The following is a 140,684-nucleotide window of genomic DNA, read 5'->3' on the forward strand; positions in this document are numbered from 1 at the left end:
ATCTGCTGCAAAATTGAAGCCCCCCCATGCCCCTGTGCTGCCCCGACCCTGCAGCTCAGGTGGGGTTTGCAGGGGTTGGAGAGGAGCAGAGGTTTTCCCACCGGCAGCCTCCCCCTCCTGCTCCTCCCCTCCTGGGCGCTGCGCGCTGGGTTGTGCAACGCTTATCTCCCGGCCCTGCACACGCCAGCAACCAGCCGGGCAGCAAAAATATTCTGCTGGAGAAAGCTGTGAGGGCAGTTTGTCTTACTCACTCCCAGGACTCACCCTGAAGATTGTGCAGGCTGCTTTTGTAACGCTTATCAAGGGAAAGAAAAGAAGAAAAAGGACCCGGCTTTCTCTTGGGACTATTCACCGCGCCGCTCAGCACCGCTCGCTTCTGCTTCATTGGCCTACAAATCCAAATCCCCCTAAATAATTCAGCAGAGCTGCTGCGTTACAGGCCTAAATAATTCATCCTGGATCTTTGCGGAGGGAAGCGTGGTTACATCTCCCGTCAGAGCAGAGCTTTGGGGGCTCCCAAAAAAAAAAACCTGGGGGCAGTTTTCCTCTGCTCAGCCCAAGATTCTCTGCTTGGTGCAGCCAAGACGCGACACTGAGGGCTTGGAGGGGAGAGGGTCCCGTGCCCCCACCTGCAGGGCTGGGGGCTCCTGGGTCTCCCTTTGCCTTTTTTTCCCTGGCCCCCAGCAGCTGGAGAAGCTCGGAGCGAAGCCTGACCTCAGGCAGGGCTGCCCAGGAGCGGGGCACGAAGGCGCACCCCGGCTGCTCCACGCTCCCTTGCTCCTTCCCGAAGGCCCCAAGAGCTGCCCATCTCCGGCAGGCCGAGGGAAAGGAAACGAGAAAGGAAATTATTTTGGTTCGGTTTGGTTTGTTTCCTGTGCTCTGTGGGGGGGTGGTTGGAGATAAAGGGCGGCCACGGTGGGGTCGGAGCCGTGGAGCAGCCGTGTGCGAAATCCCCGCGTTGGGTTCCCAGCGCCCGCCGGCTGTAGACGACTTCTCCCACGGGGGATCCTTGAGCAACTCACGGCAGCAGCCGGCTGCTCTCTGGCTGAGCAGACATATGTGCCTGCTTTTCCGAGGGGCTGGTTAAATTAAAAATTCCCAGGGCAAAGCCGCGATGATTAACCCAGACCGGCTGCAAAGGGCTTCTGTGGAGGTGGTGCCTGCACCGAGCTATCCCCCTGCACCTCGGTGCCGTAGCACACACCGTACGTGTATCATGCTGAAAGCATTTTGCTTAAATATTTATCAAATCCTTCCAGGCCAGGACTGGGATTCAGACTGGGCTGAAGGTGACAGCATTTAGCGGGGAGGCAGCGGTGGTGAAAGAGCTCGAGCAAGGAAAAACCTGATTATACCCAGGTCCTCTTATTTCCCCAAGCAGCAATATCCTGCTCTGCAGGCTGCAAAAATCACCTAACCCCCAGCTGCTCCCCTTGTATTTTCCATCCCTTTCTCCCCTGCATCCCTGTGATAGCCAGCTGCCACGCGGCCCCTGGCCCCCACCCGCCCCGTCCTCCCCCCGGCGCGGGGCTCCCTTATCTCTGCACCGAGTAATTTGATTTTCACGGCGGTGGGAGCATTGGCAATTACCACAATAAAAGAGGAGATTTGCAGCCGGGGCGAGGGGGGCTGACACCACCGGCACCCTCCTCGGTAGCTGGGGGGTTCCCCAGCCTCCTGGGCACCTGGGCTCTGCCGTGGGGAATATTCACCCCACAAAAAAGACAGGGAAGCCGTGCCCTTTCCCTTCCTCGTGCACTTTTGCTCCACACAAGAGCCAGGGTGGGACATGTGGCTCCTCTGGTGGTGCTGCCCAGCTCCTTCACCCCATACCCTGGCACGGTGGTTGCTTGGGCAGCCCTTTGGCAAAGGGGCTCGGACACAATCCCCATTTTGGGGTTTTCCCGGCACCACTTGCCCCGTGATGGGTACGAGAAGCCCCCCGTACTGCTGCCAGGCTCGCTCGCTCCCTCCCAGCCGCTCGGGTTTATGGCGCCCATAAAACCAAACGCACTCTGCAGTTTAGCTTCGTATATTACAAACTATAATCCAAACCCCATAAAGGAGCGAGTCCTTTGCATAATGATCACATACGGCTCTCTGTTTGCTTTTATAGCGTGCCAGGGCTGTGGTTACAGCAGCTCTCCACCTCGCAGATATGCAATTAGAGCAGCGGGAGCAGCCGAGCAGGGCTCGGTCCCACAGAGATGTCGGACCCTCGGCAGGAGGGCGAGGGGACCAGGGGCACCCAGCAGCGAGAGGGGGTCTGCACGGGAAGGACCCAGACCTGGGAGCTGCGTTGGAATGGGGAAGGGGCTTTCCGTGCCCTCTGTGTCTGCCCTGCCACGAAATGGAGCTCCAAAGCACCTGGGCTGAGATTTGGGTCGGGACCGGAGGGTGCAGGGTTACTTTGCCACGTGCTGGAGGGAGTCGCTGCCAGGAAGTATTTTTAGAGAAGTTTTTATTTTAAATCGTGACTCAGACCTTGTCTCTGCTCCAGCACAGTCCCGGTTCAGGAGTGCTCAGACCTTAGCAGAGATGAGGCAATAGCAGCGATCGTTCGTTCAAGGGGAATGGGGATCTGCTTGTTTGGTGCCCAAATATTTCCCCTTGCCTGCTTCCACGGCTGGACCCCGCGTCCTGCCTTGTGCTGGGCTCCTGGGGGGCTTCACGGCACTTTCTGGGCCTCGGTTGACCCCAGCTCTCTGTGCAAGCTCCAATACAGGATGTTTGAACTGGGTTAAAAGGCCCCACGGGGATGGTTTGGGGGATTCAGCACGGCTGTGCGTGAGAAGCAGGGAGGAGCAGGAGGCAGTGCACAGGAAAATCAGTGTCAGCATGGTCTGAGAGCCCTTCTCTGCCGTTCGCTTATTTATTTTGCCCTGGTGTGAATTACCAATTTGGCTACACTATCACAAGCTAGAATCCCTTAAACCAACTTAAATCACTTATAAACGCAGGCAGTAATCCAGGGATTTATTGAGGCAAGCCCTGCATAAACACAAATATAAACTGGTTTCACTAAATCAGAACAAGACCCGAAGCAGCTATTCTTCTCTCTCTTTCCTCCAGAGTAGTTTAAACCAGTTTTACGTTGATTTAAGCTAAGCCTGGCTGGGGAGGCAGGCTTTGCACATCCGCTGAAGATAACTTTGCCCAAATATCGGTCTTGAGGCCCAACAGGTTGTAAGGAAGGGCCATTTTCCCCCCACGAGCCCACCCCAGGGGTCAGAGCAGCATTGGCCTCTGTGTGCGAGCTGCTTTTTGGGAGGGACGCCCACAAAAGCAGAGCCATGGGCGTGGGGGTACCCCGGGGAAACATGAAAGGGTTAATTGGGAGCAGAGGGCAATTAGTGGATTCCTGGCACTTGGGGAGCACCTGAGGGTGGTGCAAGCAGGTGGGGGAAGCCCATAAAAGGGCTCCCTAGGAACACCAAGGGTTTTGCTGCAGGTGGATGAGCAGGAACCCAAGGGGCTCTGGCAGTCTGCAGACCAGGTAAGTGCATGCGTGCGTGCCTGGGTTCTCTCCTGGGGTGAGCTGGTTGCACTAAATCAGATGGGGATAGGATTATTGTGTGCCTTGTGCTTGCTCCTCCTGGGGCAGGACACAGTGGTCCCCAGGCACAGAGCCACCTGAGGGCTTCGGAAAGGGGAAGGAATGAAGCAGGAGTGGTGCAAACCCTCTTGCTGGCTGCTCCCCAAAGCATGGGGATGGGTGATGTGGGACAGCTGTGCTGCAAGTGGTGGTCTGCAGCCCAGCCTGGAGCCTGGTGGTTGTCTTTTTTGTGAGATGCGGGAGAAATGGCCATGCCAAATGCCCTTGGAAAAGGGTCTGCTGCACTTGTGGCTCAGTGGAGCGTTTGTTTCTGAAAAGCAAGGGGGGATGTGAGGTTTCTGGAGCAAGAGGGATGCTTGGCCTGCTTGCTTGTGCTTGGCAGCTGCGTGCCTCCAGCTGCTAAATGGTGGGGAAGCCCTGGCAGAGGGCAGAGCTGAGACTTTTGATAGAAACTGGGCTCAGAGTGGGCATGGCCCCATGCTGGGCTTGTCCCCAGGCTGCGATGGCACTGCTGGGGCTCCTGCAGCTCCAGGTCTGGGTTTCCTCCCTGACCTGATCCTTCTCCTTAAAACCTCCAACTACTGCTTGCCGTGCTGCAATCCATGTCTTCTTGGAGTGTCTGTCTTTCTTAAAGAGCTGAATTAAGAACCCAAAGCTGAGAAGATCATGATGTGGGGCTGTGGAGGTGGGAACAGGCAGGATTTGGCTGGAGAGGGAGTGGGATTTAGCAATTTTGTGCCCGCTGTGAAATGAGGGGATTATGCTGCTGGCTTTGGCCCAGTTCTTGGGTTTGGATGGTTTTGGCAAAATATTCCCCCCCCCTTCTCATCTACATAGCCCTTAATGTGCTCGTGGGCCATCTCTTGCTGTGTCTATACTGTGCTTAATAAGAGGAGGCAAATGAAAGGCAGTGCTCTGAGTAAGTCCCTGGCTAGCCCGGAGCAGGCTGTGGTGCAGCTGGTTTCAGTGGTCTGTGCTGAGAGATAACATCACTGCTGTGCCTGAGCTGCAGATACCAGAGGGAAAAATGGGATTCCTGACAAGATCACCTGCCTTATCTGTGCCCAGTGACTTAAACCAGTGCTCAGCCGAGGCAGTGCAACAGGGAGGGAGGGGGCTTGGCGGAAAGCTGCTGTAATTGCTTAGTCACCAGGTGATTTTGTCAGGTGAAGCCCTTCTAATGCAAGGTCTTTTACATCTAATTCCTGGTTAATTGTATCACGCCTGTGTGTTGAGCATGATGTAGTCACCCTGCGGATGGTTCACGATGTAGTCATCCTGTGAACGGTTAGCTCTGTAGTTTTACGTTTATTAGTTTTATTTTCACACCTGGAGCTGAGGGCACTGCCTTTCCCTGCCCAAACCTTCCCTGCCTGGCCTGGGTTGGCTCCCTGCAGGCAGCGCCGGCTCCTGCTGCAGGACTCGTCGTGCCCACAAGAGGCTGCTGGTGCTGTTTGGAAGCGTCCCTGCTGTCAGTTTTTCTTTCTTTTTTTTTAATAATCTCACTCTAAAAAATTAACAATAAAAAAAAAAGCAAGGAAGAAGTTGTTTGCCCCCAGCTGCGGGAGGGGCTGTGCCCTTTCCAGGTGGGTGGGCACAGGAGTGGGTAAAGGAGCCCTGCAGGGGTCCTCAGGGACACGACCCCCAGGGGGGGAAATGCTTCAGGCCCTGGAGAAAAAGCCAAAATGCTCCTGTGGAGAGAGGGAATTGGCTGTGGGATGAGCGAACAGGAGCAGGTAGGTGCTTAGATCCGAATGTCGGTGCTGGCTTTCTCATTTTGCTTTTTTCTGTAGAGTTTTGGGGAGCTGGGACCTATGTACCAAACACTCTGAGGGAGGGAAGAAAAATCCCTTTTGAAACCCTGAGCAGCTGGGACAGGCTCTGTTTAAGCCAGGGGAAAGAGAGGCCCTCGGTGGGCACAGCTGGGGCTCCGAGGGCAGCCCGGTCAGCTCCCCTCTGCCCATCCTGGCCCTCTCCTTGAGAGGCTGTGGTCCTGCTTCTCATGCATACTAAAATGTGTTTACCGTGTGTGTTACTGCACATCAACAAAGCTCCTTCTGTGCCAGGGGACCTGCTGAGAGCCACCTGAGAGCAGCGCTGCTAACAGCCGGAGCTCGTGCATTTTGCATGTGTGTGGTTTGGGCCTGGTGCTCGTAAAGCAGCGCGGCCCTGCGCTGGGCTCTGCTCTTGGCTTTTCTCATGCCAACGCATGGCAAGCAGCTTCTTGGAGCTTGGCCTTCACGTTAGCTCAGAGGTGACGGCACGTAAAAGGGGATCATCCAGCCTTAAACCACAGCGGTGTCTCTTTTCTTCTACAATCTGCTCAGGATGTTTTCTATGCTCTCCCAGCGCTGGGCCAGGGCCTGCTGGTCCTCAGGCCCGTGTCCTGCTGTAATCAGCGGGCAGGCTGCCCCTCGGTGTTCTTGCTGCCCTGCTTATCTCATTTCATCCATGAAACTTGGTGTGCCTGCCCTGTGAAATCCCCGTGGGCATTTCTTTTAAGTCGCGATGGATGTGCCTGCGCATTCGAGCAGAGAGGGAATGGAGATGAACAGAATGAGCATCCGAGGCTCAGCGTCCCCTTTGTGTGGCTGTACACAAACACGAAGGCGGTGCCGCACGCGATAATCCCTCGGTGCCTTCAGAAAAGGCTCGCTGCTGTCGAGAGGCTTTCTTCAAAAAGCTTGGATGGCCCTTCAGCGGCACGTGGCTGGTGCTGCACCGAGTGGGGGGCTCCCTGGTGCTCGTGTGTGGCTCGGGACCCCTCACCCTGTGGCCAGCAGCACCCTGAGCAGGCGTTTGGGTGCTGGGTGCCCATAGCAGGCCCCCTCTGTGAGCCCCCCGAGAGGAAAAGCTCTCCTGGTTTCCCAGGAGATTCCAGCACACAACAGGTGATTTAATTACTTTAATAAGAACATTCGAAGGAATTGATTCATAACTTGACTTGCATTTCGCAAACTTCAAATGTCATTTTCTTTTTTTAATGCTGCTGCATATTAAAGTAATTAGGTTATTAGCAAAAAGCCTTGCTATTCCTGGGAACTCGAGCCTGCCTCGGATGAAACACCTCTGATGCTGGGGCAGGTTTTATTTCTGACTTTAGCCAAGCCCGTGGGCTGGCATTCAGTAGGGGCAGGCTGTGCTGCCTGCTGCTCCCGATTCCTCGTGGGACGTTGGCTGTGTCACTTAGTCCTTGTTCGTCTGTTTTCCAGCCTCAGGCTGCAGGATGGAGGCCATGCCTTGCTCCCTCTTAGGAGGCACCCCTCGTCTTTCCGTGGCGCTGCCACCCTCATCCTCTCCTAGGGACCCTCTTCAGTGCCCGGGGCTGGGGGGTGGCTTTGTTCAGAACAAAAAGTTGCCTTCTTGCTGCTGTGTCACTTCGGTCACCGAGGAGAAGCCAGGAGCAGAGCTCAAACCATCTGCACCAGCTCCGAGCTTCTGACCCCTGGCATGGTGTTGGGGGGGGGGGTGGCTGCAGCCAGCAGGGTCCCCCCAGCAGTGGTGCCTGAAGGCCCCTCTAATTTCCTTGCATCTCATTGTGTATTGATGGCCGTGGATGTCGGGTAACCAAGGCAACTCATTGATTAGCATCCAGCCCCTGTGAAACGAAGAACATGCAGCCATAAGAATTACAAATGATGCTGTATTGTCTGCTGCCAATAGGCTGATTACTGCCATTTTCTGCCAGGTAGACCAGCTTTTACAGGCAACCCGGTGGTGTGTAATTACCATGCTGTGAGTGATGCATTGCTATAGTTACTATCTGCTATGTTCCCTGACTAATAGTTTTTAAATTCCTCTTCAGATGGAAATGCATTGCCTGTAAATGGGAGAGGCAGAGGTCTGCAGAGCCAGGAGCCTCACCCTGCGAGGAGCCTGTCTGGGTGTGAAAAAGGGTCTCAGTGCAAGCTGAGGTAGGCAAATGTGCGAATCACGCCATCAAACCGCTGGTGGGTGGGGGATAAACCCGGCTGCGAGCTGAGGTGGCACAGGCAGCAGGAGTGTCTCTGCAGGCCTAAAACGCTGTTTACCTGTTGATAGCACGAGGTTGTCTTAAAAATGACTGGAGCTTACCCCGAGTATTGGATCCCATCCTATTTCTTATGTGTATGGAGGTCTCTGAGTGGGATCTGGCATCCTGCAACCCAGGGAGAGCAGGGATTTATTTATTTTTAACCACTGGATATGCTGTCCGTGTAGTGGGCTTTAAAAAGAGACTCAAAATATTGGTGGTGCTTATGTTGGTAATTCTGCAGTGGCCAGGAGGAGTGTGCAAGGGGTGGGTGGCCTGCAGAAGCCAGTCTTTCACTCCTGGAGAGTGAAAATGAATCCTTCCCAGCTGTGCTAGCAGCAGGGCTGCTGGTGAGTGATGTTCAGACCTCAGTGCTCCCAGTCTGTCCTGGGAGGAGGTCTGGTAAACCCAGGCTCAGACCTGGAGGACTTGCAGATGGCCTCTGCCTCTCCTGGGGCGAGGATGCCAAGTGGTGCTGCAGGCCTTTCCCGTCCTCTTCTCTCCCCTGTGCATTGCCTCTGGTGTTTAGATGTTCGCAGAACCTACACGAAGTTAAAAGGGGGGGGGGGTTTCTTTTCAGACTGAGTGCAGCCAGGGTAATTTAGTAGAAAAATGTCATGCTAATGCAATTCAAAGTTCAAATGATCTTTCATTTTGAGGGAGAGGAGAACGCGTGTGCAGTCAGAATGTTAAAACCCACTACTTGCCCTGCAATTCAAATAGAAATATGAGCTTCAGGGGATACATAAGTCACATGAAGTACTGTGAGTGAAACACACAAAATGAATAAAAATGATCCGGAAGCCGTTATTAGCATCACTGGGGGGCAGATCCAGCTCAGAACAAGTGTAGAGGCAGGCGGGAGCGGTGTTGGTGAGAAGTTTACGTGAAATCACAATAACGTGGAAATAATGAGAAAGTTATCAGTACGTTTCTTGTATTAATATCTCAGCGTTGCATTCCGGGTGCTCCTACCCCTCTCCTTTCCAGCCCCATCAATCTGTCAGCGTTTGGATGAGTGCTTGGTTGGAGCAGCACGTGGTGGTGTGGTGGAGCTCTGGGAGCCTGGCGGTAGCTGCTGGGACAGGGATGAGCTCTGCTCGGTGCCTGAACGATGCTTTGGGCTCAAGTCCCTGGGGTGGCTTTCTGCACGGTGCTGGCTGCCCCCTCGCATTTGGGTGACACGCTGAAATCCTGGGGCAAAGGTTTGAAATCTCGGGGCTGCTGCAGTCTGAGCGTTATCCTCCCAGAAAGCATGGAAGGGTTTGGGAAGTGTAACTGAATCCCAGGCAGAACGATTTCTGTAGGGAAAAAGGCCGGGCTCCAGCAGGAGCTACCAGTGGGCAGCCGTCCTCCAAAAGGGAGGCCGAGTCCCCGCTCGGTGAACATCAGCAGCCTGCCCTCTCCCTCCCTTTTGAAGCAGAGGAAGGGGGAAGACGTGTGGCAGAGGGAGGCTGTTTCCAAACACGGTTGTTCAGGCACCTCCAGGAGGCAATAGCAGCCCTTTTAATCCAGAAGGAACCAGCAGAGCCTCCCCTCCTGCCTGGGAGGCTGACAAAGGGAGCTCCCGGAGGCAGAAGTCCTCTCTCTTCTGAAAAGCTCGGGGAAGTTCCCTGCCAGTCACCGGAGACAGTCGGAGTTTCCATCGTCTTCATCTTCAGTGTGCTGTCGGCTGGGTCTGCCCAGCTCTCCTTCCTCTGTACTTACCCCCCAGCGGCAAATAGCTCTGGCTCCCCGGTTTTATGAACAGTGATGGAGGTTTAACACCCACAAAGGCTTTCAAGACCTGTGATTAAATGCCAGGAGTGGAGAGGTTCAATGGCCTGCTTAGGAAAAAGAAGGGAAAACAGCAGGAAAATGCATCTCCCAAGCAAAGTGGCTGCTGTTGTGCCGGGGATGCTTGGTCAGCGGGCTTGCAGCTGTGCTTGGGGCAGGGTTACGGTGCCCAGCTGGGTCCTGCCACCGAGGCAGGAGGGGGATGCACAGGAACGAACTGCAGCATGTTTTACAGCAGTGAGGGACTCAAATAGGTTCGATGTTAGTTAAAATAATGCTCGGTAAAACCCTCCTACCTGGCAATGCAAGCAAACTCCATCTGGTGAGAAAGCATTTAAGACTTGTACTTAAAATGCACGTCGCTACCAAAGTCCTGAAATAGAATTGTCTTTACCTAATCGTAGCACAGTACGACTTCGAGGCTTCAGAAACAGTTAAATGTGTGTCCAGAGGAAAGGTATTACCGGGGTAATTGGGCTATAAACCAGAACATATACACGGAGGGATTCTGTCTGGCAATACCACGGTAATCTGGAGAGCAAAATTTGATTCTCTGTAATCCTGGACTGCGTGTGTTGCTGCATTAAAAAAAATTCTCAGTGGCATTGTACATGCCTGAAAAGCAATGTAATATTTTAACAAGAAATTTCTCTTATTACAACCCTGTGTTTAGCATAGCTCTTTCCTGAGTCCTCTGGATGATTGTTTGCAAGTATCTGATTGTCAGGAAGAAAAGGTAATTGTGGAAAGAAAATGAGAGACTCGAGAAAACTATTTTGGAAGTTGAAGAAAATTGTGGCACGAGCGGCAGCACAGCTGATTGCCTGTAGTTGATGAAAATTATTTGCATATTGCAATTTTTATCGCTGCATTTGGCATTCGCCTGCCTCTCACCAGCGTGTGAAAGGCCTGGGAGCTCTCTGCCTGTCTCCGTATGCAGACCAGGGTTTTTGCAAATCCAGGGTGTTTTTTTCAAAAGCATAGAGCCGTGGGGATTGCTGCCCCGTGTCAGAGCAGTGGCTGATGTCTTGGACCCTCTCCACCAGTGGCCAGAGCTGGGGACGGGACCCGGCCCTTCCCCTGTGTGCTGGAACACACCCGACACCAGCGCAGTTGGGCAGGGAGATATTAATTCCCATTCCAGATCGGCTTTTATGGCCTGGAACATGAAAATCAATACCCTAGTGATTTTTAATCCACTGCGTTTTGTGTCCGTGTATGTATAACCGACGTGTTTGAGCTGGGTGCTCGGTGTAGAACAGCGCTGTGCCATTAAAATAGATCCCTGTTTCCAACAGCTGACAAAGTCTCCCTTAGTGTAATCCATAGCTCCGGTGCATCTGCCGCGGCCGTTCCCTTCCTGTGACCTCCAAAAAGTGCCCGCACCGGCGAGGGGCCGGCCACCCTCCGCTTGCACGCTGCCGTGTGTTCACACACCGCGCTGCGGAGCCGCGCACCGTTTGGAGTTCTCCTTCACAGTAACCCACCGGGGCAAGGCTGCACGTAAACACAAGGCAGCTCTTGATCTCAAGAGCTCAGGATCAGCTCTTGAAGGTGTTTAAGCATGACAATTCTTGATCTCGAGCTCAGGATCGGCTTTAATTAAGGTATTCAAGCATCCTGCCCCTCCTGGAAGCAATGGGGGAAGGCTCCTCCCTTTGCACAATCTGGTCCCTGCAGATGGGCCAGGCGAGGACTTTCTTAATGTGCAGCTGGGGAGCAGATAAATGAGGAAAAAAAACGCACGATGCTTCTCGACAGCAGCCACGTAGGTGGCTGTTGCAGCCCCCTGCTCGAGCCTCTCTTTCCCTGCTGTAAAACTGAGCTGTAGCCGTGTGGTGGGGGGAGCGCGGAGGAGCCGGATGCAGCGGCGTGCTCTGGGAAGCTCTTCTTGCTAATCCTGCGTCAGGTTTTTCTCTTTTGGGGCCTGGCAAACTGCTTAAACGCTTCTGGGACTCGCGCTCCCTTTCTGCAGGAGGAAGATAATATTTACTGATCTCTCCTATCGTTCATCTTATTGTGGCTGCTATGATAGGGCTGTCATACACATAAGTGATATTAACTGAGCTAAGACAGGATGTTTCTCACCTGGTATCACATATATTGCTGTTTTTTCCGCTTTTCATCATCATAGAGCTTATTACACCGTGGGGTTTAAGCACAATATGGTCTTTTGTTTTTGCTCTGTCTCTTAGAAGACAGAACGAGGGAATCTTCTCATCCGCGGGACGCGGGGAGCCGCGGCTCTCGGGGAGATCACAGTGCACAGCGGGGCGGGCGGTCCTGCTGCGTCCTGCAGCTTGCTAGGACAGCCTTTGTAGTGCCGTGACAGTGCTGCTCGCAGGTGAAGGCAAAGGAAGACGCCCAGCTGGGAGCTGTGAAGGGCCTGCTGAGCCTCAGCTCACCTCTGGAAAGCTCTGCGAGTACCCAGCTGTGCACACAGGCGTGCGAGGAGGGCTGTGCTCAGATTGCTGCCGAGGCGCTCGCTGGCTGGGAGAACATCCCAATAAAATGATGGCATTGGCACCCTCAGGGAACCACAATCCGGGGGTGCCCGAGGAAAATGGTGCTTGTTCCTTGGTAAGCATCAGACTTTGTGTAGAGAAGGAACTCCTTCAGCCGCTGGGCACTGCTGTGCTGGTGGTGGAGCAGTGATTTTATATTATTATGGGTGTGTTGGGGATAAGCAGCCTGCAACCGAGGTCACCCCCTAAGGAGCTTGCAGGGACTTCAGCAAAACTGTCACCTCCCTGGATGGAGAAAAAGAGAAGAAAAACGCCAGTTTTGGTTGAAGCAGGGTGCGGGACAGGGCTCTGCTTTGGGACGTGTTCTTGTGTGCTCGTCCACGTGCGTGCGGGGAGGCGGGGGCAGATTTGTGGTCTGTTTAGCGGCGCCCATCGCGAGGGATGTTTGCTGGGTGTGAGATGTGTGTTGGTTGGATCACGCAGGCTGCTCAGCAGCAGCTGCCTTAACACCGGCAGCGCTGCTGATGCCGTGAGTGCCCCCGGAGGATTAATTACGGCAACGTATACCCCTGATTCAGATGTCTCGAGAGCGTGGCGTTTGTAAACCGAGTGGTTGCTGAGGGCAACTTCTTCCAAGGCTTTTTGCCAAAGAAAGGAGGAGAAAACAGCACTGAAACACAGGGGCTGGCCCCTGCTCCGGAGGTGGGCACGGGGCTGGGACCCTGCTTGCATGGGAGGGTGGGGCTGTGCCACCGATGGTAGATTCGGGCCCGAAAGGGCTTGAAAAAGTAGTAACTTTTGCTAAATCTCGCTGAAAAAAATAAAGAAACTTAATAGCTTAGCTCCGCTGGTAACAGATCCTAAAGCACTTTGTAGTGAGCGCTGTAGGTTCTGCTCTCGTATCAGCATAAATCCTGACTAACTCCTCGGAACTGATGATCAGATCACCTACAGAGGCATGGCTTGAATTGTTTTTAACCAGAGTGGAAAGAGTAGTTTTGCTGGGATCAAAGGCTCTGTGAAGATGCCTCAGTATTGATGACTTTTCACTAAGTGATTGCTTAGTGAAAAAGAGGGCTTTAACAACTCCCTCTTTATTTTTTTCTTCCCTTTTGGCCTTTTTGGCCACAAGTCTGAGATACTTGGAATTAGATGACTTCCACTAGCAAAATTATCTCAAGTACAAGACAAAATTTCCGAGATAAGGTGTCATGCCGACTTCAAACGGGCTGCGGCTCGGCGTGATCCCTGGTGACACCTGAGGCCGTTTGTCCCTGCTGTGCAAGGTTGTCGCTCCCAGCCCAGACCCGGATCCCCCAAAGACCCTCCAGCCGCATGGGAAACTGCTCCCGCTTTTGATATGCGTTAATTTCTTTCTGGAGGGAGGAAGGATTCCTGCTAATGACCCCACGTCTCCCCCCTTTCTTTCCTTCCTTCCCTCCATCCAGGTAGGCTGCACGTTGCCGTCTTGCTTTAACTTAATGACTCTCATCCATGGAGGAAGTTCCCAGGCAGAATTCACAAGCGGTGATATTATGAATTCCTCCTGCCTGACGATAACTTTTTATGAGCTTTTTATTCTTTAGATAATATATTAAAACCATATTTTTTGCCGGGTTTGCTCTCACTTGTTCCTTGCCCTTGAATTTCCCCCCCTTCCCCTCCCCTTTTTCACCTGAGTGGCGTTTTCACTGGAGATGTTTAATACAGCTCTAATCCCCTGATTCCCCGAGGTACACGAAAGCAGCTTTACGAACCCATAAATCCAGAAAGTGCATTTTTATTAGTTGTGTTGCCATGAAAGTATGAAAAAAGCAGTCTAATATGAACCAGTCAATAACAAATTTGCCTAATGGTTCTGCTTATCGCAGCGAAAGCACTCGGAGAAACGCTCTGCCGAGGTGGCAGTGGTGGGGAGCGACGAGGGATGGAGCCGAGCAGCACGGAGCACTGGTTGGGAGCTTCATGGGGGAATTAGGGGTGCAGGGGTGCAGCCCCCCCCGTCCCAGTGAGCACGGTTCTCCGACGCATCTCTGGGTGATGCATTGCAGCTGAAGGACCGATGGATTTACGTGGTTATGGGGAAAGGGTGTCTGGGTGGGTTCGGGGTGGATGGGGAGAGGTGAGGGGACCTGTAGGGGACCTGTAGGGGACCTGTAGGGGACCTGTAGGGGACCTGTAGGGGACCTGTAGGGGACCTGTAGGGGACCTGTAGGGGACCTGTAGGGGACCTGTAGGGGACCTGTAGGGGACCTGTAGGGGACCTGTAGGGCTTGAGGATGGGAGGTGGATGGGGGCTGCAGCCGACAAACCCGCAGGGCTGGAGCTGTGCCCAGGAAAAGGGGACTGGGAAGGGGGGCAGGAGTGTGCAGGGTCCTCCCCGCTCCGGGTCTGTGACCTCCCTGGTCCCGGCCCCGTGTAAGGGCTCTTGGGGGGTGTGCAGAAATCGGGGTCCTGCCTCGGGGGCTGGTGTCTGGCTTTCCTCCAGGCACATCTTGCCCCCACATCAAACGTGCTCCCCGGGAGGGCACCCGGGTCGGGACAGCCCCTGCCTTGGGGTCGCATCCTGCACCGCCGAGGGGCAGAGACAGAGCCCCTGTTCTCCATCCCCACTACAACATCGCTTCACATCGGCACAAAGCCCCTCTTCCTCTGACCTCTGCCCCCCTGCCTGACCTCCCTGGCCTCCTCGGAGGCTTTTTCCTCAAAGCCCAGACCCGAGGCGGTTCTCCCGGCTTCTCTCCCTTCTCCTCCAGGGTTGCAGCAGCGCTAGGGGGCAGGAGTCGGTCGTGCAGGAGCATCCCTCTGCCCGGGGAATCCTTCAGTGGGGAAACTGGCTCCTCCAGCCTTATTTTGGGACTGTTCCCATCCTTCCCGAAATCCAGGGGTGCCCAGCTCGAGGGTGGAGGGGTTTGGCAAGGCTTGGCGAGGGATGGATTTATCCGAATCTCGGCTCGGGTTTTGGATCTGCTCAGGGTGCTGGCTCGGATGTGGCGCCGTCGTATGGTTTGGGTGTCTGTGATTGCTTTGGGGGATGCTTTTGGTGGAAGACGGGGCCAGGCACCAGTGCCCCCACCTCACTTGGGGTCAGTGGGATGGCCCTGAGCTGAAATAACCCCGGGTTTCGCTGCAGCTTTTGGCAGGGGGCACCGCTGCGTGCTTCTCGCTAATAAGATTAAATCCGGTGTGGGTACAGACGTGCGCGTCCCCGTTCTCTATTTAAACATCATCTTGAGCCACCCACCGGACTTGCCCTTGCTTAGACTCCTGCAGTTCTGCCCGAGGAGAGGAGCAGGAGGAGCTGCTGTCTGCCTGGGCAGGTCTGCGGATCAGCGCGCCAGCGGCTGGAGCTCGGCAATGCTGCCTTGCTCCGAGCCTTGTAACTTTTATCTCGCTGTGGCTCCGCTGCTGGAGGTGCTCCGGGTGGCAGGCAGCAGCTGCAGGCAGCAGGAAGGCAGCTGTCACATCCCGCTCCCTAATGGTGTTTCCTGTCGAGCGCTGCTGTAACCTGTCTGTAGTTTGTGCTGCGGTATTATCGGGCCAGAAACCTGAGCGAGAGGCGGATGATGCAGAAATCAATCTCTGGAGCTCCTGAAAAGAGAAAAGATTGCTGCCAAATGTAGCTACAACAAAAGAAACGCTTTCTTCCTCAAATTCTTTGCCTTTGGGGATTTCTCCTGGGATGGAGATGAAGAGCTGCTCTGCCTCTTTAGGTCAGAAGTAAATAAGGACAGGAATAACACCAGGCTGTGGCTCGGCGTGCAGGAATCTGGGGGCAGAGAGGCTGCTCGGTGCCAGCACAGGTCCTGGGCTGCTCTGTGCTGGGGGCACGGAGCTGAGCAGAGCAGCCTGTCCCCTGCTCCTGGTGCTCAGGAGGCGTCAGGCACTGATTACTTTCATCACGGCACAATTACAGAGCACTGCTAATGATCCGATTGTTCCTCTCATCCCGGCCCTAAGAACCGGGAGGAGATAACCCACGGGTACTAATCCGGGCTTCAAAGGCTTGCTCTGCCGAGTTATCCCCTCTAACGCTGCCTGATCTTTGTCAACCAGCAGTGGTGGAACAAGATGTTCCCAGCACCCGTGTCAGAAGCACAGCACAGAGCATCCAGATACCAAGGCTGATCTTCCTATCGCCCCACATCCTGCCAAACAGCCCGGGGTTTATACCAGGCTCGATCCATCACCTCCTGCCTGACCCAGCCCCTTGCTTAGAGCTTGCAGCCTCCCCAAAATCCTTCTCTGTGCGGGTGGACCCACCAAAAAGCAAAGCCAGAGCCGCGCAGGAGTTTGCAGACATCCTTTGCTGGGGAGGAGGCACATGTGGGCTGCGTGGTGCCTGAGGAATGAGATTAAACCCGATAGGAATCACATTGCAGGATACAGGCTTCTATCTGCTGCTGATGCGATGTTTATTTCAGCGAGGCACGTGTTTCCTCCGGGAAGGAATTAGCTGCAGAGCGATCTCTAAACCTGATGCTTCCCTGGGAGGTTGGGAGCTCTGCGAACCGCTCCGGGTCCAGGCGGAGGTTGTGCATGGGGCATAGCCAGACCTGTTGCATTTTTTTTTTACGTGGCCTTTCCTCTTGCAGTAACCCTCAGTTACAAGGGTCCTTCGTGCCTAGAGGTTGCCAGGTTTGAGGCTGTCCCGTGTACGTTCCCCATGGGGATGGGGGACGCTGATGTAGGGATGCAGGGAGCATGGTTGCATCCTGGTTAGGGGCTGGCCCTTGCCGGAGGGGACTGGCAAACCCCTGGGCAGAGGCAACCTGTGCAGATAATTGCTTTCTGCCTGAACGCCTCTCCCTTGCAGGCATCCCCTTGAATCCAGAGATGTCCAGGCAACAAACCGACTTGTAGACAACATTCTGATGCTTTTTTCCCCTCTTGAGCCCCTTAAATTGGGATGCGTCATTTTGCAGGTTGTTACCCAGCTGCGTTTTTCCATTCCCGGTTAGAAAACAAGGTGGCAAAGCGGCTTGTCTTTGTGAAAGGCAGCCAGCCTCATCCCCCCCCCCCCAACCATCTCCTTTCACAAGCTGGGCTCAGCAGTCTCCTGGAAGCCTCGTGCAGTTTGGGCAGTGCTGGCGCCGACCTTTCCATAAAGGGGGAAGGAGCGAGCGGGGAAGCAGCTGCCTCGCGCTCTGTTCCCTGAAGCCGGGGGAAAGCAGACGCCTCCACAGAGCATCTCAGCCTGAATGGGAGAGCCAAAGCCTGGGGTTAATCATCCAGGCTGGGCATTGACGGAGCATCTCTATGCACGTAAGAGCTCTTCAGGAGCAGTGTAATTTCTCTGCATGTGCACCGCTCACAAGAAAACAGCTCCCCGGAGCTGGTTGCAATAACAGGATTGTCTTCTGAAGAGAAATCAGAAAGCCAGAGGGCTTTGGAGAGGGCAGTGCAGAGGCTTTTAATGTTTGTCTTCCTTCTAAAATAAAGATGATGTTTACCGCTTGCCTCCTTTTCCCTCGCCCATGCAAAACAGATGTTGCCGAGCAAAAGGCGACCGCACTGAACTAATTGTGCTTCTGCACGCAGGGAATGCTTGGGGAGGGGGGTGCTGGGGAGGGCAGCGTCCCAGCACGGCGCTGAGCTTCTGCAGGGCGAGCTCTGGGGCACCCGAATAGTGTGGAAATAGGGCTGTGGGCACCGTTCCCATCTGTATCCACATCTTTGCCTCACCTAAGGGACCGGGGAGGCTCCGTGGGAGTGCTGGCACGATGGGGAAAAAAAAAATGGAAATTAACGTTGAGAAATAGCAAGGGGAAGGCAAGAAGCAGCGGGCAGGGATGAAGGCAAGTGTTGCTAATGTTTGGCAAGGTCTCCGGGGTTATCCCGGGATTGGGGATGATTAATGTGGCCGAGGACTCCTCTCTCTGTGGTCGGCTGGCTGGGCGATCCGTCACTGCCTCGTGATGGACTGCCTGGCTCCCACGCGTCACCGTTTTAAGGTGGGTTATTGATGGCCCGCCTTTACAAACCATTCCTCCTAATTACTTTTGGCCCGGGGAACGGCCGCCGGAGCTGGCTGGAGAGAGGGTAAAGGGCTGCGGCTACAGCAGAGGCTGTCAGGAGAAGGCCGAAAGCCCTGGCCCCGGGAGCCTGTGCCCCCCACCCCAGGGACAGCAGCTCCAGCCCTGCTGGGACGCTTTTCTGGAGCTGTTTAATCACCGAAGGATGATGCTGTGCGCTTGCTGTGTACTCAAATGCTCCTCATCAGATTGAGCACAAAGGTGAATTATTTGAATTTGTCTTCATAAACCTGGTCTCGGCGTACCCTGTAATCAGCTGGTGAGCGGGGAGGATGCCGTGTTGTCCTGCCTTCCCCGTCTGCTGAGCCGTTTGTTACCCGTGCCAGGCCTCTCATCTGTGATGGGCAGAGCTGCTGGAGGATCCCGCCCTGCCCTTTTGCCCTTTATTTGCTTGCTTTGCGCTGAGTTCAGCTGAGCTGAGTAAGAGCTTCTGCAGGTTTGATTGACTCCCGGATCAATTAAAGCAGCGTGCAGACAGATGGAGGGCTCGGGTCCTGAGTTTTACCCCCTTTTCCTTCTTCCTCCGTTCCCTGGGGACCCTTCGGGTTAATTGCCCTGATCTCTCACTGCCTTTTCCTGCCAGCCCCGAAGGTCTCCGCCTAATGTTGTCCTACGTGGCTGATGCTGCAAAGAACCCAGGCTGGGAGGGAGGCAGAGAATTGATTTGCTCCACCAGGCAGCAGCTGCGGTTGCTGCCACTGTTTAATTCTCAGTTCAAGCCCCGTGGAGAATGCAAACAGCTCCGCTCCTCGGCCAATTTACAGCTGCTGACAAGCTGCTAAACAACATCTCTGTTATGTGCACGTGCGAGTCTGCGGGCTCCTCTCCGGGTGACAGCATGATGCACAGGTAAGGAGTGCGGATGCCGCCGCTCTTCCTCATGAGCCCGCTTGCTGCGGGCCACCCCGAGCTCCAGCTGGGCTCGCCCGGCCCCGTCTGCATTCAGAGGGGGCCTTGCGTTGCCTTCAGTGGGTTTTTGGAAGCGGCCTGATGGATGAAAGCCAGCCGGAGATGAAGCTGGGACCTTCGGCGTGGGCTGCCTTCGAGCGGCGGTGATGGATGAGGGCGCCGACGGCTGGATGCGCGGAGCTGGTGCTGCGCCCCCGGCACGGGGCTGTGGGCACGGGCTGCCTGCACAGCACGAACCTGCGGAATCGGAGTCAAGCGAAGCTGCGTAAAACTTGGAGGATTCATTTTTCTATTATTTGGGGTTGTAAGGAGCGTCCCGAAGCAAGGCAGATGCTCGGCAGGACGATGCCTCCGCACAGTGACCCGGGGGATGAAGAGGGAGGATGCATTGAACCAGTCTCGGGACTGAATCTCCTGCGCTTTGGGCTCCAGGACCATCACTTTTCCCCACCGACCCTGTTGGTCTGAGCCTTGCACCTTCCTCGATCTGCTCCCAGTGCTCAGTCCCCACTGATACCGCTTATCAGGATGTGCTAACCTGAGCTGGGACTGGCGGCCCCGTAGTGCAGGGGGGCCTGCCTGCATCCGAGTAAATTATCCCGTTAATAATGACAAATCAATTCGGGGCCGCTTCCAAGGAGAATGCTCTGGTCTACCTTCTTCAGAAAGCAATAAACCTGTACACTCTTGCTGCCAAAAATTAGCTGCAGCCAAAATAATAAGGAATAATCCAACCATACAGACATCAAGTTAATGAATTATCCTCTTTCAATTGGAGGTACTCAAAGGCACCGCAGAAATATACCCAGAAACCTTGTTGGTTTTATTAAGATATTGTAGCTATTTAGTTTTTTTCCTTTCGAAGTGAGGAAAAAAGAGCTAAGGGTATTCCTTTAGGATTAAAGGAGTTAAATGGGAATCTCTGCTGTGGGAAGTGTAGGGAGGGAGGGGAGAATTTTGGTGGTTTTGCTTCAAAAGCTGGAGTTTACCCAGAGAAAGGTGATTTTGCTGCACTCGTGCAGTGCCCCCAGGGCTGGTGGGGGTCTCCTCTCCCCTCTGCTCTCCCCCAGCACCCTGCACCGTGCCGGCAGCCCCTCAGGAGCACCCCTGCCACGTGGGTGGCTCGTGGGCAGCCGCTCTCAAGCGGCGTTATTCGTGTCGACAGGATTGATGGGACGTTTCTTCGAGCAATTAGGAAAAAAAAAAAAAGTCCAACTTGTTCCAAAATACAAAGGCAGCAGCCGGCATAAATTAATGTGTGTAGTTTTTAAGTGTTTACCACAGTGCTGTTTTCTTCCATCTTCCCACAGGAGATAATTAAGAACGGGGCCGTTCCTCCGCTACCGTTCGGTACCGGGATATGTTGCCATATCCCCTGAACTCCAAAGAACCTCCTCAGAAGTGACAGATGATCAATTTAGCATATCGAGAAGAAGAGGTTTCTTTCTTTTCCACTTTAAGTCTAGGCATTATTGTTTCCCTGAGTGGATTGATTCATATTTGCTTGGCTTCATTAGCTGAAATGTGCCATAGACCAAATTAGCAGCGAGCCTTCGGAGATCAAGAAGGATGGAGCGGTTTGTTCCAATCAGTAATTGATCACGGAACTATTAATGGATGCAAATGTATTTGTTCACTCGGCTTTGATAAATAACGGCTCGCTGCTCCCCTGTGACATGATGCGAGCTCGCGTTTCCTCTTTGCTGTGCAGTCCCCAGGCCGCGGGCAGAAGCAGCTGGCTAAGAGGAGATGGATCTCCTGGCTCGGTTTTCTCCTGCTCTCCGTTATTGATGGGCAAACTTCCCCAGCTGATTCATCCTGGTGGTTTGCTCCAACTTTCAGCAAGCTGCTACGGCTTCTGCGGTCAGAAAGCTGCTTCCCGTTCGCGCTGTGGGTAGGTTTTAGTTCTGGTATTAACCTTCAGGAGCTGCGCCCACGAGCCGGGAGCTGCCGAGCCGTAGGCGCTCCTGCAGCCTGGGTTGTGCATCCCTGAGGTGTGGGCACCCGGCACGCCCCGACTCTGCGTTCGGCCCGGGTGCTGAACGCTGATTTCTCGGTGAAATCCTTACTGGAGATTGTCCAAAATAAGTGGCTCTGCATCCCTGCCTGCTTCTCAGGGGGTTTCTGAACCCCCCCCCCGGGGCAGACGCCGAGGACGTTTCAAGGGTCAGCAGCGTGGGCGATGCTCGGGGCTGGGAAAATCCTGCTCAGGAGTCTTGGGCACGGCTGGGAAGCAGGGTGCTGCTGCGCTGCGCGATGTGCATCCCCCTACCTGCCTTTTAGCAGCTCTTTGAAGCAGCTCGCCCCTCGCAAATGCCTGCGCAGCACTCAGCCCACCGGGGCTCTGGTCTCCAGCAGGGCTTCCTGGCACCACTCCGGTGTGCAAATCACAAGGGACGAGGAAGAGGTGGTTTGTGAGGACACCTTGCTACCTTTTGCTACATATAAATCTTGATAATGTTTTTTTCTTTTCTTTTTTTTTTCCCCTCTTCATTATGGTAATGGCATCATTTTTGTGCATGGCAATTCTCAGGCACAAATAGCACTAAATCACCTTCCTCTTCTACGGTAACTACACTAATATTATTAATACCCTGCATTCATAAAACAATTTTCAGCATCTCAACACGCTCTGCACACATTAATTTAGCCTTACAACCTTCCGCTGGGAGAATTGCCAGTATGAGTCACATTTTATAGCAGGGTAGAGGGTAGCGCTGAAGAGGAGAACCAAGTTCTCTTCATATTTACACCAGCGCGGGCGCAGGATAAGTGCACTCATGCTGATGGCAGATGCACTTGTGAGTGCGCACAGGATTTGACTCACACTGGGGGGAAGGACTCTCCTCGAGGTCACTCGCTGAATCATTTTGCCGAGCCATAAATAGAGCCTGAAGTCTGCTCAGCGTCCCCAGCTCCATGCGCCGGGCGGGGGACTGTTTGTAGCCCGGGCGAAAAATGAGAGCAGGGAGGATTTTAGGGAGCCAGGGGTTGCAGGGCACGAAGGCTGGGGGTGCGTGGGGTGGGCTCTACCTTCCTCTTGGTCTTTGCGGGAATTGGGGTGGGAGGTTTGCTGGCAGGGAAGGCTCCCTTGTTCCTCCGCCAGCCCCGTGGGAGTGCAACCTTTGTCCTGCAGCCGAACCCCGGAGCAACTCTGCTTCCAGGTGTGAGCGCCCGCAGGTATCGCCTGTGCTGGAGGAATCCCACCCGAAGGGTTAAATCTTGAAGTGTGACAGCTGAGACATCAGATGAATGCAGCAAGCCCACTGGCTCTCAGTTTTTTTTTAATTAGTCTTCTGCCACTTTTTAATTTGAGGCATCAAAGACAGAGAGAAAAATGCGAATCTGGCGTGTACCTGCAGCGGAAGGCTGTCTGTCTGTCATCTCGGCTCCTTTGCTGGGGACAAACAAACCCCCTCTGCTTTGTTCTGTGGCAGCGTTTTGTTCCGTGCATTAATTTCTTTTCTAAAACTAAAAAAAAAATCCTAGAGATTTGGCACATTGCAGAAGGGGAAAATGCTGTTTAGGGGATTAAAAAAGAAAATAACTCTTTCCTTTCAAATAAATTACAAAGCACTCTTGCTGATTTGTACCTGAGAAACCTGTAGGAAAATAGCAGTTTATTTTTAGTGCCAGCTTGGATGGAGAGATGAAATAACTGTCTTCTTCAAAAGCCACCAAAGATGAACCGGTGCCAAGAAAGTGAGGCTGGAAAGTGTTGTAATTGTTCGTTATTTTTTTGTCCGGACTGGTTTGGCACTCAGCTTGTTTTATCCTCAGTCCCGATCAGAGACCGAGCACTGCACGTCTCGGGGAGGGGGGAAAGCCGAAATGAAGGGCAGGACCACCGGTCACACCTGACGCCAGCAGGCCCCTTTTTCTGCTCCCCTGCGTCGCTCTGCCAGCTTGTCTGAAGTTGCAATGTCCTTCGCCCTGCCAAGCCTCAAACCGTCCCCAGGCTTTGCTCTCTCCAAACCTGGAGACGAACCCTGGACAAAAGCTGCTCTGCTCCTGCCCTTGGGCCGCCTTGCTGGCTGGCAGCGCGCATCCTCCTGCTCCCCCAAACCCAAGGCATCTACAACGGGGACATCTCCGTGGGCACGCTCTGGGGGTGATGGTTTGTTAAATCCCGGCGTTATTTCCAGCCCTGCTTCCCAGCACGGAGCAGGCGAGTGTTGCAGCACAGCCCGTGGGGTGGCTGCGCGGTGCTGGAGGGGTGCAGGTGCCTGCTCGCGGTGCTTCCCCGTCTCCCGCATCCTGCAGGGAGAGCGGCGGCGGAGGAACAAGATGTGCAGGTGAAGCTCTCTGAGCGTTGGCATGGATCATCTTTATTGCTGTCACGGTGCTCGTAACTACCTCCATCCATCACTCCCTCAACGCCGGGCTGAAATTAGCCGAGTGCTCATCGGAGCCGCTTGCCGAAATGCCGATCTCCCCCAAAAGTGCTAAGCCGTCCTCTGCTAAAAGTCTCTTCATTTTCCTTCCCTCCATTTCCTCCCTCCCCCCCCCCCCCCTTTTTTTTTTTACTGCCTCGTTAATGATCTTTCATTTTCATAGCGGAGCGATGGAGTCCTTTGGCCGATTCTGCTGCATGTCAGGTGTGAGAAAATCGCGTCCCGACACGGGGTGGGCAGCAGTTGAGCTTCGCTGCTCGCTCACCTCCTGCAACAGTAAATGGCCAAGTTCTACTTTCGTCAAAGTGCCGAGGACAATTTTGGCAATAAACCAGATTGCATCTTAAGTGGATGGGTCCATAAAGCTCGCTCCTGCAGCTGCTGCACGCTGTCGCCTGCGAGGAGGTGTTTTGGGGAGGAAAAGCAGGATTTGAGTTCCCCTAGGGCACTGTGCTTCAAACATACCTGGGATGTTCGTGCTGGCAGAGGGTGTGATTTCTTTTTTTCAGGCTGTGTTTCTATCCCAGCAGAGCTCCTCGTGTGCAGTGCTGCTTGGTTTGTTTGGAGGAATGAAGCTGTGGTGGCGGTAATGGTTTTGTGTCTCGGTAAATGCGTGCTAAGAGTCGCTTTCTGGGGTCTAAACAGCTGAGCAAAAGGTCTGACCGCCAGGAAAAGCTTGCACGGAACGTCTGCACTTTTTCAGCATTAAATTCATATCCAAGCGAGGTCAGTTCCTTGCTTGTAAAGCCAACGCACCGGCCTCTTTCTATAGAGTAAATCTTCTGAAGGCAATCGCCGCAGGACCCGCTCGGCAGAGCCTGTTCGCCGCTCCCGCCTGCGGTGGATGTTATTGCTTGATATTCACAGGGCCTGGGTGTGAACAGAATGCTGAAAACCTGAGCTCGTGTCTGGTGTGTGTCTGCTTGGGGAGCTGGCCCGGCTCCCAGCCGGGGCTTTGGCCACTGCTCGATGCAGTGCTGAGGCTCCAAGGCAGTGCCTCATCCTCTTTTTTTTTTTCTTTTTTTTTCTGTATTTCTGCCTGTTTCCCCTGGAAATCCTGTCCAGGCTGGCATTTAGATGGATGCAAATTCAATCTTCGGCTCCTGCCTGTCTTTCCTTCTGGTGAGGCTCAATTCACCCTTGGTCTTCTGCCCTGACCCGGGGCCGCCTGCTCTCGCCACGAGCAGAAGCGTCCCCGTGTTTGGCGAGCAGGCGGTGTCTTTCCGGGGGCCGGCGCGTGCCGAGCAGCCTCGTGTCGCGGTGCCTGCGAGTTATTACAGATGCTAAATGCTGAGCGTCTCCTGACAGCTGAACACCTCAGATCTCCTAGCCGTCAAACTCACAACGTTGCCTCTGACTGAACTTAATCGTCTCATAAGGAATGATGGAGAGGACGGGGCGGGGGGGGGGAGTAAAGCACGGAAATCACTCATGTACCACCACACCTCTGCTTTACCCTTTCGTCTTTCGTGCCTTGACTGATTTGTTTTGATCACTCTGAGCCTTCACCGCTGAGTTTGTTTGAATCCCGGTCACTGGGATTTCGTTTCAGTGAGGACCCCACTAACGAGCCTTAAACTGCTGTGGGGGGGAGCGGGGTGGGATGCTGTGCTCGGCAGCCCCGACGCCACGCAAACAGGACCTTCCCCCTGCCCCCCAGGCAGGGACAAGGCTCAGCAGATGTGGAAAATTCCCCATACTGTGAACGATTCGTGGAAACGTTGGATTTTTCTGGGAGAAAAAACCATTTGGTGTCTTGCTGTACAACTGTGTGGCTGTTTAATATCCCGATTCTGATGAAAAACGAGTGGGAATGCCATTTGTGTAACTACCGAGCTAGTCCAGAATGAGCGCTTCAGCAGGGACCAAGCAATTATTTTAATTCATTTTGTTATAATAAAGCTTGGGCTAATTTAGCCTGGGCACTACCTCAGGCCTTATGTCTGTGTATGGCACCACCAGGAGCTCGAAAGCTTCCAGGCAAGAAAAAGGTGGGAAAAAATAAAACCGACTGCCTAACAGAAAGATAAATCGGCACCGCACTTGTTGGAGTGCGATTTATTTCTTTCTTTCCTGGGGGCACTGTCCAAATCAAATAGGTAAGGGGGAATTAAATTCCTATTTTTATGTATCAGTCCGTTATTTCTAATGCAGAAGCACCTTCGCTCCCTTTTGGGCTTTTTCCCCTTCCTGCTCTAAATAATTGGCTGGCTGCGTGACTGTCAGTATACCGAAACGTAAGGGAAAGCTCGGCCTTGCACAAGCTCCTTGCCTCAGATGATCTGCTTCTGAACCGCTTTTTCCAATGTTTAATGTAGAAAAAACCAACAGGGCACCCACCTCTGCTGAAAAACATGCTTTTGGACGTGTCCAGCCTGGTGTCCTTCTGTCCCATAGTTTTGTTGCAGATGTTTTCAATTTCTCACCAATTCATTGTAATTGTTTTGATTAGCATTTCTGCCAAAAATGATAGTAAAAACTCAATTTTCCCGAGGAAAATCAACAGAATGCGTCCATGGCTGATGCAACCTGTTTGTTTAGCCGTCGCAGGAACTGACTGCAGCTGTGAAACGGGAGATAATTAAAATCTGGGGGCTGCTCCCAGATACCAGGTTTCCAAGCCTTGCTGTGCTGCAGGTACAGGAGCTTTTGTGGCCGACCAGCCCGATCTGTCGGCCGGGATCAGGTCTGTATGGACCTGCAAAGAGGTGAGGGCTGGTTTGTGTTTCTATGCATCATCCTTTACCAGGTCATCTCCAGAAACTGGAAAGGAAATGGGGTATTTTTTCCCCTCCCCGGGACACCAGCAACCATCTTTTCTCCTTTTTCTTGGGATTTTGGAGCAAAGCTACGAGACTCTTCTTTTTCAAAGTATTCCTTTCTGTATCGGGGCAGGAGGCAGCGTGTCCTGGTGGGTTTGCGGCTGACGGAAGCAGCTTGGGCACATCAGCCCCGGGGGGGTCCCTTGGCTCTGACCCTTCCCGTTCGCACCCGCGGGGACCCTGCAGCCGAAAGCCCGGGGAGGAGGCGGGGGCACGCGGGCTGACCCCGCATCTAATCATCGCTCCTCTCTGAAGTGCCTGCGATTCATTCTCGGCTCTGTCGCTGCCTCCGGACCTCAGGGGTCACGGCTTGTTCTTTGCAATAAGCAAACAGGCTGGCACTGTATCCTTGACACTCGGATTTAATAAAGAGATATTTAACTCTGCCCTGCCGCAGCCCTTTCACAAAGGCAGGGATCTCCATGGCAGCTGGGAAGTCTCAGGCTGGTCAAGAGGCAATTTTCTGATTAAACAGTTTTGCATGATGTCTGGCAAGTCTTTTGTGCCGTCATTTAATCCGCTGATCCTGTGCTGGAGCGGCGAGAGGGGCCGGGAGGCGCGCTCAGCCCCATCCCTCCCTCCCTTTCACCTCCGCTTCAGCTTCAGAGGTGAAGCCAAAGCGTCAGCAGGAGGATTATGAAGAATTACCGCGGTCACCTCGGCTCTGGGCTCTTTCCTCCCTCCTCTTCGGTGCGTATCTTCCAGGGCTGAACGAGCCTCGTGCTGCTTCAGCTGGTGGTGCTGGCCCATGGATAGGGCATCAGCGCCCGGCAGCTCGAGGCTTCGACCTCAGGGCCAGGCTGCCTCTTGCCTCTGGAAGTGTTTTCCCTCTGCAAATCGCTGCGGGAGCTGCTGGCCTCTTGGGTTTGGGGTTTCCAGCTGCATCTTCAGGGTTCCTATGCACAGGGAGCGTGAGAAGTGCGTTACGGGGTCTTGATGTAACTTGATGTAACAGGGTCTTGATACAGCTGTTGTTCCGGCTGTTATAAAGTCATATTGGAAAGACTGGGGGCAAGTCAAAGAATTGCTTGGAGAGGGCTCGGAGATCCCTGACCGAAGCGGCAGATCTAAATCATCCTGACTGCACCAGCTGTCCTTCTAGATGGATGCTGTCCCTAATTTTGCTCGGGGACAAAAGGGGTCGGGGTGGAGGGTCGGTTTTAGGTGCCACATCCACACAGGGACAGCCTGAGAGCTGTCAGATTTGGGAAATAACTCCCATTTTGGCTTTTTTTTTATTCCTTTCTAGTTAACTACAAACTGTCGCGTGGCTTCCCGAGCAAGGCAGGGTCCCTGCAAGTCGCGCGCCGCTCGTTTTCTCGTGTTGTTGTTGTTGCCCAAACGCGTGGAACAGCCAGAAATGAGACCAAGAGGCAATGTGGCGTGAGCAAGCTGATTTTGGCCAGCACCCAAAAAGCGCTGTGCTGCTCCCGGCCGTGCGATGGACACGAGCCACGTGTGGCCATCGGGAAGGGGTCTGGGGGGACCCGCGGCGTTTTGCTTTCCCCTGCCATCATCCAACCCTGCATCTCTGCTGTGCTGTGACGGGGGGGTCACACAAGCCAGGGTGGGGGCTGAAACACAACTGCTGTTTTCCATTAAGGTCTCCAAACAGTCAATTAATTTGGATTTTACCAGACAGCTATTTGTTTGTTAAATTAAAACCAGCTGGTTATTGAAAGAAACATATTTATTGGGAATTAGCAGCCATGTGCTGGATGGATATTTACTACCTAGTTGTCAAAGCTCGAATTCTGTGTTTAATAATCATTTTTTTTCCTTTCAATTAACGTAGGGGGAAAAAAATCATCCCATTAATTCTGAATTAAGCACGCGTTTGGAAAACTTCAATTCTGAGCGCTGCTGACATCGCTGTCGGGTTAAAGCCTGGCTGTGGCGGAGCAGTGGGAGCTGTGCACGGGGATGTGAAGCCCCTCGCCCAGGTCCAAACCCGACCCCAGGGGGTCTGAACCCTGCAGAGCATCACTTCTGACCTTTCCCAGCTGAAATGGGTGGCTTGGGGCTGTATCTACCCCTCACCCCGGGTTAATCCCTATCCGAAAGCAGGGAAGGGGTTGGCGCAGGGGGCACTGAGTGAAATGCAAAGGGCAGCCCACTCCTCTCCTCCTCCCAGGGCCTGGCCAGCCAAAACTTTCAAATATTTCAAGGGTTGGAAGGAAATGGTAATTGGGCCTTCCTGGAATAGGCAGGGAGGGAGATGAATCGTTTAGAGGAAGGTGGACGGCGGTCGGAGAGCTCCTGCGCTCTGCTTCCTTTCTTCCCGAGCTCACTGTGTGCTGAAACGCTTACTGCCCGTCACGAGCAGTTTCCTTGGGTGCCCAGTGCCCGCCTGGGCTGCGCTTGGCTTTTATCACTGTGGCGAAGAAATTTGGTTTATCTAAACAGGGCTGTGGGTGTGGGTGGGGGGAATAATGCCTTATGGCTCGGGGCCAGGCACTGGTAGAGGTGCTGGTGCTCAGCATCTCGGTAATCGTGGTGCTCAGCATCTCGGTAATTTTGGTGCTCAGCATCTCGGTAATTTTGGTGCTCAGCATCTCGGTAATCGTGGTGCTCAGCATCTCAATAATCTTGGTGCTCAGCATCTCGGTAATTTTGGTGCTCAGCATCTTGGTAAGCTCCGCGTGCTCAGCATCTCGGTAATTTTGGTGCTCAGCATCTCGGTAATTTTGATGCTCAGCATCTCGGTAATTTTGGTGCTCAGCATCTCAGTAATCGTGGTGCTCAGCATCTCGGTAATTTTGGTGCTCAGCATCTCGGTAAGCTCAGCGTGCTCAGCATCTTGGGCGGCTGCTTCCCAAAACACGGGGGGCATCAGCTCGGGGGCGAGCGGGGGGTGTCGGAGGTGAGGGGAGCTGCTGCGACGTGGCAGCATCCCTTCCAGAGCCCGCAGGAGGCTGCCCTCGGTGATCGTAGCTGAAAGGAGGCGGAGCGGGGAGATAGTAGTGTAGAAAGCGATTTGCAAAGGCCGTAGAGATGGAGAGAACCGAAACTGCCTGAGGAATCGCTTCCAACCCGTTGCTTCCAACTCTTGGAGCTGGGGTGAGGGACGGCGCTTCCCCGGCGTGCTCTGGGGCTACTCGGAGGCGATGGGATGGGGATGGGATGGGATGGGATGGGATGGGATGGGATGGGATGGGATGGGATGGGATGGGATGGGATGGGGATGGGGATGGGATGGGGATGGGATGGGGATGGGATGGGATGGGATGGGATGGGATGGGATGGGATGGGATGTAGCACAGGCAGTGCTGGATCCGTCCCTGCCCCAGCAAACCCGCCCTTAGGCTGCGGGGATGTGGTGTAAAACGTGCGGGGGGAGCAGGCGATGGGACGCGTAGGATTCATCAGTCACTGTAAATAATGTAAATAACGTAAATAATACGCAGTGAGCCCCCCGGGGATGGATCAGGCGGGCAGGGGGCTGCACACGATGCTTTTCTGCTCCCGTTTTTCTCCTCCGGAGAGCTCACGCTCTGTGCCTTGCACCCGATCCGTGCTTCCCTCGCTCTGCGTGTGGCTGCCGTCCCCATTGCTCCCGTCCTCTAGAGACTGGAGTCTCCTCTCCTCAGAGGAAACCTGCTCCCACTGCCACCTTTATTCTCTGGCAGGCCAGCAGATGCACCAAATCCTCTTTTTTCCCCTCCCAGGCACATTTGTCACTAATTGTTTTCATGCCTTTGGCCTTTTCTTTACACTCTGCAAGCGGCTCTGGCTTTCGGTGTCATTGAAAAACTCCTGCATGGTTCAAACAGACTCCGGCACCTTGTTGCCATTTAGCCTCTTTTTTTTTTTTTTATTTCTTTTTTCCCCTTTTAATTGCTTTCCTCCTTTCCCAAGGCCTGTGCCTGCCCTCTCTGGTGCTGACACAGCGCCCGTGCTGAGATGAAGGGCTTGAATCCGCTTGGTGTGCTGGGAGTCAGAGCTGTGGGGCCGATCCCTTGGGCTGGGGAGCGGAGCAGGATCATTTTGGGGTCTGTTTTTCCCACCTCCTGCCCTGCTGGGAAATCCCGCCCGCCCCCTTCCCTGTGCCCACAGAGCTCCCCGTTTAGGGGATTATCGCTCATCCCCTAAACGTCGCTGGTTCCCCCATCCGCGTGTAGCAGCGGGTCACCGAGGGTTACCTGGATGGGAAGGGATTTGTGGGGTCAGGCCCGTGTTTAGCACATCGAGCACCAAAATATCCCCCCCCCTGCTGCCCACCCTCCTGCGGGTGCGCTCTTATCTCTGATACCCACGTAGCCAGAGGTAAATACCAGGCCCGAGCTGATCCGGCTCTGTCCTCTCGCCGTCCTCCCCCTGAGGACATTTTCTCCCCCCGAAGCCCCCCCATTTCCCGGGGGCTGGGCAGAGCCGGTGGGCGTCGGGGATTGTGGCAGGGCGATGCTCTGCACGCCGGTCGCGTTCCTCTCCCGGCACGCTCGGGCCCGAAACGCCTCGATCAAGGGGAGCGATTGGGTTTGAGAAGGACGACAAACGGAGATCGATACACGATACTTTCCGGAGGCGTTTGTGGTCTCCCGGCTGGATCAGGCTGCCCGGCCCCGAAAAATCCAGCAGTCCTGCGGGCCGGGGTCAGTCGCGGCGCTTTGCCTCTCCCCTAGCCCTGGTGTGTCCCCTGCCCTCCGCCCCGCTGCCGCTATCTCACAGGTACGTGCTCCAGAGGAAAACGCCGTCCTTGCTCGCCCATTTTAAAGACGACTTCACAGCTCTGTGGCCTGATGGAAAGCCTGCAACAGGGGGAAGGAGGTTGGGTACAGCCCCGTCCCCCCGGCTGCTCCCTGCCCTTGTTTCGGGCTGGTGCCAGCTCCTGCTGCCTTGGCGTTAGATAAAAGAGAAAAGTGAAGGAGTATAAAGTTTAGAGCCTGTGGCAGGGACTTTTTTTTTTTCTCATTTCAGGCAAGGGGAAAGGATATAAAACGAAAAGCAAGCCATCAATAAAAGGAGAAAGTTGTGCGTCTGAAAAAATAAAAATACACGGCTGCTGGTGCTTCTATCCGAGGCCTCAGCGCGAGAATAATGAACGCAAACCTTGTTTTAGCGGCTGGGAAGTCCCGAGATGGTGCTACAGCCCCTTGTCTCTCCCAATCTACAAAAAAAAAAACCCCAGTGGGACAGGTTCTTCCCTCCCCTAGAGCTGCACAAAGCTGGGACCGTGGCGCTGCCCTCCACAAGGAGATTTTGTGCAGGCTGCAGCAAGGGCGAGGATCGGCCCCGCCGCTGTAAATCGGGGTGGGCTCTGCCTTTCTGCCGCGCCGCCCCTGTCCCAAGCGGGGACCGTCACCTCTCATCTCGGGTGGGTTACGGGACCACGAATAAATCACCTGCTCGGGCTTCGGATAAAACCCCAGGAGCCGCCGACCGCTTTGTGCCTCTGCCCTTCCTCTCCCCCCCCCCCCCAGCAGCACTTTTTACAACCAAAATGGGCGTAAAGCTGGAAAAAAAGTAAACCCGCGCTCGTGTGAGCGCCGGGGGTGTGCAACGAACGGAGCGCTCTGATTTAATGGCTATCCCGTCGTTCGGTTGTTAACAAATCGATATTTTCCTAAGAAACGGTACGGCCTGCCGTAAATATCTTCATCGTTATATGAACCTCGGCCGTGTAATTCATGCACTGCGGGGGCCATAATGAGCTACATGACGGCTGTGTCAGGGGGGATATTTATTGGGAGATAATGGCGTCTGGGTGGCCTGTAACAGGTTAAAAAGAGAAAAAAGGAAAAAGAAAAAAAAAAAAGGAAAGCCGCAGACCTGTTCATAATTCTTGTTTCTCGCAGTGCATATTGCTTTGAAGTATACCTGCTCGTTGTTGACTAAATCAAAGAGTATTGGGTAATACACGGAATTTATTTGCACTTGCAGCGTATAATCTAAAACATATAAATTTACAACTAAATGGAAGCTCTCTTGAGCTCTGGAGTAGAATTGATGCTGCGGTGGTGGAGCGGGGTGGTCGGCGTCTGCCACCTCCAGAAATCCCTCGTGGTTTCTGCCTGCGTTTGGCCGCCCTCGCCGCAGGGAAGGGGTCAGGTAGAGGCTGGGGCCGGATCCTGGCTCCAACTGGGTAAGGCGGTGTAACCTCGAGGGCTAGCAGGGCTCAAACCCCATCGCCCAGCTCGGCACGACGCCCTGTGCAGGCTGCTATCTCCCTCGTGGGAAACCTTCGTGGAAAATGTGCTGAGAAAATATCTCCTAGAGAGGAAACGAGCAACGCTCACGCGGCGAGCAGACATCCCTATCACGCAATTACTTCTAAACATGTTATTTTTTAACCCTCCAAAAAAAAAAAAAAACCACCCCCCAAAACCAAACCCCACCGAACAACAGCAACAAAACCCCCGCAGAATAAGAGAGGAGGAGGAGAAGTGAGCAGTCGGGGAATCATTCTCGGCTTCAATCGCCCTCAGGAAACGAATGTGTCAGGGAGGATTGAAGGATGGTGTTATCCTGGGAGAGGGCGAGAGACAAACAAACCCAGACAGCGAGGCTGCCTGCCACGAGACGGAGAGGATGGGGGAGAGCCGGGGGCTCGGGGGGGGGGCTCTGGTCAGCCCCGGTCACGCTCGGTGGAGAGCAGGTTTGTAAATAGCAGGCAGAGGGTATGTAAAAGCTGAGAGGTTGTTTTAATGGGGAATTAATTGCCGGAGAAGCCAACAGCTCAATAAACCGATGCTTTGTAGTCTCCGGGGCTTTTTTTTTTTTGTCACCTCTCGACAGCTTCTGTCCCCTCAGCTGCCTGCACCGCCCCGCTCGTGCCTCCAGCGTGCTTGGCGCGTCTGTGCAGGGGTGGGTTTGCCTTCATAGCTCATTTTTTTCAGTGACCTGTCATCAAAACGGGCAATTAAACTTCTGACCCGGGGCTGGACCTGCCTGCGGCTCGCCCCGAAGCCCTTCCCCAGGACTTTCCCCCCAGGCCCCCGCGATACCCACTTGGCAACAGGAACGTCCTCGGGGGTTCCAATTTTCTCGTGAATTACCCGCTTCCTGTGTCGGTAATTACACGGAGCCACAGCAGCTGTGCCTCTGCCTTTGATTAGCACGTAAAAATCCACTTCAGAAAAAAGTGGTCCTGGATTACCCCCTTTTTTCTGGTGCCTTCGCTCAATTGGCTCTTTCCGGGCTGTTTAGCACTCCGAACAGCTTCCGATTTAGCAGCCTCCAGCGTCCCACCGCCCTTCTCCGTGGGCTTTGCGCAATTAGCGGCGTCTCCGCTCCACCTTCGCTCCTCTCCCGTAACGAGGGGAAAATTTATTTATTTATTTTCCTGCACAGCTATACGAACAAACCTCCAGCTCAACGTCAAAAAAGGTTCTGAGCAGCCACCTCAGGGGGAAGGCGGCGATCTCTTCTTTCAGCAGTCCTCCCATCGCTTTTCGCACCGCGACGACAAGGCAGGAGGTCCCTGCGGTCCCCCGTGTCCCTGCACGGCCGTGTTGCCTTGCAGGGATGCTCGTGCATGGGCAAAGCCCCTGGCAGGGGGTGCTCAGCGCGGTGCTGCGCGGATCCGGCCCTCGGTGCTGCTCCGGCACCGTGCTGGGGACGGTTTCGCTCGCAATAATCTCGCCCGAGCGCCGCTTGCGTGAAATGCATGGTGCAAAATATTGGAAAGGCGGTGGATCAGCTTCGCCTGTCAGCTGCGAGCATCAGCAGCATTACTTGTGACTTCAGAAATATTACACGGGCCTTTATTTGGAGGAGAAGGAAAGCAAAAACTTGGGCCATTGATCTCAATTGAGTTACCCTTCAATGGGTTTACCCCCGTGTAATTCAGAGCAGAGATTTACCCATAACGATTTCACCCATGACTGAATAACTTTCCCTTCGCCGTGCCGGTAACACACGGGAGAAACCCGGCAATCAAATCACTCATGTGCACCGAAACAGCGCGGCCGGCTGCGCCGCGAGCATCGCTCCCGCGCCGCCAGCGTGTGCCGAGGAGACAAGATGATTTAAGATGTGTGTTTGAGTCCTGCGCCGACTTACATCTGTTTTATCTCCCGTCAGCCGAGATGAATAATCAAGGGGAGAGCGTGCTAGGGCGAGGGAAAAGGTGGAGGCTCCTGTTAGCACCACGGAAAGCGAGGCGTGTGGCATCTGCTGCAGGCAACACGCAGCTCTCCGCTCTTTCTCCTCTTTCTAATCCTTAGCTGGCGAGAGGAGAGGAGATGCACGGGTCTGATGTGGTTTCGTGAACGGTTTTGGGGGGGATTAAACCCCCTCCTGTGCGTCCCGTGCCCTCCCTTGAGCATCAGGACAAGGCTCCGGATGGCTCCTGCTCCTCGCAAAGCGGGGTCCCAACCCTTACAAGCGGTGGGGACGTTCTGCACCCCTGAATTTAAAGCCGGCGTTCGGAGTGGGACTGGAGTGGCGTAAATCAGCGCCGGGTCCCACCAGCACAGCTCTTGGACCGTGACCGAGGTTGTGTTTCCAGGAAAAGCTGGGCTGTGCTAAGACAGGCCTGTGCCAGCAGTGCCTGGGCTGAAATGCCGTGATGCAGCCCCAAAACCATCCCGCACCCCAAAGCCGTGAGCCCGAGAACTGGGCACGAGGCTGCTCGGGGAGCTCGCCACGAGCCGAGGCAGAGCGTTGGGTCTGCCCTCGGAGGCTGCCGACAGGGGATATTAATGGTTTCCCTAAGGGCAGTGTTCAGGCAAACAGGTTTGTCATTTATTTTGCAGATTTACTGGAGTATTATTAATTTACCGGGGCAAACTCCATCAGGAGAACGCATTCGTTTCTAAAATATAACTTATTCGCAGTGCCTGGACCGGCTTTTCAGACGGGGATTCCAGTGGTTAAGAATTATTCAAATATTGATCTGGACATTTCTAATTAACTTTGCCCATACGTTATTATGCATATGCACAAAAATGGATTTTTGCCGTCCCAGTAATTAGATTTAATACCTGAGGTAACTTATATTTATGTGTTTAATTATTAGATTCATTAGCAATTTTAATAAATGCTATCGGCTCGGGAATTAACCACCACACTTGACACTTGTTGACTTTTCCACTTGCTGGTGAAATAACTGTGTAATCAGGAGCAGGAGGGAGAAAAGATTTCCTTCAGACTGCCTTGGAAGCAATTATCCTGCGCTCTGTAATTATTAATACGTCCTTTCCGACTGCAGCGTGCTGGTTTCCCAAACCAAGGCCGCTTGTGATAAAGTGAAATAAATCCCAGGGTCCCAGAGCTGGCTGAGGGGAGCGTCCTGCTGAGGCTGCGGGGGGAAGAGCCAGGCTGATGTGACGGGCGAGGGACGGGGACGAGGGGTTTTGGGGTGATAAAGGGGAGCCAAGAAGGGCTGCCCGTCGCAGTATCGCGACAGATGTCACAAAATCGGCGTCCAGGGGAGCCCGAATGCCAGGCTAAAGCAGCCTGGAAGCCGTAGCGTTGAGCCCAGCAAGCGCCCCGGTTCAAACTGGGATCCTGTTTTATTTTGGCGCCGCAAAAAGCCGCCTTTCCCCGCCGTCCGGGGAGATTTGCTGTATCCGAAACGCACCCCCGTGTGTTCGCCTTCGCCCCGGGGGCTCGACGCGGGGAGGGGATGGGTGGCAGGGGGACGGTGCCACCGCCCGGCACCCGCAGCATCCCCGGCTCCCGCCTCGTGCTCCCCGGCCTCGCGCTCGCGTTGCAATTTTTGGTGCCGGGGCCGCGGGGAAATTGCCGGCAATTTGGGCTGAAAGCGGCTGGCAAATTGCAGTGTTTAGGCCCGCTCGGCGGGGCCGCGCGCATGCAGAAATTGCAGGGGAGGCGGCTGGAAAAGCGTGGGGGGTGTTCGGCGGGCGAGGGGTGCCCCCCCAGGCATTGGTAAACGCGGGGTAAATGGAGCGAAGGGAGCCGTCCCTGCGGGAATCAGGGGGAGGCAGAGGCACGGGGAGAAGGGGAAGGCAGCCGGGAGCCCAGCACGGACCTGCCCCTGCTGCGACGGGCAAAAACGTACCCCTGAGCTGAAGGGCTTGTGGCACGGAGCTGCTCGGGGGTGCGTGGCAACGTGCATCTCTTTTGGAGAGCTAACAGCAGCGAGGCTGCTGGATTGCTCGCTTGCTGGTGGCTTATACGTCTCCTCCGCAAATCTGCCCCATAAACTTCCCAGCCAACGGTGGTTATTTATGTCCCGGTGCGGCTCAGGGTGAGCAAGAAAGGCTTTTTTTTCCTTTGTATTTATTTTTTTTCTCATTCGGTTTCAGTAAAAGACTCCTTACAGGCCCGTGCGAGAGGTGGGATGCTCCCTTAGAAAGGGCTGGGGGTGCCCAGGACCGGTTGCTGACCCCTTGCAGACACAGCACCAACAAGGCGGCAGCACGGTCAGCCAGCCCCCAGCAGCGTTTTTTGATCGGTAAAAGCCTCCCGAAACGGATTGACGTTTCTGCCCGTCCCCCGAGGACTTACCCTCCTCCTGCCGTGACAACAGGGAGGCCGTTGTATCGGCGAGGGATGGGATTCGTGCTCGGGGATCGCCCCGCTGCCGCTGGTGGATACACATTGCCCCGATACGCAGGCGCGGGGCCACCTCCACCTTTGGTCTTCACTTTCTGGGCTGCAAAACCCCAAAATGGGTGCCGGCCCTGCTCCACGAGGCTTTTTGGGGTGGCTTCCCTACAGCTGCATGAAATTGGGAAGGAAAACCAGGCACACAGCGGTGCTGTGCACGGACTGTGCTGCAGCTCGCCTGTTCCTGAAATTACGATTATTTTTTTTCCCCCGCCTCCCTCTTTCCCTTTCCCTCCTCCCAAGCTCAGGAAGCCCCGCGAGGTCCGTGTTACGCGAGGCACTTTGCCTTCAACCTAAAATCCTTGCTGAAGACCCGTGTGTGTGCGTGCGTGGGGGGAATCAAACCGTTGATCAAATCCGACAAATTCCCCAAGCCTGGTTTACACGGCCGGAATGAGATGCTAATTAATAAACAGCAAAAAGCAGCCGGGCTCCAATTTGCATAAATGGGCTTTGTCAAACTGCTAGGTAAACAAAAGCCCAGGAGCGGCGGCCCAGGATGGATTCATCGCGCGGCGATCCCAGCGAGGCTGTTCGGTGGGGATTACAGCCCCTGCAATTTTATTTTGTTTTTGCTTAATTTCTCTGTCTCCGGTTAGGATTCAATTCGACGCCTATAATCAGCTGCAGACAGAAAGCCCTGATGTAAAGGCTTGACACAAATAATGACAAAAAAAGAAGGCTTTTCCTTTTGTGTCCCTTCCTCATGCGCGCACACGTGTGCGTGGGGATTGTAAATAAAAAATCGGGGTTTTCACGGGCGCGGGTAAAAAGGCATGCGGTAAATTCGTTATAATCCTTCTTAATTACAGCTGCCTGGGGCAGTTGGAGGGGCTGAGCAGCGGGAGCTGAGGCCAGGAGGTCAGCCCGCGTGGCTGCCGGGGGGAATTGCGTACGTGGAGGCAAGGGGATGCTTCGAGCTCAGAGGTGAGGGTGAGATTTGGGGCAGAAACCCGCTTTTTTTCTCCGGAGACCCCACTGGCAGGGCCTTCCATTTGCTCTCCTGTCCCTGGTTAGGATCTCAGCTTTCCTTGGCCAGGTCTCCCTCTGTCTACTTACCCGCTATGGAGGAGTTGTGAGAGCTTTGGGGCAGGGGAAGAGCCCGTAAAACCACCACAAAAACCCTTCCAGCAGCTAATTGAGATTCCTCCTGGCTGGCAGATAGTTAGGTGGATGGACAGATAGAATTGAGAAATTATGATAGTTTATTATTCGCTCTTGGTACATTTTCTTTGATGCTCTCTGGGCCATTTATTCTACCACATTAGCTGATTTTTATTTTGATATTGTAATTTTCATTTTGGTGAAAGCACCCACAGGAACTGAATGGGAACTCATCAGCATAAACTGAAAGGAAGAAATAACTTGTATTAAACATAATAATATTTTTTTCTGAAATAAGAGGAGAAACCAAAACGATGTACAGATATGGACACACAACCGAATGCGATCAAGCTGCTTGCAGCTTGGGCCACAAAACCCCATCGTTTCTGTGCTGTTGACCCAAAAGTGTGATGCTCTGCTCGGCCAGGGCTGGCCTCAGCAAAATCTCAGCGCGGCGCTGAGCGCGCGTGGTGCGGGTTCACCCTCAAAAAGTGTAGCAAAAAGAAGGGGATTTTTCCTTTTCCTACTTGCCACACCGCAGAGGGAGCCAAATCCCCGTAGAGGAGCCGCCCATGCCCTTGATGGCTCCGCAGGGTGATGCCCAGGCTGGGAAGTGCTCGCTCGGACGTTTCCCCAAACCCGATTTCAGCACATCCCCGCTGCAGAGCAGTGCGGAAGCGGGGAGCTTTCTGCTCAGGAAATCGCGTCCGCTCTCCGTCTGAGAATCGGGAGAGCTGTATGTTAGCGCGAGCGCCGCAGCCGATGCTTTATGGTGCCAATTACCGCAGCGCGGCTCCGAGCGGCTGCGGTTCCTCCAGTTACGGACAGAGCTGGGCAGGTCAGGACTGTAAGCATTTGCATTTTGGGGGGCAGCAAGGAGCCATAAAGCAGGGCAGAGCACCTTGTTTCGAGCCTCTCCTGATCTGCCGACCTTTTCCTGCCGTCGCCGGAGGTTTGGGGCGCAAAGTGTAAAATCAAAAACACAAAAGCGCTCGGCTGAATTGGAGAGAAAATGGGTAGCAGGTCTCTGGAAGGCTTCCTGGAGCCAAGGAAATAGCACGGAAGATTGCATTGCATCCTTAGGTGCGCTGCTTTCATCCCGGCTTGGCAGCCGGCTGGCGCTACCGAGGAGCTTTCAGCGCACAAAGCGTCCGGTTGGCTTCGGCTGACCACTCGAGGGCTTAAGGGCTTTGCTGAGTTAGGGCTTTCCAGCGGCTTCTTTCAGGCGGCATGGCTATTATTTAGATTTTCCGCTGATGTTTATTCTGTACGGATCTCCAGGCTTTTTTTTTTACACAAGCAGCTTGCTATTGCTGTCGCTATTTATTTATTTATTTATTTTACTGCAAGGATTAAGCGTAAATCATTCTCCTTCAGTGCACCCTTTCCCAGACACAGACCTCTCCGGGCACGGTGCTGAGCCCCGAGCTCTGCTCCTCCAGGACCACCCTGCAGGTGACCTTAGCCGGGGCCCCGGTGGCTCCTTTCCAGGCCCCCCGGCGCTCGCCAGGCTTTGCAACGGGAGTGTTGTAAGAGATTTAATTTCTTCCTGCTCCCCAGGGCTCCGGGCCAGCTCAGGGTCGAGCAGACCCAAACTGTGGGATGCGGGGGGGATGCTTCGTGCAAGGAAACGCTGCAAAAAGGGATCGAGGGCAGCTCCACCGGGCTCAGGCCCCGTAGAGTTAATAGGACAAGTGGAGGGGGGGGTGGAAGAGAGATTAAAAAGCATGAATCACATCTTCATAGCACTCCTTGAAGGACTTCCAAAAGAGCATGAGAAAGGAGGTAAGCGACGGGCGGGCTCCTCGCGTGCTCTAATCCCCCCTCCTTCCCTCGGCAGAGATTTGGGAGACGCAGATGAGAGATTTCCTGCTTGGCGAGGAGGGGGGAGCTGCAGATTAAATCAACCTGCTCGTCTCCACGCCGCCAACGCAGTTTGAAAGACGCTTAAATATTTATTTAAAAAGAAGTTGGGTGGAGGGGGCAAGAGAAAGGGAGGGATACATAAAATTAAAATGTTCATTATCTCACAATTCATATTTAATAAGAGTCGTCGTTACAGCTGGGTAATGGATTTCCTGCCATAAATGCCTCCCGTATTTTGAGGGCCCAGCCTTGGCTGGGGATGCCTGGCGTTGGGGAAGGCACAGCCAATGCTGAGATGTGGGAGAGGAGCAGCGCCGAGGTCTGAAACACCCCCAAATCCACCGAAATCTCGCTGTTCTGGGACTATTTCGTCTTGCGCCAAGGAGCAATGGGAGGATTCTGCCTGAGTGCAGTCGCCGAGCTGCTGCTCTGCGTTTGGGGCCAGCCCAGGCGTTTGTGGGGTGTTTGTGTGAAGCAGGGGGAAGCCCAGGGAGGTTTTTCGAGGCTGCTGCTCGAGGCCACGCGCCGCTTTTCCCTGGGCCTGCCCCTGGGACTCCTCAGATTTGCCCTGAAACAAAAGCTCCGGCGGAGCAAAATCCCAGATCTGTTGGCTCTTGTACGGCGGAGTCCAAGAGCTGTTAAATATTAACGTGCCAACAGCATTAGGAAAATCCAGTGGAACTGAAGTGACTCTGAATGTGAAGTGCTGATTAACCGCCGGAGGGGATTATTGAGGAGGTAAACGGAAAGAAGCGCGGGGAATTGCCTAATGTGGATTGATCAGAGGCTCCCTTTGGACCAGGAAGGGCTCGTTAGCCACTACCTGATGCTGCGATTTAGAGGCACGGTTAGCTGAGCTACTTCGGCTCTTTCTTTTTATCAGCTTATTAGAAACCCCTGGGTAGCGCGATATCTCCAAATAGGATGAAGCTGTATTTACTAATTCGGGAGGATTAGCGGGAACAGAATTATTAAGATCCCTATCGGAGGCTGTTGAGGTCCGTGGCTGCTTTTGTCCTGCCTCCATCTCGGGGAAAGCTGCAGCAACGGCCTCGGATCCCCCAGCGGGCCCAGCCTGGGAAAGGGACGCCGAATTGCTGTCGGATTTCGCTGGAATTTTAGTCGAAGCCTCAAGAAGCAAGAAAAAGCTCCCTGAAAAAAAAACACAAGAGAGGCTAATGCCCCTCTCTGCTCTTGCTCCAAGGGTTTCTGCATCTCTGGGGGCAGCCTGTGCCCACCTCTCATGGGATCCCCGTGCCGAAGGGGTGCAAGGGGCCGGGAGGATGCTCGGGGTGAGATGCTCCAGCCACCCCTGGGAGCTTTCCCTTGGCCCAAGCTGATGCCAGGGCAGGGATGGAAAGGGGAAGGATTGCACCAGCGTTATAATAAATGTCTCTGGCAGGGACGGGTGGCTTTATTAACTCCATTTGTCTTCCGCGGCCACACAAATGGTGGCGATAAATCACCCGATCACCGGCACAGTCACGGGGATGGCACAGCCCCTGCCCCTGTCCCTGCTTATCCGTGCTCCTGCACGGGCTCTGCGAAGTGGGGGAAATGGCTTGTCGCTAGGAGTTCAGTGGTGAAAAGTTGGGAAACATCAGTGTGGGGGGATGCTGTGCCTGGTAACTCCATGGCAGGAGGGGTCTGGCAGCAAAACCCCCCCTCCCTGCGGGGTTAGCACGAGGACCATCTCTCCCTCTCCTCTGTCAAGCTGATTTTTGTTTTATTTTCCTTTATTTCATTCCGTGTCTCTTTCCTCCTTCTTGACAAATTGCACTTCCTCAGCTACCGTAGTTCAAAGCGCCTCTTCGTGGTTTGTTTGGGATCGGTGAAGAATAGCTTTTCCCAAAGAGCAGAAAAACCACCCCCTGCCTCAGAAACGCGTTTTTTGTGTGTGTTTGCTTTAACAGAAGAGTCTCGTCTTATTGATTTCGATCCCCATGCCGACACAGATGTGTGCAGCATCAGAAGATGGACCGGAGAAATCGATGGGGCTCCCAGGGTGCTGCTGCCTGCGTGGGTGGGTTATGGGGTTTCTTGCTGGTGCCACCCCACACCCGACCCCACTGCTGCCCTCCTCCAGCCCATGGCAGAGACAAGGCGTGATCCATCCTGGCCAGTGAGGTTCAATGGCTTAAAAGCCTGGGGACAGAAGTAATAGAAAACTAAAAAATGTTTTTTTTTTTTCCAACTTTCTGGCTTCAATTCATTCTCTTTCAACTCCTGTCTGATAGAGGAGTATAGATTTGGTGTCAGGTTGACTGTTCATATTTAATGTTGTTACGTCAGCAGAAGGGACGTGGTTTTTTGGCTTCTCAAAAAAGCCTGGAAACGGAGCGAGGTTTCCAAAAGCGGCCGTAGAAAAGCTGAGTTTGTTTTGAATGGGGACAGAGGTGCGAACGCCAACATTTCCCATCTCGATTTTCCACCGCCCCGCCTCCCGGAGCATCCATTTCCTGGGGAACTTCACCGATCTCCCTCATTTCAATGCGAAGCCAGAGAATAACCTGGAATATGAACATTGCCTCTAGATCAGAGGTCTGTTTGCTTCCCCAGCTGCTGGGGCTCCTTACGCACAGCCCAGCACGAAGCTGCCCCCCTGGATGTGCCCCTTGGACCGCCCCATCACCCCCAGACCCTCGGTCAGAGCACGGTGCTCATGAAGTGATGTCTCAAGTCAGCAATCCTCCAAAATCCTGCTTGTCGTGGATCCCTGGCTGTTCCTTAGGGCTGCTTTTGGGGTGATGGATAACGGGAAACGTGCGAGGAGCTGGCACAGCGCCCCTATGATAAACCTCAGCATGACCCCGGGGAGGGAGGGAGGCAGAGCAGGCGCCTTATCTATCTATTTATCTATCCGCTCTTCTGGCCAAGGAGGCCCTGATTTAGGTGGCAAGGATCCACCTTTTTTAGATCTGGATGAATGAGGCTTCAAGGGAGGATTTTATTCCATCTGTGTTTCTCTTAATACTTCGCCAAGTCGTACCCCTGCCCCTTCCGCGGCATCAATCATTCTCGTTCCTCCTCCGAGGTCTCTTCCTAATTCCCTGACGTCTTCTTCAGGCTGCAGAGCCACGAACACGGGCGTAATGCGGATCGAGGGACCGCGGGCAGGCTTTTCACTGCTCGGCCCTGCCAAATTCCGCCTTCGGTTGCTGCTGCCGGCGGTCCCCAGCTCCCGGTGCTGAGCGGAGGAGCCGCGGGGAGGGGGGGGGTCAGGAGCTGCCCCTTTCTGTGCAGACGTGTCTGTGCAGTGCTCAGGGGACGCCGCGGTGTCCCGGCGGGCGTTTGTGGGTTCCTGCCCCTGGAAAATGCAATCTGCCGTGGCCGCGTCCCGTAAGCGCAAAGACCCTCCCGCGAGGTTTAGCGGGCGTGGGAAGGGGGGACGCCGCCAGCTCCGCGGGGACGGCTCCTCCGAAAGGGTTACACGGATGAGTTGCCTCGCAAGCTGCGAGCACCAACGATGGATTTTGTTTTACGCTTGTTTTTTGTTAGTGCCCGTTCAGCTCCGGAGCTGAAGATCCCCTGGATCAAAGCGCACGCGGCAGGTTCGGCTCTTCCCCCCCCTAATTAGAGCTGGGGGCAGCGATCCGTACGGCTGAGCCTTCCGAGGGCTCCTGCCGGAGGAAGCAGCCTCGCCATCCCCGCTGTTTCTGAGTTTAAAAATAAAACCTGTCGTCGCCGAGAACTGCAACTTTTCCCTGAAACACAAACAAGTGAGATGAGACGACGCTCCCAGCCCCTGTCATATATCACAGAGCTCCTTACACACCGGGCTCTTAAAAGAGGTTTTCCACCAGGGTTGACACGAACACATGCGGCCTCCTGCTGCTTTGCTCTCCTTGTCCCATCGCTTCCCAGCGTCGGCTTGTGTTGTTTTGTTGTTTTTTGTTTTTTGTTTTTTTTTTTCCTTCAGCCAGGGCTTTTTAAACTCAGAGTCGTTTCTTCAGGAGAAGATGCTTTTCCTTGTGAGCACCTTGCTGTGGCCCTGGGGCGCTGCCACGGCTCCGCGCGCTCCTCTCCCGGGGCGTTCCTCTCTGAGCAATCACGCTTGAAAAATGCCTTACGTGCAGAGCTCTGCTGAATGGGAAAATGGTGAGTGGGTGGATTCAGGGGGAAATAAAGGGGTTTATTCTCGGTGCCGGTTAATGAAATTAGAAAATGGAGAAGAGCTTGCCTAATACACAGGGAAAGATAAAATATGTTTCAACAAAAAAAAAGAAAAATCACAATGCTGCAGTTCTCTCTAAATGTCAAAATATTACGTTTTGGGGATGATAAAGATGGAAGAAATAGCTGGGTTTCAGTTTCAGGTGCCACATCATATCTCTTCCCCTCTATAATTTTTATTAAAATGTGAATGTTCCAGGAAGTCATTATGCCGTCTTTATTATGTTTGCATTGGAAATAATGAGTTTATTTGAGGAAAGTGCGTAGAAAGGAGGCATGCGTGTGTCATCTTGGGGGGAGAGCGGGGCGGGCGCTGACCCCTCTGTCTGCTGTCCTCCTGGGTGCTGGATGTCCCCGCGGGGAGGTGACAAAACCGGGACCCCGAGCAAGGCGCAGGGTGCGGAGCATCCTCTGCTGCAGCCCCTGCCCCGCGGGCCGGATCCTGAGCTTCTCTTACTCCCCCAGCCCAGGCATGGAGCTTGGTTTGCTTCCACCGAGGCTGCCTGGAGCCGCTCGCCGCTCGCCGTAAGGTGGGGATCGAAATCCAGTGGGGCAGGAAGGGTTTTTTCTCTGCGCGAGGAGAGGGTCTCGGTGCTGCCGGCCTGCTCTGTGCCTGCCCGAGCACCCCGGGAGCGGTGCCTTGGCAATCCTCCTCCACCAGCCTTTATCTCCATGCCTTAACACCAGTCCCTTCTGCTCCCCTGTGCAATTGCGCTCTGGTTTTTCTTTTTCCCGCTGTCTCTCTCTAAGGGGAAGCGACGGAGCAGCGAGCTCCACCTGCTCCCCTTCCCCGCCATCTGCTCCCGCGCTCGGGCTGGGGCAGGAGATGCTGTTGCACACCAGGGCTGGAGGCTTGCCCCAAGCTCCCGTGCATTTTCTCCTTTATTTTTCTTTTCCCGTGCATTTTTGCCTTTAACGTGCAAATTTCGTGCTGCACAGAGTATCAGCAGCAAAGGAGGGTGAGCAAGCTCAGACCCCTCCTGACGCCCCAACGAGAAGTAAAGGCACGGAGGCTTTCCTTTTTTATTTTTCTTAGCTTACATCTTTGGATGAGTATGCGGACGTCTGTTCTTTTTGCTGCGCTTTTTATTTTTATTTTTTTGTCCACGTTCAGCAAGATTACTTGGCTTTTTCAAACTCGCTTAAGGCGAGGGGAAGCGCGGTGCGCTCGTGATGCTGATGCTCTGCCCGTGATGCTGGCTCCCTGCTGACCTCGGGCAGTGCCAAGGGTAAAGCAGACACCACGGCTTCTTCACTGCTTGCTTCGCCTTCCCCCTTTCCATGAGCTGGCAAGGCAGCAGAAAAATGAAGTGTTGAGACCCCGAGGTTGCCCGACAAAGGGCGTTGGGGACAAGAAATAAAGCATTTAGCGACTGGCTCCCCCTGAGAAGTGAGGTCTGTTGGAGGCTTTTATTGCAGGGAGGGTGATGGATTGGCTCAAACCACTCCGGCAGGTGGGATTTTTCCTCCACATCAAGGCAAGGTCCGTGGAAAGGTCGCCTTTGCCAAGGATGCCCCGTTAAGCTTCGATGAAATCCGTGGCCCCGAGAGCCGGAGAAACTCGGCCCGTGGGTTCTGCCCTTCCCGTCTGGCTTCAAAGAGGAGTCGGTGGATGTCGCTCGTGGGCGCTAATTTTCTGCAGGTTCCCAGTGCCTGAGAGCTGGCGGGTTTGGAGAGGAGGTGGGCGGATTTCAAACCCCACGTCTCCAACCCTACCTCTTCCAACCCTCTTTTGGCAGCCGCAGCTTCGGGGGCAAAGAGCAGACGAGCTTGGAGCGCCCCCGACGCCCACTTGCTGCCGCTTGGGAGCAATTAAAAGAGGCCCGGAGACTCGAATTGTTGCAGCTGCCAGCTTGGGTAGCGGGGTGAGAGCTCCCTGCTGCCAGCCGGGGACGGGGATGAGGCCGGGGACGGGGCCGGGGATGCTCAGCCGCAGCCAGCGGCCGCCCTTTGTGCGGCGCCGCAGCTCGCCGCCTGCAAAGCAAGGCTGAGAATAAAAGGCTGAAGAATAAAAATAAGAGAATAAAGGCACAACGGAGCACGATGGTGGGTGTGTGGAGGGGAAGCAAGGGAAGCCGAGCTGTGTAAAGACCTGATAAATTCCTGTAGATTGTGTCGTGTGCTTCCTAGCACCTGGCCTGATGCTGTGTGCGGGGCAGGGGCTGATCCGTGCTGGTTTTGCAGGGCGGGCAGGGAGCCGGTGCCTCCAGCTGGGAGGGGAGGCTCCCTCCAGGTGGGAGCACGGAGTGGGGGGCACCCCAAGGCGGGCACAGATCCCTGATTGCCTCTCCTGCTAATGGGAAAACCCTTCGGTGAAAGTATCCGCGGGTATCGGCCATGCTAAGGCGCGTGGACAGTTGGCTGCTGACAAACCCCTGTGTAAATCCTCGAGTCTGCTAGCTGCAATATTGGCTTTCATGTTTAATAGCATTTGGAAATAAGTCGTGTGTTTCTATGAGATGCGCTCGCACAATTAGAAGCCTGGAGGGATATAATTTTGCTTTAAAAGTCAAAGTGTTGCCATAAAAGCTGTTGGAAGAAGAGGGAGAAATAGCAATGTTTTAACTCTCTTTTTTAGTTCCGAAATAAAAGCCTTGACGCGGGATCATTTTGGAGCAAACCTTCCCGCGTGCGTTACAGGAGCCCAGGTGCAGCTGGAGAGGTGACTGTGAGTCCTGTGTATCCGTCTTCAATAATTCCTGGCTTTATCCGCCGCAGGGTGAATGATGTCCTCTCTGCCCCCAGCGCAGACACAACCTGTGCCCTGGCGTCCTGCAGCCAGCTCTGGAGCTGTTCCCAGCCCCCGTCTCAGAAAATTAGCCGTAATTAGCTTTTCTTTGGCACTGCACCTCCGGGGAGCGGGAATAATTCTGTGAAGGGAGGGGGAACGGCCTGGTTTTGTGGAATAAGCTGAGGCAGCGTGCGGGGTAAGGGCTGGATGGATAGTCCCGAATTCAGGGGAAGGCTTCCGTAAAGCGGGAGCGTCCCGGGGGTTTGCTGCTGCCCCCTCAAATACAGGCCGAGGACCACGAGCTGTTATCCCCCTTGGAAATCCTGGCGATCCGCTGGGCTGCCGTTAAGGTGAGGAATCGCCAGCAGCCGGGGTTATTTTACACCTTTAATAGGCGTATTGCCTTCCATTAGGGCTTCATCGTTGGCCCCCCCCCGTGTAAGCACCACGCGAGCATCCATCACAAGTAGCAGGACATCGCAAGAGGCGTAAAGGAGACTGACGCGGGGGCTGGAGGGAGGCACGGAGCATTATTTGCCCCGGGGGCTTGGCCTCTCGGGGGGTTTCGGTGAAGTCCCAGGGCCCGGAGGCATGCTGCAGCCCGAGACTCTCAGCTGGAGGAGAGGCTCTGCTTCCCCTCAAACTACCAGGGATCTGATTGCCGAGGATAAGGAGAGCTGTAAAAGAGAGGGAGCGCGTCCACGGCAGGAAATTCACTGCGTTTTGGGCCAAAATCTGGCTAAATCAGCCCCACCGAGTCCCCTACAGGGGACAAGAGGGGGGTTGAGGTCTTGCCTGCCCAAGAGGCGTGTAGGATGCTCAATACGATGAACACTTTAAAAGGAACAAAATCGTTCCTCAGAACACGGTTGCTGCAGAAGAAATGCACGTCTTCCTGTGGCCTTATCCTTCCCCTTGCTTGCATTAAACAAGTCAGGCTGGATTTCTGTTTCACTTGCTGGGGTGTGAAAGAGGAGAGGCTGTAGAGCGGAGGTACAGAGAAGGCTGGGTGTCTGAGGGGGGATGATTTCACCAAGGCCTGGCTTTTCGAGGGCTTCCTTAGCAGGAAAAGCCCCAAAGCTCCCAACGATAGCAGCTTTCTGTATTTTTATCCCAGGTTTACTCTAATGATGCTTCTCTCCTGATCCCGGGGTCTGCGGGAGGGCAGCGAGAGAAGCTTTTCAGAGGCGATGCTAAGCCCCGGATCCCAGGCAGGAATATGAAACGTTAAGGAGCAGCTAACGAGAGGAGAATTGAAAGGAGGCTTTTCCCAGAAGAGATGAGCGGGTTTGCGAGAGAAGCCCGGGGGCGCTTAGGAAGGAACCAGCAGCCGGGAGACGCGCGCGGCGCGGGTCGCATCCTTCCTCCGCCTCGCCTGCTCCCGGCAAAGCCCAGGGGCTGGCCGTGGGGTTGGGTTTGGGAAGGGTTTGCAAAGGGGAGGCTGGCAGGGCTGTGGTGCAGCCAGAGCAGGGAGATGCGTAGAAACATGAAGTCCGTGAATGACTTTTGCCTTGATTTTTCATCGTTTTGGTAACCCGGTACTAGGCTTCGTCTAATCAGGGCTGCGGAGCATGGCGCAGCATCCTCAAAGCATCAATGAATAAAAAGCAATTAAAGGTCCCAAACCTGCTGATCTGTACTCAGCCTCCTCCCCTCCCACCCTTTCTTTTGTTGCCTGACCCATTAAAGGAATTAATTGCTTTCTTTTCAAGCCTGGAGAACAGCCGAGGTCGGACCTGAGCGGAAAGCTCCGATCCGCTGACTCCTCTGCCTTTATATCGGTGCAGGCCCAAATTAGTTTTCTCAATGAGGCTTCCCTTCTTGCCAGGCCAGTGAAAAGAAGAGGAGCCAGGCCCTGGTGGAGGAAAAAAATGCCTCCCCCCAGACAAACCAGGCAAGGAAGGGCAGGGGCAGGGCCCTGGCAGCGGGAGGGTGCTGAGCCCCTGCCTGCGCGGGAGCCGGGCAGGGCTCACGCCGGTAAATTTTTAATCAAAGGTGGCATCGCTGATGTCCCGGGGTTTGCAGCGCGCTTTTATCTCTGCCGAAACGCTTCGAGCTGGAAGGATGCCCTCCACCAGGTCGGTATGATTTATACATCTGTAGGCAGGGAGCGGTCCAGGTGCGAGCACCGCTGGAGCCGGTTCCCCCCCGCCTCGAAATGCCGCTGCCCACATCCACACCTCGCCACTGGCCTCGCATCCCCTTCTTCCCGTTTTTTCCCCATTCTCCCGCTCTGTCTCAGTGACCGATTTCCTCGCTTTTCCTCTCTTTTTGACTCCTCTTCCCTGGTAGGGTTTGCTTGGCTGGGAAGCCCGGCTGGTGTAAGGGAACGAAGCGTGAGAAATCAAGGCTTTATAACCCATAAAAACATTTGCATTAGCATTCCAGGCTTGAAGCATTCTGTAGTTGCTAAAAGTTGAATGTTTTATTTCCCCCTGTATTTCCATGTTAAAGCAAACACAGATGTTTCTCGCAGGAAGCAGTCCCACTTAATGAAGGGGAAAAAAAAAATTATAGATGCTTAAACTTGCTAAAGGCATCCTGAGGTCTCCGGTGGCCTGAGCATCCCGGCCGTCCCTGGTGCAATCCTGGGACCGTCCCTCAGCCAGGACTCTGGTCCCTGTGCTTTTGGGGCCGTTTGTTGCGATGGGTTAATTGCCATCACTATAAAAATGCGTGCTTTGTTTCCTGTTTGAATTTGTTTAGCTATTTGTTCTTGCTCTGCCTTTCTCCCCTAGATTAAACGGTCCTTCAGCACCCTTTGGCATGCTTGCTTCCCTTCCCAAAACGGCTCCTTTTCCACCCAAAACACCCCCGAGCCGAGACGGCTTCTTTAGCTCTAAAACGCAGCCAAACACCCAGCCATCGTCTGCTCCCTTCTTACAACCCCTTGAGCCAATAAAGACCAAGCAGCAGCTTTTATTTAATTTTTTTACCCCTTTAAAAGCAAGGATATTTTTTCCCGTGGAGGTGGCAGCACACGCGGGCCAGTGCTGTGCTGGGAATGTATAAATAGCCCGGGCTGAGAGCACAGCACAATAGCTGTCACTCGACCGCAGCAGAATGGGGCCATGAGTGGTAGCAGATGAATTTCCTAAGCAACAAAGATCCTGTTTTCATGCAAATATCTCTTAGTAATAAAATCCAGGAGAAAAGAAAGACAGATAATGTGTTATATAAGCAGAATTATCTTGGCACAGAATGCTTCTTTCAAGGATTTTTTTTTATTTTTTTTTTGGAGGCATCAGCAGCCTTTCAGCAACTTGATTTGGGCTGCGAGCGAGAGCAGCGGTGAATGATGTGCAGCGGAGAAAGTGCTTTAGTTGCCTACAAAGCGCCGTATGAATTTAACACGAGCAGCGGCTAATGCGAATAAAACTCAGCAGAAGGTTCCTTGCCACGATAACGCGGCCTTCCCTTCCCCGTAGGAGTTCTGAGCACTTTGCAAGCATCCATTAATTAAGCCTCAAAGGAGATCCCGTGCCCGGTTTTACAGCCGGGCTGAGACGGAGTGCTTTGCTCTAGTGCAACGCGCGTGGCATGGGGATGCACCAGAGCCAGGAGCCGAGCTCTCCCCACCGTATCCCCTCCGTCTGCTGCTAATTCAGCCGCAGGCCTGAGGAGTTTTTAACTTCACAGCTCCTGACCTCGTCAGGCTGCTCGGAGGCTGATGCCCCACGTCCTTCCTGGGGTGTTTCCAGCCCTGGTGTCGCCAGGGGGCTCACAGCGATGCCCCTCCGTGCTGCACGGAGGCGATTCATTCCCAGGCACCTCTCTGCTATTTCTTCTTCTATTTTTTTTTAAAGCTTTTATGCATTTTCAGGGGGATCTGCAACAAAACGGCTCCGTCTGTAAAAGTGCGTTCAATGCCACGAGCTTGTACCGGTGACCTGCTCCGCATTGTGCACAGTGACTTCTGCAGATAGGTTTGCTGGGGGGAAGCAGAGCGAAAATCCACGGAAATCGGGCATGTCAACGTGCTGCTGAGCCCGGTGCTTAGCATCAGTGCCCCCTCACCCGAAGCTCTTGGGCGTGCTTTGTTTTATGGTGGTGTCCGTGAGAGCACCTGCTTGTGTATTACCTGTTTTAACTTAAATACGTGCAGGGGGAATAATAACGGCTCGAGGCCAAGCCAAGAGGCTGGGGAAGAGGCCAGCCACGGAAGCGAGAGATAATGCACGAGACGGGTGTTATCGCTTGTAGCCCTGCTCAGAAACGTGCCCCGTGCATTGGCACATCCCCACCCTGCGCCATCTGTCTGTATTTATCACACGGCACTTGGATCGCCGCGCTCGCTCCCCTCATCCCGACGCACGTGTTGCGGGAACTCGCCTCGGTCTGTTAGGATAATTTAATGTAAAAACCGATCGAGATGGCGGCTTTCGAATGGAGCGCTGCGCCCGTCCAGCGTTCGGGTCCAAAAAAACTGAAATTGCAAACCCTGGAGGGACGCTTGAAACGCAAACCTGCTGCTAGATCCAAAGCCCAGGTCCGATTGCTTTTGAAATCTGTCATTTGGAAGCTGGGCCCTGATTTCTGAGTGTTGAGCATCCAAGCGAAATTCAGCTGGAAGCACCGATCTTGCTTGAATTTCAACAACCCCCAAGCCCCTCGGAGCTGGGCAGCCAAAAGCGCTCGGCGGCAGCCATTCCTCCTGCTGCTTTCTGTAATTAAGCTCTAGAAATGTAGGCTCTGCAGATATTTATTTTGTTCCCCGGCCTTTTCCTGCTGAAATCACATCCTGAGTTCCTCCACCTTTCCCACCAGCGACTGAGCCGCTCGAGCTCTCTCCAGAAGAGTCAGCAGGGAGATGGCGAGCATCCGGCTCTCCTCCTTCGGTCGTCCCCCCGCTTATTAACACGCTTGGCTCCGATGGCGTGTTTTCCTTCTTGGAGCCCTCAGGAGCTATCGTCAGGGCTGTTAATGGAGCTGAAAGGTCTCTCGGGTGTTCCTTGGAAACGCGCGGCTCCTTCCTGCTGCACGGGGGCCTCCGAGCGGCCGCCAGCAGGCAGCTGGAGTTGGTCTGTTCCCTGCAGGAAGAGGTTATTTCTCCTTTATAATAAGTGCAAGTTTGGGGCAGAATTGATATATATATTTATATTTTGATTTATATATATATTTTTTTTTTCTTTATATATATATATATTTTTTTTCTTTCTCGTGGTGCTAGTCTCTTATTTGGCTCGGCTGGCGGAGGTGCAGAGGCGATGCTCTGTCCGTCTGCGGGTCAGGACTCGTCTCTGCGTCGCTTTCGGTGGGAATTACCCAGCTTCTTGAACCACAGACACACAGATACTCTGCTGCAACGAGAGATGCTTCTTTAGGGACTAGTGCTAAGCGTCCACACGTGGTCGCGAGACAAATCCGAAGGCTCGACGACGGGGCAGGAGAGGCGCCTTGGAGACTTCGGCAGTAGCCTGTGGCCGGGTGAAGGAGGAAGGAAATCGATGGCGGAGGAGAGCAGGAGCCTCCAGTGGCAGGGAAGCGATGCTGCCGGTGTCGCCGTCATCGGAGGAGGTTGTCATGGTGACTCGAGGTGTCAGGAGAAGGTTCCGGAGCCCGCCGTGCCGGGAGCAGGGGAGCGAGACGGTCGTGGGGCCGCGAGAGGGGCGAGGAGGGGAGGGCGTCCGACGGAGCGAAGAGAGGAAAAGGCAACGGGATGGGGAAGCGGTGGAGAAGGGTTGCGTTCAGCTGGGAGCTGTGCTCTTGATTCCCTTCCCCTTGTGCCTGGATGCGATGGGGAGAGCAGCGGCCGTGGCTCTCCGTGGTTGTGCGCCCCAGTGCCCTTCGCCATGGCCCCGTGCCCACTGTTGCTCTCCCCTCGCACGCCCGAGCATGAAACGGGGATGTTGGCTCCCACCCAAAGTGCTTCAGCTCTCCGCAGCCCCCCTCGCAAGCAGATCTTTGTAGGGACGTGCCGCCGAGCCCCCTCCATGCCCCCTTCCACCAGCTCTAAATCTGCAAAGCGAACCCCAGCGAGAGCACTTTCCAAAGGCCGCCGGCTATGACAGATGTTGTTTTATGGAACACGGCACCAGAGATGTGAAATACATAGTTCATAAATGTCAGGAGGAAGGAAGCAATATCCTGGATTGAGGTCGTTTGACTTTTTTTCCTCTCTTGCGAAAGCATCCCTCCAAGTAAACGGCCGTCCCCGCCCGCAGGGAGAAGCGGGGCGCCTTGGAGAAGACGGCGGCACCTGGGGGAAGCGCGGCTGGAGGCGCAGCTCAGCCCAGCGTGAGCGGGGCCTTTTTGGACCCCACATCTGAGTTTTTTGGCTGAGAAAGTCTCAGGGGATGGAGCCGAGACCTTACTTCATCGAGGTCTCCAAGGAGGAGAGCATTGCACGTGTGCGTCTATAGGAAGAGGATATATATGTGTGTGTCTGTATATATTTAATACGTATGCGCTTATGGAACTGCAATTAATTATGATTAGTAACAAGCTAGCAGGGTTTCCACCATCCCCAAAATGTCTAACTCTCAATGCCAGCTTCCAGTCCTCCGGATGCTCTCATGGTCTGCGTGTGCCCGTGCTCGGCTTCATTTGTGCCCGGCCCTCCCGAGCGCCCCGAGGCGATGAGCTCCCTGAGCAAGCAGTGCCCCTGCCCCTGCCCCTGCCAGGCGGGCTATTTCCAGAACCAGAGTTGACAAATCCCCCCCTAAAGCCAGCAGTTTTTAATGCAAGTGTCAGAAAGCGTTACCGAAACGCCGGAGCGGCTCGGGGAGGCGCTGGGGAGGGCAGGGGGACAGCCCGATGTCAGTCACATCTGCCCGCTTGTCTCTGCCAAGCATCCCCTGCCCGGTGAGATGCGTTCCCAGCCCGGCACGCTCTGAAGCGAGCAGATGTGGCGTTTAAAGCTAATCCCCAGCGACCGGCCGCCCGCGGCTCCCCGCGCCGTCACGTCCGCTCTGGCAGGGGCTGCGCTGGGTGCTCGCTGCTGCACCGCAGCCGTTTCCCCTTTCTGGTGGTCAGGAAGGTGTGCGGTGCCACGGGGAGGGCGCCTGGGGCTGTCGTTAGCAGGGGATGGAGCTGGGGTTGTGCCGGGGTCGTTCTGGGGTACCTCCGACCCAAACCATTCTCCTGCTCCGCGGGGTCCGAGCGAGCGCATCCTCGTCCTGTGGCACTGCAGCGAGCAAAGAGAGCACCCCAGGAAAAGGATGGGGGATCAAATCCAGGCTCGCAGGTGGACAAAGGACCCGCGTGCTCTCCCCTGCTGCTGGGAGGTTGCGTGCCGCGGGGCGGTCGATGTTGAGGTCTCTGGCTGGGGCTGAACCCGCGATGAGCTCGCGCAACCCTGCCCAACCCAGCAGGCAGCTCCCATCCCTCCTCCTTCCCGTCGGCTTCAGGAGACGTTGCACCCCTTGTGATTTCGGGGGGGTGGTGGCGCTGTGCAAAACCGCGGGGAAATGTCAGGTTTTTTTGTTTCAAAGGAGGGAGGAAAAATCTTAAATTTCCCTGCGTTCTCTCAGCAAAGCTACTTTTGTCTGGAAAATAGGCCAATTTCCACCTTATCTAATGCCTCCAGCTGTGATGTGAAAGGCTCGGAGGAAAAACCGCATCTCTCACGTTATCTCCTCACTGCAAAGTTTAATTACCCTCAGCTGTTCCGCCCAAATGTGCCCGTGTCCGGGCTCCAGGAACCGTCTTTCCCCTGCAAACCTCTGGGAGAAAAGCGCTCATCCAGCACAGCCCCATTCCCGTCTCCTGTATGCGGGCCCTTTGTGGGTGTGCCAAAGCCGGACAAGAAAACCTCGATTTCGTTGCCCGGTGAAGGATGGGGCAGGCAGGAATATTCTCCTTTCTCCTCCCCGAGTTCCTGTGGTGGGGAGCAGAAATTTCCTCTCCCGTTCCCCAGGCTCTGTGCGTTCTGTGCCCACATGCACCGAAACCCGTGTGGGATCTGCGCGCAGCGGAGGTGTCCGTCAATTATTTATAGAAGGAATATTTTCATTTCGTTCTTAATTTATTCGCCAATAGCTTCGTGGTAAATAGAGGGAGATAAAAAAGGGGAGATGTATAGATGTGGATGGAGATACTGAATAACTCCACAGAAATAAATCCGCCGAGGAGGGGGAAAATGTTAGAGAATGTGGTAGGGAGGAGATGAGAGAGTTAGAAGAAATAAAAGGCTTTAATCTAAGCAGGGCTTAAATACACTTGCAAATGTCAGCTCCTTAATAGCTTGTCCTAAGTCTCAGCATGTTAGAAAATATAAATGATGGAGAGATCCTTCTCTCCTTCCCATTAGCTAACATCAGTAGCTTTATATGTCTACATCTGTTCTCCCTGATTACAGCTGGCCTCTTAGGTGGTTGGTTTTGATTATGTTTAATTCATTAATTTCTGTTTGGGTGAGGCTTCCTTCTTCCTCTCCGCTCTTCTTATTTCACCTGAAGAAATTGAATTCTTGTAGCCGATGCCTTGGGAAGAGCAGGGGAGCAATATGGTCTGATGGATTATTTTTTTTTTAAATCAATCCACTCTGCTTTGGCACCACGCAATATTGCGTTAATGAAATATTTAATACGAACAATAACGGAGGAAACGGGAGGAATTTTGTTCCTCGGTTTCAGTTTAGCCCCTCTGCCTGACAAACGAGGACCGTGCTCTTGGAGCCTGGGAGACCTGCTCCAACCCCACACGGGGAGACCCGGACGGGGATGAAAGGACGACAAACGTCCCGGTGCAGGCAGGGAAAAGCCGTGGGGTTTAGTGCATCTGGTGCAGTGGTGTTACATTGGCTTTTTTTTTTTTTTTTTCCCCCATTGCAGACTAATATTTTTTTCCTGGCTCTGTTATTTTCTGTGTATTTGTCAAGGACACCAGTGTTTAGGAGAAAAACACCCGCCAAACCCTAAATACACAACACTTGAAAGACTGAAAGATCAAGATCTCTGTCATCTAAAGGAGTAAACTAACAGTGTGATTGCAAAAAGCCCCCGTGAGGATCCTATCTGTCATATCGCTGTCAGCTTTGTACTAAACATCCATTAAAGAGCATTTACATGAAAAACAGGCAATCTCCTCTCCGATCAGAAAGGAACCTAATCCTGCCAACAAATTGAAGGTGACATCTCAGGCGAGTCTGTCCCTTTTCAGTGCGACGGGCCCTTTTCTTCCCCAAAGTGCCCGGGGTGGGAGCTGCAGGGACGCACGGGGTCTTCTGTCCCCGTTCCGGCTTGGGGTCCCCCTTCCTCAAATTGTCCCCCTCCCGTGGTCCCAGTTGGGTGAGGCTCTGCCAGTCCTTTACACCAGTCTGGCTTCTCGTCCTCCAAATGGTTCGTCTCTGGATCCCAAATCTCCCCTGGGTGCAGCCAGCAGGCCAAGAGGGATGCTCTGCGGGATTTGTGAAGTCAAAGGACATCGTGAAATTAACGGGGGCTCGGAAAAGCTCAGCAGAAACCCTTGAAGGAAGCAAACATCCCAGGCAGGTGAGGGTCTATGCTCCGTGCCCAGCTGTGTGGGATTTTAAAGCCACGCAGATGGAGCGATGCCCAGCGTCTGCAAGCTGAAGTCAACCACGGTGTAATTGGAATTAAATCCACGCTTTTGGCTGGCCGGGTAATTAATCGTGGGATCCCTCACCAAAGGTCAGGCGCCTGGTTTTTAACAGCACGGACCGCAGGCTGTTGTACCCGAGATGGGAAAGTCTGGGTGAATTCCCACGGCCCTCGTTAAGCAGGACGTCGGGTGCGGCGTGGGCAGTAGTGTTCTTCTGGCCTTCAAAGTGACAAACGTGTGAAATCCCCAACAATGACCCAGAAGTTCGATCTGGGCTCTGTCCACTTCAGGCCAGGCGCAGCTGCTCGTTGTCCCTCCCAGTTTCCTGCAGGAAAGGGGCAGAGAAAAAAAACACAAAACCACAAAAATGAGCAATTGCAGACCCCGAGCAGCAGCAGAGCTGCCTTGGTGTTTCTTGCAGCCGGCGGTGCCAGAAAGGCTCAAAAACGCGAGGCAGGGCAGCACCGGGTGCCAGGGGATGCGGTCCTGCACAGCACGGAGTTAGAAACAGCTCAGGAGGGGAGGTTTGGGTTTCCCATGTGGCTCCCGTACGCGGAGAAAAGCAAAGCCGTGCTCGGCCCCTGCCTGCTGCTGCCAGTCGTGGCCGAGAGCAGCTGGCTCGCAGACCTCCCGCGTCCGGCCCCACGCCGCCGCCGTGCAGCTCGCGGAGAGAGCGAGCTCCAAAGCTGGGAGTCGTTAAACGGAATAAATCAGCCGCTAACGAAAATAGTTACAGCCCTAAACGAGGTTAACGCGCGCGCTGCCGACGGCCGCTGGCACGGGGCTGAGCTGTTTGCCGCCTAACGTCGGAAGATCGCCGTCCGCCTCTCCCTTCCCAACAGCCCGGGGAGAGGTTTCCATCTCGCTAACAAATGCCAGGCCTTTACAGAGCGCGCAAATTATCCCGGATGGCTTTCGTGTAGTCACGGTGACATATGCTGGAACATATTTCCCGATACGATGGGAGGCTGCAGGGGAAATGTGCGGGAAGCTCTTCCCCGGAGGAGGAGCCCTTAAAAAACTTGCCGGGAGAAACCTGCCGCAGCCGCGTTGCGGTCAGAGCGTTGCGCCGGGAAGCAGGGCGAGGCCGTGGCCAAATCCGGCCCAAATCCGTCGCTTGTGGGGCTGCTCGGGGCAGCGGCAGCCTCGGAGCGAGGCCTGCTTTGCGGGGCACTGCCTCTGGGTTAGCAGGGGAAGGTGATTGAGCAAATAGAAAATCAGAGGGAAAAAAAAAAAAAAAGAAAATTAGCAAATCTTCTAAGTAGGAATAGAATAAAAATGGAAAATTAGCACATTTTCAAAATAGAAATAGAATAAAAATAGAAAATTAGCATTTTTTATTTTTTTTTTTAGAAAATTAGCAAATAGAAAAGGAGAACTAGCAACTTAGAAAGGGTAATAGGCAAATCAGGCTGGAACGCCAGAGGACCTCTGCTTTTAGCATCGTAATGCCTGAGATTCATCAACCCCTTTGGGGAGAGGAGGCTGAGATACAGTTCCTCCCATCAGAGTACCAGCCTTACGTGCAATTTCTTTCCTTTTCCCTTCTTGTTTGAAAGCTGCCCCTCTCCAAATAGCGCCTTTTGAAATGAAGCGAGCGGTCCTGCCTCTTACTACGGAAAACTTTTAAAGACGTTTTCCTCTCCCTCAGGAGCTGGGGTGTTCAAGTTGCTTTCTTGGACGAATCCGACATGAAAATCCTCCAGATGAGTTTCCTCGACTCGCACGCTGCGCGGAGGGCTGGTAATTTCATCACATCTGGGACGTTTTCCCAGCAGCTTTCCTCGGGGCTGAAAACCGGCTGTTAAAATCCCCAAAGCCTCGCGCGGGGAAGAAGCTTGGGGGGGTTGCTGGGCCGCTCCCCCCGCTGCGAGCTCCGGAGCCGGGAATTACACGGCTGCGCCGTGGAAAAGGGGGGATTGCTTCCAGCTCCTCGCTGCTCCAGGCAGCTCACTGGGAAACGCCGAACAAGCACCACGAGCACTGCCTGTGGGCAAGCTTGGACTGCTCCTTCCCCTTCCCTCTCCCCTCTCCCAGTTTCCAAGGTCTTGAGCTCCCCCTCTGCCCAGCTGAGCCATAGACGGGGAGCAAATTCTGCCCGGTGCAGGCCTGGGCCTGGGATGTCTTGTACCATGAAAAAAAGAAAGAGAAAAGGAAAACGATCAAGTATTTTGACGGATGTAACGAAACTTATCCAAACAAGCAGCGTATAGCAAATTTTCCCTGTATTTTTCTGGGTGCTGCAAGCGGGATGCTCGTGGTTCGGCTGCAGCACTTGCTGGGCATCAGGAGAGGCCACCAAGCCCAGCCCGGCTCCTGGCGAGGCGTCCCCTTCCCTCCCTGGGGACACATCGTCCCCCAGACCCTCCAAGGCTTCGGCTTTGCCTTTATAATTCCCCCTCTTCATCTTTTTATCTTTTTAATTCCCCCTCTGAGCGTCTGCCCCAGAGCCGTGGGTTTACCTGGTGGGCTTTGCTCGGGGACGTCGCTCTCGTTTTGTCTCCTTTCCCTGTTCTCGCGGTCCCGGGCTCGTTTTTCACCCGCTGGGCAGACTTTGCAGCGACTGAGGAAGGGACCAGGCGTGGAGGAAAGCTGGTCAGGGCAGAGGGGCTGCTGTCTTTTTAGAACAGATCAATGCTTTTTAGTCCCGCCGTGCCGTTAAGACGCTTCCCTCTCTCCGCATCTCCCCAAGGGATGCGGCTGGGTCAGAGATCAGCCTAAATTTCCCTAGATTCGGCAGAAGTATTTAAGGAAATGTTTGCGTGCCGTGGGTGAGGATGCTCAGCACACGTGTGGCTCCTTGCAGGGTCGGGGGGGATGCTGCAGCGCTGCGAGAGCAGCTGCCCGTTTGCATCAGGCCTCCTCGGCGCACCAGGGTGTTAATGTTCAACGTTTGGCGTTGGATTTTCTTCGCCGCACATGCTCGGAGGAAAAAAAAAAAAACAACACACAACCATCCTTTCTCTGTGTGTGCAATCAAGGAAACTCTTCTCTGATTAACGTACAGTATCCCTGGGGGAAAGGGAAAAAAAAAAAAAAGAGAAAGAAAACAAACAGAAATTGGACCCAAGATCTTTCCACGTAGTGCTGAAGGCAAACAAATAAAGGATGATAGATAACCAAATACAAGGGAGGAAATTGTGCTCTTCTCTCCTCTAACAGCACCACAAAAGGCCCATCTCTCTGGTTTCCTGGTAATTACCAGCCTCTCTGTCAGTGGGTTACCTTATATTAATTAACATTATTTATTGCTGTTGGCAGAGTGACTGCTACAGTAAATCAAGCAATTAGCAGCCTCGCATATTGCACTCGGAAGAGAAGTAACCAGGTGCCAGAAAGGATTTACTTTCTCCTTCATGTTTTATTCAGGCTCTCCACTTCGCCTTGCGTTTCTCCGTCGCAGCCACCGGTTGCGCCAGGAGAGGCGGCGGAGGGCAGGGATAGAAGCGGGGGGACCTTCAGCAGCTGGCCCTGGTGCCCCCACTTTGGCCAGGGAAAGCTCAGGGTGGCACAGAACAAGAATTTTCTCCTCTCTACGGAGGAGAAAAAGTTCCCAAGTTTTCCTGCTGTCGGTATTTACGTTTGGTTTCGACGGCTTGCAATAAAATGGAAGAGAAACCAGGCTGAAAGGCTTGGACCCAGCACCCGTCCGCCTCGCCGGGGGGCTCAGCGTTGGGAGCAGCTGCAGCACGGCCCCAGCTCTGTCGGGATTTGGGTCCCCGTCTCTGGGCTGACCCCGTGTGATGGGAAGGGTCTGGGCGCTGCGGTGCTGCCTTGGGCAGCTGCTCGCTCTTGTGCTGGGAGCTTGGTGGGAAAACGCAGAGAAAAGAAAGGGGAAAACCCATGCAGGCATCTAAAGGAGGCTCTCGGCTCGTTAAAGCAAGGCCATTGCAGCTTGCTGTTAATTACAGAAAAAAATATAGCAGTCCTTGGAGGAGATGGCAACAGAGGGACTCATAAAAACCACAATAGGAGTTTGAAACATTTTCTGCTTTTCGTTTTTTTTCCTTTCACGCTTTTCTTTCATTTCCATTATTTTTTTTTTCTTCCCTGCACGTGAAAATCCTCTCTGGGCTTTGACTTCTGTCCGCGTTGGCCCCAGGAGCAGGGCACAGCAGCAACAAGCTGGGCTGCTTTTAGGTGGTCCCCTAAGCTCTGAGCACCGCATTAATAAATGAAGCATCAAATAAAGAAGCCTAGCTTTTGGCCAGGGCATGTTAAGCCTGTCCCAGACCCCCCCAGATCCTCACTGCCTTCCTCCCCCACCGAGGGACGTGTCTGTGCTGCTGGTTCCTGCCGTCCCCCGCCGCCCTGCCTTGCCCCAGAAGCGTCGTGAGCTCGCCCCGTGCTGTCGGCGCCGGAGCTCAGGGATGCGATGGAAAAAGCCCAGAGCTTAAAACCTTTCCCTTCCCATCTCCTCCTCCCTGCGTGATGCTCTGCAGGTGAGAAACGTGCTGTCCTCAGCCAAACGCCTGCCCTCGTGCGTTTTGTTTTTTTTTTTTGAGCGGTTTCCTGAACGCTTCTCCAAGAAGTCCGGCGATGAACGGAGCGGTTTCCCCTGGCTCCCTTCCCAGACCTGCCCAAACAGAAGGATGCTGACCTAAGGCTGTTAAACACTTTGATGTATGGCCGTGTCTCCTTAAGTAGAAGATCCATATTCTTCAGCTAAGCTGCCATGACACGGGGACACTATGAACTCCCTGAGCCAACCGAATCCTACAAATGAGCCATTAGCTGGCTGCACGGCGCATTGGCTCCGTGCGCCCGAGGGGGCTCCCGTTAAATAAGATAATCGTTGCTGTCCGCGTGCCCCATGGGCTGCTGCATGTTCGTATGAATGCAATTTGTCTTGCCCCCCCCCGCCCCCTGCCCTTTCCAAACACACTGGCCAGAAAATCCCCACGCAGCCCCGTCAAAAATGGAAGCAAATTTGAGGAAAATCTCAGCCTTGTGCCAGCACCCATCAAAACCTGGCTGTTATTACTAGCGATGGCAAATGCCCCGTCCTGTCGCTGTGTCCGTGCCTGATGTGTCCGATGGGGGGACCAGCGTGGTCCTGAGGAGGTGTGCTGGGGTCCTTTGAGAGCCTGAATGTCCTCGGAGCAGCAAACAGACCCCCTTTTTGTGCTCATGGCTCCGTGCTGCGATGAGCCACGTGGCAGATATTGAGGAGAGCACCGCAGGGAGGTGCCCTGGGGAAAGGAGCAGCGGGGAGTCTTAGCCTAAAAAAATAAAAAAAAAATCAGAAAGAAAGCTAGAAGAGAAGAAAAAAACCTGAGCAAAGCGTAAAAATGACAAAATTCATCACACAAAGGTAAAATCTCCTGCAGGAAGCCCAGCACGCAGCAGGTGCCCCGGAGGGGATTTGCACACCCGCCGTGTTCGGGCAGAGCTCCTCGCCTCTCCGCCGCGCGCCTCTCTCCGTGCTCCGAACGTTTCTGCTCCCTCGGCAGAGCTCATCTGTCTCGCAGCGTTGTCTGCGGGCAGAAGCGTGAAAGGGAGGCCGGCACAGCAGAGAGGAAAAACTTGGGGGTAATTTATCGCCTGGCAAGGAAGGGAGAAGGAATCCAGCTCCTGAGAGCAGCGTAATTACGGTTTACTCCGTGACCTCCCCTGGAGGCAGCTCTTAGCAGCCTCCTTCGAGGAAACTTGGGTCGTTTGTAAATGGAAGCAAAATATTTGCTCTACATGATGGTTCTTTAAGGGGCTGTCACTGCAGCCTTAGCAATGAGAGCTCCAAGAAGGAGGCCCTCTGTCTGAACACATCAAGATGCGCAAGGTACCTGGGCGCAGGGCATCCATCAACCGCTATTTAGTCTGTTTGCTTTTCACCTAAAAGGGAACTTTTGGCAACCGTTTTCTTTTGGCTTTCAGGGGTGCTGCAATATGCTCCAGGGCCAGAAGGCCAAAAAAAAAGCAAAATGACTCAAAATGGGCCAGAAAAGGCCGTGCTGGGTGATGTAGTGAGAAGCTCCCATTTTCTGCTCATGTTCCTGGCTCTCCCAGGAGGGCAAGCAAGCAAGGAAGACCCCCGACAGGCTGAGGATTTGCCTTGATTTTGTCTTCATTTATTTGTTGCCAGGATTCCTAAAATATACGCTTGCACAGCAATTAAATTACATTTAATTTGATTAGATTAAAGCTGAGGGTAGCACTCCTCTCCCTCCCTGATGGAAGGGAAAGAGAAATGAAACCTCTCGAGAAAAAAACATGACTTGGGCTCAGAAACGCAAAACCCCCAAATTTATCTAGATGAAGAAAAGGAAATGTAATGAACTTGAATTGAGCAGGAAGCCTAGAGAGAGAATCAAAAGTTTGGGGGATTCATCGGAGGACATAATTGCAACATGTATATTGATTTTCCAGAGATAAGAAAACAAATGTTTGTGGAGATTGGATTAGTTTATTACATTTATTTCCCCACAGAGTTGATGTTTCTCCATTAGGAAAAAAATGCCATGTTCTTAAATGCATTGTTTGTTTCAGAGACGCTTGTTAAGTTATTGCCTGATCCCACTGGCTCTATCTCCTTGCAAATTGGTTTGTCTGGAAGGACGTTACACTTCAGGCAGCTCATGAAGCATCCTTTTTTTCCCCCCTCTTTTTTTCCTTAATTGTTTGCCTGAGAGGGCTGGCATCGCATCTCGCAGGCAAGAAAATCCTTTCCTTCAACTCGTGCCCAAACCTCTCATCCGACGAGGAGAGAAACCGGGGGCGAATCAGCCCCGGGACAACCTCATCCGAGAGGCGGGGGCTTCCTTTTATCCGCCGGCGTGGTGGCTTTGGCCGTGTAAATTATTCAGCGTTAATCCTGCTTGCTCCTAAGTCTCCTGGTAGCTGCTCGGAGCTCGCTAATACCGCTGCTTAATCACAGCTCAGGCGCTGCTTTACATGTCAGCGAAACAACACCTCCAGCTCCGACTGATTGGGGTTTAAGTTCTGATTTCTCCCCGAGCATAATCAGCCCTGAATGGGAGATTTTTACAGTGACAATTAAAATAATGAAGGTGAACTTTAAGTGACATTCAAACACCGTCACCTGCTCCCAGCTCCGCTCTCCCCTCCGCATCCTGGGAGCTGCAATTTTAAGCATCATTCACGGTGGGGTGATTACAGCTGCATCTATTCAGCGAGTCGAGCGCAGATCCTGCAGCAGGCTGAAAGGGAGCGCTTTCAGGTGTCAGGACCTGCCACGGCGCCCGGTTTCCAGGAAAGCTCAATATTTTCAGTGCACGATGGGGCCTGAATACTTTCAGAGAGCTAGAACGGATTCTGAATTAGTTTTCTCTCTGTGGCATTTACAAATCGTAATGAATACATATTATGTTTGCGGAGTATAATAGTAAGGGGTTTATTGATTTGCAGATCATTACTTTACTATACATCCAGATAACAGCAACCCGTGGAATCACTCACGCGGCCAGGGTCAGGGGCCGATCCGAAGCCTCTTTTTATCTATTCCGTTCAGATTTGGGTCTGGGCAAACCAAAGCCCAGCACGAACAAGCTTGGTGTAAAGGGAAAAGGCAGGAGGCTCCAGGAGGCCGGTAAGGACTCGGGGAATTTTGGAAGTTAAAGGTGTGCGCAGAACAGCCCGGTGCCACCCAGGCACTGACATCCCTCTGCAGCACCCCTGGAACAATTTTAGACACCCTGTGCATTGGGCTGGGGGACAGAATTGGGCCAAAGCCAAAAAGAAGGGTGTCCCTAAAAGAAAATGAGAAGAAACCACTTTGCAGACACTATTATTTTTTTTCTCCGTTGGAGAAGGTAATTGATTTTTTTAATCCAATGGGCTAGTTACGCAGCTTCATTTCTGTGAGCATGTCTTCTGTTCTTCTTTTCTGTCTCCTATTGTAGAAGACAGAAGAATCAGGAGGGAGGGGAAGGTTCCCCATCGGTATTTCGAAATGGAAATGTACTACGAGAGTTGAGAAATTAGGGAAAAAAAGATAAGTTTAAGGAAAAAAACATGCTGAGAAAAAAAACTTTCTGATGGCAGAAATCGCAGGAGGGTGGAGGAAATCCCCGCTCCACCCCAGTTTAGCAGCCGAGGCTGAGAGGTGGAGCAAGGAGCCCCAGAACAGGGCGAGCTGAGGCTGCTCCCTGGCTGCTCGGCTCCTGGTTGCTGCTCTGGCTTAGCTGCCGGCTCCATGAAATCAGCTTTCAGACCCTGACGTTCCCAGCCCTCTGCTTGCTCGGGGAATGGAAACCAAATCCTCCCCCCCTTGCCCCGCCACTCCGAACCCTGCAGGGATGCACGGGGCGAGTGGTTTTGCTCTGCCTCCTTCAGATCCCTGCTCCCCACCACGACATCGGGGCGTGCGCCTGGCTGATAAGGAGGGGTTGGAGCAGTGTCTGCAGCAGCTTTCCCCAGCCAAGGAGGGATGGGCAGCATGCACGGGAGCTGGCAGCCAAAGCAACCCAAGTCCTGAGCCCCTGCTTGGTGCGCACGAGGAGCCTGGCACCGTGGTTCAACCCTGAATGCAACAGGGCTGCCAAAAGCAATGATAAAATTTAAGTTAGGGAGGAGGAAGATGCTGGTGGTGTGGCGATGCAGCACCTGCACGTCTATCTCCCAGGTATTCACAGCAGAAGCAGGCAACAAAACCCCGACTCGAGAGTGATCCAACAGCAGCAGCAGATTCCTGAGACACGGACGGGAGGGATGTCTTGGCGCTGAGCTCGTGCCGTGTTTTCTTACCTCGTGTCTCTGCCCCCTTCCCATGCAGAGCTGCTGCCGCCGCCGCCTTTATCTTCGGCTCAGCAGGAGGGGAGCTACTGGAGAGGGCTGCCAGGCAGCAGCCTGGCTGGGCTCCCTGGGAATCTCCCATCAATCTGCTGTTTGCAGGCGATAAAGCCTTTGCTCGGATGTTTCGGGCATGGTTCTGTTGTGCTCTGGGAGCTGCAAGGATCTGAGAGCCCTGCTGCTGCCAGGTGCTTTGATTTGTGGGGTGTTGGCAGCGTGGCACCCCCTGGCCGAGGGGTTGGGGTGGGCCAAGGGGCTCTGGGGGCTCCTGGCAGCACAGCACCGTCGTGGTAGGGGTTTTGCCCCTGCTCAGGCTTGCAGCTGCTGGGGCCACGCGCTCCCCATCGCACCTCGCCTCCCCCTGCATGAGGATTCCTCCCCGAGCCCTGCCTGCGCCTTTGATTTTGGTGCTCGCGCCTCGCTGGGGACGACGCGCTGTTCTCTTCGTTTGTTTTCTGATAATCTCCTCTGGTCTCTGAGGCTTCCTCGCCCCCCGCCGCAACTGCTGGCTGCTAATTTCCATCCGAATCAAGTGCGGCGCGTGGCTGCTCAGCGCTCAGGCCCAGCTCCTGAGCGGTTAGCACGGATTGCCTTCCCCAGAGCCAGCAGGCTGCCTGCTGGAAGGCAGGTCCAGAAACCTCCTGTGTGCCGGAGGAGACATCCAGAGATGTCCCCGTAAAAATCAGGGGATCGGCTGAGTCCCAGCCCAGGAGTCTCAGCATCCCATCCGTTTGCCGGGGGGATGAGGGATTTTGTCTGTTACGAATCTGTTTTGTCTAGACGTACCTGAGTATCTTGTTTTTGCGCGCCCATAATCACATTTCTCAGTCTCGGTTTCTTCTCTGAGGATCTTTTCCCTGCCATTACGCTGCCTTGATGCCATGTTTGTGCTGGGAGCTCGAGCCTTCCCCAGGGTGGCTTGCAAAGCCTCGGGGATGCTCACATGGAGGTACCCAAACCACTGCACTGCAGGGAGGGAGAAGCACGAGCAGCGCACGATTTGCCTGGCAGAACAGACCCGAAGGCACGTCTGAAATAGGATGCGGGGCATTTAAAAGCCATTACCTGCACTGGGGTGGGACGGCGTGTGGATACAGGTGTGCTTGTGGCAGGGCAAGGGCCGGGCACGCTGCGTGTCTTGGGGATGCGACGGAAAGATGAGGGCTGACGACACAATCTGTCGTAGGCATCAGAAATCAAGGCAGCGCCATTGCCGTGGCCTCCTATCTGCAACCGAGGCAGCTTTGCAGCTCTTCACTTCTAATTACCCGCGGATAATAAGTGAATACAATAGTGAAGGATATTAGAATAATTTACTGTTCATCAAAGAAAAAAGATTGGAATCGTTCGCCTTCAGTATATCCATTTCTGGAGCGAGGATCCTACCCCAGAGACCTTCCAATCAGCCCCTTCTGACAACTCCTGCCAAAAACCCGTTACAGCTATTAGCAACAAAGTTATTAGCTGGTAATTAACTCTGTAATTAACTTGAAGTGACTTCGGCAATCAACGCCGAGATCTGGTGTGAACGTGTCGTTTCATCAAGTGCCATTAAGGCACGGGGAGATCTCGGTGTGGTGGCAGTGGCAGGAGGACGCGGTTCCCCGTCCCGGATCGTCCTGCTCGGAGCAGGGATGCGATGGGATTTTGGGTGAGTGAAATCCCCGCGCGAGGCCGTGGCTTTCCTGAGCACCTCGTGCTTCCCAGCTCTGCAGCCGCCGACGCGCGACCCAACGTCTCTTGGTGAGGCTCTGAACCAAAAATCCCCGCGACCGAATTCTTTGCACGAAGCGCCGAATCACTTCTTCGTCTTCGTCTTCAACAAAGATATCGTCACCTCCTGATCTTCAGGCCAATTTTCTCTCCAGTCTGCCTTTCAGCATAACCAGGCACTCCAGCTCGAGTGGGTTTTATCCCCGAGTTTCTTTCCTCCCCTTCCCGTCCCCTTCCCTCTCCACCCACTCGCTCTGCGACGCACTCGAGGACGCCACAATCGCGGCGCGTTAATGCAGCCCGCCAGAGTTCTTCTGTCTCATCACGGATACGGAGGGAAAGGGAACGGATTCGGCATTTAATAGAGCTATCCTCAAGGACACCGAGGCAGCTATTCAGGAAGGATCAGATGACAGGTTTGAATATCAAACAGCAGCCCTGACAGCCAGGGAATCAGACATCTCTTGCCGTACACCTGATATCCTAATCTGAAATGAGAATCTCGGGGGAGGCGCGTCCTTTTCAAAGGGTGCTTTTTAAAAAAGGGGAAAAAAAAATAATAATGGTAACTTTTCCTTTTGCCTTCAGAAGTTTAACAAAAGTGCATCCATTCAGAGAAATCATTTATCTGCAGTGGCAATCAGCTTAAATACGTCCCATTATCAAGCTGCCTGCTACTGTACATCAGCAGGCGCCGTTACGACACGCGGCTGAGTGGGGATAACATGCTCGTAATTACTCGTCTTTGCAAAATAACCTCAGCTGACGAGAGGAGGGGCAAGATGGGAAAGCAGCTAAAGCCAGGGGAGGCGGGGAGCAGCGGGGAAGGGGCTCACCCGGCTCTACCTGGTGGATTTGGCTGCTGCGGTCCCCTGGGTCGTGCGCGGACAGCATCGCCCCAACGCCGTCCGTCCGCTCCTCCAGCCTTGGCACAGGCACCCAATTACCTTCAGCCCACGTCTGAGCAGCCACAACCTTTCTCATTTCGGAAAAAAAAACATGTAAGCAGGGCTGTATCTCTATACCCTATATGTATATTCCTTGATATATAACTTAATAAAAGTTTATGGACCCAGGATAAGGAATCCACGCTGAATAGATGAACCGGGATTGAAATATGGTCCAATTAAGCCTGTAACGGGGCTGGCTTTACTTTGAACATCCTCCAACTTGAAATGAAATCTCCACCGAAGGAGATAAATCAGCCGACATAAAAGGCAGCCCCCTTTTCACCGCAGCTCCTGCGCGAGCCGGGATCGGCTCCGCGCCGCCGCTGCAGCGGGTCGGGAAGAGCGATTCCTAGGGGAACGCGAAGACCTCTCCATCACTTGGGATGCTCTTCCCCGGCTTTTCCTGCCCCGAGGAGCCCGATCCCTGCAGGAATGGGGCTCACCCAAGCTCCCACAGCAACGAGGGCAGGAGCAACCCGGACTGGTGCTGAGCGCCCCTCCTGCGGTGCTCAGCGGCTCCGCCAGACCCCCGGCGCTTCCCCGCGGCACAAAACAGCAAATTGTTTTGCTGGCGTGTTCCCACAGCTGCAATTAGCACATTCATGCATTAGTTTTTATTTCCCCGTATTCGGCGGCCTCTCTCTCTCTCTTTTTTTTCTTCTCTTCTGCCGCTGCTTGAAGAAAAGGAGATTATTTTTAATTACAGTTTTACGCTCGATTAATGAACGTCAACAATGTGCTAATGAACGGGACTGCGGCACGTGGACACAGTGCGCCTGCATGGCTTTGGAAAGGTTTCTGGAGGCATCGTTTTTTATCCCCTGGCTGCCCCGTGGAGATTTGGAGATGGGGAAGGACTAGGATGGCAAACAGCAGTGGGGAATTCGGGATTCAGCCATGCAAAATGCCCCACACGTTGACCTGAACTCATCCTGGGATGGGTCTGAGCCTCCCTTGGGCTCCGGTGTTGGTAACAGCAATTTTCTACACGTGCAAATAGCTCAGTGTTAATGAAAGTTGCGTCCTGATGTCATTCTGCATAGTTAAAAAAAAAAAACCCACAGCACTACTGTAATTTTCTGGTTCACGGTGATATCACCCGCAGAGTTTGAGGCTTTGTTTTTCATCAAAAGCAGCTTTGCGCTCTCCCCCCAAATACAAGAAAATGTATGGGTTTTCTGCATGCAGAAAAGGTCACTCCATCATCAAAACCTGTCACCTGACTCGCTGTTTTTATTGAGGTGAAAGGCAGAAGTATTGAAATCCTGCCAAGCCAAATGAAAAGGGAAAGCGAGCTCTCCAAAACAAATAGCAGCCCTCCAAAAAAAAAAAAAAAACCAGAACAAAAACCCCGCGCGCACATTTCCGCGGGGCCGAGCTGCGGGTTCCCAAACCCTCCCCGCTCTGCCATCCTTGCCGGCTTTCCGTGCCTCTGAGGGTGTAAATCCCGGTGGGGAGCACCCCGCGGGTGTCCCTGCTGCCGCACAGCCTCCGTCCGTCCTTCGTGCCGGCCTTTCCTCCTTAAATCCTCCCGGGAAGGCTCCTGCGCCCCCTCAGCTTGCGGCTCTCGAGCTCTGGGTGATCCCGAGCGTGAAGGACGCCGCGGGGACGCGGCATGGCCGGAGGAGGATGCGGGGCAGGGACGGGGACCGCAGCACCCTGCCGGCACCCCCCCGCCCTCTGTGCGCCGAAACGTCACGTCAGGCAGCGCGTTCAACCCGTCCTTTCCTTGTAAAAGCAGCTATTTTCGCTTATTGCGGCCGATCTGTATTTATTACGTGGTTGGTGTATAATGACGTACCCCGCTCTCCCCTCCCTCACAAGGTTAAGAGGCGGCCCCGCACGAGGAGGGGTTTTGGGGGCGATTTGGGAGATCTGGGGTCAGTGTTTGCGCCAGCTGCTGCGGAGCGAGGAGCCCGAAGTGAGCCCTGCTTGCGGCGGCCTCCAGGGCTCCAGGTGCAGGGGGCCGGGGCATTTCTGGTGCCACGTCTGCAAGCACAGGCACGGGGGCCGTAAACTGCGCGCTTAAACGGGAGCTGAGATCCTCGTAACCCTGCGGAAATGGCTGGGGGGGGCTTTAAAAAGCTCGGAGCTATCACAGGCCTCTTGATGAAACCGTAAAAGTACCCAACGTCCTCACCCACCTCCCCTCGAACTGAGGCAGCATCCATCCAGCCACCCAGCCGCCTCTTTATCTGTCCGTCCATCCATCCATCCGTCCGTCCGTCCACCCGTCCATCCATTTAACCAAACGCCCGTGACATTGCTCTACGTGCAGCACACAAAAGCAAAGTATTAAACCAATTTCCCCCCTTTTTTCTCTGTTTTCCTGACGTTGTGAGGAATGCAGGTGAGGAGTTTTAGTTCTGTCTCTTAAAAAAAAAAACCACGCCGGGGTTTGCTGCTGCATTTTTTTTACGGTGCCTTTAAGGAAGGGATTTATTGAATTCCTGAAGTCGCTGAGCCCAAACCAGTAAATGCTGACAGGTTGGACAGACTCCTCCAGCCCCCCCCTCAAAAAAAACAACAGAGAAAGAAAATGCAACCCAAAGGAAAAGGAAAAAGCAAATGCAAACGGTGTATATCTGTCTGCCTCCTGCAGAAGGGACCTCCACTCATCCTATCTACAAGGCTCAATGTGCATATGTCCCCGGCATGATAAGGCTCCTTTGAAACCATTTTCAATCCCCGTGCTCCGCCACCATTGGCTGCCTTCATACCGAAAATTTACCATGAAAGGAAAAGAAAAAAAAAAAAAAACAACCTAAAAAGATTCTGGCCTGAATCAAATCTGTTCGCTCTTAATTCCCGGCGCCTTTTCCCTCCCCGCGCCGCTGTCCCAGCACGCCGGGCACCGGGTCCCCGTCACCCACGGGGGCAGACCCGCCAAAAACCCCGCTCGAAAAATTCCTGCCTCGGTTCTCAGCCGGGGCTGGGGGGCGTCCGGGGGGGCAACCCGAGGCGGAGATAAAGCCGCGCTTGTCAGTCGCTTTCTTATTTATGAGCCTGGAAGCCTTTTATGCTAGGAATGTGGTTTGATCCCTCAGCTAGAAAGAAGAAAGTATCTGATGCTGCCTCACCCTCTGATGCTGTCTAACCCTTTCCCGTTTCATTCGAGAGCGGGCTGAGTTTGCCGACGCTCTCTGTTTTCACGTGCAATAATTGCTTAATGGTGACGATTAAGCTTGGCAACGCTCCGCAAACTGTCACTCTTCGAGGGCTTGCGATTTTTTTCCCGTTTCGGCTGCTTGCGAGATTTTCTTTCTGCCTTTATTTATTTTTTTTTAAAAAAAAAAAAAAATCCTGCTTTTCTTCCGGCGGCTCAGGGAGAAATAATTAGGCTTCGGTTCTGGGAGAAGGGCTGGTGACCTTGGTCCTGAGCTGTGACCTTCAGGGGGACTTCTGTGCACAGCGCACAGAGCGGGCTCTGTACTCAGAGAAGACTAAATTTGCAGATGATATAAGTCAGGAATAATATAAATATCTTCATCTCTGGGGGGTTAAACCTTCCCGTCCGTACCTGCCAGGGACCTGGGCTGGGAAATCCTCTGTACTTTGATTTTTGGGTGATGGCGGTGGCCTGGTGCAAGCCCAGCGTACAGGATTTTAAATCCCAGCAAGGCGTTTTCCTCGCCTCTACATCACTTAAATAATTATCTCCTAGTAACATTTCCTTTTTTTATATATATATATATATTTTTTTTTGGTGTGTGCGTGTTATAAGGTATATTAATTATGAACAGGCTCCGGAACTGAATTCCCAGGCTTTAATGGGCCGCTTCCCTCCGCCGGCAGCTGGGAGCTGGCTCCGTTTATGGCCACCCCGTTGCTGAAAATGTTCCGCTTTAGCAAAAGGGGAAAACGGCCCGTGGCGCCCTGAAACGTTACCAGAGTAATTGGGAAACGCGGCGAAAGGAAACGCTAAAACACCACATAAAAAACCTAAGCGCTTCATCACCATAACTAATGAAAATATATGATTGCCTAATAAAAAGCCCGACGAACGGGTCGCGCCTGGTGGCCTCGCTTTTATGAACCCTTGTTAACAGCCGAGCGGCGGCGGCGGTGACAGCCGGTCCCCCGGGGGGGTGGCATCGCCCCCGGGCAGGATTTGGGCACAGAGGATCCCTGTCGGGGCATTTTGGGGGCTGCGGCGAGGGCACCGTGCCTCAGACCTCCTGCAGCAGCACACGAGGGGGTTGTACGAAGCTCTGAAGTTTGGGTGGTGCAAAGTTTTGTCATTTTACTGAATTCGCCTCCCGGTTTTCGGCCCTGTCGGCGTGCGGGTGGGGAGCTGCTCCCCGAGCGGGGGTCCTGCAGCTGCAGCAGCCTCTGCTCCTCCGGCTGCCGCTGCACAAAAATAACCAGCAGCGTGCTGGAGAAAGAGGATTTTTACTTAAAAAAAAGAAATAATTTAAAAAAAAACCCCACGCCACTCATTTTATTCATAGTAGCTAATTCCATTAATTATGTTATGATGCAATTAAGCATTTCATTTCCTAGCTATTAAAGCTTAAATTATTTATTAATAATTACAGATCATTAGCTGATAACGTTCACTCGGCAGCTCAGGAGCTGAATAATTCATCTGCTTTGACGGAGCATTTCCCTCTCCCTCCGTGATATTTGCCCCTAACCTTTCCCCGTGTGCTCAGGTATTTGTTCCGCGGCCCGGGGAACAAACGCGACCCCAAAAACTTGGGTGCTCCCGGGGGGAGGCCGAGCCAGGAGGAGGCCTGGGGAAGGCTGGAAGCACGGGAGCACCGCGGCGTTCAGGCCAGGGCCCTTTTTGCTTTCTGAAACGTTTCTCGTCGCGACCAGCAGCAGGGACCGTAGGGATCCCAGCATTTCGGAGGGACCCGTGGCTCTGGGATCTGGGGTTTAATCGGCTTCCGCCCGCGGTGCTTTGTGAATCGGGGCCGTTGTGCCCCGTGCTCTGCGGCACGGCGGCCGCCCGTGTGGTTAACGGGGTTTTCTGCACAAAGCTCAGGAATTTTCCCCTTTCTTGACGCGAGGAGGGCAGCACCAGGACGGGGAGAGGATGGGGAGCTGGTTTTTTTGGGGAACGATGGAGAGGTTTCTCCTGCGGGGTCTTCTGCTTTGTGACTTGATAACTGAACGCGTAAGGACTTCGTGCTGGCGAGGGAAGGAGATGGGTGCTGAGCACCCCGTGCTCAATTTCCCCCCCTGCAGAAATCCCCCCAGGACTTCGGCCCAATTTACTGAGGGAAAATCGAAGCTGGGTTCTGGGTCCTGCTCCCACTTCTCCATCCTCTTGGCTACAGCAACGGGCACGTGGAAAAACCCAGCTTGGGATGCACGAAGCCGCGAGAGGAGGCGGGGAGGAGCTGGGCTGGAGCCCCCCTTCCCCTGCGCCTCGGGGGAACAAATAAAAGGCACTTCACCGTAACTCAATTAATTAGTTAACGCTTGTACGGCACTTCGGAGATGTAAAGAGTGAGGTAAGAGCCTGGCTTTATTGCTGCGAGCTCAGATGAGCAGCTCGGTGTGCTAGATGTGCTCAGAGCCACAAACGTGCCCCGCGGCGGAGGCGGGCAGGGGGAAGCGCCCTCCTCGTGCTTCACCCGGTGCCGGAAAAAAAGGGAGAAGGGAAAAAAACCGACCGTGCTTGGAAGAGCTTGTTAGGTTTGTAACAAGGACTCATTCAATCAAACTGAGTGAAAGGGTTTTTTTTTTCTACGGTAATCACTCCCCACCAGCAAACCTTGCAGAAGGGAACGCTTTGGCAGAGCCAAGCTCGTTAAACGGGCAATGAAATTAGGGTTTCACCCCAAAACCACGGCTGCAGCCTCGGCAGCGGGCGAGCATCCCGGCCCTGGGTGCCCCTGCGCTGGGCTGGGAGAGGGAAAGAGGTTGTGCTTGGGAGGGGGGGGGGGCGCAATATTTTGGGAGAGATTTGGAAATCTCTCTTCAGAGCGGCTGCTGGGAATGCAACGGGGCCCCGGGGACAGGTTTTGCAGCCACCCCGAGGGATAAAACCCGCAGGAGCGGGGGACGATGCCCCAGAGGAGCAATTTCCCAGCAGCGCGAAGGAAGGCGGTGGCAAAGAGCAAACGTGCCGCGGCAGGTAAATAAACAGGCTCCGGTACCCGAGCCGAAATCCTCAGGCTTACATAAAACTTCCGTAGAAGTGTAGATGTTTGTATAAAACCCCCATAAAACCGTGACACGTCCTGCTGCCTGGCGGGTTGTTAGCGGGGCCGGACGGGGCCGGGCTCTGCTTCCAGCGGCAGCTGCTGCAAATTTTCCTCCTTATTTTCCTGCCTCGAGCAAGGCCGTAAAACTGAAACCTCAAAAGTTCTTCAGGAGGTGGGGACCGAAACCAGAAAGCAGCTTCTTCAGTCAACAAAACAGCAAAGAAGGGAAACGTTTTTGTTTCCTCTCTGGCTTTTAATACTTCTTACCATCAATTAACATTTCAAAATGAGAAGGCGTTCTCAGCTGAAAAAGCCGGAGGTCTCAGTTTGAAAGCATCAGAGTTCGACTTTCTGATTATTTCAGCTCTTTGCTTTTGTAAGTGTGGGAGAATTCATTGAAACAGATCCTTTTCAGCGCTGATTTCCGCTTCTGATAAAACAGTATTTTTTAATTAAAGGAAAAATTACCGGCGGTGAGGCTCCGTTTGCTCACAAAGTCAAAGAGGGAGCGCTGCAGCGGTGGGGACAATGTGTGTCGGGACAGCGTGAATCAACCCCCATTCGGTGGCTGTGTCCACATGTAATTAAGACCTAGATTGCCCTAGAAATGCCTTGAACTGCAATAAATAATTCATATGGGGGAAAAATATAGGACATTTGTTGGGACGTTCCATCCCTTGGAAGCTCTCGCCATGCCAGAAACAACCCGAGATTTGGTAGCGGGTTTAAGGCAAAAAGGAGATTGCGTTTTCCCATACAGCATCCATACGGTGAAGACCTTCAGTCTTTCGAATAACTTCTTGATTCAGTGAACGAAGGGGAGGGAAGGATGAAATCGGTGTCAGCAATAAACAGAATTTGTTACATAAATCCTGGCTGGAGAACCAAGCAGCGGAGTGGAGCTGCGGCTGCCTTTTAAACTTAATTATGCACATGTTTCTCAGCCAGGGTTTATTGAATCATATGGTATAAACCATAAACAAACACTAAAAACCTGGCTGCGTTGATTGCTACGAGCAACAAAATGATCTTTAAAGATCAAATATTTATTTCCAAATCCCCGGAGCCCGGCTTCCTGCACGGGATTTTTGGGCAGGCGATGGGCTCCCTGCATGGGGATTGTCCCCCCATCGCTGCCCAAATTGCCTGGCTCTTGGTGGAGGTTCCTCCGAAGCAGGAGGATCAGTGGCTTGCTGCTGGGGGGAATTTTTTTGTGCACATCTTGACATAAATCAGGCCGGTGACGCGGGCTTGGAGAGGAGGGGTTGGTGCCAGCAGCACCTCCTCGCGCCCTGCCGCCGCGCGGAGCGAGCTTTGTGTGCCGCAAAAAGGAAAGGAAAGGTGGTCGCTCTGTGGGTGCTGTGCTCAGCTCGGGGCTGCCTCCAAATCTTGGGGGGGGGGATTCCCGTCTTCGGCTGCTGCCTCCTTCCCCGTATCCAGCCCGGGGGTGCTGGGCGTGAGCGCTGGCATCGTGGCGCCGGGGGGTTGCATCAGGGCAGGGGGGCACCGGGGGGCTCGCTGTAGTTTGGGGATGCTTCACTGGGCATTCCTGCTGCAGCATAGAAACAGCACGTTTCTCTCCTATATTTTTTTTTTTTTAGGGGAAAAAAAGGCTTTCAAGCTGCCGAGGGTGGTTGTTGCCTTGTGCCGTGCGCCTGGAGCAGGGATGCGTTTGGGCACAAAGCGTGTCCTTTTGGTCCCAGCCTGCAGAAACCTCCCGGCTGCGAGCATCCCCTCTGCCTGTCCCCGACCCTGCCAGGAATTAGGGAAAGAGCTGGCGATGGGAACGACCCCGGGTGCTGCTTTTGGGGGCATCCCACCCTCACGCTGGGGTGTGCCCCCCCCTTCTCCCCGTGCTCCCCAAACCACCCCCTCCGGCTGCCCCCCTGCACCCTCAGCTGCGCTTCGACATTTCCCCGCGGCGCGGTTGGATACGTTGCTTCCCAAATCCCCCGTGACCAGGGGAGGAAATATTTATTTGCAGTTGGATATTTATTGAAGAAATACGAGAGAAACAATTTTTTTTTTCCAGGGGAAACAAACAAACAAAAAAAAAAGAACAAGCAGAACGACTCCGGCAGCCTCCCCACCTCATCAACGTGCGAGCCCTCCTTCATCTGCTTTGAAATCTCTGTAATTTACTCTTCCTTGCCTTGCGATGTTTATGGCTTTTATGTTGTTTGAAGGTTATTTATAACAATTATGTAAGGAAGAAAAAGCGCTATAAACTGAGGTAATTTACTGTAAAATATCTGAGTGCTAAAAAAAAAATATATATATATAATAATAATCAAACGGTGAATTTCTGTAGAGTTACAAGGGCTTCAGCTGGGGGCACCCGGCACCGCGGCAGGGTCCGTGCTTGGGGCAGGCAGCACTGACCCACGGTGGGGCTGTATTTGCTTCTGATCACACCCGAGCAAGTAAATTTATGACCTCTTATTAGGAAGAAACAGCCAGAAACAGCAAACTGCAGCGCATACGGAGGTGGCAGCGCCCGCAGGAGGCTGTGGGAGGGAGCAGGGAGAGATGCTGGGGGACACGGATGGGAGTGGGGCTGCGAGGGTTTGGCCAAGCCGTTAAATAAATGAGCTTTTCCTCGGCATCTCAGCAGGGCTGGGAGCCTTTTGTGGTGCTGGCAGCACGTCGGAGGGATTGCAGCTCTCTGTGGCAGGCTGCTTATTCAGGTCTGCCTCTGCAAATTTGATTATAATGGCTTAAAGAGAATCGCCCCTTGATAAGGCTACCAAAAATAATAAGAAGAAGAAAGGCTGAACGGGAGTAAATGAATTCATCAGGCTGAAAAACTATAACTCAGTTATTAGGCACACGCAGCGAAGTGAAGCCAGCAAGTGCTGATGCGGCGTTCGTGCTCTCAGTTCGGTCTCTCCGTGCCTTTACCAGCCTTCGCCCAACCAAATCCTCCTTGGAAGGAGGAAAAAACACATCCCCACGAGCCCAGGGCCCTGAGCGGTGTGGTGGTGCCCGTCCTGCTGCCACCAGAGCAGGGCAGGAGCAGGGCAGGACGTCCCCATGCCCCCGTACCGAGGCTCGTCCCCAGCCGCAGCCCAGCAGCTCCCTCCGGGCTGAGCTTCCAGCCCCTGGAGTGAAGGAAACCCGTTTCCTTCCCTTTTTGTGTGTGTATGCGTGGAGGAAAACCGTTTCCTTCCCTTTCTGTGAGCGTACGCGTGCGCTTTGCTTTGCTTTCCCAGTGACACGATTACCTCGGCGCCAGGCATTTAAGCAGCACCGTAAACAAGACGGGACATAAACGCAGCGAAAACAGGGAACAATTGGCTGTAAATAAATACGCAGGTAACGAGAGCGACGGCGAAAAAAATTGTCTGATTAGACAGAACCCATCGGATAGCAGCTCTGCGGGTGACAGCCCGGGCTCTGCTCCACCAGAGGGCTGCGAACAAACCCGAGGGGAGCTCGGCTCCCCCAGCCCCGAGGCACCTTGGCCGCATCCTGCACGGCTCTGGGGGGGTGCTGGGGTCTCCCCGGCTGTCCCCCTGATTTCTCGCCCCCGCCAGGCCGCCCTCCTGCTTCGAAGCCGCCTTGAAAGAGGATTTCCAATCAGTCCGTTTGGGCTAAATTTGACCGGGAGGCACCAGCGGCTTGGTTTTCCCTCTCCTAATTCGTGCGGGTTGGAGCCGAAAGTCTGTTTGGGGGCCCTGCGTAATTGTCTCCTGTGAAGACAAAGGAGTTTTGTGTTGTTTTTTTTTTATATATATAAAAAAATTAAATGATGTTTGCTAAGTCACTGTGGACTCTTATCAGCCCTTTCCATTTCCCGAGGAATCCCATTCTCTCCTCTGTCCTCTGTGAGCTCGAGACCTAGATCTGAAGAGCTGTTTATTATCTGCTTTGCCTTCTGATAAGCTCCTGTTTATAAATTCGCCTCCCCTCGAATATATCTCCATTTGTTTTTTCCTGATATATTCTTTTTAAGCTGGAGATAAGACATTTTCTTCCGTGGCTGGCCGGCTTCCAGCCGAAGCACCCGGCTGGCGTGGGCGCTGGCTCCTCGGTGAGCCTCGGGGCTTCTCCTCCTCCAGATTTGGGGTGCCGGGGTGCTTCGACCACCCTCGGCCAGCAGGACCCTTTGGTTTTCCTCCTGCCAGGCCAGCAAAATGCTTTGGGAGGTGCTCTGCGCTGTGACTTCACATCGAGCACAAGGAGCAGTGCTGCCCCTAATTAAGCGCTGCTTTATTAAAACAAATCTCTCCGCGCTCCGAAAGGACAGGTGGCGGCTGTGGTCTCCCCGGTAAATATTTACGGGCTGCAAAGTTTTCTCAGGTAATCATTTGGGGGAGAAAAAAAGGACGATTCATCACGCCGATGTCAGATCATGGCCTCTTTGTTCCTTGTAAAAGCCAGATCCATCACACTCCTTCCGAGCAAGGACACTCGGCAAGGTCTCTGTCGCTGCCATGAAATATGCCAGCGCAGCAGAGGCCACCGCGACCGGGGCTGGGGAAGTTCGAACAGACCCAACTTTTCCTTTTAATTGCTCCTGAGCTTTCTGATGCTCCTGATCCACCGCACAGGGGCCGCACGAGCCTGAAGTGCTCGGTCCAGGGCTGCAAAGCGGTGAGGGATGAACTCAGGAGCAGGCAGCAGAAGGGGTCCGGACCATCAGGGGTCACTGGTGGGAACTGGGCAGCCCCGGAGGTTTCCGAGGTTGGGCACCAAGGCAGGGGTGCCCCCGGAGGTGCCCTGCCAGTGGTGTGGGGAGCCGGGAGGGGAGAGGCTGTGCCGAGGTCTCGGCTGGAGCATCGCGGCCCTGCTGGGCACCTGGGAGAGGTCTGCAGGAGGCTGAGGTGGTCTCGTGGTGCTCCAGGGTGAAAATATTCCCGCAAAGGGTGAGGGGTCTGCAGCTGAGACGTGGGCTGGGGTGCTCGGGTGAGCCACAGCGAAAACCCAAACCCTCCCTGGGGTTCTTACGGGCGGAGGGGGCGGATGTTTGCTGACGGGGGTTAAGAATAAGGCAGAAAAGCATCCACCAGGGATAGGGCAGGAGGCTGCAGTAGGCGATCCCTCACCTCCCTCCCCCTGTGCTTTGCAGTGGTCCCGAGGAAGGAGCAGGAGCAGGGCGCGCATCCAGCCCGCTGGGCTGAGCCGGCGGTCACGTCCGTCCTTGCGAGCGGGGCCGCAGCAGCGAGGCAGGGGGAGCAAGCCGGCGCTCCTGAGCAGCATGACAATAGGCTGCCTGTGTGCACAGCTGTTCAAAGACAATAAAAATTACCCTTCTGCCCCGCAGATTTTTCTCTGACATCCCGTTTGGGCTTGATTTGTGGGGAGGAGGAGCCCTCTGCTAGCGTGCGGGTCTCTGCACGCCCAGGCGGGCAGCGATCAGGCTCTCCCCCATCGCGGCGTGGGGGGAGCGGGATGCACAGCAGCTCGTCAGAGCATCTTTCCAGCAGGATTACAGATGCACAGGCAGACAGGGATCATAAATGTGGCTCTGCTGGAGCCAGGCTGCTTCTCTGGCTTCGCCCTTCGTGCTCTGCTTCTACCGTGGGGGCCCCGGAGCATCCCCATGCATGGCTCGGGGTGGATGGGGATGCAGAGGAGGAACACGTCCACCCTATTTCATGCATATCCCCATGGATGTGGAGGTCACAACCACATCCTGGCAAAGACCTTGCTGTTGTAAAAGGGGATCTGTGCAGGGCTGGCTGTGCCCCAGCCCCGTAGGCACCGCCGAGCATCGCAGGCGTAGTTCTGGGGCTGCTGGGGGAGCCCCCTTCAAGCACGGTTCGAGCACCCTGCTTATCCGGGTGCCCTGGGCATGGCTTGCAAAAGGCCGGCCTGCCTCTGCCTCCCCGCAACGAGGCGTCCACTGGCAGTGCTACCTCTTCACCCCAAATTCCCTGTATCACCATAAGCCTGCCCCGCAGCACGCCCTGCCAACGCTCGCCTGAACGTGGCACCGAGCTGCTGACGCTTTCCTCGCATCTCTTCCAATGCTGTTATCACCCTCTCCTCCGGACACCGAGATGTGTTCGTCGTCAGCTCCCCGGCACCCGGAGCTCTGCTAAAAGCCCCCCATGGCTGCCTTTATTGAGCAGCTTGGCTCAATCTTACGGCGTGAAGGAGCCTGGCCGGGGGTCCAAGGGGAAGAGGCAGAAAGGCGAAAACCCCGTGGAGAGCCGGGATGGGGAGGCTGCAATGCTGGGCAGGCGAGGAGGGGTTTCATGCAGGGAACTGTCTGAGCCATCCTCCTCTCTCCCCCGGTGCAATTTCGGCTTGTTGGAAGTTGTGTTCCCTCTTCTGCAGATCCAAGGTGTAAAAAAACCCCAGCGTGCGACACACATGAAAGGAAACAGGGGAGGAAAAAGGGAGGGCCGAGCGCACCAGAGAGGCATTATTCACATTCCGGTTCGGCTCCCGAACGTCAGGTTGTGTTACGCTGAACCTCTTTAAATACTGACACCGTGCGTGGGCCTTGGGGTAAGCCGCGCGACGCGAGCTGCGGGGTGAAAAACCCAAATTGGCGATGGGCGTTATCACAAATCCCAACTGCACCGAAATCTCAGGCAGTGCTCCCGCAGCTCCGAAATAAGGCCGGCGAGGAAAAACATCGATTCGTCTTGTAATTGCAGGCGTGCCCTTCTTTCGCTGGGGGGGAAGAGGATGGCAAGCCCTTGCCCTCCGAGGGCTTTGGGGAAACACCTCTGCCTTTAGAGAGAAAAGAGCCTGGTGATGATGATGATGATGATGATGATGATGATGATGATTATCGTCCTGCCTGGCCCGGCCGTCGGCCTCGGCACGAATAGGGCACAAAGTGATGGCCCTGGCCCCTGCCCACCACGGCCCCGGAGGGGTTTGGCAGGGGCTGGCGGCGAGCAGGATGCGCGCCCAGGTGACCGCAGCCCTCCTCGGGGAAGGCAGTTGCCATGGAAACCCATCCCTTTCTTTTTTGGCCGCTTGTTCTGCACCGCCAGGCTGAGCGGGGGAACTTTCCCGGGAGGGGGATGATGATAAATTCGGAAATAATAAAAAGGCGGGGGCGAAAAGCCTGTGCAAGGCGAGGCGGTGGCAGCCCTCCGGGTGGCTGCCACATCCTGGGGGGCTGCTGGGCTCGTGCTGGCCCCCAGTGCTGGTCCCAGTGCCACCCGGGCACTGGTTTGGTTCCAGGCACACGGCTCCGCAACGAGCGGCCTCTCGCAGGCACCTGAACCTCAATTCCCACGGGGACCAGCGTGAGCTCTAACATTTTCTTGGAGGAAAAGGTTGTTACTGAGATTATTGACCCGGAGGGCAGAGTTAGAGCAGGCTGGAAATCGTAAAAAAAAAAAGATTTCATTTTCCACCCGGACTATCAAGGCTCCCAGCAAAGTCTTCTTGTCTTTTTTCTTCTCTCTTTTTCTTTTCCTGCTAACAGGCAGTTTTTTAAGGTCATGCTGCCTGCTTGCTGTGCATTATCAAGTAATTTGCACAATATATTTCTTCCCTCTGTGTATCTTTACTGATAATGTATCAAATGCCAGAGCAGTAACCGGAGGTTTCGGTGCGGGCGTTTGCTGTGTAGGCAGCCAGAACCGAGCTCTCCCTGGGAAGGATGGAGGAGGGAAAGGCTAGGAAAGGTGAGAGCCACGAGAAAAACCAGCAGAAGAAATCCTTGAATAAACCACGCTTTTTAACATCACGATCGTTTTGCTGCTGCCGTACAGCGGGATGAAGATCCGGGGGGGTTTCGCTGCCGGTCCCCAAGCTGCAGCGGGGGACGAGGCTCCTCTGGTCTCCTGCCACAAACAAGAAAGGGGGCAGAGGAGCAGCTTTGGGGCACAAAAAGCGCTTTTTGGGGCTGGGGCCATACGTGACGGCTGGGGATTAGCAATATCAAGGGGCCGAGGCAGCCAGCAAGACGCAGGGTTCCCATGCAGGACGCTGGCTGCAGGCACGGCCCCAAAAATAGTCTCGGGATGGAAGTTCTCCTGGGGAAGGTATTGATCTGGGCTTATCCTGGATTCAGGCCACTTCAGCCGTAGGCAAAAAGGCTCTTTAGTCATCTACTTCCCTCTACAGTCGCCGGAAGAAACAGCATCTCTGGCAGCAGCGCGGAGCCCGTTTCCCCCAGGACCAGCCTGGTTTACCTGTGCTCGGCCCCTTGATCTCCAGCCCCCACCGCCAGGCTCTGGGGGTGGTGGGGACGAGCCCCACACCTGCACAGCTCGGAGCTGTCCGGGGGAGCAAAGCAAAACCGACCCCAAACCTGGCTGGGGACCACCCTGCCCTGGTCCTGGTTGGAGAAGCGAAGGGGCTCTGGGCCGACCCGGCTTTGAGCAGGACTTCGGCCCCGTAGTAGAAATAGCTCAAAAAGAAGAAGAAAGCACTTGGTCATCTGCCTGGAGCCTTGCGACGCCCGGGGGCTGACAGCATCTTTCACCTGCTGTTTCCGTTTGGCAGAAATAGGCAGATTTAGTTTGGGGGTAATTATAATAAAAGGAGAAAACGCGCGGCTTTGTGCTGGCCGTTGATGCTCATGCAACGTCCCGTCCCCGTGCCTTGGTCTCCAGGCTTTGTTCGGGCTCCCAAGCAAGGAGGGATGGGGGCTGGAAAAGAGGAATAGGTTTTTGATTTATGCAGAAGGCAAAGGAATGAAGGAAGGGAAAGGGTGAGCTCCGAGAGGGAACACACACGGGAGCAATCGCAGGCCCTCTGGGAGCCCACGGAGAACTGCTTGTTTGGCTGGACAGGAATAATTAAGGATTCTGATGTGGTCAGGTATATTAACGGCCCCCTGAAAGCTTCAGATCAATGATGGAAGGGGAAAAAAAAAATAGAATACATGCATAATTAAAAAAAAAAAAAAAAGACCAGAAACTTTGCTTGACACGATGACATTACTGATTTTTTTATGATCTTCTCAAATATACTCTGTAACAGTTGTTAATTTGGTATCGTTAATAGCTCATCCTTCAAATGTCAGGCAGAAACCGAGCTGCGAGATGGGATTCCTATGGGCAAAGGGGAGGTGTGGGGGGAGCAAAACGAGAATCCGAGCGTGCGGGCACCGTCTGGCTTGGTCCGAGTGCCTCGCTCAGAAAGGTGGTCACACTGAGACAGCCCGGCAGGATCGATCTCCCCAGCCCCACGGGACATAGGAGGTGAATTTCAGGACCATCCTTGCTGCACCGGTCGTTAAAATCCATACCCACCGAGTTTTTCTCGGAACGGGGGCGCAGGGGGAGCAGCAGCCCCCGGGGCGAGCTGCAGCAGGGCAGAGCCCCCGCAGCTGGGGGCTCTGTTAAATTCAGGGACTCCAGGTGTGTTATTGAGGATGTTCCAGGAGGGCAATCCAGCCCCCGAGAGCAAACCCTGGCATCTTTTGTAGCAGCATCCAACCCAATATCGATTTCCAGGTCTCTCCACCTGGGCACAGGTACGCGGTGTAACGGGGAAAGGGGAGAGAAACCTGCCTTGGTGGCAGCGCCGTGTCTTCTGGTGTAATATTCCTGCTGTTACCCGCAGGAATCACCACTCGTGGCTTTATGGGGACCAAGGGGCTGTTATATGGGCGGGAATACGAAAGCAGCCCGCTCCCAACCAGAGCGCAAAGTGCAGTGCGGGTGGCAGCGCTCGCGCGCGTGCGGGGCTCGGTGTGTGTATAATTTAATTTTCTGGTGTGTTAAAAAAAAAAGAGGGGCAGACGTGACGGTGATCCCAGTGCTTCAATAACACCGTACGAACAGCGCGGGGAGGTATTTAGAGCCGGTGTCTGTGTGCACACAGACTCCGTGCGCGCAGACGGGGAGAGAGGGCTGCGCTTAAGCATCTCCGTAGGTGTTTGCCGAGAAGGAAATATGGGAGAAAAACAAGGTATTCTGGCTGTTGATCGCTGTTCTGGTATTCAGAAGGAGAATTTCTTGACCCAAAGAGCAGCTCTTCTTTCATCGTGTGATTCATGTTCCAAAAAAAATGCAGTAAATAGAGAAAATGTTGTGGCGGGGGAGAAAAAAAGACCTCAGTCTTAATCCAGCCCTGTCCAATCTACCCCAAGCTGTGAATTGTGCTCTTTCTCTCAAAAAATAATATTAAATAACGAAGCTTGTGCTAAATACAGATTCAATGGCACGAGGCTGTGGAGATGCTCCGGTCCCCCTGGCCTGGGAGGTGGCTGGCGGTTGGTGCGAGATGCCCAAAATGAATTCCTGTCGTCCTCCTTCACGCCGGCTCCTGCTTCTTTGAGCGATGCTGTTGGCAGCAGGGCCGGGCAAATCAAGGTGGTTTTCCTTTTTTTTCGGTTCTGTGAAAGTAATTTATTCTTATTTGGGGAAAAGGATTAAAAAAAAGGGAAATCATTGGGGATCGACTCAGTCTTTCGTTTGACCCAAGGTTAAATGTTTGTTTCATTTTGGAATTAATTATCTCCCGCTCAAAAAAAAAAAAAAAAAACCAACTTTCTGTAGTCAATGTGGCAGCGGAGAGGGGGGGAAGGAAAAGCCACAGCACGAAGGGGAAAAAAAAGCTGAAAGGCGCCCAGATGGTGGGCGCCGACAGGGCTCTGCCGTGCTCGCGGCGTTTTGGGGAGGGGGATGGCGGTGCCGCTGGGGACCTGCTCTTGCCATTGCCGTTACCGACAAAACCTTGCCGTGAAGCAGCGGTGGTCGAAGCCGTGGGGTGAAGGAGATGCGCCCAGGCTCGCCCAGGGGCTGGTGGAGGGGCAGAGGCAGCACGAGGGGTCCCAGCAGCGGGGGGAGTCCTCTCCTGCTTCCCTCCGTCCTGCCCGGGGAGGTTCGGGTGGCAGCTTCGTGAGCGCAGGCTTGGCTGCGTGCCTGCTGCTCGTTCAGATGGAGCGCGCCGATTTACAGGAGGAGGGGAGGAAAAAAAAAATAAAGGAACGGAAAAAGCAAACCCTCAGAAATTCAATTAAAGCCGTTGCCTCCTTTAGAAAGAGAAAGATACTCACTTTGAATGTGGTGAGTGTTCCTTTCTTCTGTAAATCAATTTAGTTTATAAAATGCAAAAGGGGAAGGGAAAAAAAAAAGGAGAAAGGCCTGGCTGTGCATTTCCAGCCCACGGGTCCCTCACCTCCCGCAGCCCTGCCGGCTTTATCTCCCTTGCATTCGCTCTCGTTGGTCCTCCCCCTCCTTTTCTTTTTAATTTGTAATTTTTTTTTTTTTCGAGCCGAACAGGCAGGATCCCAGGTGTTGGGGTTGCCAGTTCTCTTGTTCCTGCTAACAGCTTTCTGGCCGTCGATATTTTATTCTCGGCAGAGGTAATGGCTTTGAGCCCCTGCCTTGGGCGCAGTCCGAGGCGAGCCCCCCGAGCAACGGGGACAGCTTTCCTCACAGCCAGCCCGAGCCTGGGGACAGGCAAACAGCAGCAGGGGTGCACAAACCTCAGCATTCCTCGTCCCCATCCTGCTCAGAGCACCAGCCCGCAGCCCCTTTCCTATTTCCCTGGCCAAGGACACGGCTCGAGGGCCATCAGTCCCCTGCAGAGGCATCAGCATCGGGCTCTGACCTTCTCCCCGAGCCAGCCGAAACCACCCGGTGGGTGCAGGTGGCCCCAGGAGGCTTCTGCACATCTGGTGGCTGCGGAGGAGCTCAAAGCCGTCCGGATGAAGACGGCCACCATCATCTTCAGGAAAAGTTCTTCAGCCTTTTATTTTCCCTCCTTGGAAGTCATCGGAGAGCCTGCATCAGGCGTGCTGCTCCTCAAACCACGCGGGAGCAGGGAGCAGCCGAGCGCTCCTGGTGCTGCCCAGGGACCCGAGGTGCCCGTCCTCAGGAGCGCCGCACAATTAAAGCAAATTAGGTTCCAGTGCAAACAAATAATCCAAGAACGGCAATCGCCGGGCTCTGTTTGCCCAGCTTTCGGGATGCCACCTTGCTCGGCATGTTAAAATGGAGCCTGGCAGATGCCCGAGAGCATCCTGCTCCTCCAGAGCAGCTCGGATGAAGGTCGGAGCAGAGGGGACAGCCTGGGGACAGCCTGGGGACAGCCAGAGCAGTCAGCGGTGCCTGACCCCGTGGCCTGGGGCAAGGAGGCAGCTGTGCCCCCAATTTCCCTGGCATAGAGGAGTAATCACAGAGCCGAAATGAGGCAGCTACACAAATGATGTGAGCAAGACCTAAATACTCCGCAGCGCAGCGCAGCACGCACACGCAGCACCCGAGAAAGCGGGCCCTGACCTCAATTGAAGGCTCTCAAAGCCACCGCGATATAAAAATTAATGAACTGGCCCGAGGAGAGGACGCTGTCATTTCAGGCTAGGATGACTTTCCTGTGTCACCGCGGCAGCCTCCCAGATTTTTCTTTCCAGGGATGAGGACCGGAGCCTGCGCCCGGCCACCGGCGCTTGGCGGGGTCGGGGCCCGCTGGCAGCGTGGCTTTTGCAGGGGATTATGGCAGGGATGGGTGGCTGCGGGGAGAGAGGAGGAGGGGGGACGAAAATGCAGAAACTGCTCGAGCTTAACTGAGCCTCCGTGCTGGAATCCTTACCCCAAATCTTCTAATTAATAGTCAGGATTAGCAGCTGCTGAGGTTGGGTCTTAGCCATCTAATCATAGCAGCACAGACTGGCTGTGCTCAGCATCCTGAGCACAAGGCAGCCTTTCTAGACTACCAGATAAATAAGTTCACAAATTAAACAACAACAAAAAAACATTAACATTTGGATGGAACCGTTCCTTGCCGTCGTGCCGCTCGGAGAGGGAGGATTTGCTGTTGCGCCGCAGTTCCTGCTAATAAACCCCTTCTTTGTGCTCAGGACCTGGCTCCAATCGCCACAGCTTCCTTCCAAAGCACCTCGCATCCCTCCCTGCTCTGCAGAAGATCCCTTCCCCTCTTGATGCCTTGCACCCAAAGCCTCTTCCCGAGGCTGCTGCACCTCCTCGGGGTGCATCTCCCACGCCCGGCTGCCGGTGTGGATATAATCCACCCCAAACCAGCAAAGCCGGCCCTTCTCTCTGCTTATTTTCACTGTTTTGGTTTCATCCCAAGCCTCTTAAATTGCTCGTGGAAGTGGTGCTAAAAATGATCCAAGAGGCGCCTCGTACCAGGGCAGGGTTCATCCCATGGGGGCTGCACAACCCAACGTGGCTGCGCCCTCCTGGGGCTCGTTGCACCCCAAGCTTTGCAGCCCAGCTCCTGCTGCACGGGGGGGGGGTGCTGACCCCCTCGAGGGTGTTACCAAACGGGGGAGCTGCCCCAGGGCAGAGCCAGGCTTCGTGGCCTGAGCCCTTCGCCTTGTTCCCGGGGTGCCCGGGGTGCTTGGATGGCACGGGGGACCGGCGGTGCAGCCCCCTGGGGACCTCGTGCCAGCTCTTTGGTTCCCCCCTCCCTTAACAGCACCACCTGCTCTTTTCTCGAGTGCGCAGTAGGAACAAAGGAGCTCAGACTGTCTCATTTCTCCTGCTGCCTTTTTTCCATTCAACACTCCTGCCCCGCGAGGCGTTTCTCCTCGCTCTGTCCGTGTGCGCGCATGCCGGAGATGGGTCGAGGTGCCCGGGCTGCCAACCCCGTGGCGAGGGGCAGACGATGCTCCGGGGTGGGTTCTGCTGCCCGTGGCGTCACAAACCCAGCCAGGCTTTGCTTCCTCTTGCATTTTGCAGTGCCGCCTTCTGCCAGCTGCCAGTGTCGGCTCCGAGGGGTATCTGCAACTTCTCTGCCTGCACGGGGTGTTTTGGAAATACCAGCTGGATCAGAAACTGCAGAGCTCCGAACGGGGTTCTGCAGAGCAAAACACAGCTGAAATAATCAAATGCCACATTGTTCCTGTGCGGAATGGAAATCAGTTACAGCTTCACCCTTGCTTTGAAGGCTTCACGAACTTTGCTGTCACCCCCTGGCCCAGGAGAGCTGCGGAGCGGGGAAGATGAACGTCCCCTGCCCGTCACTTCCCCGCTCTCTCACGTACGGGGAGGATTCAACACGAGAGTCTCAGGCTTCATTTTTTAAAAATTAATGACTTTGCAGCCGCAGAGGTCCCCAGGAGCTGCACGTTGGTGCCTGGCAGTGCCGGAGCTCGTGGGACCGGAGGCCCCAGCCCGCTCCCCTCCCCGCTCCCCCGGCGCTTCGGCACAGATGAGCCGGAGCCACTTCACCACTTCCAATTCTCTTTTATGGAGCGCGGTACTTGTTGCCATCTGCTCCCAAATGCTCAGTGCAAATCAGCATTCACTTTTATGGTTTTAATTAACCTAATAATAAGCTGTGCACGCTGGGCTGGGGAGAGGAAGGCGCCGGTGCCGTGCTCGCGCCCTCCTCCCACCGAAAGCCTTCAGTTTGGGGGCAAAAACCAACTCAGAGCATGGAACAGGGGGGAGCTTCACCCTGGGGTGCAAATACCGTATTGCCATTGGGGAATTAGCTGTGAATTTATCAATATCGCTCTCTTGCTGCCCTGTGGGTACCCGAGGCTGCAGCTCCCAGGGCGCAGAGCAGGGCCAGCACCCACAGGGCCACCCGCAGCCCTGTCCCTCCCGGTGCGAGCACACCATCACCACTTTTTTTTTTCTGAATTTTTTTCAGATTTTTTTTCTGCTCCGCATACAAGCAGAGCACTTCAGGGCTCCCAAATCCCCCAGGGTTTCTCATATTCAACCCTGGGGCTCAATCCACTTCTCGATGTTCCTGCAGTGGTCAAGCAAACACATCATCAGAGCTCACCTGGCACACGGAGCCCGTAGCAGCTGGGGCTCCCTTCGCTCTGCCTCCAAGGAGATTTTAATTTTGTGTGGTTTTCCTTTCCTCACCGGGCTGTAAAGACGTTTTATCTCAGAAAGACCACTTTTTTTCCCCTTTTTTTCTTTAAGCGTGGGGGAAAAACGAAGCGAATGGAAACATGCCCTTTGGGTAGATAAACATCCTTTTCTCTCCTGTTTTCTATGATGAATGTGTCAGAGAACGGGAAGAAAGAGAAGCAGAGGAGAGGACGGTGGTTATAAAAGTGCGTGTGGATGTATGGGTAGATAAACAGACATCTTGTTTCCGATGCTGGCTGGGTCACTAAGTGGATAAATAGATAAATCTCTGCTCCTTTTTTCCCGTGGTGGCTGAGTCACGCAGGAGCGAGATGGGAGATGCTCCACGGTCGGATGTTCCCCACTTCCCAGAGCAGCACCAGCTTCTTGGCCAGGATAAACTGCCCTCGTTCCGGCATCACGGGATCCGGGCCATTATCTCTCGGTTAATTACCTGAAGCTATCTTTTGCTGAGTTTCCCCTTCTTTCTCTTCTGCTCTTTATCCTGCCTTGTATCAACCGCGATAATACCTCTGATGCCTTCCCTCCTCTCCCGCTTCGTCCCCGCGGGACCGTGGTGGGTTTGTGGATGTGTGCGAGAGAACGAGAGAGCAAGTTGTTTCCTTTTATCTCCTTCCCATTCCATATTATCGCTCCCCATGCCGCCTCCTGAAGTGTGATATAATTGCCTCTGAAAGCACTGCCTGCCTGTCATATCTTATTGCTCGGGTAGGGTATCAACAAAATGCAAAACTGCCACAATTTAAAAGCATTCAGTGTCTTTTATACATTCCCACCCTGTTAGAAACATATTTAATAAAGTTTTGACGTGTAGAAAGAGGCCTAGTAAGTGATGATAAAATTCTGAATGGTAGCGGAGCACCAAAGGGGACGTATTAAAGTTAATGAATAAATGGGCTGATTTCCACTGAAAATGCGATTGTAAATAAGCATCAACAGGAAAATGGAGGGCAGGGGCTGTAAATTCTCATTTGGAGGATGCAGCAGAGATAAATGGGACGTGAATAAAGGCCTAATGAGGGCAGATGAAAATGGATTAAAATCGCCAGGATTAGGAGAATTCTGATGATTTATGCCAGAGTCACCAAAACCTAAAGGGAAAGGGCGAGCTGACCATTTACTGGAACTTTCTAAGCCAAACCCTGAAGATCTGGAGAAATGCAGGTTAGAGATGGATCCCTAAGCCCCAAACCGTGCTGCTGGCACTGTCTGTAGTTATTTGGTGGCTTCCCCAGGGGCTGCTGCGGTCACGGGGGAATCGCACGGCCGCGTGTGCCCGACCCCGGGCAGGCAGGGACGCTGTGCATGCGAACAGCCAGGCACCAGCCTAAAGCAACTGTGCTCTCCTGAATATATATGAGAAACGCAGAGGCGTGCAGGAAAACACCACGTCTTCTCTCTGATCGTTCGCACAGCAAATAAGCTAAATTCATGAATAAATTGTTTGCTACAAATAGTTGGAAACGCTCGGGGCTTCAGCCACGCGCCGCTCCTCACTGGGGAGAGCTGCGCGCACTCCACTGCTAATTGCAGCCCTTCGTTTGGTCCAGCCCCTCAGATTAATTAACAGCATCCCCGGGCCCTTCCTCCTTCCGTTTCCCAGCCATTCGTCCCGTCCCTTGTCCGAGTCTTTGGCATGCAGATGCTCTTCCTTAAATTCCCCTCTCTCCTCTCTTTTTTTGTATTCAGATATGCTGCTGCGGTAGCTTGGCGATGGCAAATGTATTTAAGGATCACGGCAGAGGCATTAAAGCCCTATTAGCCTATCCAGCCTAACCTCCCGCGGGTTCTGGACGGGGTCCTCCCATTGATGGTGCAGCTCCCATTAAGCGGATGCTATATTTAATCCGACAACAAATCACCGGGCCCAAGAAGGGAAGAAGAAAACCGTTCTACATTGATTTCATTTGCCTGGAGCACTCGGCGCAGGGCAAATATTGGGGAAAACATTAGAGAAAAACAAACACTTATTTACAAATATCCTTAAGAGCTCTGCTTGGTGGGTAGTTATTTAGAGGAGCCTTAATGCTTGAGCACACACTGTAATATTCCACGGTTTGGTGTGCTTGCCTGCTGCAATTACGTGTTTAGCCCTTAAGTAAGAGGTCAGCAATACTGTCTTATAGTCAATTAGTCAGGGAAACCAAAATGAGCGAGCCAGTGCTTTCCTCTTTCAGGCAGGCTGGAAATGCTGTTGTCGCTATTTTTTTTCCCTTGCAATGATCTAGCACAGTTTTCCCTTTGCAGACCGCTAATAACATGAAAAAAAAAAAAAGGTAAAGAGGCGTGAGTTGTGTGCGCCACGTAGCCTCGTTCTCCTTCCAGCGGGGAGGTGATGCCTGGAAATTAATTACATGTTTTGTGTCGGATTTGCATGGCGGGGACGTGAGCGATGGCAGTGCCGGGTCAGCCTAGCACAGCTGAAAATGAGGTTTGTCTTGGCTTTGGCTAGCAGTTGCCTAACTCAACTATTAAAAAATAGCATTTTAAGTTCCACGGCTCCCATTTGTGCGCTTTTAGGGTAATAAAGACTCCCGATCCAAATCAATCCTAGCTCCTGGTTTGCAAACCCAAACCATAAGGCTTAATCCATCAGGATTGTTCGGAGTCAGTTCACCTAAGAGGACACGATGACCTGACGTGCGTTTGGTGTAGAGGGACTTGCAGACTGGGAGATCTTTGTGTTAATTTCCAGCCGGAGCGGCTCAGGCAGGTTGCCCCGCCGCCTGCAAACGCACCGACCCAAAAATCCTCCGCCACGCCGACCGGAGCTGTCGCGCTTAATGCTACATGACATTTAATTAACTTCCCGACAGCTGCACGGTGCCACGTTGTGGGAAGCGGCCGTGCAAGAGCCGGGCACGGGTTTGCACTCCCGCCTGTGCCGCATCCGGCGCGCGGCGCAAAGGCTGCTCGGTTGAAATAAACCACGCCGATGGCCTGGAGTCGGCAGGGAAACTTCCCCCGGAGCCCCAAGCGGTGGCTCCGTCCCCTCCCCAGCTGCCAATCCGGGGCTGCATCGCTGAGCTGTATAATTGCAGATTTGTTCCTGTTGGGCTTCGAAATATTCGGGGCCGGCGTCTAATCCCGCGGCGCCTCTGCGGCAGCTCCTGCTGGGTAGCTGCGGGAGGGGAGGCCGTGCGGTGGGAGCTGCGCCTCCGTCACCACGCCGGGTAATTAAAGCAAGGTTTGGAGCGAAAGCAGGCAGGAGGAATAAATGTGTTTGTTCTCCTCGTCCCCTCCGCCTCACCTTGCTTCATCCGGAGTGTGGCTTTGTGTGCACCTGGGCCCTGCAGAACGGGCCCTGCCCTCATTCCTGCTGGTTTTTCCTCTCCATCCAGGGAGAGGCTCCCAGGATGCCGGGAAACCACACGAAACCTGGAATATTTGTTCTTTTTTTCTCCCCTCCCTTTATTCCTGGAAGGCGCGTGCTCACTTCCCCGGGCCGGTGGGCTTAGCTGACAGCACCTTTGCTTTCTCCAGAGCGATAAAGAGGAAGGGAGAGCGCAGGAAACGTGTGGCATATTGGCAGGATTGTTTCTAACTAGAAGGTTTTTCAAAGTTGTCTAAGTGTCAGCAGCTCTTCTTACAGCTGGAATTTATTTGGCACGGTGTCACCGTTATCTCTGTTAAACAAGTCCTCGTATGCACCTTTCAGAGCTTAAGAACACCTGAGGGAAAATGTATTAGGATCTCAGCTTTCAATCTTGCTGTAATTTCTGCCTTACCAAGGGAGGGAAGGGAGGGAAAAAAAAAAAAAAAAGGAAACATAATGCTGCTGCTGGGGATTTTTATTTTTTTAATCCAGAGTGACTTTTATGTTAGGGAAAGGTGATCCTGCTGGCAGCCTCCATGGGTTTATCCCTGGTGGCATCCAGGGCATGGGCAGAGCAGGAGCGGGCCCCGTTGCTGCAGGGCAGGCACCCCGGGAATGCCAGGACCTTGCCCTGCTTTGCTTTTCTGCTTGTTTTATTGTATTTATTTTTTTCTGTCATAGCTCCATCTTCACACATTCACCCCTCTGAGGGAATCACAGGGACAGAAAACCTCAGATGCTCACGAAACTCTCGCCCGGAGAGCAGCCAGAAAGCAAAACCAAGCCAAAATTCAGCTGTGTCGTGGCGAAAGCCTCAAAAGAGAACGGGGAGAGGTGCGTTATACGCCCTCCCCAGAGCATCTGGAGTCGCCCCTGTGCCCGTTTCATGTGCCTGCAGGTTTTTCCTCGCCCCTTGGCCACGACCCTGCAGCTGATCCCCACGGGAGGAGGATTTGGGAGCAGCCGGCTCGGCGTCGCGGCGCTTTGCTTCCCTGCCACCGGCCGCCTCACCGAGCCGAAAGCCCGCGTCTTACAAGTTGCTAAACAAAATCCAATTAAGCGGCTGGGTTAGAAGCGTAATTGTTACAGAAAGCGGCACGTCAGCTGGCGAGATGTTATTAAAAAATATAGCAAACAATTTGCACTCCTCCCCCCCCCCCCCCTTCTTCCCTTTCCTACCAAAGGCTTCGGGTTGGAAGTCGTGCAGCTGCTCTTGAAGGCTCTTAAAGGTTATTCCCAGGGAGGGAAGGGAGCTGGAGCAAAACACGTGTCACCGAAGGATCCTTTGCAATACATTTCTGGGAGAGACTCTAAAAGAAATGCTTTTCCTTACAGGGGTAGGAATGCATTTATTTCGCGGGGACCTGGCACGTTAGCGGCGATTACACGGGGTTGGTGTTGCCACGCTGGCGCTGCCGGCACTTCTGTGCACCAAAAGTGTCGGCCCTTGGGGTTTTGCAGGTTCAGGTACAGAGGTTTGCATTGCTTCACTGGCTGAAAGTGCTGCTGCGGGGACTGACCTACCTTTCCCCGTGTCTTTGCTCAGAAATAAGCTTTAATCCCCTTGTGCTGTTACAGTGCTTTGCGAGCCTCGCATGCACAGCGCTGCTAATGACTAAATGTTATTACTAGTATTATTTTTACTCAAAAAGCTCTTCAAACAAACATTAAGCCATCTGTTTCTCGAGCAAAGCTCGAGGTTATGTTTCGTCCTAACTTTCTGCTGTCGTTGTTAAAGCGTGGCCGTTTGGAGCTGCTTCCCATTATCCCGCGTCCCCTGGGAGACGTGTCTATCAACACAGAGACGCGTGGCTCCAGCAAGAGCCCGTGCAAAATCCTGCAGCCGGTGGTTTTAAGGTGATGGGGGGCAGATGATGCTCGTCCCCGCGGTACCTAAGGGGGGTTATGATAACCAAGCACCCTGCCCTGTCTCCAAGGTCTGTTTTTGCCGGCAGGCTGCGGGTAGCGTCAGCCTCCTGCACGTCCTCGAGGTGCAGAACATGTTTTTATGACTCTGATTCAGCCGAGCACTTAAAGAAGCGCTTAGAATTAGCGTGTGCTTGCACATTTCCTTGACACCAGCCCTATTCCCATGCAACGAGAAGCTTAAAGGGAAAAAACACCCAGCAAGGGAGAGCGCTGCTCCTGCGGGGGGCCTTGTTGGAGCTGTTGGTTTCAACGCCTGGCCAGGCAGGCAGCAGTCTTTGCCTCTCCAGTGTAAATCTTTATCAAACTGGAAGCTGGCCATCAATTCCCATTTGTCCTTTGCTGAAGCAAAGAGCAGCAGAGTGGCACTGGGAAAGGACTCGGAGGCTGGGGAAAATTAGAAATATTCACCTGAGCTGCAGAATTCGGGTAGGAGGAGACCTAAGGTTGTGGTGGGAAAGAAGTCTCCCCCGAGAGCATCTCGTCCACAGGGCCTCGTGTGGCAGAAAGAGGTGCCCGGTGTGGAAAGCGCCGCACGGCTTCCGCTGCAACTGCTGGGAAGCCAAAGCCAGGCTCCGTTGGCTTCCCTCCCAGAAGAAGCTGCCCGTGGTCGCACAATTATTTCTGCACCTTAATAATTGCCCGCGGTCTGTTTGCAAAACACGTGCCTTAAGAAAAAAAAAAGGCACTCAGAGGTTTTCACGGCACGCCAGCCAGAAGGGAGATGGAGGCGAGGAACGCGCTCGTCCCGCGAGACGCAGAGCGCGCCGTGGCGGCGAGCAGCTCTGGGGGATTTCGGGGCCCCTCCAGGACAGCGGGGGCCCTTTCGCTGCCGCCGACTCTTCCAGTCATTGAGCTGCAGTGGTGCAGAAAGGAAAGCGGCTCCGATGCCCCGCTGCTGTGCCAGGGCCCCTGAGAGCACTTGGGCACTTCGCCACCCGCCCTCCAGGCTCGGATGCCGCGGCAGAGGCGGGTGCTGCCGCTGCTCCCCCCCTCGGCCCTTTGCGAGGGTGCCAAGCGCGGCTGCTCCTTCATCCTGGCCGCTGGCATCCCCCCAGCAGCCTGTAACCCACCCCAGAAAGCAGCCAGCAGGGTGCTTGCAGATAACCGGGCTGCTGGCCCGAAACGAGCCAGCTCCTGGCTTGGCGTTGCACGCGCACGCCACACGAACGCACGGGCGCAGCCCGACGCGTGTGTGCGCAGAGCCTCAGCCCCCAAACCACCCCAAAACAGGGTGGAGGGAGCCCGCAGAGGGATGGCGTAAGAGCAGGGGTGTCACAGGGGGTGTCACAGGTATCGGCAAACTGTGGGTGTGCTGGGTGGCCCTGGGGGCCTGGGGGGACCAAGATGTGCTCAGTGCCAGCTCGAGGGGTTCCCTGCCCACAGCTGGGCCCTTGTCCCATTGCCATCCCTGCCCAGGGCTCCCCGACTCCCCCACCTGCTCTTTCCCCCGTCACGCCTGATCTAATTTATGCATAGCTTTCCTCATATTTGCAAAACATAAAAAAAAAAAAAAAAGCCCTCTTCCAACTAAGAGCCTGCTTTCCATTCCGGAGATAGGTTATATTCTTCACTGCACACACGCCTGCATATATTTGAACAAGTTTGATTCAGTATAGCTGACACAAAAACCACTTAGTTGTTTCCCCTACATCATCCTAAGTTAATACTCCTGACAAGCTACAGGAGGCTTTTCAGCAATTTTCTATTTCAGCTCCCCCTGCTTCCTGTGCTCTCGGTTTCGCCCCCGCTGTAAAATTCCCCGAGCCTAAGCAGCTGACCATACCCCAGCAATTTGTATCCAATACGCCTGAAACAAAAAAAAATTGAAAGGGTGCCCATGGATGCACGGTGCAATGACCCGAGCCACTGAGCTGGATTGCATTTGGATGTATTTTGTGCGCGCTCGGTCTTTTTTCAAAAAAAAAATGAAAATGTGGAGCTGGAGACTTCGGGAAGTTTTGCGCACACGGGTTTGGTTTTTGCATCGCTTCCGGGCTGCTGCGAAGCCAGCTCAGCTCCTTTCCTAGCCCCGGAGGGTTCGTTAGTGCTTTGGGGGGCTGATTTAGTGTTCTCCTGATGGGGAGGCTCGTCCTGACCCGCTGAGCCTGGCACGAGGCTGCTGCCACGTGGTTGCTGCCTCCGGAGGTTTTTGGCCCATTTGAGCTCCCCCAGCTCAAACCCTGGCAGGGGTGGGAGCGCAGGGGGTCACTGGATTGTGCCAAATCCCTGCAGCCCCCCCTTAACCCCTAACATCCCCCTGGGTGGATGCTGCTGCTCCCAAACCTTGCCCTGACACCCAGCACCCTGGGGAAAATCGGGCCAGAAAAAGGCAGGCCCAGTTGTTTTTGGGGGACCGGTTAGTCTGGTAAAGGAACAGGCACCAAAGAACTAAGCCTTGGGGAACAATTGCTCGTAACATTAACTTCGCTAAAGGAACTGGTATCCTTTTATGGCTGATGTACCAATTGATTTACCTTTTTCCTGTATTCTGCTATTGTGAAAATATTTTCCCTGTGTTCATCTTCTGTAGCTGCTTCTGAAGGGCTGGTTCCTTATCGCTCTCCTTTTCTTCGTCTCTAAATATTTATCCTGCAGTTTCATTAGGCTGGCAAATAAATGCTTGCACCTTTTCTAGGCCCTAACATTGTCTTTAAAATTAATCTCCCACAAAGTAATTGGGAAAAAGAGGAAGAAGTTGGATAAGAAGTTAGAAGAAACAGTGGCAAAACAATTTACTGTATTTAAATCCTTTCTTTTAGTTCAGTTTTAAACTGAAAACAGTCACAGCTTTGACATCCACAGTTCTTAGTTGCTTGTTTTCCATATCCCCTGTAGGTGGGATACGAAATCACGGCCTTCATTTGCAGCAAGCAAAATCTGGGGCTCGGCACTGATTTTGTGATCATAGCAAGAGGTGGGAACGGGTGACCCTTGGCAAAATAGCCTTTGGCACTTGAATTTCTTCTGTAAGAAAAAATAACGCTTTACCTTCTTGTTGCCTATTTTGGACTCCAATGGGGCAAATATTTACTCGAGTGTTTAACTTTCTGCTCTGCCAGTCCCGGGGGCTGTTCACAGCGTGCAAAGTCAGGCAGGTGCCTAGGTCTTCGGAGGGTCAGGGGCCTGGTTTGGGTTAGGAAGTCGCAGAGGAATCCAGCTGATTCTCTCGGCTTAATAAGTTTTATTGGAAGCTGTGGCACACATCGATGGTTTTCTTCCACCGCACTCAGCATCTACCGAAAACACACGGAGAAGAGGGACGGCTGTAGCAGGAAAGAGGCTTGCTGCATCCAGACTGGGGGCGGATCGGTCTCCAGTCCTCCCCTTTCCTCTCCAAGTGTTTTGTGCTGCGGGAAAGGCTCCGGACATCCAGGAGGGCTGCGAGGAGGAGGCTGGCAGAGCCTGGGCTCGCCAACGACCTGGTGCCGCCGGCTGCTGGGGTCTCCCTGCTTCGTGGAGGCGTGGGGGACATCCCCCCCAGCAGGGGCTTTCTGCTGAGCCCACAGCTCCCCGGAGGCACAACCAGCTCCATAGATGCAATGGCAGCGTTGGGTTTTGCACAGCCCACCCAGCTCCCCCGCTCCTTAACTCCCCTGGAAATAAATGCGACTCTGTCAGCGGATGAAAAAAAAAAAAAAGGGGGGGGGGGGGGGAAATCTAGAAAAGGAATTGAAAATAAATTGCCTGTTTCATTCAAGTAACATAGCTGATTTAAATCAGGGAACGAACTCTCTTGAATTTCTGGGTTGTAATGAGGACAATGCAGACTTATTGTTCAGCCTCTTTCAAGCAAGCTGTATCCAAACGCTCGATAGAATTAAGCTCTGATCCCGCAATCACTTACGCCCATGTGTAGCTGGATGTTCTCACCGAAGACATGAGCCAGACTTATTCCTAGCGCTAAGCATGTGTCGGAGCCTCTGCATGACCGGAGCTGTGCAGGGGGGGGGAGTTAAGCGTCCGACACGCGAACCCGGCGTGCCAGGGATGTTCTCTGCAGAAGGGGTGATGAAGAGCCCACCGTCCTGCTGTGCCTGCCTCCGGTTCTCACCCGAGGAGCGCGGGGTGGCCGTGCCAGGCACGCCGGGTGGCTCTGCTTTGATTCGCTCCTTGGTTCAATTCACAGCGTTTTTCATATTCCTGCTGCTCATCTCATTTCAGCGAGCTCCTCGTTTCCCACTGTTTGTTTAGTCTCAGTGCTGGACCCTGCTCAATATTTGCTTTCCCATCCCCGCTATTTGTTCTTATTTCCATGTGTTTAACATATGTATTTGTTGCTGTCTGCCCGATAATCGCAACCACTTTCCCTTGCTGCTGCAGCCCTTCCCTGAGCTCGGATGGTGGCTCTGGGAGCAGCCAGAGATGGGCAGGGAACAGGAGGGTCCCCGCCATCCACCGACGGCTTGGGAGGGCACCGTGGACCTCCCCATACCACGAGGATGAGCATCGCACGGCCCCTGGCTTTCTGTGGGTCCTGTGCAGGGCAGGATGCTCGGAGACGCCAGCAGGCACTGCGGTTTTGCTGCAAGCCAGAGTGGAGATGCAGACAGCAAAGCCACAGCTTCAGGCTTTTGTTTCTGAGCCACAGAAAGGTTCCCATAAAAGCTCGATATCTTAATTATTTTTCCCCTGCGTGCAAAAAGGTTTTTCTCCAAGTCTAACGGAGCGGGTTATTTCCCTCAGTGATTAGCTATCTTTTATCCAGGGACCTCAGACCTCTGTACAACAGATTATGTTTGGTGCTGCGGCGAGAGGAGGCCTGAAACAGGCAGACAGCACCCGCAGGAGGGTCCCGGTGCCACTGCCACCGCTGCAGTCCCACAGAGCCCCACGTCCCCAAAGCTCAGGCTGGATGCGAGCGATAGCACCGCAAATACCAGGAGCTGCTGGGGCTGGAAAATGGAAATAAAAGAGAGAGGGGGTGGAAAAAGGCGCGGCAAGTGAGGCGCAAGCCGGAATTAGAATACACTGGTTTGCTCCCCAAAAAAACAGCCTGTTGTTTTGTATCAGGTTTCCTCTTGAGCAAGCAATTGTGAAGCCAAGCTGTCCCACGAAATGAGCTGTCACTCCGCGCCGGGAGCGAGCGCTATCGATCGCAGCGGGGGGAGCGAGCGGCACGCGGCCGCCCGTGCCGGGGGGGCTCGGGGATTTGAGCCCCCGCTTCCTTCCACCGGGACGGGGCTGGCGCGGGGTGGATGGGGTCTGGGGCCGGGGGAGCTGCGCAAATTGGGCTGCAGGCAGCAGGCAAAGCTTTGGAGGGCAGAGCTGGGTCTCGATGCGGAGTTGCTCTTCTCTGATGCGCGGAGCTGGCAGCGCCGCGTTTTGCAAAGACCCCCCAAGGCTCGGCGTGTCCTTCGTTTTACCGCACTCGAGGCACCTCCGTCGTTCACCCGCGCTGCTATAGCAACTGCTGGAGCTGCTGCGGCGAGGCCGCCCCGGCCAGGGCCGTTTGCACGGGGCGATGCCCACGGCAGGCACCGCCAGCACCGCTTGCACGGGCACGGAGCGCAGCGCGGGGCTGAGAGCAGCCGTGGTGGCTCCGGAGCAACATCACCAACCCGGAGGGGTGCTCATCGGCTCGTAAACCACCTTGCAGCTACAGGGAGGCGTTTCTGCAGCTTGCTTGGCAGTCGCACGCGCACCCCAGTCCTGCCATGAGTAGACCCAAATGCATTGGCCGTAATCATCCGTCACGTTTATGGTCCGTGCTTCAGCCCGATGGATCCCAGCGCGCTCCGCGGCGGGCGCTGTGCAGCAGGATCCATCATCCGGCTCCGAGCACGGCCAGACCCTGCCGGGACGGAGCACGGCAGCTGCCAAGTGCAGCCTCACGCCGACGGGGGCAATCCTGCCCCCCCTGCAAAGCTGCGGGAGGGGAGTCCAGGGGACGAAAAACCATCGTAGGGGGAAAAAAAAAAAAAAAAGCCGTGCTTTTTGGCACTTTGTGGACTTCTCAGGTTTGAAGCAGAGTGTCTGATTGATGGGCTTGGACATGGCCACGGCCCAAAGCTGCCTGGCACGACAGCGCTGCTAATGAACAGATTTAATAGCAGCCAAGCGAGCCGCTTTATAACCCCAGCAATAGGCAGCGCGCAGGCAAGATTAACTTACTTTGCAAAGAGATGATAAATATTCTCTGGTTCCCCATGCACATTGCTCCTCTGCACAAATGTTTTGGGAGAGAAAAGAGAAAGATTGGTGTCATCCTCGCCCTGCTGCTTCGCCCAGGAGCTGGGGGGCTGGATACGGCCCCGCTGCCCTCTCACCTTTCCTCCCCACCCGGGGCTGTTTGCGAAATGCTGTCACCGCCTCGTGTTAAGGTGAACCATCTGGTGGTGTTCATGTCCTGGCATTGACTGGTTTGGCTGTCTCAGCACCCCAGTTTTGGGTGCTGGGGGTTCCCAGGGGCAGGGCTCCTCGCTCCCCCCCCCTGCCCCCGGCTCCTTCCGATGCCGGAGCCGAGCGTTGCTCTTCCCATCCCGCAAATGGGACCGTCTTGTAAAATATTTTGAAATCCACTGACAAAAAAAGCACTCTGTCAGAGGTAGATATTATTGATGTTGTTATTATTGCATCGCTCGTCTCCGCTGCAAAGGATGCCTGACCATGCTGACAGCTGCTATTAAGAAAGTTGCACAGCCAGTGTTTCTGGGGATATAATTCTTTCTGAGCAAAGTTAAACACTAAAAGGGGTTATTTCACGAAGCAAAAGCAAGAGCTGTGAAGAAGTTTCTCCGTGACATGTGAATAGCAATCACGTTGTGTATTAGCTGGGAACAGACCTGCTGGCGGATCCCTCAGCGCTCTCCGGGGAGGCAGAATCCAGCGTCCCCATTCTGCAGACGCAATGGGCAAACTGGGTGAAACATCCCAGGTGGTTAGGGTAATCCGGAGGGGAAACCAAATTTCTGCCACAGGGCCCAAAAAAAATAGAAACAGGCTATTTTTCCTAATATTGGCAAAGTTTTGAGCACAGGCAGCCCAATATACAGCCTCAGCCCCTTTATGGCTTCAGCATAAAGGCAGGAGATGTGCGGCAGCTTGGACTGGGTTTTCTACCAGGCATTAAAATCGGGGAGGGGGGAAGAGGAGCAGGCGGACCGGAGCAAACCGAGCACGCATCAAAGCCTGCGACGGTCGCTTGTAACACCTGAGGGTCGCTAATAAGTTTTATTAGGGGTTTTATTGGCACTTGGGTGCCTGCGGTGCGCAGGATGGAGCAGAGCAGAGCAGAGAAGGGGGGCTGTGTGTCTTTCCTTAGCGCGTCCTGTTGTTTAAAGCAGCGCTGGGCGCTTCTGAGCCTTGCTCTTGAGCTAAGCCTCGGCTCGGGGAGGACCGGGAGGCTCGAGGTCGGTGTCGCTGCCCAAACCGCGTCCGTCGCCAGCAGGATCCCGGGCAGGTGGCACAGGCTGCCATCCATTAGCAATTTCCACAGCGCAGCAATTTATCCCTGTCATTTAGGGTTCATGTGCTATTATTTAGTCTATTTCCAAGATCTTATTACATTTTTTATTCATAGGGAGGTTAGATTTATATATTGAAGATCAATAAGAGGCTCTATCATGGCTACATTATTAATAAGGAATACATTATATGTAGACAGACAGCCCACTCTATTGGATTTACTTAGCAGATATGCTTTTTGGGGGCAATTCTGAAAATTTACTACCTGTTCGATCTCTCCTTGCATCTCCCTGGGCTCCCATCCCTCCCTCCTTCTGTGCAGGGATAATACCAACTTTATTTAGCAGCGTGCGTCCTCTGTTCCTGCAGATGACACTGTCGTGCCTCTGTCCTCGAGCAGCCCCAAAATCCAAAATCTGCACGAGAAGCAGCTCGTGTGCTGCGGGAAGAGCCGAGAGGGGAACAGATTTGACCAAGGTCGCACGGGGATGTGGCAGAAAATCTCCAAAACCGGGTGCTGTGCCAGGTGTTTTAGGGTGACCACTTCCCACCCCCTTCACAGTCAGCATCCCCTGATGCGCCCACACATAAATCTGATTCTAATCGGCAGTAATTAATTCTAATCATCGTAATTAACAGAGAGTGGGAAAATATTAGCTGGAATAATCCAATCTGATCGGTCTGATGCTGTCTTTGCCTGGGAAACCTGCGGAGGGATAAGGCAACTCATCCCCACTGCACTTGTATCCTGTCAAGGTTTTATGAGTGCACAAACCATCGGGCTCATCAGAAGCGATTCCAGCTCTGGTTCAAGCTCTGGCCTCCTTCAGCTAATTACCAGCCCGGCGGTTAATCACGGTAAGGGGCTGGTTCCTCCCTCTGCTTTGGCTGCTTGTACTGGGCAGGGGTTGCTGTGCTTGGCCTTGTGCCTTGCACCATGGGGCCAAGGGGTCTGTGGCACTGTGCAGCCTTGGCTTTCCTGGCTTATAAAATTAAGGGATTCAGCCAAAAATTCCTTTGGCAGCACCCAAATGCCAGCAGCACCCTTGCGTCTGCTCCACGTGGGTGAAGCCCTCTCCGTCCCCATGCTGCAAGGCTCAACAGCAACCCAAGGGGGAAAAGGGGGAGAAGGAAGCACGAGCGGTTCCCCCAGATCCGCTGTGCGTGCTGGTTAAGGTGAGCGGGGCTGGTCGGGAATGCGCAGCGTTGCAGCTTCAGTCCAGGGGCGGAAAAATCAATAGATTGCATATAGTTCTTGCATACTGAAAATGGCTTTGCTTCCTCCGGCGCACTTAGAATTCAGGAGCTCGCCGCTCCCAGCCTCGCGCTCGTGCGCGGAAGAGAGCGGAGGAGGGTTTACACGTCTTTAATTATCATCCCTTCTTTGGGTGAGCGGTGTCAGATGAGAGTTATAAGGAGAATATCTAAGATGATACAACTGGTACAGTCAGCAGCCTTCAAACACAGCCACCGTTGTGTGTTAGCAGAGCATCAGCTGGATCATTCCCCAACCTCACTCTTTTATATTTGAAAAAATAATGATCTGGTCCATTTTTTTTTTTTTCTCCAGCTCTTCCAAAACCTCTCTCTTTCTTCCTTGTTCCCTCAAAAGATGACCCAACCCATATGGCATGTAAGAGTCCTCCAAAGTCCCAGATCATTCCCCTTCTCTTCACAATAAGCTGCATCCTTGATCAGAATAAAATAAGGTATTAAGAACTTTTAGCTACACTATTTATTATGCTGCAGCTTGCTGCTTGTTACAGGATTTCTCAGCCATTATACGATTTTGGAGGGGATTCTTTTGTTGTTGTTCTCTCAGAAGCTTGTAGCACTTACAAGTGTGCTGTACAATATTATAATCACCTAAATTAGAAGTGTGCCTGCTGTAGGGTGCTTTGTGTTGACTCTGCAGTGGCTATGTAGGAAGAACCTAAAGCCACCAGCCCCGTGGGCATGCTGCGAGTGTCCCCAGGGGGGAATCGTGGCAGCAACAGGGCTGGGGACAGCTCGAGGTGTGTGTGGCAGGGCTGGGTTTGGGGCTTGAAGATGCAAACGATGCTTGTATAAGTGCAGGCTCCATCGCTTCTCCGGTGCCCTTACAGAAATACCTGCATCAGGGCCAAGGAGGGAACAGAACATCGGCACCTGAAGAGGTGAAACGCTCCTCGAAAATTCAGGGGGTGATTTGGGGCAGAATGAGGGACAAAAGCCAAGATTTCCATTTTTTTTTTTTTGGTCCCAGGAACGGAGTTAGAAGCCAGGCACAGCCGGGCAGCAGCATCCCCATCCAGCGGGCCCCCTCGGCACGGCGCGGGGCAGAGCAGGCAGGTTAGCCAACAGGTTGGAGAGGAATTGGTATGCAAGAAACAGCCAAGGCAGCCTTTATATCAGAGCCTCACAAAGGCAATTCTCAGCAATTGATATAAAAAGGTGTCAGTTCTGGTTTAAGTACTGTATTACCAGCAAAGATTTATCTGCTTCAAAGGCAGGCCTCATGCCACCGAGGGAATAAACAGCTCTTCTCCTTATCTCTTTCGCATAGCGCAATATTTTCTCTATTCGACTTTGGCTCCAAAAAAAGACTTTTTCTCCCACTTTGTTATTCGCATATTGCAATTGAAAACAATATGCCGTGTTCCCTGGGGGGTGCCACGGGGAGGGTGGCTCCTGGGGGCGCTGGGATGGAGCGGGGAGGAGGCTGACATCAGGCAGAGCAGAGGCTGCAGGACGGGGTCGGCAGCCCCAGAGGGGATTTCCGCAGGCACCACAGCGGTGCCAGGAGCATCTTTCCCAGGGATGGGAGCAGGAAAGGCAGATGGAGGCCTGGAGGCAGCGGGGTCTCTGTCTTCTAGAAAACATCTCCGGCAGCCGTGGCAAGGAGGAGGAGCACGTTCCCCAGCAGCCGATTCTCTGCAGAAAGCCTGGAGACAAACTGCTCGCCATCCTGCTCTTCGCCGGGCTGATCCATGGCGGCTTTCACCTCCTCGTGTCTCTATTTCCTCAAAAAAAAAGGGAGCCGGGGAAGCCCGAGCACGCCCCATGTGCCAGAGCATCCGCGCTCTGCCCCCGCGCCAGCCCCGGGCGATGCTGCTGCAGAGCTCGCTGTGCTCTGCGGTGCCTCTTCCAAATAACTCCAGCAGCCTGGCTTTAAAATTATGTCTTTAAACATATTTATACAAGCCACATATATTTTACATGCCTGCACAATGCATTTTATGAAGCATATAAAAAAAGCAGATAGAAATTATCTATTTCTCCCATACAGCTTGTCTCTTTTTGGGGGGAGAGATAACAAGGACCTATTTCATTTTGCTGTTTGCTGCAGGATGCCATGCAATAAATTGAGAAGCGAAGTTTTGAAAAATGCTCCTTTTTTTTTTTTTTTTTTTTTCCCTTTTTAATGCCATTCTGAGCTGGAAAGACCTAGCAAACGGAAAACATTATTTGCAGGCTATCAGCCCAGAGTCCCTTTTGCTCCTCTCTCTTGTTTGCTCACTGAAATGAATGGGCTCTTTTGGCAGCGAGGATCATAACGTTAATCGGAACTAAAGAGCATTGTGTTTGCGAAGAATCAAAGATCTTCCCCTTTGCAAACTTTGCAAAACAGTTCTTCAGATATTTGGGAACAATTAGATCAAGCCGAGGCGCAGGCTGCTGCCGCCGGGCGCTGATCGGCAGCGCTCCTCTTCATCAAATATTCAGCACGGATATTTCATTATCAGCCTAATTCATACACCGCGTCCACGGCTGGGTGGTTTTAGAAATTAAACTGTACTTTCACCTCGAACGGAGGCAGGCGGTGGCAGGCGGCGAGGAGGAGAGCGGCAGCCCTCCCGGGTGGGATGGGCGGGGGCTGCGGCAAGCAGGGCCGTGCGTGGCTTCACCTTTCCTAAGCAAAAAAATTGATCGCCTCCAAAGCGAATAAAGCCAGCAAGCTGTGCAATTACGGCAGTGTACAGGAGTTAATTAGTCACTTGCCTTTGCTGGAGGGAGCCCTACGGAGCGCCGGCTCAAGCTGGGTTTGCTGGCGGGGCCGAGCCACGTTCAGCATCTCGGGGCTGGGACGAACCAGATAAATTCAGCTCGTCGCTGCTGCTGGCCCTGACGCTGGGAGGAGCGACGAGTATGGCCACGCTGCCAGTGAAACGCAGTTCTGAGCGGGATGTGACCCGGGGAGGGGAGAACGGGTCTAGCTGTGGTGCGTCGTTATGAATTCTGCTTTACGTGCTTGCAAAAAAAAAAACACCCGTGTCTACGCTCTGGGAGGGTTTACAGGCAAATAAATCTGTCGATGCTGTGAGCTGGAAACCATCAGGACCAGGCGTTTGTGCCTGGCCCCGGCTTTACAACGCTGGCAATTAAACTTCTCGTCTGCAGGCGGGCTCTCGGAGGGGCTGGCGGTGCTGGGCGCGCAGCGCTGCTGGCGGCTGGCGGCTGCCTCGAGTAGTTTACGAGCACTTGAAGTGGCTGAACGGGAGTCAGGAGCATCCTCGTGCCTGTATATCCATCTCAGAGAGGCGAAAGCATCCGATTATCCCCCAGGGCTTCTCAGGCAGGAGTCTGTGCAGCCGTTAGTGCCTGTGCAGCGAAAGGGACTTGCCCAGGAAGCCTCAGCCATGGGCACAAAACCCACAGAAACCCCCAAATCCGCGTGATTTGTACACTGACAGCACAATGTGGTTGAAAAAGGCCGAAGAACTTAAATGTTACGGAGGGGAATGCAAAACCAAGGGCGGGCACAAGACTCACGTCCTTCAGAAGGTGCCTTACGAGTGCCCACAAGCCTGATTTCACCCCAAACCATGGCGTGGTTATCCTGCACGAGGCCGCGCAGCCGCACGCCGTGGTCCTGGCTTGTCAAAACTTGCCGGTCGCTGGGGATTTGTTGGGTTCGTGCATCACTGTCAGGGCTGCACTTAGCCCCGCCGGCCGGCTCCTCTCCGTGCCATTACCGATGCAGACACTCGAGCTGCAGCGGCAGCGTGAGCGGCCGGACCGGGCTCCTGCATACAGATCAGCCCGGGGCTGGGGAATATTGAAATACAAAGGAAAAAAAAAAAAAAAAGAAAAAACCAATGCATTGCACCAAAGCATGGCAGCTCTCTGCTGCTCTCCTCCCCGCGCCTTGCCTATTAAAAACCGCGGCAGGTGGAGGTTTCTCCAACCTGCCGAAGTGTTTGGCCACCGGCTACCGGAGGCAGGAAAACTTTTGGATTTATTCATGGCCACCTGTCAGGGGCTGTCATTCCCCACTCTGAGCTACAGCCTCAAGTTTGCTGTTCTATAAATCAGCTCCTCTTGGACATAATAACTCTTCTTTATGGGCTCTCTCCCCTTCATAAATAAACCTCATTCCATATGTATATAGTGCGAATGGTGAGCCTGATTTGCAGCTCCCTGCAGGCGCCGCTGGCTTCTCTCTGCCAGCTCCCTGGTGGCTTCGGAGGAGACCTGGGCATGCAGGAGGAGGCTGGGTGCTCGTTCCCATCCGAATTCACCTATGGCACAGCAGGGAGTGGAGCCAGCAACTTGGGGAGGCCGCGAGATGTGAAGAAATTCAGCGTTTGCTGAAATCAGGGCCGAGCGAGGAGATGTGGCATCGGTGTCCCCCCACCAGGAGCGTGCAGGGAGCAGAGGTCAGCCCAGCCTCAGACAAAGACCTTGTTTCAGCCAAAACGGCAGGGCAATTTATGCGCCCTGCTGTCCACATGAAGAATGGACCCCTCTATTTCTGTCCCCTGGCTGGTATTTTAATGGCAGATTAACAGGAAATCGGGCTAAAGGTGCAATCTGCCCGTTTTTTCCCTTAAAGAGGCTGCAGAAGTGCACGTAGGCAATGGCAGTCAGGTTTTCCTTGAAGGCAGCACCTGTAGGCCCTGTGACAAGGCCCGGGGACCTCACCCCAAATAATTTCCCCCAGCCCCTCGCTGCCCTTCCTGCTGCCTTCGTCACTCTCTCAGTGATGCCAAGGATCTCACAGTGGTGCCAGAAGTGCTGAGACCGGACTCAACCCAAGTTCGTGCAGCCCGCCGATGGCAATAAAATCAGTTCTCGTCCACTCCTAGCCCAATTTTCTGCCGCACCAGCATCAAATCCAAGGGCAGGGGGACAGAGCAGCCTGTACCTGGAGCGTGCCGCTGCGTGCCGAGTGGGGAAGCCTTAAATCCTTTTTTTTTTTTTTAGCTCCCCCTTTGCGCAGCAGCGCCCGTGCCCGCCTGGCGCTGAGCCTGCCCGACGTGCTCGCGCGGGGCTGCCGCTGCCCAGATCATCATTTGGAGCGGTTTAACTTGGCAACTCCCGAAGCGAGGAGAAGATGAAGCCCGAGCGATGCATTTTTCATAGCTCCAGCCAGCTCCTTGCCAGCCGGGGAGAGGCAGGGGGGGGGATGCAGGATGCTGAGCACCTCGCAGACCCCAAACCCTTTGGTGCTGCGGACCCACGCAGCAGCTCAGGAGGGCCGCTGTGGTCCAGGCTGGGTTTTTTTTTGGTCCAGGCTGCTTTTTTTTTTTTGGCACCCAGGAACTCGCAGGCAGCTCCCCTCCTCCTGCAGCCGTCTCCAGCCGAGACCGTTCGCACATTATCAGCCTCCTGACTATTAACAAAGCCGTCGGCTGCCGAGAATTACTTAGAGATCATAACGCAGTCTGATCGATACTGCTCTCACCCACGTCCCTGCACGACGCTTGCAGCCGAAGCACCGGGACCTGCAGTGCGTGCTGCCGTGGGCCTCCCGAGCTCCCCACACCACGATGCATCCGTCCCCAAATCCGCATCCGTCCCCAAATCCGCATCCGTCCCCAAATCCCCATCCGTCCCCAAATCCGCATCCGTCCCCAAATCCGCATCCGTCCCCAAATCCGCATCCGTCCCCAAATCCCCATCCGTCCCCAAATCCGCATCCGTCCCCAAATCCGCATCTGTCCCCAAATCCGCATCCGTCCCCAAATCCCCATCCGCCCCCAAATCCCCATCCGTCCCCAAATCCGAGCGGTTCGGGGAAGTTGCTCGTGGCCAAGGATGGGCGAAGCACCCAAGGTGAACTTCCCTTTACGGCTGAGCTGTGGCTCCTCCCCGCCAAAAGCAGCCCGGCTCCTCTCTTCCTCGCTTGTCCCCGTGAAATAATATCGCAATCAAGTGCCTGCCCAGATTTACACCGGGGCGATCACGGCTCCTGATGCAATGTCACCCGGGTTTATGGAGATGCTGCTGATGTGGACCAGTGAGCACGGTGACAGCAGCGCGATGCCGGGAAGCTTCACGGGGCTGCTCCTGATTTACATCCCTGATTCCACTTAATCTGAGGCGCAGCCAGTGCAATCCAAGTCAAAAGCAGTTTATACCAATGTGGCAAAAATTTGGCCCGTAAATTTTCTTTAGAGCACAAGGATTTCGAGCACGCCTGCCCTAGATTAAGCCGTGTCCTTGTCAGTCTTGAACTGGAGAGGAAATAAATCCCTCTCTTTTTTTTTTTTGCCTGCCCTACCTGGCTGTAAAACCAACACCTGGTCAGACCCAAGCCCTGCCTCTGTTTGGGCTCACCTGTGGCGGGTGGCAGAAATGTCGTTAGCGTTAATTGCTGCTCATACAGAAGGGAAACTGGGGCTGGGAGAGAGACGGGGAGGGCCCAAGGTTGCTGCAGAGCCCAGAAATCAGCCAGGGGGAATAAAAACTGCTATAGCAGGGGCAGTGCCTGAGAGCATCACACCGCCGCGGCCACGCTCCTATGGGGCTGGCGGCAAGTGTAATTAAAGGCTTCGTTACCAGCCGTGCTCGCGCCCGGGCAGCGGGGAGGCGCGGCGAGCAGCTGGGCCACCAAACCCCGCTGCGCGGCTCCGCTCCCCTCGCTTCACCGGTTTGTGACAAATTTACAAATCCTTTAAATACGGAGAGCTGAGCGTCCCCCCCCCCCGGGAGGGCCAGATGGCTGCAGCGGCGCTGGAACGGCGCTCAGAGCAGAGGGAGCTTTTTGGTGGCTAATGTCTGCGTGCGCTGTGGGTGCCGGGAGGTGCTTCATTAGCGTGGGGCACTAATGAAGTGCCCTCCTCCTCCACCTGTCCCTCTGCGCCCCATCCCGTTGGGATTTGCTTTATCCCCGTTGGGGCCGGGCTGATGCACACGGGAAGAGCCTCGGCGAGAGGGCAGCGGGCACGCACGGGGCACAGATAAATCCAGGGGTAAATGCGGGGACGGCAGGCTCGTTGCCCATGGCACAGGAACGGTTGCCCAGATTGCTTAACAGGTTGCCCAGAGAGGTTGTGGATGCCCCATCCCTGGAGGTGTTCGAGGCCAGGCTGTGTGGGGCCTTGGCCAACGTGATCTGGTGGCTGGCATCCCTGCCTAGGGCAGGGGGTTGGAACTTGGTGACGTTCAAGGTCCCTTCCGACCCCAATCATTCTGTAATTCTGTGATTTATAACGGGTGCCTGCCTGGTGCCAGCTCCTGCCCTGTCCTCCCGGCCCCAGCCCCGCTGCACGTGTCCTGTCTCGGGCTGAGCAAATACATCCCATTGATTTTTCTCAAAATGTGATGCGCACACAAAAACCAACGTGTGTAAAATGTGTCGGTGTTTGGGGGGAACAATTGCTCTTCTTGCCTGCCCCCAAAAAATCAATTGTGAGAGCTTATGTAAAAATACAATGGCACTAAACTCCAAATAATTAGGTGATTGTGCTAAGCGAACATCTTATTTAAAAATGGCTCAGCAGTACACGTCTGCGAGACACAATCTAATCAGAATGAACCAGGAAATGTAGCAGTTTCCAGGTGAGTAAGCTGAAATGCCAGAGTCTTTGTATGAAAGGGAGGGGGAAAAAAAAAATAGGGTTGGAAATGACAAGGGAAGGAAAGGAGAGGAATCAGCTACATAGGCAGGAGTAATTGCAACACATTGCCATCATTATTTCTGAGCAGCAAGCACAGCAAAAAGAATGAGGAGGAAACATGAAATTAAATCAAATATGATTACCGAACAAATAGAAAAGGACCAGCTATTTTTTTTTTCTTTTTTATTCTTTTTTTGTGGCGCGCGTTTGGGATTGAGGAGATGGCTGGAGAGGAGGCAGGGGTGGGACAGGGAGCTGGGTCTGCCTCCGTGTCCCTGCTGGGGCCGTGCTGGAGCAGCCAAGCCCTTCGGGTAGGGAAGGAGCAGGGAGAACAGGTGGGAATCTGCCGCCTGAAAAAATGCTTTTCATCCCATTCTCATGCAAATGTCACAGCAATGAAGAACAAGGAAGTTCAGCACAGGTAGCAGGGCATAATTGCTTTGGAACAGATTGCTTTTTGGAAAAACAAACCCCACTCTTTTTCTTTTTTTCTTTAATTTTGAGCTCCCCGGGGCACCAGCTGCTCCTTCGCACCCGGTGCTCGCTGTGCAGTGCTCCCGTCCCCGTGAGGACTTCGCCTCCTTGCCTTGCTCTTGGAGAGAGCCCCCTGGGTCTGTGAAGTTCAGCGCATGGGAAACGAGGTGGCGCATCCACAGTGAGTGACCCTAACCCTAACTATGAGTGACCCTAACCCTAATTGTGACCCGTGAGCAGGGCCAGCTCACGTGTGTGCTCAAGGGACAAGGGTGCCAGCTGCACCCCCGAGGAGCCAGCTGCAAGAGCGTGGACAGCACAGGAGCAGGTTGCAAAGCAGCTACGCACGGCCGTGCCTTTGGAGAGGCTCCTTGAGCAGGGGCATTTGCACAAGCGCTCGCTAAGCCCCCCCAGACCTCATCTCCCCGCTGCTCCCTCCAGATGTGTCTGTTAGCCTGCGTGCGCTGAGCCCAGGTGTCTCCATGCTGGGGAGGTTTGATGGAGCATAGAGGCACAGGCTCCATAGAAAAAAAAACGAGCAGGATAAAAGCCAACCCTGTAGGTGATGTGGGCACGATCATATGGTGGCGTGGGGGAAATATCGAGGATGCTGCCATGAAAATGGGCGCTGCCACTTTTGGGGCAGCTTCTAGCCATAACCAAGACTCAAAGTGCCCGTGAAGTAGGGTGGGAAAGGCAAAGATCCCACCTGAGCTGCCAGAGCAGGCGCCATATCAGTGGTGCAACACGGGTTTTAATTTACTTATTTTTGACCATAAATAGCCAAAAAATAAAAACAAAATTGATCCCATTTCCAGTTGAAATGGGCAAACCATAATATTGATGGTTTGCAATGGATTCGAGATGAATTGAATTCCTCCACCAGCCAGAATCCCTCTTTTAACAGCGGATATATCGAAGCCATAAATTCCCGAGGACAGGATTGGTATGCAATAGCATAATATATCTTCTATTCAATCTTTTATACATTATGCTTTGTCCTGCATTTGGGTAGAAATATTTATGGACTGGGAGATGCTCTTTGAAGAAGTATCAGCCCTAAGGGTCCTCCTGCCGGCCGTGCTCGGTGGCCTTGGGTTATTCGAAGGGATGTTGCAGAGACGTGCGTCTGTGCTGCTATGCAGGGGACACGGATCCAAGGATGCAAAACTTTTAATGTTCAACGTGTGCTTGATTTGGGTTTGGTTTCTGACCCTGAGGATGCCTGGAGCAAGTCAGTGTGCTTCGCAGCCTCTCTGGTTCCCCAAACCCCAAATAATAGCTGTATGGCACGAGACACCCCGGGACACCAGCAAGTCCCTGCCTCTCCTCTCTGCAGGCACAGTAGGGGACTTCAAAACTCATTTTGCTGGATTTTTCTGTGGGTTTCTTTCTCTGCTGTGAATGGGAAAAACACCAAGGAAATGCACTTTAAATCGGTAAACAAAAAGAGGAATTCTCCCGAATCATAATTTCCTTTCATGTGCCTCTGCCTTTAGGCTCCTGGCTGGCAAAATTAAAGAAATACAATTAAACTGTAGCTGGCTCCCCAGTGCCTCTGTGCAAACTAAGGAAAAATACTACTGGCACACGTGGCTAGACTACCAGAAAAAGCACCCATAACTTAGCTGCTTTAATTTAAGCTCCTATTCACATCCCTGGCAGCAGCCAGGAACTGCTCCCATCTGCTGCTGCTCCAGAGTCTTGCATGAAGTGCGCTGGCAGGTCTCACCTCCGTTCCTCATGGGCAGGTGCCAGCAAGCTAAAAATACAGCCCGGAATGACCCGCTTCTTGGCAGCCTCCTGGAAGCCTGAGAGCTGCAGCAAGCCAGGCTCTGGCACGGAGCAGGGCTCCGTTTTTCATTGGGAAAGGTGCTTTTCCGTCGCATCCACCGCGGCACCTGGCTGGCGAAGTCTTCTTGCACGGGCAAGGCTGGCTCCGACAAGAAATGTCCAGATGTCCCCAGGAAGTCCTGGACTTGGCAAAGTGATTGCAACGTGGGGATGGTGCTGCAGAGAAGCTGAGCAGAAACGAGCATCTCCATCCCATGGGAAGCTCTGATGCGCTACTTGGTGCTCCATAAAAAATAGAAATATCTTCCCTTTTTCCAGAAATAAGAGCAGCCCGTGTGCTGACTGGCTTTGCTGGCAGGAATCTGCTTGCCCACACGTTGGCATTGCCCTGCAGAGACGCCAGCCCTCCCAGATTTGGGTTCCTGGACATCTGTGCGTTTTGCATTTATCGGCGCAAATCCTGCCTGGGATGTTGTCCTCCCACCTTGTGCTGCGCACCTCATGCACCCCAACAGGCACCAGATAAATCAGCAGCTGGTCCCTGTGGTCCTGGGCAAGCCGTGCCAAGAAAAGTCAGAGGCGAGCAAAGAACTCAAACCCCATCTCCCTGACTTCTGGAGAGGATTTTATCTCATTAAAACAAACGAGCCGATGACTGTTGCCTGTGTCGACAGGGGGACTGCGCTTCATGATTACACTTTATAAACCCCAAGCTGTTTAGTGCCTTGGCAGATAAGTTCAGCTTTTAAGAGGAGGAGATACAGTCGGGGGGTTGTACATTTAATAGACTCCTCGTGCGTGCGTGCGGCTGGGTGATAACACCACGAGCCCAAGCTGCATGTGAGGCTCCAGTGTCCGCATCACAAAGGGATGCGGCCACCCCTGCCCATCCCTCCAGGACACGTCCCAAAAAGTGATGGCAGGGCGAGAGGGAACCCCTCTGCAAAGGGGTTTCTGAGGTTTCTGAGCCTCGTCCGCATCCAACCTCTTCCCAAAGCTGCTTCCAGGGCTCGTCTCCCCACCACCAGATGTAATGGATGCACATAACGTAAAGCACATCTTAATCAATGTGAGAGATTCTGCTTAAAACCCAATGATTTTGATCTGGAGCCTGACAACGTGGTAATTTATATGCAGCACAGCATAACCAAAGAGCTTGTTATGCAAACACAGACCACTGATTTGACAAATCTCCTGGAAACAGAATTAATGTCTGTATTCTGTGAAAAGATGTAATTTATTTTAATATTTTAAAGACAGAAAATTATATATGCGTACATATGTGTGTATAAATAGAGCCAAACAGAAAAATAAACACATATGCACATGCATCTCTATATATTTACAAATATTTCAGTAGAGCCATGTGAATTGGCGTGAACAGCAGGGAGAGGGATGGATGGAGGGACGGATGCGTGGACAGACGGGTGGATGGATGGATGCATGGATGGGTGGATGGACAGCTATTTAGTGGGTATAGATCATCGTGTTTCGACTGATGTCGATGGGATTATGTTGATTTACACCGGTTTCAGATGTGGCCAAAAGCAGGCAGTTAATTGGATCCATACTGATAGTCTGGCTCTCCTGAACTGCAGAGAAATGCTGATATTACCCAGCGAAGGGCCTGGCCCTCGAACACAATTGCTGCAGACTTTGTGCCACGGTGCTCAGCAGCACGATGCTGAATTGGAAATGACCTCCTGATTATCAGAGCCATCTCTCGCTGTGCTTATTTATGGGCGGCAATAATATTAGTGTAATATTATTGTTGTCCTTTTTGCAGACTGTGCTTTATTTATGGTGATGAGGTAGGAAACACAGTCTGCATAATTGAGGTTTTGATGGAACGAAACATATGTGAGAAATTTCTTAATTTGATTTCAGACACACACACACACCGCTCGCTACCCAGTCTCCTTATCTTCCCGTCTATTTGTCTTTCTCCATATGGACACATCCATTTATCTATCGCTCTGTTACTTCTGAGGCTCCTGCTTCCACAGGATCCAGTTCTTTGCTATTTACGGAGGAGGCAGAAAGGCTGCCGAGAGCACAGACGGGCAGGAAAGATAGCTCCTGCAGGGGAGGCTGAACGTGGGCACGGGGGGAGAGGAAGCTGGGGAGGAGAAAGACACCTCTGGAAAAAAAGAGGAAGAACAGAGAAAAAAGATTTTCTCTTTTTTTTTTTTTTCAAAAAGTTTTATTTTCAAAGTTTGGGGCGTTGAGCTGATGCTTGGGAAACGCGCGGCCCTGCGAGGACGCAACCTGGCAGCGCACGCTGGGGGCAGCCAACGCCGCCTGGGTGTTTTATACCATTTGCATATCTTTTAATGACCTCCCTGTGCTGTTCGATTATCGATAGGCGTACAGGAGCCTTCGGACCGACGGGGACGGGGTCAATACCTGCAGTCTCTGGGCAGCTCACCCCGCCGGGGCCGGCTGCTCGCGGGGACGCAGCTCACGGCAGCGCCCGTCGATACGGGAGCACTTTCCTTCCCCCATCGGGAAGGCTGAATCGATGGGCAGCCATCGATCACGCTCCTCGTGTCCTGAGCCCCAGCTCGCCTCCTTTCCCCCTGCTCCCCCGACCCCGTCCTTATTACCCAGCCAGGCAGCCCCCCCTTGCACGGCAGGCTTTGCCCTGTGCGTGTACAGCTTCCTACGGGCAATGCTATCTACATATTGTGCAAGCAGGAGAGGCTGTAGGAAACTAATTAAGCATTCTGTCCTCCTTTTGCCTCAAAGATGCTATGCAAAACCAAAGCCTATTGAATGTTCAAGCAGAATTCTTATTAATTTTATGGGGGAGATAGGAGAATAATTGCCTGGAAACCTGGTTTAAAGAATGGAAACAGACTGTCTCTTCTTTCTTACTTAATTTGTATTGACTTCTTCATTTTTATTTTTGGGAGCTGAATACGTGGAGTGTGATTTTCAGTGCTTTAAAATGTGTATTATGTCCCCACTTGAGGAGTTGCTGTGAAGTGGGCTAGACGAGAGAAAATGCGCCGCACCGAATGCAAGCGAAATAGTAACAATAATCGTAATAAGGCAAATGTCAGGGCTGTCGCCGCGCCGTGCACCGCGGCACCAACGCTTCCCGAAGGCTCCCCGAGCGCCCCAGCTGCTGGGGATCGCCTTCGGCAGCCCGAGGCGAGCTTTGGCAGACACAACACGGTTGTGCCACGCAGGACACGCGTGCTTACCCACGTGCGCGGCAGCTCCCCGTCACGCTGAGGTCAATTAATGCTAATTTTGATGGTGCAAGGTTGCTTGAAGTCCCCCAGCTGCCTCCTGCATGATGTCTGCAGCGCTGGGCACAGGTTTCGGGGGGCTCCGCTCCTGGCGTCGCGGCACGGAGACCTCTCCCCTGGAGATCCTGCTGTGAATCTCCTCAAACAGCATCCTCCTTGCAGAGGGATGGAGAAATCCTTAGCTGGAAAGGGAGAAAGATGCCCAGCACGACGCAGCAGGGCAGGAGGGATGGGGAGGCACGGACCAGCTCAGCACCTTTCCTTTTGCACGTGGCCGCTGCTTGCACCCCCGGTCCCGTTACCCAGGGCTGGGATTTGCCCTGGCACCAGCAGACCGTGCCCAGGACCGACGGGCAGGAGCTGGACAGGGATTTGGGGCGTTTTAGCCCAAATCCTCCACATCAACCCCTGGTCCCATAGAGCTCCCAGCCCCGCAAACGCGCCGGGCGCCCCTCTCCTCCGCGCCCCTTCCTCTCCGCGTTCTCCCGTGCAGGAAGATTGGCAGTGACCTTTAAATGTCATTTCCAAATGCCAGCCCCAGCTAAGTGGCTACAAAATGCAGTGTTTATGCTCGATTATGGGGAGTGATGGGCCCGAACCGCTCACCTCCTGATGGGAGCAAGACGGGGGCGCTGCAAAAAGCAAAGGGCCCCTTGGGCGCTCCGTGGCCGCGCTCCTTCCATCGTCACTAAAGATGCACAGGGACCACCCCGGACCCTCATCCTGCTTCCCCACGCAGGAGGGAGCCCTGTGCGCCCAGGGAATTTTTATTTTATTTTATTTTTTTCCCCTTTCTGCTTGCACACGGTGCTTTAGCAAACACTTTCGAATGGGGATGAGTTTCCACGTGGGAGACCAAGTGTGGCTAAGAAGGGCCGGGGCTCGCAGCAACGTGGACCTCAGCCCGGCCGCTGCGCCCCTGGGGTTTGCAGCGCCCTGCTCCTCGCTGCCCTGTGCCCACCGAGGACCTGGGGCTGCAGGCGGCGCTCCCTGGGCTGGAAAGTGCCGGCCGTTTGGGTCACCAAGCTGGTGCAGGGATCAGGGCTCCCCTGGTGCTGAGCCCCTGCTTTTGCCCCAACCGGTGGCACGCAGCAAGCCAGACAGCGTGATTTGCCCTGCTTCTTACTCGCTTCTGATTCATTAAAGTGAGTTAGCAGATAAAATAAATAAATAATCCTCAACGTGATGTTGTATTTCAAACGCAGCACGGTGTTCTTAACATGTTCCTGAGCGCGCGTCTCGAATTAGACCTGGCCAGTAGCCGGGGGGGTTGGGGGAGGGGGAGAAAATCATTCAATATTTGGTTTTCCATTGATCCGAACTCGGGGCGAACACGCTGTTCCCGCATGGTTTCCACCAGGGGGGCTGCTGCGGGGAGGCGGGGAGGCTCAGCATCCCACAGGGCTGTGCAGGATCATGGCCCTGCCGGCAGAGCACAGCCCAGGCAGGACGAACGCGCCGCACGTCGCTCTCGGATCGAGTGGAATAAAAGCGCCGGAGCCACCGCTGCAATCGCTGCCACGCTGCCACCGTCAGCGCTACCCGGAGCGAGATAGCTATCCGGAGGCAGGCGAAAGGCTCTGGCTACACAAATTGTATTTCCCTAGGCGGCAGATTAATTAAAACTATCAAGTGTTCCCAGCTTTTTGAAATTAACTTTGAAAGTGTTCGGATAAAAAAAAAAAAAAGTGGGGAGTTTAAAAAAAAAAAAAAAGCCTGAACATTTTTTTTTTATTATTCCTTTTCTTCTCTCTTGAGCACAAGGAAAGAGCAGAGAAAAGAAGGCAGATTTCCCCCCCCCCAGCCTATTTGCAGTGCACAGCCCACGGGGAGCTGAGCCGCTACTGCGAATGTGAAGCCTCCGTTTCAGCGCAGATTTAGGGTCGAGCTCCCCTCGTGTTGGGGTCTGCAGGGCTGGCGTGGGCAGAGCGGGGTTGTCGGGCTGTCCTAAAGTGATTCCTCTGCTTTCTCTCCTCCGTCCCTCCCTGGCTGTCCTCACGGTCCCCGCCAAGGGCAGGCGATGCCAGGCCGGTGCCAGACCAGGGATGCAAGGCAGCCGAAGCCCAAACCGCGACGTCCCCCTCGCCGCCGTCACCCGCAGCAGCTGGCTCGCAGCTGCTCCGCTCCTCCGTGCTCCCCGTGCAGGTGCGAGGCGAGGCTTTGGCTGTCGACGAAAAAGCCTCTGATCAGCCGGCGGAGGCAGAAGGTGATGCTCGGGCTGCAGCTGCCGCAGGTCTGCGTGGCGGCAAGGAGAGCCCGGAGAGGAGCAGGGAGGGTTTTTAACGGAGGAGGACGCGGCTCCAGCCCGCGATGCCCGTGCTCATGCATAATGGAAAGGGCTGGGGAGAAGCGCCGGGATGGAGGCGACACCTGATATAAACAAGAGGCGATGGAGAAATAAAAAAAAAAGGGGGGGGGGGGGGGGGGGAACAAATCCTGCGTGCAGGGCATTAGGGACTATGGGGAAGAATCATGCTCGGCGCAGGATGAAGAGGCTGCGCCAAATATACAGGAGCTGGCTGCCCGCGGGGATGGCTCGGTGATCTAAGAGCGCAATCGGAGAGACGGTGCCTCGTTCCCTGCGGACGGAGGTTTATTTCTCAGCAGGTTCAGCCGTGCGGTAGGTAAATTACGCTCCGCCGTACTTCCTCAGGTCTTATTTCATGGCCCAGCGATGATTGCGCTACTGATCTTCCAAAGGGGGTTGTTCTGGGCTGGAGAGGCCTTGTAAATAAGGACGTGGAAACCTTCCAGAGGAGGCAATAGCCGAGCAGGCCGTGCAGGCAGCCTGTCCTAGGGCATATAGGGTGAGCTACAGGTGTCCTGCCCCCCTGCCGGTGGTCCCAGGCTGTGCCTCATGCAACGGGGGTCTCCTGCCTGCCCCAGGAATACGCACATCCCCAAAGCCCCCCTGTGTTGGCACGCTGCCTCTCAGGAGCTAAACCGACACGAGCTGGGAGCGGCAGAAGCAGCCCCGCGATCCCGAAGGGTCCCGGATCAACCCCAATTGCTCCTCAAACGACTTCTGATCATCTCGCCCTCTCCGCTCCCCTGCTCCTGCGGCCGAGGTGCCGGAAGGAAGAAACGAGCGCAAACCACGCTCCGGTTAGGAGACAAACCCTAAACAAAACCCAAACCTAAACTCCGGTTAGGAGACAAACCCTCCCCACCAAATCCACCCGGCCCAGGCAGAGCGGCAGCAGCCTGGGGGCTCTGCGGGACGGCTCGGCTCCCCCTCCGCACCCTCGGCTGAGCTGGGCTGCCCGGAGAGGATTTCCTCTCCCCCTCGCTCCCTCCGTGCCTTATCTTCAGGCTCAGAGCGGCTGCCTTGGCTCCGAGGCTGCGGTGTCGCTAATCCTGCCTCATCCGGGGACGGTGGGACTGGAGGCAGCAGCTCAGAGGCTTCAGCCTCATTCCTTCCCCCCCCGCACTCCCACCCCCATCTTCTTGTTCACGCCATTCGCTTTCATTCGGGGACGCCAGCACCCTCAGCTCGTAAAAGCCTCCCTCCCAGTTCTCCCAGTTTGACTGGTGGAGAACGGGCAGCACGGGTCCCTGAGAGGGGGGGGGGTCTGTCCTCCAGCACGGTGACCGCAGTCTCCACGGTCCCGTAGGAAGCTCTGAGACCGGCCACAAATGTGTCCTGTTCCCCAGCACAACCCTTCCATTAGTTAAAAAAAAAAAAAAAAAATCAATCAGATGCTTTTTATTCGCTATTTTTTCCCCCCATCTGCAGCAAGCCCTTGCCAAGCTCAGCACAAACCTCCCGTCCCGGTGCCAGGGCTGGGCCGGGGGTGACCAGAGGGGGTGGCACGGGGACAAAACCTGCCGGGGCCGAGCGGCAGAGCCCGTGGGGACGGCGCTGAGCAGCCCGATGTAAAACACAACATTAGCACAAAGCCCGCTCGAGCGCGTTCTCTCGATTACCTTGGAATTATAATTACACCGGCCCTTAATATCCCCACATCCGAGTAATTACAGCCGGCTTACAGCCTCCAGCCGCGGCCCGATATTAACTTTTAATCACCTCGCCTTCGTGCCGGGGAAGGGACGGCTGCGGCGAGCGGGGTCCTGCGCTCCCAGCGCCGTCGGTGCCCCCCTTGCACGTGGAAAACCTTCGGCAACGTGGCAGCCCCCGAGGGTGTCGGCTCCCTGTCCCCGTGCCCGTCGGTGCCACGGCCTCTCCCTGCAGCTTTTGTGCCGAAATAAAGCTCGTTTTGCTCTGCTGCAGGGAAACGAATCCATCCTGGGGGTGCGTGGGGGGGTGAAAGCCAAGCCCCCGGTGCCCACCCGCGGGCAGCCCCCGGACTGCAGGGAAACGAGGAAATCAGCAAATTAACGGCGGGGACGGGCAGCGAGAAGGGGAAAAACCCACCTCGGAGGGCACAAAACGCTCTCCCGAGAGGCCCCGTTTCAAAGACATTTTTTAATTAACTCTGTATTTCACCGGAGCTTTGCAGCAGCATTACTGTGCGTTAAACAAATACCGGCTGATTATCAGGAACATATTTACCGAGCCTTAAGTGCCGCGGGTCACCGGCGCGGGCTCCTGCTCTGCACACTCGTTCCTGAGCGCTCGGTTATTTGCTTTACACCCTCGGCTGCTGCAAGGGGGGGGCAGAGCATCCCCCCAGCCCCCCCCCCCCGAATATTCGGGAGGCTGGAAATAACTCGAGGTAAGAGGAGCAAAAAGGTTTCCTTCCTCCCCGCTCCCTTGCGCCTCTGCTGTAGGGAAAAGCCGCCGCTGCCACGCGTGTTGGTTGGAGCCGTAATAAACGAGGGGCCGGGGCTTTTCCCCCGATGATTGATGGACACGGGGATTAGTGGGAGCACGAGGGGAAGCCGAGTGGTCTGCCTCGGACCGCGGCGCATTCATCAAGTCGACAGGCGGAGCACGGGTCTCACGCCTTCCTTTGCTGGGAGCCTTTTTGGTTTTTTAAACAAACAAACAAAAAAAAGCGCTTTGGATTTTATTAGGGCAAATATACGTATATGAACCAGTGTTCGTGTGTTAATGGCAAATAGTTGCAAACTGAGCTTGGTTCTGGTCACAGGAGAGAGTGTAAATGGCTAAATGCAGTGATTCCTGCCCAAATTGCGCCGTTGCCCCACGTTCTCCAGGTACGTCTCAGCATGGGCACAGGAATGGGATCAAACCCACCATTTGTACCCCAAAAAGGGGCTCCAGAGGTGGCTCCGAGCGCAGGTGCAGGAAGGCGGGTGGGGTCCCTCGGAGGGACCCCGTTGTCCCCAGGGGCCGGCAGCCCAGGGCAAAGCCCCGAGGCCCCAGGCGGCTGCAGAGAACAAGAGCTGGGTTTTGTGGCTCTCAGCTGCGTCCTCTTAAAAATAAATTCATGGCTCCTGCCTGCCTGGGCCATCATTTCGCAAGGTTTATGCACAAACCACATACGAGTAGACTGGAAACATAAAATTATATAGGGCAGTTAATTGAAAAACTGCCTGCGCCGCACGCAATAATTGACATTAAGTGTTGTTTGGAGCAGGAAATCGCTCGATATGAAACAGGCTCGGTGGTACCATCACAGCACCGAGCAGCGCCGGGAGAAGCTGCCCCTCCGTGGGTCCTGCCGTGCCCTGGGACAGGGATGTGACTGCTCCTGGGTTTGGGATTTGCTGTCTCAGAGGGGATGGAGGCAAGGTCTGCAAGTGTCTGCCTCGGGAGCCAAGGTCGAACATGCTGATCACATTGCCCACTGCCTTATTAGCAACATCAAGCAACCGTAATTCATGGACGTTTTTCCAAAGGGGAGCTCTCGATGTATTTATTTTGCCGCTGATGTATAGCTGAGCTGCGCGCACGAGCTTACTGAGCCTTGCCAATTTTCGACCATCCCTTCGATCTATAGGTTTCCCCCCGTAAATATTTAGCTCCGTCTCAGAAGATGGGTTTTTACCAGTAAAAACCCCTCCAGCTCCCTGGGAAGACGGTATTTTAGCTGCCACCAGCTCCAGCTGAAGCAGCATCCCCTCAGTTCTCCCTGGGGAAGCCCTGCAGGACCGCCCGGGCTAAGGGAAGGAGGACGGGGCATGGGGCTCACCCCTCCTAGCTGCATCTCGCTCATTTATTTGGGCAATGATAATTTAGCTTTAAATATTTATAGCGCTGCCTAACGTACTGGGAAGTGTGCTGCATGTATCCTGCAAAGAGGACGAAGCCTCTGTGAGCTCCCTGCAAATATCATTGTCTCTTCGCTGCTAAATCTTTGATGAGATCAGGGGAGAAGAGGGATGCGCGTGCGTGCTCGCAGGGGACCTGTGCGGGGGGACCCCCGGGGACTGCACCCAGCCCTTGGGGTTTGGGGATGGGGTTGGGGGGCTCTGCCAGCCCCAGGAGCCAGCCCCTACCCGTGGCACCAGCCCTACTGGGGTGGGCAGAAGCCCGCAGCGAGGAGGAGTCCGTGATGCTTTTGAGCAGCTGAGAAGAGAAGGTATTTAATCAGCGACTAGTTAGACTTCAGGGCTGACTTCATTTACCATTACGGCACGACATAAAACTTTAACGGCTTTAACGAAAAAGGAAAACACCCCACGATCCCGTTTTCCGCCCCTCTGAGTGCCGGTAATAAATCTGCAAATGGGGAATTTATCATCTCTGGGTAGAGGCATCCCTTCCCCGCCGGCTCCAGGGAATCCCTCATCGCTGGGTGTCCCCAGCGCCTGGGGACTCCCTGCCATCGATTCCTGGTGCTCCTTGGGTGCCCTCCAGGGCACGGGGAGCTCAGCCCCAACCTTCAACCCGGCGTAAACGATTGCTAATAAGGAATCGATAATGATAATAGGAGCCTGCAGGGCAGCTTTGCTGTGGGAGGCGTCTTATTGATAGGATGGTATCAGATCTGCTGCCCTGGGCGGCTTTGAAGCACAAAGTGCTGCTGCAGGAGAGCTCGGGGGGGGGGTCCCAGGGTGTCCTCCAGGGATGTTGGACCCCAGGAGCCACCGAATTTGGAGCCCGTCCTCGTCCCTTACCCGGCACCTGATGCGGCTGCGTAATCAGCCCAGCGAGGGACACGGGCAATTTTGCAGGGAAAATAAAAATGTATCTATAATTAATGATCCTCCAAGAACACACGGCCCCTTATTAATGTAGCAATTTGGTGAAACATAATTTATGAGACGCTCAGCTTAATCATCGACAAGATCCCGAGTCAGGCACCCGGGAAGGGAGGGAAGGGGGAGTCGCCTGCTGTGATTGCACATTCAGAGGACACTTGTAACATCCAGCACTCTTGGCAGGAGCAAACCCCCTCGTGATAATGCTGGAGATAACCCGAAGTGAAGGAAGGGGGAAGAAAAACCCAAGGCAGCAGACAGTTCGTTTGCAAGCATCCTTTCCGCAGGCCCTGCGCTAATTATAAAATCGATGGAGCCAAACCTGCCAAAAGGCCGCCCTCCATCGCTGCTCCCCGGAGGACGGCAGGACCTCGTGGGGGGGCTCAGGAGGTCCCACAGCCCCTGGAAGTGGCCCTGCTGCATCAGCTACAGACCTTTTGAGCAGGGATGTGGAGCCTGAAGCCTCCCCTGTACGTGATGCACGAGGCCAGGCACAGAAATTCGAAATTCAGGGCATGCAGATGGAGATTTCGAGGAGAGCAGAGTTCCCACAGGTTTCTGTGGGAAACACCTCTTCGCAGCGCAAACGGAAAAACTAAAACACTACCTTGGTTCTGGTTAGCCGAGCCTGAAAACATTCGCGCAGGTTTTGGTTTTTCAGGTTTTTCAGTGAAAACCCTCGGCATATGCCGAGCAGCATGTGCAACGCGGAGCGGGGGCGGGCAGCCGGCGCGAAGATATTCCCAGTCAGCACTGGAAAGGGCCCAACGCAGAGCCAGCCTGAAGCAGCAGTAGCTTTTGCAAGATCATGTTCTCGTTTCCCGTCCCTTCAGCAGCCCCGGCTTTGGATGCTCAGCACTTCGGCAGAGCGAGCCAAGCTGCGATGCCACATGCTCTCTGCAGAGCTGCCAGGGGCCCTCTTCCCTGTGTGAACTGCAACTGGCTTTTATGCTCGGGAGCTATTAACAATTAAACCATGCCCCTTTATTTATTTATTTATTTTTTCCTCTTGCAAAAGCTCTCAGAGGCCCCGGGCGTGAGGCAGGACCCCCGGCTCTAGAAGCAGCGTCGTGGTGTCTGTGCGCGGCACGCAGAGCGCAGCCAGACATCTGATGGGAACGTTTCTCCTCTGACAGCCCCCTCCACGCAGCATCTCTCTGCTTGCTCTCTGGTTTAAATTCGTCGTAGCGGTGATTAAAAAAAACCTCGTGCGTGCATGGGAAGCTGCCTGCGGAGAGGCTTTTACTGGATGTTTCCCGGGACGTGGATGATGACGGCGGAGCAGGGACGGCAGCGCCGCGAGGTCCCCCCTGCCCCGCTGGCAGCCGTCAGCCCCCGAGCTTGCTGCGGCTGCTCGGCTCAGCTTCACCGTGACCATCCTGCCCCACGTAGGTGGTTATGAAGCCCCTGAGTAGCCCTGCATTTGTCCCAGCCTTTTTGTCACGCAGGTGAGGACGGACGGACGGACGGATGGACGGACGGACGGACGGACGGGTGCGCCTGCCCACTCAGCGGAGCCCCCCGCGCAGCTCCAACCCCTCGCAGGCACCAGCTCAGCGCTCGCTTAAATCGTGCTCCAGCCCGATAAGCGTTTGCGAGCCTTTAAAATGATAATTGCACAGTACGGGAGAAAGCACAGCAGCCGCGGCGTGAATGTTCATGAGCGGGGCACCGGCGGTGCTGCTGCTTTCACAGGGAGGCCGGTGGCACACCTCTGACAGCAGCCGCGGCGGGGACAGCTCGGGCAAAGCTCCTTGGGAAGCAGCACCCCCGTAATTTGGGTTTCTGATCTCCTTTAGCCCCCAGGGTGCTTCTTTAGCACCCGCGCTCCCGGCGGTTATGGAGCAGGAGGCAGGATCCCAAGCAAGCAGCGCTGAGGCGGGCGATGCTCGGGTCTCTTTGCTGCTGAGTGCAGCCTGCGAGCACCTCCACGGAGAAAAGAGCAGCTAATTAAACCCATCCTGGCTGCCACTGACCCCAAAGAGGTAGCTGGGGGGGGGGCTCTGACATCCTAAAAGGACAAGGGCTTCAGAATCGATTACCCCAAACGCTGCAATGAGAGGGGAGCCAGCAAACCACGCTCGGATTTCCAAGGGGACATTGTGCACACCGCTGCCAGCCCCGAAGGCTGCGAAACGCGCTCGCAGGATGGTTTAATTAGCGTGATTTATGTCGCCTTCAATTGATTGGGTCCCCGGAGCTTCGGGAATCTATCAGAGGGAAAAGGGGCAGCATCGATCGGTCGGTTCGAGCCCCACGCTGGAATAGCAGCAGCTCGAGCCATGGTTAATAAGCAAATAGCTTGTAAACGTAGCCAGCGTGTGCCCGAGTGTGCAAAAGGCAGGGGTGGGAGGGGGCCAGGCGCTGGGTTGGGGTCAGGGCGGACGGATTTTGGTTGTCCTGACCCCGAACGGAGCTGGTGCTCCCGTCGTGGACCTGGGCACGGCCGAGGCAGGTGGGTGAAGAGCTCAGCAAGGCGAAGCGCCGATTTGCAGCGAGAAATCAAAGTGAGCCTCTAGCAAAGCAAAGTCCTTAAGAACTAATTAAAAGGGAGAGGTTTTGCGTCTTTGCCCGGCCAAAACATCCCCAGTGCAGATCAGCACAGTCCTGTTCACTAGGAAAAAACTGGTCCGGGCTGAGCTGCTCACCCTGCAGGGGCTGCGCAGCCTTCCAGCTCTGCTCCAGAGCACCAGGCTCTTTTTTCTTGCTGTTACCGGCGGTTTGGTTGAGTTTCTGTTCTCTCTTGATCCTAATAAAAATTAAGTGAAAGCGAAATGAAAGCAAAAAGCTTTGCGGGGCGAGGACGGAGCGAGGCAATTAGTTTGTGCTCTTGAAAATTATTCACTAATTGTGCAAGGAGTTGTGTACAAAAAGGGAACTAATAAAAGAGATTTAATTTGTTTCTGGGAAGGAAACGGGAGCGGAACGAGCAGCAGAACGCAGCTGAGCGCTAATGGGCTCTGCCGGCGCTCGGCTTGTCCCCGAGCAGGTTCTGCTCAGCAAACCTGCAGCTGAACGCTTTGAGGATGGTGCTCAGAGCAAATTACCTGTGACGGCAGGATTTTCCCCGAGGACGGGATCGCTGCTGGAGGCAGGATTCTCCCTGAGGACGGGATCATTGCTGGGGAGAGCATCCTGCCCCCAGGGCCGCCCAGGGCAGCGATGCCGCCGAGCTTTGGCAATGCACATGGGGAAAATGAGGCACGCAGCCCTGGGAGCAGCACCCCCAGTCCCCACTGGGCATCAGGCTGAGAAACAGGGACCAAATCCCCCCCAAAACATCCCTCGGATGCTCCGGGAGCTCAGCAGGGTGGGCAGAGCTTTGGAGAGGCCGGGCTTGGAGCTGCTGGCACGTGGCCGCTGCGCCGGCGGCCTCGCCCATGGCACCAGCCAGTTTTGCAGTGTTTCTTTGGCTCTGCATGCAGAAGGGAAAGCAAAAACTTCTGTAAGGGAATGAAATGCCTGAGGGGAACCTGCAGGCCCCTTTGGCAGCGAGCTGTGTGAGGCAGAGGCTGAGCAAAATCAAAAAGCTGTGCTTTTTCTGGAAAGCGATCCGAGAGCGAGCACGGTGCTGCTGGGAAGAGGAGAGCTCAGGGAGCGCAGGGCAGTGGGGTTTGGGTGGGGAAAAGCAGTGCCAAAATTGCCTCCGTGGCACATCTCCAGTGCCCCTCACGCACCCAGCACCTGCCTCCTGGAAGCCCCTTCAGCCCCACAAATCCCAGCCCAAAGCCGGCATCCACCGAGTCAGCCCTTCTGGCAGCGAGCGAGCTGGCTGCCGGATCTGAGAGCACATCTGTATTTCTCCTTGGTTTTCAGCAATCCTTTCCAAAGCTCTGGCAGAGCTGCGAGGGATTTTGCGGAGGAAGCACTGGCTCAGCCTGCTCTACAGAAACACGAGGCGAAGCAGCGCTCGCATCTCAGCGTGGATCCAAACGTGCTTCCATAGGCGGCCCAAGCCTTTCCCGGAGCCACACGTGCACAATTCCAGCACGCCAATTAATGCGCTGGGCTCTGACACATTAAACACACGCTTGTCACGGGCTGGTTCCGGGATATTATTATTGCTGGTTCTCTGAATCACAGCACTGGGACAGCAGCGGATACTCGGCGTCGCTGGCTCGGTCTGCGCTGCACACCTCGGTGCACACTCCTGCGTTTGCAGCAGCTGCGCTGCTCCTTCATCCCCCAAATCCTGCCCTACCCGGCGTGGGGCTAAGCGTTAAACCCTGCCACAGAGCCTCCCTGGCTGCCTTTTTGTTTTCTCTTTCTCCTATATTTAGGGAAGCTCTTTCAGAAAGCCTTGCTGGACCATGGCACGGGGGAGACACGAATATTACCCCTGCTCTGGGTGACACAGAGCGAGTGAGGGGCTGCAGAAACACGGGGCTCTGCACCCCGGGAAATGGCCCGCTAAGGCCAGAAGGAATGGAAATGTCTACTGAGAAACACAGAGAATTAAAAAGAGTCGAGATCAATAAAAATGTTTCATTTCAACTCTCTCTGATGGATAGGAGAGCATGGGGAGGGCTGAGTGATAGATGGGTATATCTGGAAGCTAGCTAGATGGATAGGATTCCCTAAACGAGTTGGGCTTATATATTAATTTTTATTTTTTATTTTTTTTGTTTTTGTGACAGCTTCATTTCCACTCCTCCTGTGCCCCTCGTGGTCCTGGCACAGCGACGATGACAAGTGGGACGGGGATTTGGTGTGAGCCTGGTGGAGCCGGGCTTTTTTTGCCCCTTGTTGGAGACATCCACAAGCCACCGTGCCCCAGCAGGGCTTGGAGTGCTCCTCCTCGAGGGCTAACTTTGGGACTGTGTTCGTCCCGGTCTGTTTTGGTTGGGGCAAACTGCAGCCAACAGGGGGACAGCCTGGCACTCCTCCTGCCACTTCTCTTAGAGCAGAGCCACCCACAGATCCACCGTACCGACAAAATCTGCTCCTGTACAGGTGGATGAATTCCTAAACATTTAAACGACTCCCATTCCGTCTGTGACTCATCTCCCGGGCGTAGAGGAAGCAGCAGAGCACGCCTGGGTGCTCAGCTCCCAGGGTGGAAATCACTGGGAAGGAATTTTGTGCTGCTCCTGCGGCACCGGGTGCGCAGAGCCCCTCGGGGTCCCTGCAGACCGGGGCACGTTGCCCCCGTTATTCTCCTCCCGTATGTCTTTTTGACAGGACCGATGACATTTACGTTTCTGAAAGCTTCAATAAAAAGCACTTTAGCCACAAACTCATTTCCAGTCAAATCCCAGCACCTTCCCCCTCCCGGCTGCAAATGGAGGCTCGGCTGCCTGACAGCCCGTCACCGGCACAGCCCTGCCCCGGGGATAGCTCGCGTTCGGAACCCAAGGACGAAAATTTGCTAAATGGCTCGAAAATGACACGAAGAGTGGCGGAAAAGCAGACGGCAGCTGGGCTGCTGACACCCCTGCAGCGGTGACAGCATCCCAGGCGCGGCGCAAAGGACGGATATTTCACGTGGGGCCCCGCTCGTGCGGCACCCGATGGGGCACCAGAGCTCGGGATGCTGAGCTCCGATCCGCCGTCCCTCTCCGCCCTCTGTTATTATTACCTTGGGTTGCAGCATTTTGGCATTATCAAAATGAAATGGTTTTGCTTGAGCGCAGCGGCTGTTTTGACAGCACTGAAACGAAATGATCCAACATTACGGAAACGTTTCAGCAGTTCCTTGATCAGATTGCGCTTATTAAGGAAAATAAAATAAGATCACAGGAAAGGCTCCAGATTTCCAAAGGGATAGGCAGGCTGTGAAGCGGCAGCCTTTCCAGCCAGCCCGCGGGGTGCTGCCAGCCCTGCTCAGGGAGCAGCAGGAGGGAAGGGACACCCGCGGCACCGCATCGCCCCGCTCCTGAACCGCGGAGAGACGATGGGAAAGCAACAGAAAGAACCAACATCTCCCCAAATTGTCCTTTTTAGCTTCCAGGCTGCCTTCCCAGTGGTTCGTATTCTCAGTGAAGGAAAGGGGTTTTATAATCCGATTGCTTTTTGGCCTGTAATTTGTAGTGGCATTGCTGTTCCACTTTTTAGGGCTATCTTTCAGCTCCAGATTCAGCGGCTGACCTTAAACATGAGCTTTTGCACCGCTTTGAAGACAAAAGCGCATATAACAGCTATGAACCGTGCAGCTGGAACCAAGGGAAAAAGGGAAGAAAACGCCAAGTGGCTCCTCCAAACTTTCCATAAGGGAAAAAAATCGCCCGTGAAAGGCTGCCTTGAGCGAGCGGGGCGGGCAGAGGGGCTCCGCTCCCACACCCGCAGCCATCCCCAGCGCAGTGGCAGCGCTAAGTGAATGTCAAATGCCAGCAGAGCCAGAATAGCGGCACTTTATATTCACTTTGCACGGGTATAAATGACTGCAGAGCAATGGGAAACGAGGCCCCTGAGCCCTCGGGGCAGTGCTCGCACGCCTGTGTTTGCTATCCAAAGCACAATAAACCACAACATGGGATTAATCGCGGCTCCGCATTATTCAGGCTCCTTGCTCGGGGAAGTCCTAGCGGGCTGGGTCTCAGTGCATCTCATTTCTGTGCTTTGCCACTCACCGTGGTATCAAAGGTCCTTATTTAATGGTTGCTCCAATTTTATGCAGACAAATTGCCTTTGAACTCAAGGACTGTAAGGGAGGCTGCGGGTATTGCTGGGCTGGAAGTTTTGAGTCCTCAGGCATAAAACTAATCACAAAATCCTGAAATCCTCTCTTCTCCATGACTCGGTAAAGCCTCCAAAGCTTCCATTTCTTCGTGCTTTCCCTTCCTCAACTTTTTTTTTTTCCTGATGCTGATGAGACAGCATGAAATATTCGGCTCGTCTCAGGGCTGTTCTCCTCGCCCGTGCCCACCCTGGCTCACACGTGGCCATGGATCCACATACATATATATGGGGAAGAGATGTGCATACCACCATACGGACCCCCCCCCCGGAAGGGATTAGAGGCAGGCAGAAAGGACTGTGCATCTTTTGGGGAGGTGCAAAGTACCGCACGTGGAGCCCAAAGCATGTACCGAGTGCCTGCCACCGCTGCACTGGTTATGGGGACGAGCCCCAGTGGGGTCCTGGGGGAGGAAACCAGGTCAGCCGGCACCGTGTGCACCCCGGTTCAGCTCCCTGGCTGGTGGGAAGGGGGAGCAGGGCAGGAGTGGGATGCACCAGGTCCCCACAATCCCGGCCCCAAACCGTATCATCTTCCCCCCAAAACGCAGCACAGCGTCAGGGACTGAGCCACAGCTGGGGAAACGTATGCAGGGAGGGCACTGTTTGAAGCTGCTGGACGAACCACGTGTGGATGCACTTCCCTCTGCTGTTTCACCTCCTTTTCTAACCACCCCTTGGTTCTCTGCCCCTTTTCCCTCTCCAGAGCGCGCAGGGCTGGTGCCGGGTGAGGGCAGGTAGCGGGGAATTGGTATGCTTCGCAGAGACCTTGGGACATCAGGGATTTATTTTAATCCAGTCCATTAATCAATTTCTCTGTTGAAATTGAATTAACTGTCTTTCATCAGCATCACATCCTGGGACTCGGAAGCGGGAGCAGCCGCAGAGGAATGCAGATGAGGCCGCGCGCGCCTCTCCGGCCGGGTCCCACCGACGTGGAGGCTGGGGACAGCCCGGCCCTCAGCCCTCCAGGGTCCCTCTCCCCCCTTACCTAAACAAATTCAGTCAAATCTCACTCCTTTCTACTCTTTTTACTGGGGCAGGGTGGGGAATGGTTGCTCGAAACTCAATTTAAAATGAAAGCAAATCAGATCTGGCTCCGTGATTCAAAGGCAAAAGGCTTATTACTCTCGTCTCCCTGCCGCTGGGATCTCTAATGCTATGTAAATTTGACAGCATTGAAAGAAACCATTCCTCATATCTCTGCCTGGAACCCCCCCCCTTCTGCCACCGTGGGATAATTGAATGCAACCGGGGACAACAACGCCTGCCAAGGAGCTGCCAATTCGCGCGCGGTCCCGTACGGACGTGTCCATCTCCTGCGGGTCCCCACCACCCTGGTCCCTCGCCTCCTGCTGCCACCCAGCAGCTCCCCCCGGGGCGAATCGGGCCCCCACGCTGCTCTTTCGGAGAATCACGGAGTCATTCAGGTTGGGAGAGACCTCCAAGATCACCTAGTCCAACCTCTTTGCGGCGGGGCAGGTCCGTTTCCCCACCACTCGGTTACCCCATGCCGGACCCAGCACCCACGCGGAGCCATCGGAGCTCCCCCGTTAGCATCGGTAGGTATGGGGCCAGCTGTTAAATCTGGGCTCCGGATAATGGCTCTTTTTTAATCAGTCTTCAGCCATCCGTCCCCAACTGCTTCACTCGGAGCGAGGGGCAAGGCGGGCCCTGTTAGTGCAGGTTAGTTTCCAGCCCCAGCCTGAGGAGCGGGGAATGAGAGAGGAATTTGCAAAAAAGAAAGTTGCTGCATTATTTAAAAATATGCTGATGAATAATTTAGTCAAATGAGTCTGTGAATGTTAGACAATATTGCATTACAGAATAAATCAATTACAATATATGGGAAAAAAAATACACACAAAAAAAAAAAAACCTCCTTGGCTCATTGAAAAACACTGCAAAGGCAAACAACATTCCCTTTATTAAAAAATATATATATATAATTTAAATAAGAATCTGTTACAATAACCAAGGCACTACCACCAGCATCTCCTTCACGGAGCCATGAAAAGGGAAGGCGCATCCTCTCTCTCCCTCCCTCTCCAGCAGCAGCTGCAGCGGCTCCCCTCCATTAAAATTCCTCTCCCGCTTTGGCAAGGTTAACTTTGAACCCAGGAGGTAGCCCGGCTTCCAGAGCAGCCGGCTTGGCTGGCTGTAAGCGTACAGGAATTAGCAGCGCTGACATGGGAGCAGCTCCAGGCAGCCTCCCCGAGCCGCTGTGCCGGATTTCGGGACCACTTAGGGGTCACCCTGGCTTCGGAGCAATTTCCTTGCTGGGCTCGCCCCGGAGCACCAGAAAAGCATTTTGTGAGCATCTCGTGCTGGGGTTGGGGACCGGGCTCCCTGCTCTTACCTAGGGAGGCTGAAGCAGGGCTGGAAGATGAGGTCCCTAATAACACCAAAGTCCCCCGAAGCCCCGAGCCACCGGGGAGCTATGTATATATGAGCACAGCCCCATAAATACAGGGACAGGCTGGCAGCCGAGCAGCTCCTGGGGACAAAAGGAATTTCAATTTCTCCCTGCCCGCGCAGAAGTCGGGCTCCGGTTAGTTATTGCTTTGTTCAGGGCTTGAAGGGTTTAGGGAGGAAGAGAATTAAGGCTCCTCGGACGGATGCCAGGCTGGGGCACCTGTGTGCTTAATTGAATCCTGAAAATGAGTTAAAATGTTCAGCCTGCTCCTGTCAGCCGTAATTGCCTGTCGGCTTGATGGAGAAACCTCCGCACGTGGTCAGCGTGCGTGCGAACCGCGACAGCACGCGAGGGCGGTGGGGATGCTGCCCCGGTGTATTTTTCCTGCCAGCTTCTCCCCCCCGCCGTGGCTGGGAGAAATGCCTCCCGGCCGGTCCTGCTCAGGGGTCGGCAGAATTAGTCCCAGGGTAAATTGAAGCCGGGATCAGCATTGCCAGAGGGTTGGGATATTTAATAGAAAGCCGTGTCACTTATCCCAACGTCCAGGTTTTAAAGCGGTTTCATTACCCTGCCTTTTCCACCTTCCAACTACGCTCCTTTACCAGCATCGAGCAGAAATCAACCCAAGCTGTTCCCACCTCGACCCAAGCGTGAAGCCTTTGAGAAGCATCAAGCTCCTGGGGAGCACATGGGACGGCTCCCGGCTACCCCGTGCTGCCCTTCCCCAAAATTAGGCTTTTTGGAGCATCTTCACGTCACTGCACCCCATCCAGCACGGAGGCGGGCAGGAGCTGTCACCCCCACGAAATGGGGGCACCAACGAGGGAAAGGTGCAAGCCTTAGGAGCATGGTAAAGCCCTGGCATTGGTTATTATCACAAAAAGGACTTGATGGAGAAGAAAGCCGGGGCAGTTTAATTAAAGATAGGATTGTTTGGGTGCTTGTCGCGAGGGCAGCGAGGCAGGCTTGGCGAGGACCCGAGGTTAACCCCGGTGATTTAAAGCTGGCAGTGTAAAACCTTCGACAAGCGAGACAAGTACACACCACGGGGCAAGAACATTTGCTATGCAAAGCCCTTGAGAAAAAAAAATAATAATAAAAAAGGGGTTTTGTGGAGCAACTCGGGTGGATGAGCTGGGGGGAGCTGCGCCCTGCTCCCGTGGGGCGCGCACCCACAGCGCCCGGCAGAGCTCAGGGTGCTCACACCGACACCCAAGGGGCACCTCAGACCTCGTGGGATGGGTTCAGGGGGGGTCCTTAAGCAAATTTCTTGGCCTTTCTGGAGCTGCAGGAGAACTAGGCTTCTTTGGCATTAATTAAATCATAAGAGGAAATGACGGCGGGGATAAAAGCGGCAGGCACGGAGCGGCTGGGAGCCGGTGCGAGCCGGTGCTAATGACGGCTGATTTCGCATTAGCATGACTGCCTTTGGTTAGCAGACAGAAATCTGCTGAAGCAGAGGCTTTTGTCAAACCGGGGCCAAAACACATCTGTGAATAATTGAACAATATTCATGTCGGAGGAGTCAGCAATTTATCGCTGCCTTCCTCCGCAGTCTCGGGGAAAGGGGGGGGGGGGGGGTGGCTTTCGGCGAGCGAGAGGAGGCGAAGCAGCTCCGGCTGGTACGTCAGCAGCCCGAGAGCGCGCAGAGGTGATGCTGCGACCTGGCGGGCCCGTGCACGAGCAAATCTCCATCATTTCTGCCTTGCATTTCTGCTGTCCTACGGCCGGACAGGAGAGAAAGCCGGGAGGAGGAGGCGGTGGCTGTAACATCAGCGTTTGCGTCCTGCATCGTTTTGCTCCCCGTGAAAGGCCAGCGACAGCTGGCCCTGTTAACGAGGACCTTTGGCGGAGAAAATTGCCTGGTGAGAGGGTGATTTCCAGGAGAGACGCTGCATTGATTGCATCGACTGCCCGCTATTGGCATTTAGAGACTGTCGGGCTGCTGCCCCGGCGCTTTGCCCCGTGCCAGCCCACTGCAGCCCTGTGCACAAGGGAGGAGGGGGCTGGGGCAAACCCCGGTCCTCGTGCTGGGATTTGTGTCCCTCAGTCCCAAGCTCAGGGGCACCTTGGGCTGACGCCGAGGTGCTTTGCTGCCTCAACAGCACCAGCCTGCCCGTGCAGATGCGTTAGGAAGCCTGAATGCCTGCAGTCTGGGAGCCCAGGGTTGCTTTTGTAAGGGAAGCGATGGGAAGGCATCTAAGATTTTGCAACATCTTATAAAAAAACCCTGAGAACACAAAACATACAAAAAACATGAAACATTTCGTCTTTAAAAATCCCCACCCTGGTTTATAAAACGGCTTTTGGCCTACAAAAAACCACCACTGAAACTGTTTGACTGCTTCTTGCCGGTGTGTTTTCAACTGAAAAAAAAATGAAATAAAGCAGTTTTCACACTCCAGTCCGAGCTTTGCCAGAAGCTGCTGCTCTGCACAGCCCCACGCTTGCTGTTTTCCTCCCTCCAGCCGTGCACGCTGCCTCCCTGCTCCTTTTAGCAGCCCAGCAGAGCATGCATCTCGTGGAGCTCCAGCTCCTGAACACGTTTGTAAATCTGCAGCAGCACCAACCTGAACAATTGTAAATCTCTGCTCCGGCGTTGGAGGCTGACACTTCTCCTGCAAACCTGAATTTGTTTTTCCCCGAACAACCCCATTTATACATAAACGCGTTGCCCCCTCCCCGTGCTCCTGTTTGCTGTGCAGGATGCTACAGCAGCTGAGCAAGGAGAAATGGGAACTTTGCAAAGAGGAGCAGTGAAGGCAGACTGCGTGGGGTCAAAGCTGCAAGGAGAACCCGTGGTGCAGCATCACTGCCACAGCCTGCACCAGTGGCTACAGGTCCCTACCTTGCAGGGCTCGATATACCCAGGGAAATCTGTTTTCCGAGCTCCAACCCAGCTGAGCACATCGTTAGTGCTGTCTTTCGTCACCGGCACCGTCTGCACAAAGTTTCTTCTTTTTGTGCTTGGCCCTGAGCAGGCTGCCCTTGGCTTTTCTGCTCCGGAAGGGCAGCTGCACCTTCCCAGAGAGGCGACGTGCTTCCACTGCTGTGACCACAGCAGACCACGGGGCTGCACGGAGCAGCCCTGCCAGCGGGAGCCGCGCGTTCCCCGCGCGGGGTGCGAAGCCAAGCAGGCGAGCAAAACACGAGCGAGCGCGCTCCAAGAAAGCATCTGCCTCCGGGCTCGGTGCCCGTTTTTCGGGCTTATTTGCAAGCTGTGGCACAGCGCAGGACGAGTATTATGTGCTCGCTACCGGGAAAGCGGGGAAACGGAGGGGGTGGCAGATTGAGGGATGGCTTGGCCGCAGCCGCGCCAGGAGCGCAGGTGGGAGCCGGGCTGGGGACAGCCGGTGGCCGCCACCCCCCGGGGCTGTCCCTGCCGTGTCCCCTCTCCTGCCCCACGCTGTCCCCACGCAGCTCCCCTGGCTGCCAGCAATCGCGTCCAAGGATTAGCGAGCGATTATGAAGTGCTTTGAAAGTGTAAAGCACAACAGAGGAGATAATTATTTAATAAGGAAGAGTAATAACGGAAAGCAACCAGCAAGGAGAGCCAGCAGCAGAGATTTGGCACAGAAGCAGAGCAGGGGACAGCTTGGGGGGCTGACCCCATCCCTTCTGGTCCCCCCTGACCCTCAATGCCTGGCCCCACCATCCGGACCCTGCAGGCTCTGTTTTTTTACATGGGGTGATCAACACCCCAAAAAGAGGCCGGTGATGCCCTGCAGGGCACGGCACAGAGCAGATTTTGGGGTTTTCAGGAGGTATTGACAGCCAGTGAGCATCCAGCTCGGCACCTGGAGGCATCACCTAGGTGCCTGCAATGGGAGGTGGCAGCAAAACCCTCTCTGCCCCCCACGGTCCCAGCGGGCAGAGCTGGGGACACCTCGGGGACGAGGCTGCAAGGTGCCACCCACCTCCCAGAGCCCTGCCTTGCAAGCCGTGCCATTTGCTTCCTTCTGCCTTAAAACCCAACAGCTTCGGGTTTCTCATTTTTTCCTCCTGGAAGCCGTACAGCTCTCCTGGGATGAGTTTCCGAGCTTTTCCGCAACACGACGAGGGCCAGCAGCTTTCCGGAGAAAAGGAAAGAAAACTGTGATTGGCACGAAACCACCCGAGCCCAAACAGGGAGGCTCTCCGGAAAAATAGCGAATGCTGTGAGCACCGTAATAAAACTGGGAGAGCTGGCAGCTCAGAAGTCATAAATCACCTCTGGGGCTTCGTCGGGAGCGAGGAGGGGTCGGGCAGGGAGGCTTTGAAGATTCCTTGGGTCAAAGGGGGCAGAGGAGAAGTGCTGGAGGAAGAGGATGGTGAGGCTGCGGTGGCCCACGCAGCTCCACGTGGCACAGCACGGAGGGCAGAGACAGGCAGCAGCCTGCTCCGTGGGGACAAGGGACAAAAAGCACTCGGGGAGACGCTGCTTCAGCCAGATGCTCCCGGATCTGTCCCCACGTCCCATGCAAGGGCTGCGTCACGGAGCTCTGCACCCTGCTTACGAGTTTTGGGGGCTTGGGGCCAAAACAGCCCCCTGCTGCCGCTCCCCGGGCTGTCCTCCCCTTCCTCTCCAGCCTGGGAATTGCCTGACCCAGGAGGGGTTTTTCACCCAGCCCTGGGGGGGCGCAGCCCTTCCCACACGTATCGCCGTGCCCGCCGATGCTCGGGGCCGTGGCTTTTCCTTGGGAAGAGCACCGGGACCTCTCGGGCTGCCACCTTCCCGCTGTGGGAACGATCTGTGTCAGCACATGGAAATGATCAGGGCAAACATCGGGTGCGAACGTATCAGCCAGATTTGACTCGCTCCCCCACCTCCAGACAAATGCCTTCCCATCCCCAGCGTCGAGCCGTGGCTGGGAGCTGCCATATGGATCGGATTCTTTTCCTGGAACTCGCTCTCTAACACATGCATAAAACGAGTTATTTTCGCTCGGGCCCAAAAGCTGCCATTTCGCCCCGTTTCCCTTTGACCCGTCCTGTTCCTCCGGCTTATTTATGGGCATAATTACACCGTGCTATTGATTTTCTGACAGCTGTCCTGATGGTAACTATTTTACAGAATCAAGCTCATTTCTACAGCAAGGGTTTTCACAGTCCTTGGCAGCCCGACGAAGGCGGCTGACGCAAGAAATAATCTTGTTTTCTGCCGTGGCTGAGATACCTGCTCGCGTGGCACAGCAGCCGGTGGCAGGACTCAATCACCAGGGGCTGGCAGCGGTGGCGGTGTCCCCGCTTGTCCCCTCCTCTGGGCAGAGAGCAAGGAAAAGGCAAGAAGTGCACGGAGACCCGCAGATGCCGGTGACGCAAGAAATTCACTGTGGAGCAGCTCGGATGGGAGCTTGGCAGAGACGCAGTGCAGTGTCTGAGCTGGTTTTGCTCAGAAAAACCTTATCCAGGGAATCGAGTGGGTTTTCTCACTCACTTTCCCCCCTCTGAGGACAGGGTGCCAGTGGAAATGTCAGGGACTCGTGGGGATTTCTGAGACACTCTTCCGTCCTAGACAAGTCAAAGCAACGGCAGCTTTAATGGAACACAGAGCTGAGGGGAAAAAAAAAATATTAAATCAACTCAGTATTGAAAGAGGGTTTTTTTTTTCCAGAATTAGGATTCAAGTGAAAACACATTGAAATAGCAACATTTCCAAGTGATGCGTAAAACCACCGCGGATTCTTGTGCGTGGGAGAGGAAGGAGAAACCCACAAAGCAACTTTTTCTTTCTCTGCTCCAGGACCGCCACTTGTGCCAAGGAGCCTCTGCTCCGTCCCCCAGGCAGGGGCGGCGCTGCCCGCTCGGTGCTCCGGGGAGAGCCAGGGCAGCGGGTCCAGAAACCTTAAATAAAGGTTGATAAATAAAGGCACAGAGCAGCTGCAGTCGCAGGCGGCGCACGGTGGGAAATTAAAATTGATGTGCAGGTCCCCGCTCCGCAGGGCGGCTCTGACCCACTTGCAGGAGGAAAACCTCGTTCAAGGGGCTTTGTGCGCGCTCAGATCCTGCTCGATCCCCCCAGCCAGCCTCTCTGCTCTGCACCAAAATCCCACAAAACAGACGGCTGTGCTGTCCGCCAGCGGCACCTCGACATCCCCTGAGTCTCCCCGCTTGCAGGCTCTGTGGGTTTGGGACTTTTCCCTGCTCTCACGGATATCACCGCCTCGATGGCAGCGGAGCAAAACTCTGCTGACGGGGGCTGGCTCTGGTCCCAACCAGCCCAGGCTTCAAAATCAGCCTGAAGAGAGAATTTTGCTGGTGCACCCTGTGGCGATCCGTGTTCCTCTGCTGCTTCTCTGCCCTACGCTGCCGCTGCGTCACCAAAATACAAATCTCACCTTTTCCAGCTGCCTCTGAAACCGCCGGTGGTTTGCTCCCGGGTGCCCCCGCAGCTCCGCACCGCTGCTCCCTGACGGAGCAAGGAGGGGCCGATCCTGCAGCCCCGCTCCTCTCCCCGGCCCCAAAAACAGAGCAAACCAAGTGCTCAGGTCCAAAACGCCGCTGCGATACTCGGCGGTAGGACAGAGCAGCCCTGATGCAGTTACCTATCGATCGGGTGCGTTCCGGTGCCGAGTGCCTCTTATTGATACAGAGCCGCAGGGATGCCCACGCGGGCAGGGTTGCGGGGCTTCATTCTGCACCTCTGGCAAAAACCCAAGCCCAGAGGCGGTCAGGGGATTGCTGGCTGCACTTCCAAGCACGCAGCACTGCTGCACGGACGGCCACCCTGCTGCCAGCCCCAAAATTGGGGATGCACCGGCAGCGAGAGGTGCCTGGGAGGGATCCCCTGGGAAAGGAGGGTCCCTGCTGCCCGGTGGGACATGGAGGCTTCCCAAGCCCTGCAATCCATCCCGACCCGCTTATTTCCTTCGAAGGGCTCCTGGTGACCACAGCATTTCAGGGCAAGGTGGTGCTGGCAGATGGGAGGGCACACGGCTTGTTTTTTTCCTCTGCCCCCTCCACTTTCGGGGCAAGGGGCTGCACAACGGAGCCGTGGCACGGGAGCTGGGGTGGAAAAACCCTCCCCCGGTGGGAACAGACTCTGCACCGAGGCTCGGATTTAAATGCGTGTGTCCAGCCAAGGAAATACCTCGCTGTTCCTGGCGCCCTGCCGCAGGGGAGCTCGCACTGCCATGCGGATGCCGCACAGCACCCGGGCAGGATGAGCCCCACGCCAGGGACGTGCCAAAACCACTCCTCAGCCCACCTTGCCGGCAGCAAACAGGGCACCTCGGCGGCTCTTTTATCCCCCCCAGGACAAAAATGCCCCTCCACACACCCCATTAATCCTCTGCAGCAGCACGGGGGGGCTCGTGACACCGTGAATCCACGCCACGACCCGGCCCCTCGGTGCAGAGCCCCGGGTCGCGCCATGCAGTGGCACTTTGCTCTTTTTCTCTTTTAATCAGAAACAGGTCAGAACAAGGAGCAGCCATTAGGCTAATCAGGCCCCGTGAAAACAGGAGCGTGGGGGACACACAGCAAAAGCAGCAAATGAAGCCCAATAATGAATATTTAACTCTCTTAAGTAAAGTTTAATTAAGTTATCCCATGGCCGAGGCTTTTTGCAGTATTACCGTGGCTTTCAAGCACATTAAGGTGAGCCAGAAATAACCTCGCCAGAGACACGGGGTGCTCTCCCCGTCTGCTCCCCTCTCTGCCGAGCCCACGGGTTTCATTGGCACGAAAGCTGTGCGAATTCAGAGCAAGGCTCCTCTCGCCAGGCTGCCCCTTCCCGTCCCAGTGCCCAGGGAAAGGCAGGCGATGCCCAGGTCCAGGCACTCCCGTGGGGTTTTCAGGGTTTTAGCCCTGGATGGAGGAGGCTGAGCCACTGCGAGGAGCTGCCCTGCGCCCCACAGCTCTTCCCCAAACCGCTTTGACTGGGGACAAACACGGCTGCTCCCACTTGGGACTGGGAAAGCAACAAGTGGTGTCAGCTCCCTTGCTGGATTTAACCCCGCAGCCGATGCCGCAGCGAGGCGCCGCCAGGTTTGCTTTGCTCGCCTCCCCTGGGTCCAGCGGAGACCATCTGGGCTCCGGGGAGCGCTTTAAAGCATCAATCCATATCACCTCTCGGTGCTGCCCACCCTGCAGAGCATCCTTCGCCCGTCTCCCCCCCCCAGCCCGGAGGTGCCCCCGCCGCCCAGCCCCAGCCCTCCCAGGAAGGAGCCGGCTGGCGATTGCTCTTTGAGCACGAACCCAAATTCATCAGCGCGCTTCCCCTTCTCTCCCAGGTTTGCCCTTTAGAGCTCTCAGCGATTTTTTTGTTGATGAGCATTAGCTTCCCCTCGGAGCGGCGCTGGGAGCGCACACCTGATGAACAGCCTTAATGCCACGCGCTAATTGCGGAGCCCTCCATCCCGGAGATGATGCTCCATTAGCTCCGGGGCGAGGGCAGGTCCCGGGCTGGGTGCTGCGGGGATCTCACCCCCCGTGGCCCCCAGACCCACTCCCCCCAGAATTCTCCTCCCCGGTGCAGCAATCAGCCCACGATGGCCGCGCTCCAAGCCGCCGGGAGGACGCTGAGTGATTTGTAACAACACCCCATCAGGTGCACGAACCTTCCTGTAATTGCCTGTCCTTCTCGGGGCTCTTAAAAGCTTTCCACTGGAGGAGAACAGAAGCTCCTTGTCAGAAACAGGCTATTATACAGATGAAAAGAACCTCCCCCCCTCCCCCCCCCCCCGCCTCTTGTTTTTTGTTTTTTCTTTTTTCTTAATGTTTTATTTTCCTTCCCCCTCTCCCAAGCTGTTATGGCAGAGGGCGAGGCTGAGGCATGGCTGGAAGGGCAGCGCCTGCAGACGATGTCCCGGACAGGGAGGATTTTAGGAAGCTGGCAGGGCAGCAGCCTTTAGCAAGAGCCTCGATGCACACAGGGCCACGCACGGCCACAAAACCCCGTGCTTTTGTTCCATATTTCATAACGCACAGGGCACGGGCTGGCAGCAATCCCCAAAGGGCCCGGAGCAGCGTGGTGCACGCCTGGACTGCAGCATCCAAAAGCTCTGGGGGGCAGCTCCGGGTCCAAGCACGCCACGAGCATCGCATGGGGCAGAGCCCCGCAGGGCACCCCGTGCTCCCATGGCACCTTCGTGTGGCAAACGGGGGACGAGAGCAATTAAAACGTCCTCCAAACCAGCCCACGGGAGGCATTTCAAACGGCTTCCTATCCGTCTGCCCGAGATCAAACCGCCAGCGCCGAGCGCTGCTGCTGACTCATAGTGCTTCATTAGCGATGCGCCAGCAATTAATTCATCTCTTGATGATGTTCGGTCATTTTTAGACACGGAGAACCTGATTTTAATCTCCCTCGTGCTGGTTTGGGTTAGCGCGGCTGGTTTCAGCCATCCCGGCCCCCTCTCTCGCCATGAACCAGCTCCCCCGTGC

At 54.4% G+C, this 140,684-nt stretch overlaps 1 long non-coding RNA gene across 1 annotated transcript; it reads left to right on the forward strand.

The window, feature by feature from the left end:
* Window positions 1–3,072: 3,072 nt before the first annotated feature.
* LOC106044423 (uncharacterized) lies at window positions 3,073–114,300 on the forward strand. The gene is made up of 4 exons (XR_010826633.1): window positions 3,073–3,496; window positions 7,362–7,470; window positions 8,989–10,898; window positions 110,136–114,300. It is a non-coding gene; the product is annotated as an uncharacterized lncRNA (long non-coding RNA).
* Window positions 114,301–140,684: the final 26,384 nt, after the last annotated feature.

Source organism: Anser cygnoides, chromosome 26 (assembly GCF_040182565.1).
Source record: "Anser cygnoides isolate HZ-2024a breed goose chromosome 26, Taihu_goose_T2T_genome, whole genome shotgun sequence".
NCBI lineage: Eukaryota > Metazoa > Chordata > Aves > Anseriformes > Anatidae > Anser > Anser cygnoides.